Source organism: Hemicordylus capensis, chromosome 11 (assembly GCF_027244095.1).
Source record: "Hemicordylus capensis ecotype Gifberg chromosome 11, rHemCap1.1.pri, whole genome shotgun sequence".
Taxonomy (NCBI): domain Eukaryota; kingdom Metazoa; phylum Chordata; class Lepidosauria; order Squamata; family Cordylidae; genus Hemicordylus; species Hemicordylus capensis.
In genome coordinates, this window is record NC_069667.1 from 16,778,686 (window position 1) to 16,922,507 (window position 143,822).

Here is a 143,822-nt window from a genome sequence, read left to right on the forward strand (position 1 = left end):
TCTGTCCTCTCAAGTTCCTGACTTTCTAATGGATACATCCCAGGTGCTCTCTCGCCTTGTCCCCTTGGAGTGACGTGGGTGACTTCATCCTCTGTGTGACAAATTCAGTTCTAGGATGGTGGAAAGTGGGGCTCTGGAACACACTCTCAAATGAAATCAGAACCTCCCTGTCTCTGGCTGCTTTTAAGCGACTCTTGAAAACGTACCCATTCTTATCAGGCTTTTCATTTATATAGTTTTACAGCTGTATTGATGATTTAAAAGGTAATTTAAGGCTTTAATTGTTGTTGTATTTTGATGTGTAAACCTCCCAGAGATTTTTTTTAAATGGGGTGGTATATAAATGTGATTATATAAATAAAGATAAAATAAAATAAAAGCGAGCTGGAGGGGTAGAAGGAGAGAAATATGGGGAGATGAGAAAGGGGGTGGTTTAATGCACTTTAGTGCATGAATGGTTTGATGTCTTAATGAGCGTGGGGTGTGTGTGTGTGGCAAAGGAGTTAGCTCAGGTGCTCCCCTCTGTTCTGCACTACCTGCAGGCTGGCCATTTATCCGGTGCAGCTCTACCAGACGAATAGCCAGCCTGCAGACAACACGGCTCTCAGGACGGGTGGCAGAGAGAGGAGTAACCTGAACTGCTCCTTTGGTGCTTGGCTCTCATTGCAAGGAAGGAGGGAAGGAAGGAAAGAAGAAAGAAAAAAAGAGCGAGAGAGAGAAAGAAAAAGAAGCGAGCGGGCGTGGAAGCTCGACTCGTTGGCTCCTCAGAGAGGCAAAGGGCTGAATGTGTGAAGGAGAAAGCAGTCGGAGCGGGCAGAGGAGGAGGTGCCACCACGAAGGCAGGGATGGAGAAGGCTAGAAAAGAGAAGCGATGCTGGCTGGGGGAACCTGCGGGAAGGAAGCGCATCCGGCCGGGAAGGGGGCTAGGAGGTGGGCTAAGGTCTGCCGGTCTGAGAAGAGGAGCACAGTGGGAGGCTGGCTGGAGGAGAGGGCTGGGCCTGGGCGTGTGCCGTGCCGTGCCGTGCCGTGCCGTCTGCCTGCCTGGGCTGGACCGCGAATTGCCACCCGCCCACCTGCTGTTGTTGTTGCTGCTGCTGCGCCTCCTCCTGCGTCCTCCCGACCCGGCTGGCAGCAGCAGGAAGAGGAGGAGGGGAGCGGCAGAGGAGGGGGCGGCCCGGCCGGCGGCTCCCTCATAAAGGTTGCCCCGACGAGGCGGAGGGCTCAGAGTCTGCTGGAGCGAAGAAGAGACAAGCGCGCGATGGGGTGGCTCAGCTGGCCGGCTTTCCTGCGCTGCCGCGGCAAAGAGGTGAGTGCGGGGGGCGGGGGGGGGGGCGCAGCGCACCTGGGTCCCGCTCAGCTCCCCCGGTGGCGGCCCTCGACGGGGCGAAAGGGCTCGAGGGGCGCTCGCTTGGCGGGCAGGTGAGACGGCGGAGGCGGTCCGGGATGGGTGCCTGCTGCTGCTGTTGCTGCTCAGGGGAGAGAGATGGACTTCTCACCTGGACCCCCTGCGGGCCAGCCAGAGACCGGTGGGAAACGTCCCGTTTCGCTCCCTCCCCGGACCTTTACTATAGTTTGATTACCAAAAAGGATACACCACCATAATTTAATTAAGTAAGTTCATGAATTGATTTCATGATACTTTTCTCCGGTCACTTTTTTCTTGGCTTTTTTTAGAAACGGCTTTTTATTTTATGGAGAACAAAGTCTTACCATCTGTTTCTGTTAGACCAAGTTGCACGCACTACAGGCAGCGATCGCCTTAATTATCATGGTTGTTCGCTGCTTTGAGTTTGTTTTCAGGAAAGGTGCATATTTTTAAAATAAGGAAAGGAACACAGTACCAGTGTGCTCCTTATGGGACTCGTTAATTGCAATAACCTTCCATGTTTTAATATGGAGCACAGAATCCACCCGAAAGTCCTGTTCACTATCTCCTTCCTTTCCTCCTTCCTTTCCTCCCTTCCTTCCATCATTTTCTCTCCGAAAACTGTAACCTCCTTGTGGACAGGGACCTGTCTTCATGTTATTCTGGAAAGTCACAAGTGACCTGAGGTTGATGCGGCAGCAGAAATCGAGAATTAACCACAGTAATGCTGAAACTGGAGTGGTATATTAGCATGTGATGGAAATATGCTCAAGATGCCAGCACTGATGCCTCTTCCCTGGCATACAGTCATGATGGCTGGATGGAGCTGCCATGTGCCGAGGCAGTCTACCACTCAATATTTATTGCTGAGAGAGCAACAGCAGGAGCTTTCCCAGACAGTGGACTTTACTGCAGGTTTATTGAGAGGCTGTACTGCAAGTTTGAAGTTGCCCCACAAAAACTGCTGAAAAAAGTGGGGTTCTTTAAAACCCAGGATATAAATTGGGCTACACTAACGTGCAACAAAAAACCCCAAATAGTGTGTGAAGTGCTCCCCGATAGCTTGCAGGGATTTGGGGGTAAATTTGGCAGATATGTAAGAGGATAGTTGGTCTTGTGGTAGCAAGCATGACTTGTCCTCTTAGCTAAGCAGGGTCTGCCCTGGTTGCATATGAATGGGAGACTTGATGTGTGAGCACTGGAAGATATTCCCCTCAGGGGATGGAGCCGCTCTGGGAAGAGTAGAAGGTTCCAAGTTCCCTCCCTGGCTGCATCTCCAAGATAGGGCTGAGAGAGATTCCTGCCTGCAACTTTGGAGAAGCCACTGCCAGTCTGTGACGACAATACTGAGCTAGATGGACCAATGGTCTGACTCAGTATATGGCAGCTTCCTATGTTCCTATGTGAACACGCACATCCATTCCAGAGGAGATGTGAACTAAAAGTCAGGTGTGAAAAACTTCCAAGGGAAGGAGGAAACCTTTGGGGCTTTCGGGTAGCATCTGGTTGCCCATTGCGGGGAGAAGAATGCTGGATCAGATGGACCTTTCTCCCAGTGGGGCAATTGGGAGATTCCAGATTTTTGTCACGAAGTCCCAGCCTCTGGAGCTGGAAGTTTGGTTTCTAAAGCTGCTTTCGAACTCTTCTGACATGTTGTGCCAGGAATGCAAAGCGCCCTTTTTTTGCCATATTCTCTCTCTCGCTTGTTCTCTTCCTTGAGCCACCTTGAACCTCCTCCAGTGAACAGAAAACCGAGCCCCAACCCAGGGGCATAGCAAAGTTGGGGTGGGCCCAGAGACAAGGTTTTAAAATAGGCCCCCCACTCACTGAAGCTCAGCTCATGAAGTAAAGAAATCTTAAATGAGGCTGAATAGTGGTAACAAAAAGCATAGTAAAATTTACACACACACACACACACACACACACACACACACACACACACACACACACCTCCTATGTGCCACAACAGAACATCATCCTAAATTATTTTTTTTAAGGTTTTGTAAATTGTGGATGATGCAAGTCACTTAATGGTACTCGAGAAAGACAGGCTGTTCTGGTAGCTCCAGGTCTTAACACTCACATCAATTTTGGAGGATGAATACAACTGAAGGAAGCCCAGGTGGATGTGCAGCTGGGGGAGTCAGTCATGTGATTTGCCTCGGGGGGGGCCCAGACAACTGTCTCCCCTTGCCCTATGATAGTTACGCCCCTGCCCCAACCTATCCAAACAAATCATAACACTGGCCTCTGCTCTTTCCCCCCCTCTCAAGGAATTCACGTTGTCCACGGAGAAAATCGCTGACAAGGATGACGAGAACACCGAGCGAGGAAACTGGTCAAGCAAAACGGACTATCTCCTCTCTATGGTCGGCTACGCCGTGGGTCTGGGCAACGTGTGGCGGTTTCCATACCTGACCTACAAGAATGGAGGAGGTAGGCTTTCCTCCCTGGCTTTCTTACAAAGGAATGTAGACTGCCTTTACTCATGGACTCTCCACTTTGCTATCCGGGTTAACAGCCACTGAGGCTGAGGAAACTGGTTAGGACTGTCTGCTCTGACTGGCAGCAACTCTCCAAAGTTTCAGGCAGGAGCCTTTCCCAGCCCTACCTGGAGATGCTGCCAGGAAGTGAATGTGGGGCCTTCTTCATGCAAAGCCGATGCTCTGCTCCTGAGCTGCAGCCCCATCCCCTAGGAAGCTGCCTTATACAGAGTCAAATCTTTGGTCCATCGAGTTCAGGATTGCCTGCACTGACCGGCAGCAGCTCTCCAAGGTTGCAGGCAGGAGTCCTTCCCCGCCTTACCTGGGGATGCTTCCAAGGATTGAACCAGGGACATTCTGCATGCAAAGCAGAATGATCTCCCATGGGCCATCCCTTCACGATGGCCTCCTCCACATTCTTCCTCAACAATGAGACCTTCCTAGTCCTGGAGGTGGAGAAATGTGTCACAGAGTTGTCTGGCTAAGTGGTGTCTGTTCATAATTCAGACTCGGAACCACCCACCCACCTGATCCCCCGAGGCAAGTTGAAAGTGTCTCAAGCCAACAACCAAGGAAGCTTAGCTGAGGTTGGCTCTGCCCCTTCCCGCCCCCCTTGAGACACTATTGGCTAATGTAGCAAGCCAGGAGGGGTCATTTGTGTTGGTGGTTCACGTTCTGCACTTCATTAAAGATTGGCTCTGTGTATATTTGCATACATTAGCCTATTGTGCATGATTTATCCTGCCCCTATTATTATTTATTTACACAGTCAGACAGGTGTTATTGACTGGTTTGTTTTATCCAGACATCGAGTCCTTCCCAAGGACCTGGGATGCCCAAATTTTATTATCAATGTTGTTGCTGCTGTTATAGATATCGTCGCAGAATATAGGCTGTTCCCAGTAAAGCTGCTTTTTGTAATTGGCTGATGGTGATTTCTGTGACCCCTATGGTGTTGAGGTGCTCTTCAAGGTCTTTTGGAACTGCACCCAGGGCACCAATTACCACTGGGATTATTTGGGTCTTTTTCTGCCACAGCCTTTCAATTATTATTATTATTATTATTATTATTATTATTATTATTATTATTACAACATTTATATCTCGCTCTTCCTCCAAGGAGCCCAGAGCGGTGTACTACATACTTGAGTTTCTCTTTCACAACAACCCTGTGAAGTAGGTTAGGATGAGAGAGAAGTGACTGGCCCAGAGTCACCCAGCTGGTTTCATGGCTGAATGGGGATTTGAACTCGGGTCTCCCCGGTCCTAGTCCAGCACTCTAACCACTACACCAACAATTTGTCTCGGTATAAGGTATAATTTGTCTCATCCCTATATTTATGGAATGGGGCTGTAGCTGAGTGGAAGAGCATCTGCAAAAGGTCCCAAGTTCAATCCCTTGACAAGTAGGGCTGGGAGAGATTCCTGCCTGAAACCTTGGAGAGCCGCTGCCAGTCAGTGCAGACAATACTGACCGAGCAGGACCAATCGTCTGACTAGGCAGCTTCCTATGAAGGCTATACGGAACATAGGAAGCTGCCTTATTCCGAGTCAGACCCTTAGTCCATCTAGCTCAATATTTTCTACACAGACTGGCAGCAGCTTCTCCAAGGTTGCAGGAAGGAGTCGCTCTCAGTCTTGTCTTGGAGATGCTGCCAGGGAGGGAGCCTGGAACCTTCTTCATGCAAGCATGCAGCTGCTTTTCCCAGACCGGCTCCATGATCCACTTAGGGGAATATCTTACAGTGCTCACACATGTAGTCTCCCATTCAAATGCAATCCAGGGTGGACCCTGCTTAGCAAAGGGGACAACTTGTCCTTGCTACCACAAGACCAGCTCTTACAAGAACTTACCCAGTTCTTACCCATTGGTACCCTCTGCTCTGTTTGCATCCTGCTGGTTTTTCTCCCTGTTGCTTAACGAATGAGCTTTTTAATAAATACATTGATTGATTGATTAAGTTGCCGTCAAGTCGGTGTCGACTCTTAGCGACCACCTAGATAGATTCTCTCCAGGATGATCTGTCTTCAACTTGGCCTTTAAGGTCTCTCCGTGGTGCATTCATGGCTGTTGTCATCGAGTCAATCCACCTTGCTGCTGGTTGTCCTCTTCTTCTCTTTCCTTCCACTTACCCCAGCATGATGGACTTCTCAAGAGAGCTGAGTTTTCGCATAATGTGTCTGAAGTATGATAGTTTGCCCCTGGTCATTTGTGCCTGAAGTGAAAATTCTGGATTGATTTGTTCTATGGTCCATTTATTTGTTTTCCTGGCTGTCCATGGTCTCCGCAAAATGCTTCTCCAGCACCAAAGTTCAAAAGCATCAATGCCTTTTCTTTTTTCTATCTTATTCTATAAATAAATATATACATAAATATGCAGTTAAAATGACCAAAACCCCAAACCAAACAAACCACCATTCCATTCTGTGTATGTCAGTATCCCACAGTAGGGATCCATGCATTTTCCACCAGCCCATCAATGATGGCATTCAGGGCATCAATGGTGATATCAATATGCCATCAGTGATGTCATTTGGGGCTTTTAATGAAGCATTCTCTGACTGAGCCAACAGTGGGCCTTTCCCAGAATTTGCTGCTGTTGACCCATTCATGATGAAAAGTCTTGAGGCATACAGAAGATCGTCCTCCAAGACCTTGGGTGATGCATTCACAGTCATTAGTATCAACTTCCCTTTTGTGGAGGAGGTGTTCTCTTTTAATCCCTGTTTAGATTTCAAACTTGGAAGCTCCTCTTTAATCACTCACTGATGTGGCAAGGCATTACCTGTTTGAAGGGTGCTTTAGAGAGCTCCCTGTCCAGAAAGTGAAATACGATGCACATTGGGCATGATTGTTCTTATAATCAGATCAATGATAAGGAAGCTGTTTATGCAGGTACCTGTTGCACAGGACAGAAACAGGAAGCGCTGGCTGCACTGACCCGTGCACACACCCTAAACACCTCTCAGCCACCAGGGAAAGACCTCAACCTGGAAACTCTAGGTGGAAACTATTTTGCACAATCCAATTTGGAAAATGTTCCCCATCTGGTGGAGCATCTAAGGTAAAGTGTGCCGTTGAGTCGATTTCGACTCCTGGCGCCCACAGAGCCCTGTGATTTTCTTTTGGTAGAATACAGGAGGGGTTGACCATTGCCTCCTCCCACACAGTATGAGATGATGCCTTTCAGTATCTTCCTATATCGCTGCTGCCTGAAACATACCAGCGGGGATTCGAACCGGCAATCTTCTGTTTGTTAGTCAAGCATTTCTCCACTGTGCCAACGTAGAAAGCTGCCATATACCATTGGTTCACCTAGTTCAGTATCCTCTACACTGACTGGCAGAGGCCCTTCAAGATTATAGGCAGACGTTTGTGCCCAGCTGGTCTTGGGGTAGCAAGCATGAATCGCCCCCCTTGCTTAGCAGGGTCTGCCCTGGTTTGCATTTGAATGGGAGACGTGTGAGCACTCTAAGCTATTCCCCTTAGGGGATGAGAAGAGCACCTACATGCTTGCATGCAGAAGGTTCTGAGTTCCCTCCCTGGCATTGCCAAGATAGGACTGAGAGAGACTCCTGCCTGCAACCTTGGAGAAGCTGCTGCCAGTCTGGGTAGACAGTACTGAGCTAGATGGACCAAGGGTCTGACTTGGTAGAAGGCAGCTTCCTATGTTCCTATGTACCTGGCGATGCCAGGGAGAGAATCTGGGACCTTCTGCATGCATGCAAGCAAGCAAGCAAGCAAGCAAGCAGGTGCTCTTCCACTGAGCAACGGCCTCATCCCTTAAGAGGAATAACTTACAGGGCTCACATGTAGTCCCCCATCCAAATGCAAACCAGGGTAGCCCCTGTTTAGCAAAGGGGACCATTCATACTTGCTACTGCAAGACAGTGCCTCCTACCTTTGTTGCCTTCTTCAATGTGGTACCAACTTCCTGTTGGCCCAAGAGCTGGCAAAGTTTAGAGTTACACCGAACTCTGAAACGGATTGAATATTATGCCAACAAAAGCCAGCTCCAGCCCAGTTGCCAAGTGACCTGTTCTTTGCAAGTCTTCGTGCCCACTGCAACAACAAAAGCAGACGGCTAATCTCTTTGTTTCCCATTCATAGGCCATCTTATTTTCAGTGTTTGCCGTTTGTTGCCATTACATGGACAGAAGAATAGTGGCAGGTGAGATTCTGATGCTGGTTTTTCTCTCTTGCCAGGGGCGTTCCTGATACCATATACCATCATGCTGGCTCTGGCAGGACTCCCTCTGTTCTTCATGGAGTGTTCCCTCGGGCAGTTTGCCAGCCAGGGACCCATTTCCGTCTGGAGGATTCTTCCCCTTTTCAAAGGTCAGCTTTATTACCTTCCCATGTAGATTTCTGCTGGCTGCCATGAAAAATGCAAAAGAGAAAAAGGAGTGTCCTGGGACGGTTTCTTTTGGCAGCATTCTGGTTTAGGGTCCAGCAGAGAAAAGCAGAGCTTCATGTAGCACACCATTTAATTGTGGAACTCACTGCCACAAGATGTGGAGTTGGCCACTCACTCAGGTGGCTTTAAAGGGGACTAGCTAGACTTTGATCTTATCCAAGGCCCTAGTCATCTTTGTATATGCTTTGCAGCTAAAGAATGTTACGCTTGGGTAGGGAAGACCTGGACCCAAATACCTGCTTTGCCTGAAGGTTAAGGAGTTTTCGCTCAGTCTAAACCTCCCTTACAGGACTGTTCTAAGGATATAATGAGATCATTCCATATATACCACACTGGTCTCTTTGGAGGAAGGGTGGGCAATACATTAAATTAGGGAGAAGGAGTGATGTGCATGAAATTTGCATGAATCGATTCAAATTTGAATCAATTTGATTTGAAATGATTGAACAGTGGAGATTAGTTTGTATGGATCTGAATTTGTCCCAAGTCAAATTGAATATGAGTGAATTCCCCCCAATTTTGAATCAATCAATCGATTCAAATTTGAACCGATTCATGCAGATTTCGTGCACATCCCTAGGGAGCAAACAAATTATCATACTCTTTCCATTGACTTCACTTTGGTGAACATTCTTGCCCATTTTAATTTCCACTCCTCTGACCACATGGTAGTTTTAGTATTTTTAAAACTTAAAAAAATCAATAAATTAGGAAACCATTGCAATTTTGGCCACAGCAAGGCTGATGGTCAGGGCAAGAAACACACAATAGCATACTGAGAGCAGAATGCCGTGCAATGCTGTCACCTATTTTCCTCCCCTGGGGGGCGGGGTAGAGCTTGTCAAAAATCACAATGAACATCCCCCCCCGCACCCACTCATGGACTACTGTTCTAGAGACAGTCAACTGAAAAAAGAATAACTGGGAGGGCAGCAAAGGAGGGGACGGGAAGGTTCAGGGAGAGCACCTTGCAGATTACAGCCTTCCCAAACGGAAAGACATCTATACTACTCATATTCGTCATTTGGCTTGTACGGACAAGAAACCGATTCCCTAAACTGCAAGAGACCAAAGCCTGATCCAGACATTATTCTGTACGAGTGTACAGATATCTGTACACTCGTACACATGTTTGTATGAATGGCTGTGCCTGTGTTCATTTAAGAAGTGAACCTGGATCCAGGCCAGGTGGGGTGGAGCCACCATTGGGCGAATGGGTTCAAAGAACCCGGGCCGCCACCAATCGGGGCCGCCACCAATCGGGGCCCCAGACACGCCCTCCCGCATCTGATGTCAGACACGGGAAGGGGTGTTATTTTGGTCCCAAATGGGGGGTGCGGCCCTGTCTGGAACCAAATTTGGCCCGTGCTGTATTGGCAGTGCAGCCAGAGTGACTCTCCCAGCCTTAAAGGGAGAGCCGCTCCTGGTCTCGCTGCCAACACAGTGGGGCCGATCGATCTCCCACTGAGCCACCTGGCCCCGTTTGGGAGGGAGATCGATCAGCCCCGCTGCGTTGGCAGCGAGACCAAGAGCGGCTCTCCCTTTAAGGCAGGGAGAGTCACTGCAGCCCGCACTGCCTAACGCAGCGCAGGCCGATTTCCCTTCCAAAAGGGGCCATGCGGCATTATGTCTGAAGCTGCATTTTAAAGTGTCCAAGGCCTCTCATATAGGCAAGAACCTGGTTTTATTTATTCTTTCATTCATCCATTTAAAATATGTATACCCCACCCCTCTGGTACACTCAGGGCGGCTCACAACATTAATACAATAGATACAATGTAAAATAAAAGATTAATAAAGTTAAAGAAGTTGAAAGACCAGGCTAAAACCACATTCAAAATTACAATTTAAATTTAAAACTTTTAATTTTAATTTTACAAGTTTCAAATTAAAAATTATTAATAAACAGCTAAACACAGAGGACTATACAAATGAAAGAAGCTACCAGATATCAGCAGCAGACAAAACATTTAAAAGCCTCCTTAAAAAGATGTGTTTTTAATTGTTTTATTTTTTTAAAAAAACACGGTGGGAGAGAGCATGGCAAAGCTATTTGTTCCAAAGTTGAAGGGCCACAACCAAAAAGGCCCTGTCTCTAGTCCCACGCAACCAGGTCTCTGTTAGTGGCAATGGCGTAAACCATCCTTGAAATGCCTCCAGTGCTCAGGTGCAGTGGGTTGGGCTGTCCTGTCCTGCATTCAAAAAGGTTCTGCAAATTGACAGCCAGTGTTTGCTCTTCTTTGTTTATTTGCCAGCAATGTTGGATCGAACTAGGAAAACTGGATGTCAGGGCCATGGGTTCAGTCCTGGGTGCCTCCCTTAGCTTCAGAATGGATTACAGGAGCAACAAGGAAACATCATTTTTTCAGATTAAGATCTTACTTGTCCATTGCTTTGTTGAAATGTTATGATAAAGGACGACAAAAAGGATTAGTGTATGTTGACTAACTTGCTCCAAGGGAAAAATGTCCTGCTGAGAAATATCCAATGCCTGCCTGCTACTGGTTTGGACTCAAACAGTGGCTACTTGCAAACAAGTTCACTCAAACTGCCCCCCCGCACCTCTACCTCCATTTGCGTTTCTGAAATGTTGCAGTCCTTAAATGAGAAAAATGTTCCCCAGTCATGGTGCCGACAGAGCCGGCCTATCTATCCACTAGACAGATCAAGGCAGTTGCCTCTGGCATCACTCCCTGGAGGGCTCATAAACAGTGCCAGACGATAGCACTGCCCAGGGGTGTAGCTATAATTGAGCGGATGGGTTCAAAGGACCCAGAGCTGATGGACAATCTCAGCCAGGCATCAATTTCTCTGTGGGCCAACCTCGGGGGCATTGCTAGTTATTTAAAGAATATGGGCCCTGGGCCCACAGCCCTTCTCTTGAGAATTAAAGTCAACCATCCTCCACCCTGCTGCCCCAAGAATAATTACATGTGTGTTTTACAATCTCCAGTATTACAATCCAGCACCTCTGGAGGCAGCAGAGAACCAGGGGAGGATAGGAGCGCTCTCTCCCTTGCTCTGTGCAGGTGGTGCCTCTGCTGCCAGCCTGTGAAGACAATACTGAGCTAGAGAGACCAATGGTCTGACTCAGTATATGGCCGCTGCCTATGTTCCTATGCACTGCTCTGCTTCCCTTCCAGAAGAGGTCATGGAGGAGGGAGGGGGCTGCTGAGATCTGGGGCTCTGAGCCATTCATTGGGGGTCCGTGCCCCATGGGCCATGCCCTAACGACGCCCCTGGCAAAATTCTATGCAAAATGGAACATCCCTTGTTGTATCTTTTCCTTGCTTAAAAGACACTTTGCAGTGACTTCTCTTGACTTAAAAGCTGCTTTAGAGGAAAGCAGGGGCACTGGGGGAGGGATTGGAATCTGCCCCTCCCCAGCACCATGGCCCCAATCCAGACTGCCACCCCCCACCCTCGTTCCTACACAGCTTCTTTGAAGGAAAGATCAACATCTTGGGAGCTGTGCGTGTGGATTTCCCGTCCCTCATCTGGTAAAGGCTCTGAGCAGGAGAGCTCTGCTCTCCTGCTCCGGAAATGGTCTACCATAAGACCAGCGCTCTCTCTGACAGGAGAGCTGGTCTTATGGTAGCCAGCAGGAATTGGCCCCTTTGCTAAGCAGGGTCTACCCTGGTTTGCATTTGAATGGCAGACTATATATGTGCGCGCTGCAAGACGTCCCTCTCAGAGGCTGGGGTCGCTCTGGGAAGAGCATCTGCCTGCTTGCATGTCGTAGGTTCCAAGTTCCCTCCCTGACTTCTCCAAGATAGGGCTGAGAGAGACTCCTGCCTCTAACCTTGGAGAAGATGCTGCCAGTCTGTGTAGACAGTACTGAGCTAGATGGACCAAAGGTCTGACTTGGTCGAAGGCAGCTTCCTCTGGAAAGCGTTACGACACTCTGGAACCAAGGTATGGAACCAAATGTTTGGTTCTCCTGTGCCTCACATTTCTCTCTGTAACAGGCATGAGGAAGAATCCTCCATTTTTATACAGAGTCGTATTTTCTCTCCCCACCCCCTCCCTGCAGGAGTCGGCATCACGATGGTGATCATCTCGTCCTGTGTGTCCATTTATTACAACGTCATCATCGCCTACTCGCTCTACTATTTCTTTGCCTCCTTCCAAAAAACCCTCCCTTGGGCCAGCTGCCATAATGAGACGTGGGCTGATTCCCGCTGCAGCAAGGAGAAGATAGGTATGCTTTCCGTAGCCTCAAGAGGTCCTCCCCATCATGGCCAATCGTCCTGAAGGGTGCTCCAGATTCCTGACATGACCGTAGACTCTTTGTCCAATATGCACAGTTGCTGCTGGGCTTCTGGTGGGGTGTATTTGGATTTGATACTGGAGTACATAAACCCCTGCTAACTGGGCAAAGAAGCACCTTTTACTGTGGTGATTCTTTTTATTTAGCAGGGGGAGAGTAACTGGCCCTATCCACCTCCAGCACAGTATCTCCAGTGACTGTTGCTGGTGTCTATCTTATGTTTCGTTTTAGAATGTGAGCCCTTTGGGGACAGGGAGCCATCTTATTTATTTGTTATTTCTTTGTAAACCGCCCTGAGCTATTTTTGGAAGGGCAGTATAGAAATCGAAATAATAATAATAATAATAATAATAATAATAATAATAATAATAATAATAATAATAATAATAAATAAGAACACAAGAATAGCCCTGTTGGATAAGGCCCATCTAGTCCAGCATCCTGTTTCGCACAGTGGCCCACCAGATGCTGCTGGAAGACACAGGCAGGAGATGAGGGCACGTCCTCTCTCCTGCTGTTACTCCCCTGCAACTGGTACTCAGAGGCATCCTTGAATACTACGGAGGACTGCGGGAGGAGAGCTGGTCCTGAGGTGGCAAGCATGAGTTGCCCCCTTTGCTAAGCAGGGTCTGCCTTGGTTTGCATTTGGATGGGTGGCTGCGTGTGTGAACACTGGAAGACATTCTTACAGGACATTCCTCTTAGGGATGGGGCCCTAGCTCAGTGGCAGAGCATCTGCTTGGCAGGCAGAAAGTCCTACTTGTGGTAGCAAGCATGAATTGTCCCCTTTGCTAAGCAGGGCCCACCCTGATTTGAATTCGAATGGGAGCCTACATGTGTGAGCACTGTGGGATATTTCCCTTAGGGGATGGAGCTGCTCTGGGAATAGCATCTAGGTTCCAAGTTCCCTCCCTGGCAGCATCTCCAGGTAGGGTTGGGAGAGTCTCCTTCCTAAAACCTTGGAGAGCTGCTGCCAGTCAGTGTAGACAGTACTGAGCTACGTGGAGCACGGGTCTGATTCGGTAGAAGGCAGCATCCTGTCCTCCTATGTACTATAGTGTCCTATGTACTTTCTCCCTGCAATGCAGGAATGAAAGATTCTGTAAACACCAGTTCTAAAGCACAGGGGTTCCAAACCTAGGACCCCCAGATACTGTTGAGCTACAACTCCCACAGCTGTTGCTTGTCCTAACAGGCCTGAGGGATGCCAAAGAAGGCAGCTCAGGTCAATCCCCTCTCTTTCCATGCTGCTTGCAGGCTGATCATTCATCAGGTAGAGCTGAACAGTTCTACCTGATGCTCAGCTCTACCTGATGAATGGCCAGCCTGCAGGCAGCAGGCTGCCTCTTGGGCAGGAAGAAGAGGATCAAGCAACCCGAGCTGCCTCCCCCCGCCCCCTAGGACAAGCCACTCCTGAATTTCCATCAAGCCCAGTCACGATGGCCAAGGCTGATCAGGAAACATAACCCCGTGTCATGACTCAGACTTCTGACTCAGAGGAGTCAGGGCAGGAATGGGAGGATTCGCCTGCTGGTGAGGGCTCAGAGGCACAGCAACAGGACTTGGCAGGGAGCCCAGATTCTGGAGCTGAGGATTCGCAACAGCTGCTAGACATGATTTCTGATGGGGAAGAGCCTGGGATTTCACCTGTCTTGAGAGGACAGCTCAAGAGGAAGGCTCAGTGGAAGTCATGCCAGTGCAGGAGATCACTAGAGAGGAAGCCGAAGTGCTGATTCAGGGAAGCCTGATTGGCTGCTAGTTCTCTTGAGTCCTATATATTTGGTACTATCTCAGTTGTTCAGGGCTGTTTGCAATGTTCGCTGGCTGCAGACAGTGTGCCATTGAATTCCCAAACTTTGTCCGAGTTCCAGTTTGCCTTGTTTATGCTTCCTGCTTTGTTCTATTAATTCCTTGCTCTGTTGTCCTTCACTATTTTCATTCCTTTGCTCTGTTTTCTCTTTCACTTATTACTCAGTTATTGTTAGAGGGGGGTACCTAGTGCAGTTCAGGGGACTTAATTCATTTACTGTTTTCTTTGTGAGCCTTTTATTTTTCACTCGTGCAGTTCCACTGCCACTTTCTGTTAACTCACTGGGGAGTGCTGAAGGGGGTTGTAAATCCTGTTGGGTTAGCCGAGCTAACAGATTTACGACACCCAGAAAAGACTGTGCAGATAGGAGGGGTGGAGCTATGCAGATAGGAGGGGTGGAGCTATGCAGATAGGAGCAGGCTTTGTTACCAGCCATGATCAGGAAGTGAAGATGCATTTAGCTCCACCACTGCCACCACTTTCTCCCCTGATATTTCCAAATGCAATTCTTGCACCCACTGCATCCTATGAGGAGCAGTAAAGTGTTGCATTTGGAGATCAGTGTGGGCAAAACTGGACCTCCATTCTCCGGTTTTCAGCCCTCACTGAATCTGATCAGGTGACCATATCCGTATGCATGGTGAGGTACGTCAAATGTACAAGCCTCTGTATATACACACAGACACGGGGGGGACGGGACGGTGGAGGCAGTGGAGAGGTGAAGAGAGGGAGATCCTGTCTCCCTGAGACCCATTTCTCCTGCAACACACAAGCGTGAGTTGGAACGCTTTCCTCCTTCTGCCATATAACATCACCTTCTCTCCTTGCAGTGTTGACCTGCAATGCAACATACAACAACAGCATCATCCACAAAAATTACACTTGGATCCAAAGCCAGAACCTCACCTGCATAGATGGCAGCGAGTTTTTGAAAGACACCCAGGTCCCCAGCGAACAATACTGGAAGTGAGTCCTAAACTTGTGGCTTTTCATCGAGGAACAAGCCACTTCTCATGTGCAAAGTGCTTTGCTGGGTTTTTTGGGGGGGGAGGGGGTAGCCCCCCTAAGAGTAAATAGTAATACAAATACAATGGATATAGCCACCCCTCACCCACCGCTAGGGTTCCGTTCCAGCAAAATCTCGCTGTTGGCAAGGCATTAAAGCCTCTGGGAAACGGGCTAGGAGGGGCCGTGGCTGCAAAAAGAAGTAAAAATAAAGGAAATAATACAAAGAAAATGAGGGGGGAAATCAAATTAAAAATCCTGTATTATCGCCAAGAGTCACCAAGAATAATGAGCAGATTGAATGTCTGGAAATTATTTGAAAACACCCCCCCCAACTCACTCAAAAGCATTTTAAATTGGCAGCAAGGTCAGCTAGGGTCACCAAGAGGAATGAGCAGATCGAATCCTCAGAACCACCACTAGCTGAAACCCGCCCCCCCCCATCACTAAAAAACCTCACCAACCGCTGATACTTGGGTCGCAGTTGGCAAGACCTGGGATGAATGTATTTATATACTGAGGGAGGAGTAAATAAATATGAATGTATTTATTCTATATTGAGAGAGGAGAGCTGGTCTTGTGGTAGCCAGCATGACTTGTCCTCTTAGCTAAGCAGGGTCTGCCCTGGTTGCATATGAAAGGGAGGCTAGAAGTGTGAGCCCTGGAAGATATTCCCCTCGGGATGGAGCTGCTCTGGGAAGAGCATTTAGGTTCCAAGTTCCCTCCCTGGCAGCATCTCCAAGGTAGGGCTGAGAGAAATTCCTGCATGCAATCTTGGAGAAGCCGCTGCCAGTCTGTGAAGACAATACTGAGCTAGACCCACCAATGGTCTGACTCAGTATAAGGCAGCTTCCTATGTTCCTATGAACATAAACATTCCCAAAGCGGGAAATAGAAATCTATTTACATAGATATAAATAAGTAAATCAAGTGTCCCCCTGTCCCCAACAGGCTCACAGTCTAAAAAGAAACATAATATAGACACCAGCAACAGCCACTGGAGGGATGCTGTGCTGGGGCTGGATAGGGCCAGGTGCTCTCCCCCTGCTCAATAAAGAGAACCACCACTTTAAAAGGTGCCTCTTTGCTCAGTTCACAGGGGACAGGGCTTCTGATGTGAGGTAGGGCTCCCTCTGCTCCTGTTTTACAGTCAGGGAACTCGGTGGGTTCGTTCTCACAACCATATGGGGGTGTGCTGGAGGGAGGGCCAGAGCCTCCTTTGGGCTTTGCAGTTTGTGCACCTGCATGAATGCCGTTGCGGCATTATCCACTGCTGAAATCGGGAGCTGGAGCCTCCACATATCCCACAATGCACTGTGCGTGCGAGAAGCAGAGATGGAGCCCTCTGTATTGCAGCAGCTCTACTCTTCGTGGCCCTGCTTTCCACAGAACTCTATGCATACCTGCTGGCATGTCCCTATTTTCCCATTCACCTGAAAATGGGGGAAATGGGGAAATAGGGACATGTTGGCCGGTATGCTGGCCAACATGGTTGCTGGCAGCCCAGGAACAGTTTAAATTGCCCCAGTACTGCAGACAACCCAAACAGAAAGGGAGGATGTCTCTTTCCCCACGATGTCACTTTTAAAGTGTGTAGTGGATCTGGGCCACACAGGTTTGGAATCTGCTGGGTTGGGCGGTCTTCCAGTTCCCCAGTTGACCACGATTCCTAGGTTAACCCCATTTTTTCCAGGAATCTGTGGTTGTGAGAACAGGCTTAGTGACTTTCCCAAGAGCACATAAAGAGCCCTTAGCAGAAGTTGGACTTGAGCAGCAAGGATCCTAGTTGACCTCTCTGTCCACCCAACTCTATCATCCTCCTCCTTGAGATCCAGCTTGTAACCCTTAGACAGGCAGCATTGGAAGTAGGCCATTTCTGCCATTTTCAATCTGCCTCTGATATGAAAAACTAAGTTATGGTTCAGTTTGGGTTTTCTCCTCACACCCTTGCCAGATTTCAAGTCCCAAGCTTCAGATATGCTCCGAGGCCTCTCAAAAGCAATTCACTACCTCTCAGAATGTTTCTGCAGCCCAGAAAACTGTATTTAAATTTCAATGCCAAGAGGGCAAAATGCCTGAGATTTTACAAGCCTTGTTGCAGGATTCATCAGGGCTGGAGAGCTGGTCCTGTGGTAGTTAGCATGAATAAGCAGGGCCTACCCTGGTCTGTATTTGGATGGGTGATTAACCCCTGCTAACTGGGCAAAGAGGCACCTTTTACCATGGTGATTCTCTTTATTTAGCAGAGGGAGAGTAACTGGCCCTCTCCACCCCCAGCACAGTATCTCCAGTGACTGTTGCTGGTGTCTATCTTATATTTCTTTTTAGAATGTGAGCCCTTTAGGGACAGTGTTCCATCTTATTTGTTTGTTATTTCTCTGTGTAAACCGCCCCGAGCCATTTTTGGAAGGGCGGTATAGAAATCTTGTTGTTGTTGTTGTTGTTGTTGTTGTTGTTGTTACATGTGATCCATGTGTCAGATATTCCCCTTAGGGGATGATACTGTCGCTCAATGGTAAAGCATCTGCTTTGCATGCAGAAGCTCCCATGTTCCATCCCCGGCAGCATCTCCAGGTAGGGCTGGGTGAGACTCCTGCCTGAAACCTTGGAGAGCTGCTGCCAGTCAGTGTAGACCAGGCCTGCTCAACTTAGGCCCCCCCCCCCCCGCTGTTTTTGGACTACAACTCCCATAATTCTCAGCCACAGCAGCTAATAGCCAGGAATTATGGGAATTGTAGGCCAACATCTGCAGGAGGGCCGAAGTTGAGCAGGCCTGGTGTAGACAATACTGAGCTAGATAGACCAATGGTCTGACTCAATATATGGCAGCTTCCTATGTCTTCAAGCCACTTCCTTTGGAGCTCATAATTTGGTACAAGCCTTCTAGCTCCAGAAGCCTGTTCTAAGTGGTCACTTGTCACCTTGCTGAGACACCCCCCCCCATTTTGTTCTTCTCCCAGCACACAGGTCCTTAAGCGTTCATCGGGCTTAGATGAAACAGGAGAGGTTGTGTGGTACTTGGCCCTCTGCCTTCTCCTTTCCTGGCTGATCGTGGCAGTGGCATTGTTCAAAGGCATCAAGTCTTCTGGAAAGGTAAGTTCATGGAACCACAGCATTCAAAAGGACAGGAGGGACCATTGGCTGGATGAGACCACCCACCTAGCATGGGTGGAGTATCCAGCTGCCCACCTGACACACAAACACCCACTTGCTCCCTGATCTGCCTGTGCTACGCTACCTAGTCTAAAGATCCCCCAAATCTTTGGTCTGCTCCGCAGTCCAGACCAAAGATTTGGGGAATTTTTAGCTCAGGAGAAACATGGCCAAGAAGGGACATGGTCGAGGTTTATACAATTGTGTAGAAGGTGGAGGCAGAAGTCTTTCTTCCTCTGTCATAGAACTTGGGATGATCTGATTAACTTGATGGGCAATAAATTCAGGACAGGCCCAAAGGAAGTCCTTCACACACTTCAGAATAAACTTGTGGAACTCACTGCCACAAGATGTGGTGATGGCCACCTTACTTAGATGAATTAGAAAGGGGTTAGAAAAATCCATGGAAGAGGAGGAGAGGTCTGGCATGGGTCTGGGAACCCTCCGTACTCAGAGGTAGCATGCCTTTTTGTGCAGGCAGGAGATACATGATAGGGGGAGGGCGGTTACCTGCATGCCCTGCTGGTGGGCTTCCCGGAGGCATCCAGTTGACTACTGTGGGAAGCAGGAGGCTGAATCTGGTGGCCCTTTGACCCGATCCAAAAAAGCAAATGGTGCTACATGACTCGAGCAAGTGAGCCACACCACTCTGGTAGGCGAAGGCAGAAAAGCCTCCTGCCGTCTCAGTTGACTGCAGACATAAGAACAGCCTTGCTGGATCAGGCCCAAGGACGATCTAGTCCAGCATCCTGTTACACACAGTGGCCCACCAGGTGCCTCTGGGAAGCCCACAGGCAAGAGGCGAAGGCGTGCCCAACCAAGAACACAAGCAACTGCTGGCCAGAAATACTCTTCCGATGCACACACAACCACAGGGGAGGCTGTTCTCCTCTTGGGGAGGAAAACTGGTCTTGTGGTAGCAAGCACTCCTTGTCTCCTTTGCTAAGCAGGGTCCACCCTGGTTTGCATTTGGGTGAGAGACTGCATGTGTGAGCACAGTAAGATATTCCCCTTAGGGGATGGGGCCCCTCTGGGAAGAGCTTCTGCAGGCTTGCATGCAGAAGGTTCAGTGTTACCTCCCTGGCATCTCCAAGATAGGGCTGAGAAGGGCTCCTGTTTATAACCTCGGAGAAGCCACTGCCAGTCTGTGAAGACAATACTGACCTAGATCAACCAATAGTCTGACTCGATAGAAGGCAGCTTCCTATGTTCCTAACAGTATGAACCTGGTGTTCTTCCTAGCAGTAGCAATTACAAGATTAACACCTTATTCCAGCGTGAGCTACTACGCTTCTTTCCCTGTCTCTCCTGGGGAGAAGAAGGTCCTCGGGAGAGTCCCAGAAAGAGAGCAAGGAGTTCCCAAAGGAGATCTGCAGAGGTGCAGGGAAGCTGGTGTGTGGTGGTAGCAGAACAAGCCGAGAGCCTGGCTGGTGACAGAAGAACCTGTCCAACTGGTTCGGGGGCCACTTGGGAGAACCTGCTAAGTGTCGGAGAGAGAGAACCACTTCCTTGCTCATCCAGCTCAGGCTCATCCAGCTCCCGGCGTGTCACCAGGGAGTTTCCACCCAAACCTAGCACTTAACGTCGCCAACTCAGAGCCAATTTGCCGTGGTGATGGGTGCTCCCTTGCTGACTTGCCAAAGTGATTCCATGGGCACGTTTAAATGGGAACTGCTTGATCCATGCAATTATTCTGGAGATGATCCCAAGAGTACCGTAGGAGCTGAGATGCCACTGGGCTTTTCGAGAGTAGCCCAGCCAAAGGTAAACATCTTCAGGCACCCCAGATTAGGGTTGCCATATTCTGGCTTTCCAAATTCGGGTGCCTAATTTGCATAAAAATGTAAATTGGCTCGAGAATAATTTCTGAGCAGAAAAGTGACTGCACGTTCCAGTTGCAGGGGAGTAGCAGTAGGAGAGAGGGCAGGCCCTCAGCTCTTGCCTGTGGGCTTCCCAGAGGCATCTGATGGGCCACTGTGTGAAACAGAATTCTGTACTCGATGTGCCTTGGGCCCATCCACTAACAGGGATTCCCAGATTTTGTGGACTACAACTCCCATAATCCCCAAGCAAAAGCCATTGCAGCTGGGGATTCTGGGAGTTATAGTCAACAACATCTGGGAATCCCTGTTAGAGGGGACACTGCTTGGGCCTGATCCAACAGGACTTTTCTTATGTTCTTATGTCTCTTTTCCATCACCTTGCCTGACCCTTTAGCTGAAGGTGCTGGGGATTGAATCTGGGACCATTTGCCTGCGGAGCAGGTGCAGACCCCTGAATTCTGTCCCTCTTCTCTGTTGTCCTAATGATTTGCTTTCCTTCCCCCCTGCCAGATTGTCTACTTTACAGCGATCTTCCCCTACGTCATCCTGGTCATCCTGCTGGTACGCGGTGCCACACTGGAGGGTGCTTTAGACGGCATTCAGTATTACATTGGAGCCAACTCTGACTTCTCCAAGCTCAAGGAGGCCCAGGTGGGTGCAAGCCGGCAGGTGGCGTGTCAGAGTGAGGCCAGCCTCCATCAGAATTTGCGGGCACAGTGTAGACACCCTCTTTTTGTCTTGCAAATACCTGGAACTTGCCAATAATGCCCACAAGTTGATGTGTGGGCTCCAGCACAGAGCACTCGAGATGCACAGCTTTGCCCTTGACACTTTGCACATGGACCATTTCCCACTTTACACACGACTCAAAGAGCATAAAAAGAGAATGTGTGCCACAAACCGCCTGTGCTTTCTCTGCCATGGCATGCCTCTCCTGCCCGGAACACCCTCTGGGATGGAGCTTCCAGGAGGATTGTTCAGTGTTAGCTCAGACATCCAACCCCCTGCATGTAGAATCGAGAGGAAAGGGTTGTGGTGTGCAAGGACAAGGCAGTGGAGTGGAATCAGGAATATTAACAGTTTAAGGAAATCAAGATTATGTACAGAGAGGCAAGTGCAGGCTGCTTTTCAGGGCTCTTGCTGCTGGCTGTTTGTTAGCCCCGCCTCTCCTCCAGAATGCAAGTAACTAAAGCCCCTTTCAAAAGCTGGTCTGGATCAAGGAATGGATTAACTCACTCTGCAAAAGACTGAGCAGCTGCCTATGTATGTCTCACTGTGTGAGCTTCCCAGGTGGGAAGGAGGCAGGATGTTGGACTGGATGGGCCTTGGCCTGATCCAGCAGGGCTCTTATGAGCAGAGCAAGGTTCTTGATAGCACTGGGGATGAATTCAGCATTCATAAACCGCCTCCCACAGTGGGTGGTGCTGAGGTCGGTTCTTGCCCTGGGTTCCACCCCCTGACACACTTTGGAGCCAGCTGGGAGTGTCCCGACAGCAGGGACGCAGACACTGCCCTTGTAATGATATCTTTGGGTGTCGGGTCATGTGTGACTGTGGGTGGCATTTCTGCAATGCTCGGAAACTGTGATGCACAACCCCAGGGTGGTGTTTCTCTCCTGAGCTCCTGGGAAGTAAACATAGCAAGGTTCTGTTTTATAGCTGCTTCCCTCATACACACATTGTATGTAGATTTAACCCAAGCAGGTCTGCTCAACTTTGGCCTCCCCCCAGGTGTTTTTAGACTACAACTCCCATGATCCCCAGCCACAGTGGCCAATAGCCAGGGATTATGGGAGCTGTAGTAGGCCAACATCTGCAGGCGGGCCAAAGTTCAGCAGACCTGAAGCATAGGTTGATTCAGCAACAACTCCATGTTGCTCTTCTCCTTGCCCTCCCTTTTCCTTTCTGACTGCTCCCCGACACTCTCTATGGGATCCCCCCCCCCGGGACAAATGTCCAAACAAACAAACTGCAAAAGATGACTGGATAAAATACACAGGGCTGCCCTAAGAGTGCCCTGGTGGGGTGCCCCAGTGTGGGGCCCCTTCCAGTTAATTTTAAGGGGGGTTAAAAGAGTGAGGCCCTGGCTCTGGGCAGTCACCCTGTTTTCCCTGCCCTAAGACAGCCCTGAGATTAGAATACATCCGGTTCCCTGTCCCCAAAGGGCTCACAGTCTGAAAGGAAATATGGTAGACACCAAGACGAGCATTTCCAAACAGCAGGATTTTACTGCAAGGTTCGAAGTGTCCCCCCACCACACACAAACTGACACAAAAAGTAGATTTTTTTTAAAAACCCAGATATAAATCAGGCTGTGCTCTAATGCATGATGAAAAACCCAAATCATGTGTGGCGTGTTCTCCGATAGCTCGTAGGGACTTCAGGGTAAAACGGGCCGAAATGTGAATGTACACCCTCCATTCTGGAGGAGATGCAAGCTCAAAGCCCTGCGTGGAAAAGTTCCAGCAGTCACTGGAAAGATGCTGGGCTGGGAGCCCGTTTGGCTGCTTCCTTTGCTAATCTTGATTTGAATGACCAGCAGAGTTTCCAAAGAGTTGTATGCACACCGCAGATACCATCAGCCCAGGTAGGGCTGGGTTATGACATGCTGAGGCCCTAAGCGATGGCAAGAGAAAAGGCCCCAGAGCACCACAAAATGGGTCGCAAGTCCCTCTCACCCCAGCTTCACCACACTCCCCCCACTTCACCACACTGCTCACTATGACAGCAGTGTCCATCTGAAAAGGCTACGCTGCCTGTACCTGTGATGGCTGGCTCTGCTCTCGCTCAGACTTTATCTAATACAATTTCAATAGAACTTACGGTTGTTTCTGTACAGATTTATGAACTCAATGTGATAAATAATTATGGAGCCATAGAAATATATTTTTGTCTTCTCGGAACGATAGTGTTCCAAACAGAGACTTTCCCCCTTTGTTTTTCAACCAATTATGTAAAACTTGAAATTTAGTCATTCTTTGGTATTCAGAGGTAGAGATGTGCATGAAATGAATTTTAAATTCATTTTGAATTTGAATTCAGATTCTGAAAATTCATTTCGAATTCAAATCAAATTCGAATCTGGTCTGAAAATTTGATTTGAATTCAGCTACATAATTTGAATCAATTTGTCCCTGTTTCAATGTCTTCTTTAACCAGTCAGGGGCCTGGATGGTTAAAAAAAGGTGCTAAACTGCTCTCAAACCGAATTCAAATTGAATTTCAAAAATTCAATTCAAAATTGAATTGCCCTTTTATGGGGTGATTCGACTTGGATTCCAGTCACTCGAATCACTCAGTTTTGAGTTGAATTGATTCGAATTTGAATCGATTTGCACATCCCTTTTCAGAGGCCCCTCGTAATGTGAGGGCCTAAGCTGTAGCTTACTTACAGTAGCTTGTGCCTAAGTCCAGCACTGAGCCCAGGCCTTTGAATGGACTACTTCGCTAATGTTGTGTTGACCACATATGAAAAGAGCTGTATAATTACAAGGTATTCCACTTACTACTTATTACGTGTGTGTGTGTGTGTGTGTGTGTGTGTGTGTGTGTGTGTACATACACAATAGTTATTAAAAGGCTTAAAATATATCTAAAGCTGCAGGGAGCATTAATGCAGAGACACGTGTCATTTCTCTCTTTCTCAAGGTCTGGCAAGATGCGGCTACCCAGATTTTCTTCTCTCTCTCTGTTGCATGGGGCGGACTGGTTGCCCTCTCCTCCTACAACAAGTTTAACAACAACTGCTTCTCGGATGCTATCTTTGTCTGTGTGACCAACTGCCTCACCAGCGTCTTTGCCGGCTTTGCTATTTTTTCCATCTTGGGGCACCTGGCCTTTCTGACCGGCAAGAAAGTCTCCGAGGTCGTTGGTTCAGGTGCGTTGGGCAAGGAGGGTTTCCATTGTGGAGTCTGCGGTGTGGAGTGAAGACTGCTCCGTCTTACATACAGTATTTGTTTGTTTATTTGATTTTTATTCCGCCCTTCTAAAATGGTTCAGGGTGGTTTGCAATCTGCAATCTCATTCTGTGTGTCTGCTCTGCGCTAAGCAGAGAGGAATAGACATCGTCTTGAGAAATAAACTGATAACGGAAATTAGCAGCAGTGGGGAAACATCTCCTTAGGCTGGGTCTCACGACCAGCAATAGTGTAGAACAGGTGTCCTACCCAAGATTGGGAGCTGTGGGCGGTCTCACTTTCTGATCATTTGTAGGAGGCAAGGGAAGTGATTGTCTGTGCACCTTGCACTGGGTAGGAGGGCTTTTCCTCCTACCTTATTCAACCGCTGGGTAGGACGGAGCCTTCCTACCCAGAGGGAGGCTAGCGGATGATCACTGCCAGTGCCTCCAATCCTGCATTGTACAAGCACATGAGCACAAAACGGGAATGAATACAGCACCCAGATTTTGTCTTACCCTATTGCTGCTCGTGAGAACCAGGCTCTTGTTTATTACGCTTTCTCCAAGTAGAAGCTGATGCACAAGCAGAAGCCAAAGAACGTCTTACTTCATTTGTCTCCTCCTGAGGTTCAGAGGCAGCAGGCCTCTAGATACCATTTGTTGGGGGACAAAGAGGCAGAGAGGGTTGCCATCTCCATTCACTCCTTGTGAGCCTCTTGGTGATCTTCAGATGACTGTTATCACTTCTGGGAATTGAATGCAGAGCTGGCCATGCTTTTATTTAAAATGGTCTAGACACATTCATTGAGGAGGGATCTAGAATTATTGCTAGATGGAACCTCCATGTTCAGGAGTAGCATATCTGTGACCACCAGCTGCTGAAGAACAACTCTGGGAGAACTCACGCCGTAGTTGTGGGCTCCCCAGAATCATCTGGCCGCCCGCTGTAGGAAGTGGGAGGCTGGACTAGATGGCCTCACTTGGTCTGATTCATATATACTTTTGTATCCTGAGCTGATGGGGAGGAGAACTGGTCTTGTGGTAACAAGCGTGACTTGTCCCCTTTGCTAAGCAGGGTCTGTCCTGGTTTACATTTGAATGGGAGACTACATGTGTGAGCACTGTAAGATCTTAGGGGATGGGGCCGCTCTGGGAAGAGCACCTGCATGCTTGCATGCAGAAGATTCCAGGTTTCCTCCCATCTCCAAGATAGGGCTGGGAGAGACTCCTGCCTTTAACGTTGGAGAAGCTGCTGCCAGTTGGGGTAGACAATCCTGAGCTACATGGACTAATGGTCTGACTCAGTATATGGCAGCTTCCTATATTCCGATGAGCCTGGTGGATCACCCACACTGTAACAGCTTATGAAACCCAGGCCTCGGGACACTTGGCACTGCCCATAGGCCACAGCTGCCCGTCCCTGGTCAAATGCATGATCTCCGTTGGCCGAGATCTGAAAGGGGGTGCCCTGTGTTGCCTTCTAACAGCACATTATTCTGTGATAATTATTCTGTGATCTGATTCTGCTCTGTTGCAGGGTTCAACTTGGCATTTGTCGCCTACCCAGAGGCCCTGTCCCAGTTGCCCATCTCTCCTCTCTGGTCCTTTTTATTCTTCTTCATGTTTCTGCTCTTGGGACTCGACTCCCAGTTCGCAACCATTGGTGAGTAGTGATACAATTGCCTCTTCGGCCCTGGCGGCCGCACGCTGCCCTCCTCATCCCAGGTTCCAGCTAGGCTGGTTTGACATCCCATGGCCGCTGAGATGCACAAAGCCATCGGTCATGACCTAATGGGTCTCTGCGGGCATGCATCTTGAAATAAACGGTTCCGATCTGCAGGAAGATTTCATCAAAGGATCACAAGCGAGGAAGGGGCGCAGCTGGTGTTCCTTGCCCTTCCTTGCATTCGGCTCTCACCAGGAGTCTGCCTTCCTTTGGGAACAAAGCATGACTTGTCTCCTTTGGTAAGCAGGATCTGCCCTAGTTTGCATTTGAATAGGAGACTACATGTGTGCGCACTGTAAGCTATTCCCCTCTGGGAAGTACACCTGCCTGCTCGCATGAAGACGGTTCCAAGTTCCCTCCCTGGCAGCATCTCCAAATTAGGGCTGGGAAAGACTCCTGCCTTGCAACCTTAGAGAAGCTGCTGCCAGTCTGTGTAGACCAGGGATTCTCAAGGTTGGGTCCCCAAATGTTATTACACTTCAACTCCCATAATCCCCAGCCCCTGTGGCCTTTGGTTGGGGATTATGGGAGTTGAAGTCCAATAACATCTGGGGACCCAACCTTGAGAATCCCTGACAATACTGAGCTAGATGGACCAATGGTCTGACTCAGTATATGGCAGCTGCCTATGTTCCTATGAACGGATGAAATCCACTCAGCTCGTTTTGCATTGATTCCAAAATGAATGTTGAACACTCCAAATGAATAACAAATACCCTGATTCTTAGGTAGAGGGAAGCCTGTGTTACCATGTGGGGTGGGGGTGACCCCCAAGTCCCTTCTAACCATACTAAATATCCCTTTTGTCCTGCAGAAACGGTCACAACCACCATCCAAGATAGCTACCCTCAAGTGATGAAGAAAATGAGGGTTGTGATTACCCTGGGCTTGTGCGTTCTCCTCTTCTTTCTTGGGCTCATCTGTGTCACACAGGTAAGATGTCACGTGTCACCCACAGAGCAATGATGGATTCTTCAAAGGGAGGGTTTCCCTTAAAAAAAAACAAAAAAAAAACCACCATGTGGAAACTGCAGGGCTCAACTTGGAGAGCCCCTCCTCTCAGTGACAAGGGGGAAGAAGATCACACTTGCCGTTGAGAAAGATTTGGAGATTTCAGCTAGCAGAGAATAGTTGCCCGGTGTTAGTGAGCATGAATTGCCCCCTTTGCTAAGCAGGGCCCACCTTGGCTTCCATTTGGATGGGTGACACCATGTGAGTAGATATAGAGGATAGATCTTGTCTATCCTCCCTTAGAGGATGGGGCCAGATCTCTGTGATAGAGCATCTGTTTTGCATGCAGATGGTCCCGGCTTTGTGCTCTGGCAGCTTCAGGTGGGGCTGGGAGAGACTCCTGCCTGAAACCTCGGAGAACTGCTGCCGGTCAGTGTTGACAAGACTGAGCTAGATGGCTCAAGGGTCTGACTCGGTATAAGGCAGCCTCCTAGGTTCCTTCTTCCAAAGGGCCATAGGAGGATTGCATGGAATTTTGAATGGAAGCTGACCATTCAAACATACAAACTACCAATATTTATATACCGCTTTTCGACAAAAGTTCCCAAAGCGGTTTACATGGAGAAAATAATAATAAATTAATAAGAGGGTCCCTGTCCTCAAAGGGTTCACAGTTTAAAAAGAAACACAAGCTAGACACCAACCGCCGCCACTGGAGGGATGCTGTGCTGGGGTTGGAGAGGGCCAGTTGCTCCCCCACCCCGCACTAAATACAAGAGAATTGCCACTTTAGAAGGTGCCTCTTCACTCAGTTAGCAGGGAATGTGAACCATTCAGAAATCCAGTACATTCCATGACCATTTGGAAGCAACCAGGGCTTTTCAGTGAGCATTCCCTGTCATTCATTTTATCAGATGGCCCCAGATTCCCTGCCTGGCAGCATCTCCAGAGAGGGCTGAGGGAGACCCCTGGCTGAAACCTTGGAGAGCTGCTGCCAGTCAGTGTAGACAAGATGGGAGATGGACCAAGTGTCTGACTCGGTCTAAGGCAGCTTCCTTATTTGGGTGAATTGCCCTCCAGCGGGCCCCTTCCTCTGTGGGTGGCCCTCTAAGGTTCATGGGAATGCTTACCAGGGTGGCAGCAGCCGTGGGAGTGAGACATTTTTGTTCTTGCCAACAATATGCCCAATGCTGTATCATTCCAGAGCACTCTGGAGCTCTAACATCACTGTTGTTCAGCAAGCTAAGAAGGTTGTAATAAAATAGGAAACCTGTGCAGAACATCTTTTCTCTCTCTCTCTCTCCATTTTTGTAGGCAGGAATCTACTGGGTCAATCTGGTGGACCATTTCTGTGCCGGATGGGGAATCCTTTTTGCGGCAGTCCTGGAGATCGTAGGAATCAGCTGGATTTACGGTAAGGGGTTCATGTGAGAGGGATTCTCCAATTTGGGTCCCCAGACCCTAGAAATGGAAAAAAAGGAGAGAGCGTTGTTGCACTTAACAGCTTTTTGTTGTGTGTTATTACCCATCTTTATCCCTCCCTCCAAACGATGAGGGTGAAATTGCAATCATTTTTGCACATTAGGGTCACGGTAAGGGTCACAATTAACACATTGATGTACTCTTTCTATGGAGTAATCCTTGGAGGACATTTTTATTTCCTCTCTCTGACAAGATCAGGAGAGCTGGTCTTGTGGTAAAGGTAAAGTGTGCCATCGAGTCGGTGTCGACTCCTGGCGACCACAGAGTCCTGTGGTTGTCTTTGGTAGAATACAGGAGGGGTTTACCATTGCCATCTCCCACGCAGTATGAGATGATGTCTTTCAGCATCTTCCTATATTGCTGCTGCCTGATATAGGTACCAGCAGGGATTTGAACCAGCAACCTCATGCTTGCTAGGCAAGTCATTTCCCACAGAGCCGAGTCTTGTGTTAGCAAGCATGAATTGTCCCCTTTGCTAAGCAGTGTCTGCCCTGGTTTGCATTTGAATGGGAGATTACATGTGAGCACTGTAACCCCTGCTAACTGAGTAAACCCCTGCTAACTGAACAAAGAGGCACCTTCAAAGTGCTGATTATCTTGTATGTAGCAGGGGGACAGCAACTGGCCCTATCCAACCCCAGCACAGCATCCCTCCAGTGGCTGATGCTGGTGTCTATCTTAAGTTTCTTGTTTCAGATTGTGAGCCCCTTGGGGATAGGGGGTCCATTTTCATTTATTTTTTATTTCTCTATGTAAACTGCTTTGGGCACTTTTGTTGGAAAATGGTTTATAAACATTTGTAGCAGTAGTAGCAGCAGCAGCAGTAGTAGTAGTAGTAAGATATTCCCCTTAGGGGATGGGGCCGCTCTGGGAAGAGCAGAAGATTCCAAGTTCTCTCCCTGGCATCTCCAGGATAGGACTGAGAGAGATTTCTGCCTGAAACCTTGGAGAAGCCGCTGCCAGTCTGTGAAGACAATACTGAGCTAGATAGACCAATGGTCTGACTCAGTATATGGCAGCTTCCTATGTTCCTGTGCCACATCAACAAAATTCTATTTTGTGTTTTAAAAACATTTCAAAGCTTTTAAAACAGCACTGCAAATTTGGTCACTGCAGATCTGATGGCTGGAACACATCGAAAGCCAAAAAGTCTTGCAACACTCTCAACCTCTTTTCTATTTCTCGGGGTGTAGAACTTGTCAAAAATCACAACGAGCACCCCCAGATGGTGGGTACCCACCATGCCAGTGGGCTGATGGACCACAAACTGAGCTAAATCCTCTGGGAGGAGATGTGTCCTCAGGTCTTACGCATCTCCAGTCACAAATGCAGGTCTAATATTGCTTTCTTTGGCTATTTTGCACAGGTGGAAACCGATTTATCCAAGATGTAGAAATGATGCTTGGGAAGAAAAGCTTCTGCTTCTGGCTGTGGTGGAGAGTGTGCTGGTTCGTCATCACCCCTTGTCTCCTGATTGTAAGTCATCAGGGCGCCCCGTTCCAGATTCTTAGTGAGAGATTTCAGTAGTTCTGTGGGGGAAGATCCTGCAGACTCCAAACATATTAATGTCTTGCATTATGATTCCATTCTTTCCTCCAAAGGGCTCAGGGCCAAGTACACCATTTTTCTCTCTCCCTGCTACCTTTTTATCCTCACAGCAGCCCTGTGAGGTAGGTTAGTTTGAAAGAGAGTGGCAGGCCCAAGATGACCCAGTGAGTTTCATTGCTGAGTGGGGATCTGAACCCAAAGTCTCCCTTATCCTGCAAGCAGGGCATGAAGACACCCCCATTTTTCACCCCCAGCATAAAAGGCACCCCCCACCAAGTGATTTTATGTCCCAAGCATCTAGTACTCTACCTCTGGATAGGAAGGTTCACTTCCTAACTATCATGACTAATAAGAACTAACAGAGTCTTGCTGGATCAGACCAAAGTGGGCCCATCCAATCCAGCATCCGGTTTGTCCCAGTAACCAACAAGATGCCTCTGGGAAGCCCCAAAGCAGGATATGAAGGCTAGAGCCCTCACCCCCAGACTGTCTGCTCTCCAAAAACTGGAATCCAGGGGTATACTGCCTCTGAACATGGAGGACCCATATAGCCTCACCCTAACTAATAGTCATTGATTGATCTCTTCCTCTTACCCCATGAATGTGTGTAGCAGCCTTTTCAAGCCAGTGGCCATCTTGTGGCAGTGAGTCCCACAAGCTCCACACAAGGTTGTTTCAAGAATGGCTCGATTGGCCACCTTGCATTAAGGAGCACCGATGCCAAATGTTAATGTTTCTCTCCAGCTTCCTATATCAGTCCACCAGGCATAATTCCCTCGAGCTTATTCTCCCCACCTCCTGCCTTTCCCCAACCTTTCACGGTGAGATTCCCCACCTTCATCTCTTGATCAGTTCTTGGCCACATTGGAGGAAACAATAAATATCGGTGTGGGGCTTAGTCTGGAATTCAGGCAATGTAAATGGAGCATTCTGTCCTTGACTCCCTGCAAGCATTAGCCAAGAACATCCACTCCAAGTTGCAGGGTGTAAATGTGCCAGCACAAAAGGCCTCCTTCCCTAGATCGTTGCTGGCAACCAGAGTCCTAAAGTACAGTCACGTTTGCAGTGTATGTACAGTTCAGCTGCTATTCCGCTTATCTAAACCCCAGGTCCCCATCTGCCAGCTACAAATCTGCCTTAAAATGAGTATGTGAAATAATTGCATAGTCTTTATCCCATCTCAATTTCTCTCACTTTCTTCTGTGCTCTCCCTTGTGACTATTTATTACACTTAAATAAGCTTAAGCACACCCAGTTATTTGTATTTGGGTTATGGGTGTTCTATATTGATTCTTCCTCCTCCAGACCCGCTCACCACAATTTTTCCAGCTGTGGGCATGCCATTTCAAGGGCAGGAGAAGAGAGGTTTTCAGCTGGCAGGAGCTCATAATCTCCTGTTGTTAGCTCCCACTGATGAAACCATAATGGCAAACCATAAGCTTTACAAAAAATGGTCCCCCAATTCCCATAACAATCTTAAATGAGGAGAAAAAGGAGGATTTGCATCTGTGTATGGGATCTACATTTTAATTGTTTTAATATTACATGAGGAAGAAAAGGAGGATTTGAGTCTGTGTATGGAATCTGGTTTTATTTGTTACAAAACCTATCATGTTTTTACTAGCCCATGCCGGACTCTCAAAGTGGCTCACAGCAGAAAACAATTAAGATAAGCGGAATATTAAATCACCAATAAAATTACTGGTGCTCTCTGCTGTTAAAGCCAAACAGCAGCAGGCCAGCAAAACAATACCCACCCGAGAGCGAAAAAAGCCTTCCTAAATAAACAGGTTTAGAATGTTTTAAAAGCCTGCTCCTTGGGGGAACCTTGAACTGGGTGTGTCTCCAAGGAGAAGAGCTGGTCTGGTGGTAGCAAGAATAAATTGTCCCCTTTGCTAAGCAGGGTCTTCCCTGGTTTGCATTTGAATGGGAGACATGTGAACACAGTAAGGTATTCTCCTTTGAGGCTGGGGCTACTCTTGGAAGAGCACCTGACATCTTGCATGCAGAAAGTTCCTAGTTCCCTCCCTGGCAGCATCTCCAGACAGGGCTGAGAGAGACTCCTGCCTGCAGCCTTGGAGAAGTCGCTGCCAGTCTGGGTAGACAATACTGAGCTAGATGGACCCATGGTCTGACTCAGTATAAGACAGTTTCCTATGTTCCACCTGGCCACCACCATCAGAGAAGGTCTCTGGAGTCCCCCTAGCTTTAACATTTTATGATCTCCCCGGAATCACCATTTTAAATACCCTGTACAAATGTTTCCATTGCAGCTGTGCTAGAAAGCTGGAAGGAGCATCCTTCGAGGGTGCTTTGGTGGGGCAGCTGGGACTGTCCAAGTTTCCTTTTTGATCCGCTTTAGAGTCTGGGAATCCAAGACTCCGGTGAGCCTTGGTTGAGAGGAGAGCTAGTCTTGAGGTAGCAAGCATGACTCGTCCCATTAACTAAGTAGGGTCCACCCTGGTTGCAAATGAATGGGAGACTAAAAGTGTGAGCACTGTAAGATATTTGGAGCCGCTCTGGGAAGAGCAGAAGTTTCCAAGTTCCCTCCATGGCAGCATCTCCAAGATTGGGCTGAGAGAGATTCCTGCCTGCAACCTTGGAGAAGCCGCTGCCAGTGTGTGAAAGCAATACTGAGCTAGATAGACCAAGGGTCTGACTCAGTATATGGCAGCTGCCTATGTTCCTATGAGCCTGGTTTGTCCAGCTCAGCTGGTCCAATTCTGAGTCTCACACCTTTCCTCTTGTTTCTTGTCTTTCCTTTCCAAACAGGCAATCCTGATCTGGTCTTTGGTCACCTTTGAAGCCCCTACCTTTGGCAAGATCGTGTACCCTACCTGGGGCTCTGCTGTTGGCTGGTGCATGATCTCGTTCTGCCTCATCTGGATCCCCATTGTGGCCATTTACAAGATTTGCAAGGCACAAGGGAATCTGTGGCAGGTGAGCCTCCGAGGAAAGCACGTGCCAGGTCACAAACGCTGCTATCCCCTCCCAGGAAAACGGGGGCCACCTTCAAGCAGGGTCGGAACCATTAGCAAGAACGTCAGTTCAGCCGGAGTGACATAGTGACCGGTTCCCACAGTTTCAAGGCCTCTCTGCTGAGTTTTGTAGAACAATGGCTTTCACTTTTCTGTCCTCGGGGGACACTTTCCGCAAAGACATATTGGTTCCGTTTTGGTCTGTTAAATATTAAGGTCGCACCTTAATCTGTGTGAGAGATTTCCATTCAAATGGTGGGGTTTGGAAGCGTGATCTTAGGGTCAAGTTGACAATCATGGCTCAGCGAAATGGCGATAACTCCAGAGCAAGTAGTTTGGGGTTTTTTGTTTGTTTTTTGTTTTGCTGTATATCAAAATTTTTTAGAGATAAAGGAACAGGAATAGGAATACGAAAAGTATGTATATACCATTGTTCAAGAAAAGTTTCCCAGAGCAATTTACAGAAATATAAATAAATAAGCAAGCTAGCTAGATAGCTAATTAATTAATTAATGAGGCTCTCAAAGAGCCCACAAAGAGCCTAAAAAAAGGAAACATCAGATAGACACCAGCAACAGCCACTGGAGGTATGTTGTGCTGGGGATGGAGAGGGCCAGTTATCTCCCCAGTTATCTCCCCCTGATCAATAAAAAGAATCACCACTTTAAAAACGTGCCCCTCTGCTCAGTTCGCAGGGGACATTGGATGTTGTTAGCTCATTTATCTAATTAATCAAGCTTGCTTGGCATTTTCAAAATTTATTCAGAGAATCGAAGAGATTCCTCTTAGGAAATCCTGGGGCTCTTCTTGCCACCACAGAGCCCTGGGTAGGGTGGGTTAGCCCCGGGATCTGTGGCTGTCTGGAGGTCTGGGAGGCCTTCGGACTCAGCAGCTCCGGACCAGAGTAGCCCAGCTCTGCTACCCAGGTTAAAAGTGAGGTAGGAGGGAAACGGAGCCTGTCCTATCCTCTTTTGTGGTAATCTGTGCTGCCGCGTAGCTTTAAAATGCTCCTGGGCAGCCAACGGTCATTTTAGTCACAGAGTCCTGTGGCTTGCAGGGCCAGGGAGAGGAGAGTTGCTGCATTACTGAAGGCTGCCTCTCAGTGGCTCCCGCAATGCATTATGGTATATGTGGAGGCCCCAGTTCCCGATTTTAGCGATAGAGAACGTGGCTGTGGTGTTCATGTCGACGGGCAATGTCTTGCAGAGCCCAAAGGAGTCTCTGGTTGTCTAGGTCGGAGGCATGGGGCAAGAGAGTGCCATCCCCCCAGCCCAGCCCCATATGATAGTGAGAACGAGCCCACTGTCTTTTTGGATTAGGCCAAACCTTGCAGTCTGCTTTCTAGGCTAGTTTCATCTTCCATGTGTCAGGAAAGACTGAGGTGGGGGACTAGGCCAGCTGAAATCCCCAAGGGAGAGGACCCTGCATCCCCCTGCAGACATGGTCTCACCCGGCCCTGTTCCTGTCTAGGAAGGAAGCTAAAGGGTTGGCCTGGCTCCTGGGAGGCTGGAGGAGTCTCCTGCCAAGCTAGCTGTACTAGCTTTAGAGATGTGCAAATCGATTCGAGCTCAAATCGATTCGAGCTTGAAACGAAACAGCCCTGTTTCGAAACGAAACGTTCCAAGCGCCATTTTGAGGCCTGTTATTCCAGGGAGAGCTGGTCTACCCATTAGGGTTGGTGGGGAGACCAGCCCTCCGCTCTGGACTTGGCGCATTGACCCGCATCAAAGGACTGGTCTACCTGCCAACCGACCCCAATTGATAGACAAGCTCTCCCCAGAAAAACAGGCCTCAGAATGGCAAGTGTTTTGAGGTTGATCCATTGAAACAGCTGGCTTTGGCCACTCTCTTGACAAATTGATTTGAGGATTCTGCCATTTGTTTCGAGCTCGACACAAATAGCAAAATCTGTTTCAGGCACATCCCTAACTGGTTTCTGCTGCATGTTCTCTGATAGAGGAGTGAGTGATTCGGGTTTTTTTAAAAAAAACAATGCTAGTTATTAAAATAATTAATCCAAAGGACAGTGTTACGGGGTCCTACAGTGCCCCCTCATAGCAATAATACCATGATATGCTATGACTGTATTGTCTGAGACTTTGTTCCCATGTCCAGCAGATTAGCACTGTACAACAAAGGGAGGAGCAGGAAATATTTCTGAGGTATCCCTGGCTACCTCAGGAGACATCCCTGCCATGAACGCAGAGCGGGGACCATATTTATAGTCCTAGAGATACAGGAAAACATCCTCCATCATTCTCTGCAATTTGGCCTCAATTTGGAGGGTAGGCATTAATCGCTTCCTTCTTCTGCCCTACTTATTTTTAGGGAGTCTTACCCTGCCTCTCCTCACATTCCTTGCAAAGCTCATTTCTGTGAGGGGAAAACATGAGGCCAAATTGCAGAGAATGTTCAACCCATCATTAGAGGTATACTGCCCTTGGATATGGAGGATCTACCTATTTACCTGAGTACAAGATGACTCTGAATTTAAGACGAGCCCCTTTAAAAAAAGAGGTTAAATACAGGTTATACCCTTATTTGCCCCAAAGGAAGAGAACTCTGAATTTAAGATGATCCTCCTTTTTCTAATGTGAAAGAACTTGGGGAAAACCTAGTCTTGGATCCAGGTAAAGACGGTACTCGGAGCTAGGCGCCACTAATCGGCCAGTCTTCCTCCACGAATCTGCCTGTTTTGTCAATAATATGCTTGAACCGAGTCCATTCCCCATTCTTTCCATTTCTCCCCTTCTCAGCGTATCGTCTTCTGCTGTAAGCCAGCACCCAACTGGGGCCCCTACCTGGAGTGCCATCGGGGAGAAAGGTACAGCCATATGACCAACCCCGCCAAGGAAGGACGAGATCTGGAGCTGCCCACCGTAGACGGCTACATCCACAAACTGGAATGAAAGGATGGCCGGACGCAAGCGCCTTCCTTGATAGGAACCCCCAACACAACGTGCATGGAAAGGAGGGATGGACATTGTGAAAGTCATACTGTTAAATCTGAGGAACGTGGAGATGCTACAGCAAAGCAACAGATATTAGAATGGCAGAGCCGGGAGGCAGGTTCTTCAGGCCCAACATGGACATTTTCAGGGTATAGAGACGACAGAACAAAATCTTCTCCACATGGGTATGCATGAATTGGGTCCATGCTATGCATGGTATGAGGCAGAGTTCAGCAACTGGCTCAGCCTTATCCCCAGTGGGGTCCAATCTCTGCCCCACCGTCATTCTTGTATGGAAGGGCATTGCACAAGCCCCCTGCAAATGTTAATCCTCTACCTGAAAAATAAGGGATGGCAGCAATCTTCTCCCTCGCAGGGGCGTTGTGATGTGAATGCACTCCAGTAACACTGTGAAGCGATGACTCTTGTGAGTGCCTAAGGCCGCAATCCTATGCATGTTTCCTAAATCAAACTCAACGGAGCTTGCTTCTGAGTAGACATGCCTAGGTGGCTCAACTGTTAGGAAGCCAGGTCTAAGATCCACTTTCTTTTTGCGATTCCCAGCACGGTGTGTCCAACACACTACAAATATTTCTGTGCCCAGACACAAAAGTGCCATCAAGAAAACCTGGATACTGTGCATCGTTTTGCTAGCTGCATAATGTGTTTTTTAAAATTTGTATTATTTTGCATAATTTATTATTTTTGCTATCGTGGGAGTGATTCCAGGAATTCAACTTTCCTGCCCTCACCACTTCAACTTACTAGAAAACTTACTTGGGAATCTATCTACTTTCTGAGATTTCAGTAGGCCTTTCCCACATACTTCTATGCATATTTTCACGGCCATGAGAACTAGTAACTTTGGTGTTGTTGTTGTTTTTAAAAAATAGCGTCTTAGGAAACTGAATTGCCGGTATACTTTCATATATATCTTCACGGCCACAGCAATTTATACTTGCCCATGTTTTTAAACAAGCTGAGATTTCCAGGAAGTGGAATCATAGCCCTGGGTGTTCTCAGAGGTGTTCTCAGAGTGATTGGCTGGCCTGCCAAGCAAGATTTTGACTTAGTCTTGCACGGATCTTCTGTTTATATATCTCAGCATGAGATTCTGACAGTGGCCACATTCTCCTACCAGACAGTGCCTTTCCACACCTTGACTATTGCTCCTCTTCCCAACTTGTGTGTTGGTGGGGGACACAAGTGGGATGTCCTTCTTCTTCAGAATATTGCACAAGCACCCAGCACTTGCTGCCTAGTTCCCTTCTAACCCACTTCCGCTCTTCAACCAGCACCAGTTCCACATAAAAACCTTTTTGCCTCTTGGTGTTACCTCTCATGGAATTAGCCCTCTCTTTTCTGTCCCCTGCAGAGACAGGAAAGTAGGATACACATGGCTTCAGCATGATTTCCTGCCATGGTTTGGGGTTCCCAATCCACCTACCCCCCAGGATTGACCTGGAGTCACCAGGGTATTTTTCACACAGGGCTTTTAGTTTGCATCTCCTCCGGAATGGAGGGTGTGCGTTCACATTTTGGCCAGATTTACCCTGAAGTCCCTGTGAGTTATTGGGCAGCACTCCGGACATGCTTCAGGTTTGTCACTGCATGTTAGAGCATAGTCGGATTTATGTCCAGGTTTTTTTAAAAAATCCTCTTTTTGTGTCGTTGGTTTTGGGGTGCAACTTTGAACTTGCAGTAAAGCCTCTCAGTAAACTTGCAGTAAAGCCTGCTGTCTGGAAATGTTCCAGGAATTGGCATCATCAGTCTACAGGAGACTCTTGAAAGCAGTCCTGGGAATTTTCATGGCTTGCAAACAGATGGGGAAAATATTTGAGGAGGGGAGGGGAAACTGCAGGAAGAGCTTCAGTCAGAGTTGGCAACCCTACTGAGTGGCCAGATGCAGTCCGATGGTTGAGGTCTCAGAGTTGGTCCAACTCTGGAAAGAAATGGTCTCGGTCTTGGGCCGTGGACCGAGAAAAGGACTCGGTCTTGGGCCATGGACCAAGAAATAGTCTTGGGCCTTTTGGCTTCACTCTGGGAGAACAGAAGAAGAGCTACGGCCTCTCTCTGATGGAACCCACAAGAGATTCCTACGGGGCCCTCACACAATGAGGTCCTTCTCACAGCCAGGCGAGTGGGGTGGCAGGGAAGACTGCAGAAGCCCACCTTCCCTGCAGATGATCTCCGAGGACCTTCTGGGCACAGCTTGTGCACCCAGACAGTCTGCTGCTGCCCCAGGGATCGCAGAGGTGTGAGGCTCAGGACGCATGGTCCCGGCCCCCAGAAATCCCACAATGCACCACACGAGTGCATTGTGGGGACCCCCCTAGTGACGACCAGGAACCTGCTTCTGTGCCAGCACCAGCAGGGAGCTGGCGGTGCTCACACACGAGCAGTTAGCCCGAGTTAAGGGCTCTCTTGTGCCCTTCACCTTGGCCAACCAGTGGACTCCATAGGCGGGTTTGCCGATGCTTGGTTCCCGCCCGTTCTTACAGGCAGCCAATCCCGGGCTTAACTGCCATAGCCTGGTCTTGGCTGCTCATGAAAACAGCCTCATTGTCTGTTTCCCCAGTTTCTGGTCATGAGGCAGATGTGTGTAAATATTCTCCTCACAACTTGGCAGGACGTTGCAGACAACCATACCACTTGGCCTGTACTCATCAAACCTCCATTTCAACACATCCTGTCTTGTGAAGGCTGGTGGCTCCAAAGCCTAATGTCCTCACGTGAGCACTTGGGCTGCAAAGACAGAGTCGAAAACTGACTCTCTGCACTCTCTTTGCCGGGGAGAAGGGTTTCCCTCCTCTCTTTCTTTCAGACTGTATTTTCTCGTGCACAAAATGGCTGGTGTGGCAGAGACTGGGTCTCCGTCCTTCACGACTGGCCTGTGGCGATCAGTGGGAGAAAGAATTGTATTTTTCCCATGGACTTGTTTTTATACTGGGGATGTTTTTGTTCATTTATTTGTTAAATTAACACAGTACTGTTGTAAATCAATAAAATGCAGAGGTTTTTTTTTAAAAAAAATTGGGAACTCGGCAGTCGATGTCTTTTTTCCCTCCCAAAGTCCCTTGCAAAAGTGTGAGTGTTGCTTTCACCCAGGACTGGAGATACATTGCGAGGCTGTGCAGAGAACAAACGAGTATCCAGTGTATTTTAGAGTGATGACCAAAGGCCACTGTGGCTGGGGATGATGGGCATTGTAGTCCAACAACATCAGGGGACCCAAAGTAGGGATCGGAATTCACGTTCAGACCATGCAAGGCAATGGTGGCGCTTATGGGGGCCTGACCAGTCTGCTTTCGTGAAGCAGATGGGCAATCTGGAACGTATCCCAGAATCCTCTCTGCCCCATGCAGGAGTTCCGTGGCAGACGCATTAATGGAGAACAAGTTCTCAGGACCTAGGAAGATGGACACGCCCGAGCCTAGAGATAAATGTATGCACTGTATATAGATAGATAGATAGATAGATAGATAGATAGATAGATAGATAAATTTTAGGGGAGGAAACCGCAGTGCTGTGCAAGGAAGCATTTTGGCCACTAGGGGGCAGCCTCAACCTACTTCATGATGGGTTTTCAGGTTTCAGGCTTTCTCTCTCCTAACAGGCAGCAAAGAACTGCTTGCTCTTCTATTTGGCTGAGTATCCTTCCGGATTTTCCTCCGGCATGCACATGAGTCAGTTACACATAGCCTATATCACACACACACATCCCCAGTTGACACCCTCAAGTGTACTAGCCAGCTGAGGTGAGCACAGGGGCGTAGCTAGAGGAGAGGGGGCCCATGTTCATCCCTCTCTCTGGCGGGCCCCCCAGAGTGAGGGAGATAATGAAGAAAATGGGGAGGAGTGGAGCTGCCGGGCCTGGCGGCCCGTGTTCTTTGAACCCTTTTGCTCAATTATAGCTACACCCCTGGGTGAGCACCATCTGGAGGGACGAATGTGTACGGTGGTTTTCGAAAAGGTCTACACCCCTAGAGATAAAAATGAGGTGACCACATTGCACGACCTGAAGCCTTCCGTTTATCATGTTTTTATTGTCCTGACCGTCGGGTCTGCAGCGGCCAAATTTGCAATGTCGGTTTAAAAGCTTTAAAACGTTTTAAAAACACAAAAACAAGCACAAAATTGTATTGATGTTGCATATCATAGTATTAATGATCCCCTTTGCTAAGTAGAGCCTAGGGATGTACAAACTGTCTCAAGGTCGAGCCGATTTGCCATTGACTTGGTTCGGCTCGAGGGCTCGCCCTTGAATCAGACCAGGCCCCAGCTAGCTCGGGGCCAGTTCAGGGCCTTTCATGCACCAGGCCATGCAAATAGCAAAGGCGCATGCGCAGCCGCCACCAAAGTGGCCACCACCACAAGAGAAAGGGCAGGAATTTCCTGGAAATGGGCTGAAATGGCCCTTGGAAGAGTGGGGGGAGGCCAGTGGTGGGAGGGGAAAATGGCAGAGACCCCTTTCCCACGACAGCACCCCCCAAGGCTGCTGGACCCGGTGGTGAGTGGGCTTGTTTTTTTAATTAAAAAATTCACCTTAGAACCCCCAAACTTGCTCCAATTTGAGCTGAGCAGGGGGTCTGCTTAGAGGGCACAACATGCCCAGTTCAGTTTGAGTCCAGTTCAGACTCATACCCAACGGGGCAAGCCGGTTTTGTGCACACCCCTAGCAGGGCCTATCCTGGTTTGCATTTGGATGTGTGGCTACTTGTGAGCACTGACTGCTGTAAGATATTCCCCTTAGAGTTGGGAGAAACCCCTACCTGGAACCATGGAGAGCCGCTGCCAGTCAGTGTAGACAATACTGGGCTAGATGGAACAAGGGTCTGACTCAGTATATGGCAGCTTCCTATCTTCCACCACACATTTGTCTACACCCTATGAAATGCCGTCTGCCCAAGAATGACCTTCTCAACACCTTCCTTTTGAAAACCATACGTTGCTTGGCAGGCATTACACTGTTTGGCAAGTGTAACTTTGCTTCTGCAGCAGTGGCAATCAGATATAATTGGAACGCAAAGGCCACATAAAAAAATGAAACCACTACAAAAAGCCCCAAGAACGTTATAAGAAATGGGGAGGTGGGGAAACCACAACAGACCAGTGCTATCTATGGTTACCTTTTCTCAGGGCACTGGGGTGGTGATGGTGCAGAAATCCCCAATTGTAGGGAGCCCACACTCTTTCCTTATATGCCATGGGGGTCATAATCAGGGCACGAAGCTGGTGCTCATCACTTGAGTAGCCTGAGCTTTGGCTGGCCAGTGGCCACCAAGCTTCCGGCCCGCAGTCAGACACACGGACCTGCCATCGCAAGGAAATGAGCCAAGGTGAATCCTCACAGGGGTGTGATGCCAGCCCGCTGCTGAGTTGGTGTCCTTGGCAACAGGAAGCCAATATCTCACAGGAAGCAGCTCCCATCTTTTCTCAGCCCCTGCTGGTCCTTGACTTTTGCTGCCTGGAGCAGAGCATCCGAGGATATCTCCTTGCCCTTCCTCTGTTCCCCTTCCCACGCCCACTTCATTCTTCCCTTGCAAATCTCTTCCCCTTGGAAGACGATATGGGAAAGTGGCATGGCACCATTTCTCCTCCCCTCCTCTGAAGGCCATTCCTGGGGGGAGGAGTGTTGCTGGGTGGGCTACCGCAATCCCCTTGAGAAGTAGCCCACTTTCTTGGCCCCCTGAAGCAGCCTGCATCACCCTGCTCCGTGGCAGGGTCGGCTTTGCTGTCAGCTGACAGTTCGCTTGTGAGTGTGTCTCAGTTGGTTTGCAAAATGCAATGTGGGCCTCGAATCGAAAGCTTCCTGTGGGCCAGTTCGGTCTGTTTTGTGGCTTCTTGCTCACTTTTTGCATTGGTTTTTTGGGGGGCAACTTCGAACTTGCAGTAAAGCCTCAGTAAAACCTGGGGTCTGGGAAAGCTCCTATAGGTTGTATTTGGTTTGGGATCGAACAAGAAAGCTCTTCCACATCTAGTCCACGAGCCAGGCCCATAAATGTTGGCCCTCAGTACTGTCTCAGGGGACAAGAGCTCATAGTGATTTTTGACAATATGAGCCACCTAATGGTGCAGCAGGTAAGTAACTTGCCTAGAGAACAAGAGGTTGCCAGTTCGAATCCCCATTGGTATGTTTCCCAGATTATGGGAAACCCCTATATCGGGCAGCAGCGATATAGGAAGATGATGGAAGGCATCATCTCATACTGCATGGGAGAAGGCAATGGGAAACCCCTCCTGTATTCTACCAAAGAAAACCACAGGGCTCTGTGGTCGCCAGAAGTCAACGCCAACTCAATGGCACAACTTTACTTTACTTACGCCCTTGTTTGATTGATTAAGAGCCGTCTAGTCAGTGTCACCTCTTAGCGATTACATAGATAGATTCTCTCCAGGATGATCTGTCTTCAACTTGGCCTTTAAGGTCTCTCAGTGGTGCAGTCATTGTTGTCGTAATTGAGTCCATCCACCTTGCTGCTGGCTGTCCTCTTCTTCTCTTTCCTTCAACTTTTCCCAGCATGATGGACTTCCCAAGGGAGCTGGTTCTTTGCATAATGTGTCCAAAGTGTGATAGTTTGAGCCTGGTCATTTGTGCCTCGAGTGACCCCCTTAGAGATGGAAAATAGGTGATAGCATGGTTGCACTCATAGCGTTCTGTATGTTATCACCTCTTCTTTATCACTCTGTATGTTATCACTCCCCAAACGATTAGGATAAAATTGCAATCATTTTTGCCCAGGGCGGAAGGGTTAAATTAGAGTTAGGGTATCAGTTTGCAAATTGTTCTACTCTCTCTGTAGAGTAATCCTTGGAGAACATCCCCGCCAATTTTCATTTCCATTCCTCCAACTTCGGCACCATTTTATAGTAGTTTTGTGTTTTCAGCAGCGAGAGAGCAACTGGCCCTATCCATCCCCAGCACAGCATCCCTCCAGTGGGTGTTGCTGGTGTGTCTGATGTTTCTTTTTTAGATTGTGAGCCCTTTGGGGGACAGGGACCATCTTATGTATTATTTATATCTATGTAAACCTCTTTGGGAGCTTTTGTTGAGAAGCGGTATATAAATATTTGTCATATTTGTATTTTTAAACACCATTGCAAACGTGGTTGCTGCAGGTCTACTGGAGAACACACTGAAAGCTGAATGTCTTGCAATCCCATCTCCTCTTTTCCCTCTCTGGGGGTTACAGACCTTGTCAAAATCACAAGGAGCGTTCATTCCCCCAGATGGCACTGGCCGACCACCCGATGGGCTCATATATGAATCCCAGACTACCTTATTTTCTGAAACATGCCCCTTTTGGCATTTGTAGCCGCCACATCTGCTACCCATCCAGGTTCATGGGAGGGTCGCCTCAACTCCAGTGGCATCTCTGATGTCGAGCGTGCCTGTCTGGAACATCCAGCCCCTTTGAGTCAACTTCTGCTTTGACTTTGATTAAAATGCAGACTAATGGGTGTCTACCAAGCTAACCTTTCACTTCCAAATGTTCAATTAGTTTGATTCCAAACGAGCGGCTCATACTAATTAAGAGCAGGAGCCTGGCTTCTGTTAAACTCTGAATCGGAGCAAAGTTGCTGCAGTTTCTCGGGACTCTCCAAGATAAGGCGCGTTTAGGACGGAATGGGCATGCTGGGATATCAGCACTCCAAAGTCCGCATTGTGGAAAAGTCCTCTTTCTCAGCCCTCCAAAGAGCATTTAACCTGATGTCTCCCTGGATCAGTTAAAGGACTGTGGATAGATTAATTTCTGCAGATGCATTTTATGAGGTTGGCTCTTAGCCTGAACCTCTTTCAGCCTTAAAACCCTCACCGGGCTTGGAAGAGACCCAGGGAGCTGGGGGACCCGGGGGACCCTGCCAGTGTTCTGTTCTAAAGCCATCTTTGAAGGCTTTCCTCTGGGTGTCTCCACTGTCCTTAAGGAGGCGGTGAGTGTTGACTGGAGAGAGCAGGGCCTTCTTAGCAGTGGTGCCCCATCGGTAGAACTTCCCTCCCCGGAGAAGCTCGCCTGGCACCCACTCTTTGTCTTGGGGGTGCCAGGAGCAGTTGCATGCTTCTATGGAGGAAGTCTCAGGTTCACTCCCTGGCAGCATCTCCAAGTAGGACTGGGAGAGACTCCTGCCTGAAACCTGGGAGAGCTGCTGCCAGTCAGGGGAGACGATACTGAGCTAGATAGACCAAGGGTCCGACCCAATATAAGGCAGCATCCTATGTTCCTATGCAATGGCAATGTATGAATTGCCTTGCTAGATCAGATCATGGAAAGGGCAGCCTGTCTGGCTCCAAGGGCAGCCCCTGGGAAGCTCCCTAGAAGGACATGACAGCGATGATCTTTATTCAGGGAGGGGGCTGTGGTCCATCTGTAAACCTCCTGCTCTGCATGCAGAAGGCCCTAATTTCAATTCTGGCTAGCACAGGAACCTAGGAAGCTGCCATATACTGAGTCAGACCCTTGGTCCATTTAGCTCAGCATTGTCTGCACAAACTGGCAGCGGCTTCTCCAAGGTTGCAGGCAGAAGTCTCTCTCAGCCCTATCTTGGAGATGCTGCCAGGGAGGGAACTTGGAACCTTCTCCATGCAATCATGCAGATATGCTCTTCTCAGAGTGGCCCCATCCCCTAAGGGGAATATCTGGGTGCTCACATGTAGTTTCCCATCCAAATGCAAACGAGGGGCAGAACCTGCTTAGCAAAGGGGACAATTCATGCTTGCTACCACAAGACAAGACAGAGAGAGAGAGAGAGAGAGAGAGAGAGAGAGAGAGAGAGAGAGAGAGAGAGAGCAAGCACCCTCTCCTTTTCATTGTTGCAAATAATACACATGAGATTGTTCATTACGGGTGTGCACGGAACCAGCTAGTCCAGTTCGGTTTGGGTCTGAACCAGACCCAAACCGGACCGGGCCAGTTAGGTCCAGCACCCCTCGAACCGCGCCCCCCCCGGTTCGGTTCAGGGGGTTCGCGGACATTTTTTAAAAAAGTTCAGAGACCACGCAGAGGCCAATTGCACAGGCGCAGCGGAACCTGTTTGCACAGCAGGTGCCTGAGGAGGCGGGGAGGGCAGGAGGCCACCCAGAACCACAACGCTGATGGGTGTGTTCTGCAGTGAAGCCTCTCAGGACAGATGGGGAGAGCTGAATCACAGGCAGTCTTCATCCCACTTCCCTCCCCCTATGCTAGGAAGGCGTCAACCAATCTGCTGTGGAGAGAGATGTTGGGTGTTCTAGAATACCCGTACGAGCACGTAGGAAAGAAATGAAGCCGCTTTCCCGATGAGAACATCACTTTTGCACATGGTAGTTTGAGAACAGATGGGAAACTGCCACCGACTGAGTCAGACCGTTGGTCCATCTAGCTCAGTCTACTCTGACAGCCAGCGGCGTGCCGAGGTTTCAGGCACCTTCTGCATGCAAAGCAGATGCTCTATCCTTGAGCTACAGGCCAAGCCCCGGGTTTGTGGAGCTTTATAGCAACTGTGGCATGGGGTTGCTTCTCTCACGATTCCCAGGCTTGGGAGGATTCTGGTCTGATGTCAGAATCCCAGCTTCAAGCACCTGCTATTCCTTTGAACCCATTCACTCAATTATAGCTACATCCCTGGGCAAGAAGGTTCAAGACATCTGGGTGCTTTCCAGATTAGACCCTGCAACGGGGTCATGATGTATCTGCGACGTGTGCTTGCACTTCTTGTGTTGTGACACCGCAGTCCCTACGTGGTCAGCGGGGTGCTGTTTACATTTCTGATGCTTTGTTTTGGATTTAATCACTGCCATTTATTGCTATAACGTCGTATGTCCGGCGTAAAAAGGTTGCTGTATTTTCCGGTTGTGAGTTTTCGTGAGACTGCTCCCCCTGCTGGCCACTGGCCATTCGGAAATTCAATGCATTCCATGGCCATTTGGAAGGAACCAGTGCATTTCAATGGGCATTCCCTGTTTTAGGATGTCCTGATACTAGTCCATCATAGGACTTGCATGCTGATGGTCCCAGGTTCAATCCCTGGCAGCATTTCCAGAAGGTCTGGGAGAGACTCCTGCCTGAAACCACGGAGAGCCACTGCCAGTCAGTGTAGACAATCCTGAGCTAGATGGACCTATGGTCTGACTCAGTATATGGCAGCTCCCTATGTTCCTAAGACAGAAAGAATGGTAATAAATGGTTGGACTAGCAACACACTGAGGCTATTTACACATGTGCAAAACCAGGCTAGGGGAGCTCAGCCTGGTTTTGCACATGCATGTGAACTGCCAGAATCAGGCCTGGTGCATTATTGGAGCTCCGGTGGGGGGGAGGGTGTGGTGGCACATCCTAGCACCCCAATCTCTGGAGCTGCTGGGCGAGATGTCTGTCATCTGGACAGGCGTTCTGCCCACCCAGGGAAGGAACAGAGAGATTGTCTGCAGGGAAGGTAAGTTAAACCCACCTTCCCCGACCCGGAGCTTTTCTCACCAATCGTGAGAAGAGCTCCATTATTTCCATGTAGATAGCTCAGGGCTCTGCATCCCTGCTGTGACCCTGGAGGGGGGAAAGTAACGGAACTACGTCCCTGCTCTTCCTGCAGCACTACACCACTGCCTGCTGAGGATTGCAGCCTTATTTTAACTCATGAGTCAGTTAGAAGTTCCAGGTACTAGCAGAATGCGTGCGCGTGCGCACAGACACACACCACTTCCCGGCTTGTGAATAAGAAGGGATATGATGATAATAGAGGAAAGCACTTTCAGTAACGTAACCCAGCAATGGGGGAGGCTGAGCGGGAGCTGTTTACTCATCTGTAGAGCACTGAATTTCTTACCCCTCCTCTGGCACTGCCTATGGTTGTGCAGAGATGTTTTTTGCTTTCCAGATTCCTGAAGATCTGATTCCCTGCCGAGGTGTGTTTTTAATGCCCAGGGCACTCCTTCTTTCTCTGTTTTTACAGCTTCAAAGAGAGATCACACCCACTCATCACAGTTAAAGTTCACTGGGCCAAAAGCCTCAAATGATGGGGCTTAGCCCATCAAAGGCCTTTTCCTCCAGCACCAGTGTTGGTTTTAAAAACGTGCCTTGTTTTTTTAAAAGTGCATGTCGAAGTGGAAAGTTGGACATTCAGAATGTGCAAAACATTTTGATGTCGAAACGTTTCCACTCAAAACGGGCCATTTCAAGTGCTTCGACTTCGAAACAAAATGCCCTTTAAATAAAGGGCCTGTTTTGAGCTTGGAACAAAACAACCCCTTCAATTCGAAACATTTTGAGTGCCATTTTGGCGGGCTGCTTTCCCCTTGCCGATTGGTTTTCTGGCACAGGCTTCTGATCTTGTGGGGGTTTGGAATTAAACTAAAAAATTGTTTAAAATTGACTGCTTGCCCATTTCTTTTGTGGATTGGTTGGTAAGTAGCACCCATCATGCCCTACCACCCAACCCACTTTGGTGCCCCTAGGTGCTACCCCTGGGAACAATGGGGTGTTTCAAGTTTCCCCATTGCTCCCTATGGCCGGAACACTCAAAACATATCATGTTTTGTTTCATCAAAACAACCAGGCCGATCGCTGTTTCAACAAAACGTTTCGGCCATCCATGTATTGTTTCGAGCTCCAAACAAAAATGCAAAATCCATTTCATGCATGTCCCTATTGGACATTAGAGGCACCATCAATTTTGGGGAGACGTGCAGCACCAAACAGAAACTAAGAGATGGGAGACATTCCTGCTGACCTGCGGAGGCAATAATCTGGCCTTCTTTCAAGGCGGCACCAGGCACTCAGGCTGACGATGGAAGTGCTTTTAAAGATGGGATTGTTCCCCCAAATAGGGAAAGATTGAGTTCCAGAGCTGCAAACTAAGATCAGAGGGGTAGGTCAGAGGCACGTATGCAGTTAAAATCAGGCAGAAATAAAATATCCAGAGCTAAAAAAGAGGATCAGGAAGAATAGAAGAACAGAAGCATGTCTGCTGCCAAAACAGGTAAAGGACACGATGCAAAACAGCCATTAGGAACCACAGCAGCATGTTCGCACGCAGGGCTGTGCTGAGTCCCGTTTCACAATCTCAATGCTGTTTCTGTCAAGCTGAAGACTGAGCTAGCCATCAGTTGGGCCCCTTGGCCCATGTGTTTCATGTGTGTTTCATGTTTCATATCATAAATAATAATAAAAATAATAATAGTATGGGCTGCCAGCATTTTAAAAACAAGACTAAAGTGTGGTGTGTATATTTCTTCACTTATATTTCTCTTCCATTAAGAACAATTTCACCAAAAAGTAAGAAAGTTGCTCCAGTTGTTGAGGGGAGAAGTGTCCTGGTGATGGCATGGGTGCTAGCCAATCAGCCCCATCCAAATGCAGACTTTGCTGCAAACTTACAGCTGCCCTACAATGGTTAGATCTGTCTGTCTTCACCCTTAGTAGGCATGATCTTTGGCACTGGGGACAAAAAAAAAAAAAAAAAAAAAGGAAAGGAGGAAGCAGATTCTATTGATGTAACCATGGTGATGTAGGAGCTCTGACTGGGGGAAGGTTCATCCCAGCATGCATCAATGGGCCTTTCTAAAGGAATCTGTCTCAGTTTATTGGTTCATCTGTCTCTGAGTCACCTTGGAAGGAGTGGCCTCTTCCAACCTGGTTTGTTTGAACCAAGAGTCCCAGTTGCCACTGTGTCGTCGTCCACCTGGCTGGAATGTACAAGTGGCCACTACAGCAGACCAGCTGCACCATGCTTGCAAGGTTGCTTGGATGCAGGCCACGTGGATCATGGCCTCTTGCTGCTGGGCGGAGTGTGGGAGTTCTCCAGAAGATCCACTGCACTGCCGAGCCTCAGAAATTAACCCTGGCATCTTCCGCCAAAGCAGAAGTGTCATTGAATACAAGCCGGCTTGCTTCTCAGAGAGCTTTCTCAGGTGGGTAGAAGCGGCAGTCAGCTCTGGGGTGAGAGTCTAGTCTGACAGGCAACATGGCCAGTGCCACAGAGAGAAATGTACAAGTGGGGGCATGGTTGGCCACAGGAAGACTCTTCTGGAGAGGAGAGCTGGTCTTGTGGTAGCAAGCATGACTTGTCCCCATAGCTAAGCAGGGTCTGTCCTGGTTGCATTTGAATGGGAGACTAGAAGTGTGAGCACTGCAAGAGATTCCCCTCAGGGGGTGAAGCCGCTCTAGGAAGAGCAGAAGGTTCCAAGTTCCCTCCCTGGTTTCTCCAATCTAGGGCTGGGAGGGTTTCCTGCCTGCAACCTTGGAGAAGCCGCTGCCATTCTGTGAAGACATTACTGTGCTAGATAGACCAATGGTCTGACTCAGTATATGGCAGCTTCTTATGTTCCTAAGCCATTTTGGCCACATTTCTATGTAACAGAGAATCCATTGGACCCGCGGTTCTGCTCTCCGTCCACCCCCACCCTGCCTGCATATGGACATAATGGAGAACATAACGGAGAAAAGCTTTCTGCAGTCAGGGAAGCCCACCCAGCCAGTCCCACCCTTGTTCCCTCTAACAGGGATTCCCAGATGTTGTTCACTACAACTCCCAGCATCCCTAGCTACAGTGGCCTTTGGCTGGGGATTATGGGAGTTGTAGTCAACAACATCTGGGACTCCCTGTTAGAAGGAACAATGGTGGGGACTGGCTGTCTGGGCTTCCTTCTTTCATGAAGGACAGTCCGTCCAGCCAATAACAGCTGGAGAGAGGGAGGAGCTTCCTTCCTTAGCTCCGTTTTGAGTTAACGTAGCCTGTGTTTCCACATTCAGACGTAATGCAGGCTGCATTAAACCTCAGGCTGGAGTGGCGAAACTCACAACAACCTGAGGAGTACAAATTGCAGAGCGGATCCGGAGTTCCAGGGGGCTGGCCAGCATTCAGACATAGCATAACTTCTGTCCCCATCAACTCTGGTTCCACGTTACGTGCAAATGTGTCCATCATCTTGAGACAGACCATTGATCCATCTAGCTGAGGCTATTTCACATAATCGCAAGCATCCTACCCAAGTTCGGGAGCTGTGGGCGCTCCCATTTTGTGATCATGTGCTCATAAAAAGCAAAGCAGAATGGTGGAAGAAGTGATCATCTGTGAGGCTTATGCTAGGTTTGAGGGTTTCTTCTACCTCATTAAGCAGCTGGGTACAACTGCTGGGTAGAAGGAGAGCAGGTCTTGTGGGCAGCAAACATGAATTGTCTGCTTTGCTAAGCAGGGTCCACCCTGGTTTGCATTTGAATGGGAGATCACAGGTGTGAGCACTAAGATATTCTCCTCCAGGGATGGGGCCACTCTGGGAAAAGCACCTGCCTGCTTGCATGCAGAAGGTTCAAAGTTTACTCCCTGGCAGCATCTCCAAGATAGGGCTGAGAGAAACTCTGCCTGCAACCTTGGAGAAGCCGCTGCCAGTCTATGTAGACAATACTGAGCTAGATGGACCAATGGTTGACTTAGTAGAAGGCAGCTTCCTATGTTCCTAGGCCGGAGCCTTCCTACCCAGCGGGAGCCACACACACGATCACTTCCCCATCTCCTACCTTGCTTTTTACATGCACACAGTTGCAAAAGAGAAGTTTGCAGAGTTTCTGAACGTAGGTAAGATGCTTGTCGTATCACAATACTGATTGCATGAACTAACCTGTACTTTACTTTACTTTACTTTGTAAATTGTATGTAACTTGTTGGTTTGTTTTTTAATATTGTAAACTGCTTTGGGTGCCTTTATCAAGGCAGAAAAGCCATATAAAATGCAATAAATAAATGAATAGCCTATTGTCTACACTGACTGGCAGCGGCCCTCTAAGGTTTCAGGCAAGAGTCTTTCCCAGTCCTACCTGGAGATGCTGCCAGGGAGTGAACCTGGGACCTTCTGCATGCAAGCTGATGTTTCACTACTGAGTTACGGCCCCATCCCTAAGGAAGGCCTTAGACCAAGTGGTAGAGCACCTTCTCTGAATGCAGACGGTCCCTGGTTCAAGCTCTGGGATCTCCACTTCAAAAGATCTCAGGTGGCTAAGCTAGGAAAGACCCCCGGACCCTCCAGAGCTGGTCTTGGAGTAGACAGCCCTGAGCTAACTGGGCCAATAGTTTGACTCAGCAGAAGGCACCTTCCTAAGTGATGAGATCTAAATGATAGTGGCTGCTCTCTCTCTCTCTCTCTCACTCTCTCTCTCTCTCTCTCTCTCTCTCTCTCTCACACACACACACACACACACACACACAGAGAGAGAGAGAGAGAGAGAGAGAGAGAGAGAGAGAGAGAGACTGATTGCATTATTATTACTAATAGCAAAGAATATTCATACACCCCTTTGAGCAACAGTTCTCAAAGTGGTTTACACAGCAAAAGGAATGAAATAATGAGAAACGGAAGGAGAAAATGATTTCCAGTCCCAAAGGGACTCACAATCTAAAAAGAAAAAGAGACATTAGGGAAACACCAGCAACAGCCACTAGGATGGAAGCCTTTTATATTAGTTTTATTTTATTTTATTTTTATTTATTTTATTTTATTTTATTTGTACACCTCCCAAACTTGCAGTACATCTCTGGGCAATTTACAACAACTTAAGCTTCGGCTGATACGTCAGTTATGCCCATTTCTGGGGGCAAATGACCTTAAAACAGTGGTGCATATGCCTTCAGGCCCGACTACTGTAATGCACTCTACATGGGGCTACCGTTGTACATAGTCCGGAAACTACAATAGAGACAGACTGAGGCAGCCAGATGGGTCTCTAGGCAAATCCCAGAGACCAGTCTGGACTCATCCCCTGCTAACTGGACAAAGAGGCACCTTTTAAAAGTGGTGATTTTCTTTATTTACCAGTGAGAGAACAACTGGCCCTCTCCATCCCCAGCACAGCATCCCTCCAGTGGCTGTTGCTGGTGTCTATCTTATGTTTCTTTTTTAGATTGTGAGCCCTTTGGGGACAAGGAGCCTGTCTTCCTTCCTTCCTTCCTTTCTTTTCCATTTTGGAAACTTTTGTTGAAAAGCGGTATATAAATACTCATAGTAGTTTGTAGTGGTACTAGTAGTCCCTTGGACAACCCAAAGGGACCATATAACACCAATTTTAAAAGAACTGCACTGACTGCCAATATGTTTCTGAGCAAAATACAAGGTGCTGGTTATTACCTATAAGGCTCTCAACAGCTTGGGTCCAGGGAGGGCGCCTTCTTTGTCATGAATCCAGCCGCCTATTAAGATAATCTGTGGAGGTCACGGTTGACACCGGTTCGTTTGGTGGCAACTCAGGGCTGGGTCTTCTCTGTGGTTGCCCCGGGGCTTTGGAATAAGCTCCCTGTCTAAATAAGTGCATCTCCATTTCTGATTGCTTTTAGGAAGACCCTCAAGATGCATCTGCTTTCTTAGGCTTTTAACTGAAATTAATTTTGAACTAATTGTTTTTATTCTATGAAATTGTTTTGATTTTTTATTCTTTGAAATTGTTTTAATTGTTTTTACTCTGTTTTATATTTGTTGTTTTAATTGTGTACATCATCTAGGGATACACATATCAGGTGGTATATAACTGTGATAGATAGATAGATAGATAGATAGAATTAAAACATTAAAACCACAAGTCTAGTTAAAGATCTTGGGTGAATAAATGTGTCTTTAGAGACTTTTAAACAGTTGTCAGAGATGGGAAGGCTCTTATTTCAGCAGAGAGCTCATTCCAGAGTCTTGGGAAGGAAACAGAGAAGGCATGTCCCTTTAAAACCAATAGACTGAACCTCTCCAGATGATCTCAATGGGCAGTGGGGCTCATGGCGAAGATGTTCTCTTAAATACCCTGGGCCTAAGCTGTTTAGGGCTTTATAGGTTATAAGCAGTGCCCTGTGTTTTGCTGGAAACATATTGGTAGCCAGTATAATTTAATATGGGAGTAATAAGGTCTCTTCGAGATGACCTGGAGACCAATCTGGTTGCCACATTCTCCACCAACTGCAGCTAAGCTGGGATGAAAACATAAGAAAATAAAAGAGAGCCAGCCACATTAAAAATAAATAAATCTTTAAATAATGGAAGACTTGAGAAGTACATAAGATTTTTCTTTCCTTTTCCCCTGCCAAAAGTAGCCTGGGACAGAAAGGTAAGGAGGGGCCAACACCCTCTCTTTTTAAGTAATCTGTTTCTTGAAGTGTGTACAGTGAAGCTGCAACATGGTTATAACTTCCAGACTTGGCAATTTATTCTGGGTGCTCTCTGCCCACAAACTATAAATCATTTAGAGGCTATTTTCATTGCAAAGCTTGCTTTATTGATTTCAGGGGAAGGAATTACTAGAGGGAGATGAGACATTTGCCATTTCCATCTGGGAGTTGTTGTTGTTGTGTGTTTTTCCTCAAACAACCCAAAAAGTCAGAGAGGGAAACTTCCTGCCACCTTTTCATCAGTTTACTAAGGAGAAAAAGCCAGGTCACCTTGAGGCGCTCCATCCCTGACTAAAGGACAGTCTGAGAAGACGATCTTTTGGTAAGGCCATTCGCAGGATCGTTAAGAGGGTAGGACCAGCATTAGAGATGTGCACAAAATGGCTTTGCCCAGTTTGGTTCGAACCCAAACTGGATTTGGATCAGACTGGGCAAGTTCAGTTTTGATGCCCCTTGAGCTGGGCCCCGGTTCGGACTGAACGTGAGCTGTTTTGGGAGATGGCAATGGTAAGCCCCTCCTGTATTCTACCAAAGACAACCACAGGGCACCAGGAGTCAACACCGACTCGATGGCACACTTTACTTTACTGATTTAGGACCACATGTTTAACTGGAGTGCTCCACACCAGTCCTGTAGAAACATATGGCAGCGGCACCAGCTCTGAATGCAATCTAGACAGGAGCACAAAACAGACACCAAAGGTAACTAAATACATTGCAATGGCTGTTCCCACTGCCACGACCAGGACTCCTTTGTTAAGTGGCTGCTGACCTTTGGATTCTCCTTTAAAGGGCACCAGGCATTCAGAAACGAGAGAAGGCCGACGGAGTTTGATAAAAAGGTCTTGTTGTGGTCAGGACGTTTTCAAAAAAAGGAAGACATTCCGCTGCTCTTGTCGTAAGTAGCCAGCTCTGCTCCTGTTCCTGTTGCCCCCTCCTTGGAAGAACAACGGAGACCAGGGACAGTATGAATGCAGCATGGTGCTTAAGGTGACCCTACACATCTTTTCTGCCCTGCTTTTATCCCTCTGTTCAAAGAGGTTTTGCAGGGGTTCTGTAGGGAGGCCATCCATCTGGGGTCCTCCCAGACAGAAGACAATTCTGCTGCCGCTATTTTTCTGTTGGTGGGAGAATCCCAAAGCAGCAAGGAAAAGGAAGTAGAACATCGGGGTAGGAATGCCTGCTGCAGCCGGAACCACTGGCAGCAGTCGATTGCACCCAGCCCCATGGCAGTGGATTCCCCTACCCCAGGCCTGCAGAACATAAGGCCTGGGGGCCAGATCTGGCCCACAGGGACTTTTTTTGCTGGCCCACAAGTAGAAATATCTTGCAGCAACAGCACCCCTAGAAAGGCAGACAATCACCCTTTGGGTCAGTTACAATGACTGAAGAGGAACAGGGCCTATTTTCTGGCCACTATCTCTATTTAAAATTTTAGATCGCTTGAAAAAGGGAAAAGATCCACCAGTAACAAATAACTGCTTTCATTAATATATGTAATAATTAATTTCAATATATTAATGTGCTGAAAATTGACCTCGGCCCTCAAATACCATGTGGTGGTTGATTCCAGCCCACCAGGACATTTGAGTTAGACAGCCCTGCCCAACCCCACGGCTGAGGCTAACCCCTGCAGCAAACCCATTCCTAGCTGTGGCTTCCCTTGCCCCATGGCATCCATGACCAGGAAACAATCTGCCAGGTTCTGCTGTCCTCCTCTCTCTGGTGAGCGGACCAATGGGCTGGCATTGATTGATTGATCAATTGATCAAGTCAGGGTCTGACTTGAGTGTCATCAAGTCCATGTCAACTCTTAGCGACCAGAGATCACTAATATACATATGCATATGCTAATTAGCATATGTGCACATGCTAATATGCATATTAGCATATGTGCACATGCTAATATGCATATTAGCATATGCTGATATGCATATGCATAGATGGCATTGCAATGGCCTAATATGGTCTAATGTCCTAAGAGATAATGGGAGTGGGAGAGGGTGAGGGGATGGCATCATGGCAAGTGAAGGAGGGTGTGTGTGTGTGTGTGTGTGTGTACAAAGACTGTAGTGGACTGGTGAGTTGTATTTATTCTCAAATTATCCTATTTTTATCAAAGACCTGCATATATTATGCCAAGTATCATATACAAATTTTATGCAAAGTGGAGAACATCCCCCACCCCCCAAAAAGTGCCCTTTCCCCCCACCATTTTTCGATGGTGGGTTTTGACTTTTCTGGGTGTTTAGACCTGATCACCCTAGGTTTATATAGCACTTCAGAAACCTATTTAACCAGAGACAGCACAGTGGAGCATCTATTGCCACAAGGCGACAGGGGTTTAGATTGCAGACATAATAGCATATTATGGTTGAGCTAGCCTATGTGTCATATTCAGGAGAATCCCATAGAATGAGCCAGAGATTAATCAAGTATACTTCTGTGTGAGCAGATATCGCCTAGTCATGCCTGATCAGAATCGAGCTACCAGGGATTAGGGACATAGGGACATAGGAAGCTGCCATATACCAAGTCAGACCATTAGTCCAACTCGCTCAGTACTGTCTTCACAGACTGGCAGCGGCTTCTCCAAGGTTGCAGACAGGAGTCTCTCTCAGCCCTATCTTGGAGTTGCTGCCAGGGAGGGGACTTGGAACCTTCTGCATGAAAGCATGTAGGGCGGCCCCCTCCCCTAAGGGGAATATCTTCCAGTGCTCGTAGTCTCCCATTCAAATGCAACCGGGGTGGACCCTGCTTAGCAAAGGGGTCAGTTCGTGCTTGCTACCACAAGACCAGCTCTCTTCCCTTTGATGGGCAAAGCATCTCTCAGCTAACCAATCCCATGTGAGCAACCCTGACTGCTTGTTTACGACAGTCTTTGGCACCATGCAGCCTTCTCTCCAGTACTCACCAGGGAGGTCCCAACACAGTTAGTCAAAGCCTCCATCCTTTCACCTCACGGACCAAGTCAACACTCTCCATCTGTAGTAACGTATGTATCCCTTGTGATTTCATCTCCATTTGAACCACCAACGGTCAGTCTCCTGCCTCCTAACATGAAAGTTATTGGCATGATTTGGAAGTAATAATAGCAAAAGACACAAGCAGGTCAGAATATATAGCTCTATCATACCACCATCACCTCCCGCAAAAAAAACCCCAACCAAACAAACCCTCCCATCAGTTTTCAGACAGAGAGAACTAAACTCCTGGCAGTCTCTCGGTACTGCACACCTACGCAGCGATTATTTCTCACACCACCCAAAATACATTAAAGTGGCAAGCAAGCTTCCTCCGGAGCAAATACACCAGGGCTGTGTGATATGGGAAGTGGAACGTGTGGGCGTCTTATTATTATCTCCCTCCAAAAATAAACCAAGCCAATTTGGAACACGTTAATATATCACCCTTGCTTTGGAGAGGAGCTTGGGGAAGAAAATTGGCTGCAGCGCCTAACAATTTGCACAATGAGAATGTCCAGGGTCTTGACATCATATTCATTATGGTTCATAATGACACTTGCTAGTGCTGGAAAGAAGCAAGCGCTTCCTCCTCTCTTGTAAATTCTCCTTGGGATCTTTCGGCAAATTTTGGTGATGCATATCCACCAAAGAGACTGCATTTGAAGTGGGAATTTGATTTGTGGCATTACTTGTTCTATGAGATGTCTTAATTTGATAAGAACATTAGAGCCCTGCTGAAGCGTGTATTGCTAAAAGCCTATCTAGTCATAAGAACATAAGAAGGAGCTCCGATGGATCTGGCCCAAGGCCTGTCTAGTCCAGCTTGGCCTTGCTAGTCCAGATGCCCCCAGGGTGCAGGGGAAACAGTCCTCCCTTTGTCTTCATCATCTGATAGCCGGAGGTAGATGACCCCTGGATATGGAGGTTCTGTATAACCAGCTTTCAATAGCCATTGAAAGGCATCTCCTCCTCCAGGTATTTGCTTAGCCCAGTTTTAATTGTAAACCGGTTTTAATTGTAAACCACCCAGATACATAAGTCGTGGGTGGTATAGATAGATAGATAGATAGATAGATAGATAGATAGATAGATAGATAGACAGACCAGCCAACCAAACAACCGGCCAATCAAACAGCCAGCCAACCCCCTTATAGGAACATAGGATCTAACATAGGAAGCTTCTTTATAGCAGGTCAGACCCTTTGTCCATCTAGTTCAGTATTGTCTACACTGACTGGCAGCTGCTTCCCAAGCTTTCAGGCGCCGTCTCTCCCAACCCTACTTGGAGATGCTGCCAGGGATTGAACCAGAGACCTTATGCATCCAAAGCTTTACCACTGAGCTATGACCCCACCCCCTAAGACGAATACCTTATACCACACAGAGTGCTCCCATGGAGTCACCCATCCAAAGGCAAATCAAGGCTTAGCAAAGTGGGACAATTCCTATTCCCTACCACCAGGGATTGAACCTGAGACCTTCTGTGTGCAAGGAAGATGCTCTGACGCTGAGCTACAGCCCCATCCCCTAAAGTGGGGTTTCTAAACCTTGGGTCCCCAGATGTTGTGGGACTACAACTCCCATCATCCCAGCCATGGCCTTTGTGGCTGGGGATGATGGGAGATGTATTCCAAAAACATCCAGGGTGGGGACCCAAGGTTAAGAAACCCGGACCTAAGGAGAATACCTTACAGCATTTACAGGTAGTCTCTCATCCAAATGCAACCCATCAGATTCTGCTTAGTAAAGGGCAGCAGTGATATAGGAAGATGCTGAAAGGCATCATCTCACACTGCGCAGGAGATGGCAATGGTCAACCCCTCCTGTATTCTACCAAAGACAACCACAGGGCTCTGTGAGCATCAGGAATTGAAATTGACTTGACAGCACACTTTACCTTTACCTTACCACAAGATCACTGATAAGGGAGGAGAGCTGGTCCTGTGGTCAAAAGCACGACTTGGCCCCTTTGCTAAGCAGGGTCCACCCTGGCTGTGTATGAATGGGAGACTAGATGTGTGAGCACTGTAAGATATTCCCTGCACGCTTGCATGCAGGTTCCAAATTCCCTCCCTGGCAGCATCTCCAAGATAGGGCTGAGAGAGATTCCTGCCTGCAACCTCAGAGAAGCTGCTGCCAGTCTGTGTAGACAATGCTGAGCTAGATGGACCAAGGGTCTGACCCAGTATATGGCAGCTTCGTATGTTCCTGTCTGCTTTTAAAACCCTCTAAGCCTGTGACCAGTGGAATTTGTAGCCAGTGATGTGTGAATGGGGTAGGACATCCTCGGCATTCCATTATGTGGCTGTTTTTCAGAGTGGAGGTGCTGAAGGCCGCTCAGAACCGGCTGCGGATCCGAATTTGCTACCTCATGATCGCTCTGACTGTTCTGGGATGTGTGGCCATGGTCATCTCTGGGAAAATGGTAAGAGGCGATTATGGTGTAGTTGGTTAATCCGTTCCTTGATCCAGGCCAGCTTTTGTAAGGGGCTTGTATTCCAGTCCTGGTGTAGAGGCGGGCCTAACAAACAGCCAGCAGCAAGAGCACAGAAAAGCTGTCTGCACTTGCCTCTCTGTACATAGAGGGCATTCACACAATCAAAAACTGTGTCCTAACTGGGTTTGGGAGCTGAGTGTGCTCCTGGTTTTTGGTTGTGTGGAAGCAAGGTAGGAGCAAAACCTGGGTAACTTTTCCTCTGAACTTCCTTCCACATAATCACTGCTTCTCAGGTTTTCCTCTTCCCGTGCTTCCACACAACCAAAAAGTGGGAGTACACACAACTCCCAAACCCAGGTAGGAAACAATTTTTGATTGTGTGAATGCCCTCCTTAAGTGGTGCAGTGGGGAAATGCTTGACTTGAAATGCTTGAAAAGCAGAAGGTTGCTGGTTCGAATCCCCGCTGCTACTATATCAGGCAGCAGCAATATAGGAAGATGCTGAAAGGCATTATCCTCTCATACTGTGTGGGAGGAGGCAATGGTAAACGCCTCCGGTATTCTACCCAAGACAACCACGGGGCTCTGTGGGTGCCAGGAGTCGAAATCGACTTGACGGCACACTTTACTTTACCTTCTTTTCTAAGGCTGCCAAACGAGAGAACACTTTGTTGAAGATGAATACGGAGAAGAAGGCGAAATGGAGAGCCGAGGGACAGAAGGAACGAGAAACAGTGGCTGGGAAAATGGAGTGACTGGGACAGAGAGACTCCTGGCAGGTGTAAGCAGTTCCCTTGCCGAGTCAAAAGACCTTTGATCCTGCTCTCTGAGACTTGGTGTTTGCTGAACACAAATTAAGGCAACAATTCCCTTTTCTGGATTATGAATATGGAAAGGACAACTTATCTTAAGGCACCAACAGCTTCCGTCCGAGGGGTCTGTAGACTTGTTGGCCAATAAAGACATTGCTCCCTTGCAAAGCTGAGATGCCTGATGGAAAACTTCAGCTGACAACTTCTGATTAGGGCCGGAGTTCTCAAATACGGGCCCGCAGATGTTGTGGGACTACAACTCCTATCATCTCCAGCCACAACGGCCAAAGGCAATGGGGCTGTAGTCCAACAACATCTGTGGGCCCAGGTTTGAGAATCCTTAGATTTTCAGCTTTAAGACTTGGGCAACAAATGGATCTCTGGAATAATGAACATCCCAAACATCACTTTGCCCCACACTTGACTGCCAGTGCCAGACTCTGCCCCCCCCCCCAATACTGGTGGTCAGGGAAGTTAATTTATATGTGTATAATAAATTCTGCAAGTCACTATATTAAAATTAAAATGAATACAGATATGCTTCATTTGGGCTCTTTTTTTGCAGTAAAAGATCCTACAAGCATATGCTTGATTTCAAATGATTTTTGTTATTGTTGGAATTTGGACTTAAGGTCTAAATTCCATCCTAATAAGGGCAGGAGAGGCCTCCTACCTTAGCTCAGGATCTGGGTGCGCTCCTGTTTTCTGATCTTCTGTGAGCTAAAGAAAAGGTCAGAGGTGCTGTCAGTGACTGAGGGTGTTCTCATTTTCACGACCAAAGTGGGTTAGGGGGAGGCAGGATCCTTGGTGGGCCCTCCTCTAGACTCCATCACTCATGTGCCCACACAACCAGCATGGCGGCAGACTCCCAAAGTGGGATCAAGAGGAGGAAGTCCTCCTATATCCCACAATGCACTGTGCAAGCAGCAGAGAGACAGCTCCGCAGCAGTGTAACAGTGCACCTTTCCCTGGACTCTCTATGCCCTAGACTGGCCAATGCTCCCGGCAGCCATTTTAAATGTGCCAGGGTGCTCCAGGTGACCAAAAAGTAAGGTCGGACGGGCTCCGTTCCCCTCCTACCTCAGTTTGTACCTGGGTAGCAGATCTGGGTTACCCAATTCTGGAGCAGCTGGGTTGGGAGGCCTCCCAGTGGCCCAGATGAGATGAGTCACCTGGGTTAACTCTCTCCTACCCAAGTTGTTTGTGCTGTGAGGATGGACTCACTGTGTGCTCAGCAGCTGCTGGGTGGGAGGGCTCCCTCCTACCCATCAGCTGTATCCAGGTCATTAACAAGGTAGGAGGGAAAGCCCTCTCACCCAGCTGCAGCTTAGCACATGATCACTGCCGGCACCTCCAACTTTGTTTTTAACCACAGACAATCACAAAACAGGAGCACGGGCAACTCCTGGATGAGGGTAGGATAGGAGGTCTCTCCTACCCTATTCATGATCATGAGAATAGCCCTTTTCCTGCTGTTCAAATAACAGGGTGATAGCAGCAGGAGATGGTGGGTGAATGGCAGTTTGTAAGGGTGTGTGAGCGAATGAACTGGGCTGTAAACTTTGAGGGAGGGGAGATGTGGCTATGCACAGCAGAAGGGTAACCACGTTGGCAGATGATTCCTGTGACTTCTTAGAACAGTTCAGTTAACTACAAACCCCATAGTTGGGAATCCGCTCAAAAACTAATCTAGTTTGGTGCCATTTTTGTGACACTGAATTTTGCGCTGCCTCTTTTGAGGGTGTGCCCAAGGGCACAGCCGTAATAGGGAGGATGGATTCTAATAACCCATCGTGCCCTGTGTCCGGGAGCCTCCGAACCTTTGGGAGGAGCCTCTGAGATCCCCTCTTCCTCGGCCAGGGCTACTGCCACTGCCACCACTGGTCACCTACAGCTGCTAGCCACCTCCTTCAGCTGCTTGCCCAGCTGGCTCTGCCCATCCATCTTCCATCTCCTGGGCTCTCGGCCAATGGAAGGAAGGCACACATGCGCTCCTGATTAGGGATGTGCACGAATCAATTTTTTTGATTTGATTTGTACCCAAATCGAATCACCCCCGATTTGTTTTGGGTCCGAATCTGGCCAGCTAGCCCAGGGATGATTTGTTTTGTCCACAAATCACCCCAAACAGGTAGATTTGGGAATGAATCATTTTGTACCCAAATCAATTCACACAGACAGCAGGCTCAGGCAGTGATTGTCTCAGCAGCAGGACGGGGGTGAAAAAAATTCTCTTCTTTTTTCCTCAGTCAGGAAAGCAGGAACGAAAAGCAGAGAATCCACTCCAGGCAGCAGGCAGGAAGGCAAAGCAAAACTCCTCTGGTTCTGGCTCTCTCTCTCGCTCTCTCTTCTCCCGCGAGGCAGAAAGGCAGAATGGTGGCTGCTGCCTCCTTAAGTACATTTGAAAATCCCTCCTTCAAACTCCCCCCACCCTTGTCCCTTCTTTGACACTTCCGCTAGCCAATGCAGGGTCAGTCACCCCTGGCAACACAAGATTTGAATGGAAATTAGCCAGTCTAGAACCAGGGGGGAATTGCCAGCCAATCGTTGCATACTGTAAGTCACCAATCTGAAGCTTGGAGGAGGGGGGCAGGATTTAAAAAAGGATTTTCCTCACTCAAATGGAGACAGCAAGAGAGATCGCCACAAAATGGCGGTCCGAATCTATGCATTTTTTTGGTCCGAAATCTGGGTGATTTGTTTTGGACCTCAACCTGACCATCTAGTACAGGGGCAATTTGTTTTGTCTACAATTCACCCCAAACAAGTAGATTTGGGTACAAATAGTTTTGTACCCGTATCGATTCACACATCCTTACTCCTGATAAGCCATGTCTGCTCTGCACCCTCCTTTCATCAACCAAGAAGTTGGAAGGAGGGTGGGCAGAGCTGGATAAGTGGGTGCATGCATGCATGCGCATGCATATGCATCACATGGGGGCCACCGCCGGGAGTGGGGAGGCTGTCCGGATGTGAATACAGGCCCCCTCTCTATCTCTATCTCTCGCGATGGTCCTGGGTGCGCCTGACATTTCATGGTGGGAATTGCAGTCCAGCCACAGGAACCTCCCTCACAGGGAAGACGGACAAGGAATGGAAGAGCTTAGCAGTAGACCAGGGGAAAGCAGAGATCCAGCTAGGAAGAAGAGTATGGAGATCTGAATCTCAGACAGCTCCTGCCTCTCTCTCCAGGATCCCTGTTTCTGCGGTAGTAGGACATTAATAAACACTGTGCCAGATGCCCTCACTTTTCATGAGTTTTTCCACTGACAGGTTGACACAAAATTTCTCATTCTTTTTATTATTCAGCCGTTCAGACTTTTTCATAAGATGTAGCTGACAGTCGGTGGTGGTGGTGGAGTGTGTGTGTGTATGCGTGTGTATGTGTGTTCATTCATTTTAAAACAAATCCTCAGTGCAGCAGGAACATCCATAACAAGTGGCTTACTGGAGTCTGGGAGGCAAAGTTGGTTTCAGCATCTTCAGGGTCTTTTATTTCCACCACAGTAAAAGTCTGCAAATCTGATGTGTCGGAAAGGCTGACGCCTTTATGCAAGTGCTGGATGATTCCCTCTCAGGGTTGCTTTGCAAGGAATGAGGATTGGAGGCTCATGATTGGAGGATTGGAGGATTGGAGGCTCATGTACTAAAGTGCTGGTTTTCAAATGCTGAGATGGAACAGCCTTTTACAGGGGCACAGAAGCAAGAAGAGAGCCACAGAATGCTAGTCCCAAATCAACAGTAGGCTTGCTCATATAACCGTTTTGAGGCGAGTAGGGGCCCAGCTGAGATGTTACCCCATCAGCTGCACACGAACATCACCTAAGCTTGGCTCCATTGCTGAACTCGGAAGCTGCAAGCTCTAACCCTCCATGGAAGGTCCTCCAACGCACAATGCTTTCCCAGCTTGCTTTGCACTGCCCGCAGACTGAAAAAGCTTTAACAGCTGCTTTCCCATTGGCCACAAAGGAGCAGGTGGCAGACCCAGACCTGCCCAAGCTGCTCCAGCCTTAGGAGCATAGAGTGTGCTTTGCAGGGTAGTAGGGGTGTGCACGGAACCAGAACTGGTGCTTCAGTTTGCATTCGAGTTGCTTTACGAGCAGGGCAATTGAGACAGTTGAAGCGGGCTGAACCGGTTCAATCCAAACTCGGCCCAGTTCGGTTCGAATTCGGACTGGACCCCTCTTTGTGGGGGGGGGGGCTGAACCAGGTCGAGCTTGAACTTGTTGAACTGGGCCGGTTCAAAATCAAACAAGGTTCGATTTGAACTGGTTTTGCACATCCCTACAGGGTAGCATGTCCATTGATGGTGGCTACTGTATGCACAGCTCTCCCCCTCTGTGAAGAGGAAGGCGTGCTGAGTGCCAGTGGCTGGGTAGGTTCTCACGTCCAGAGAATCAGGATAGAAGGGCTTTCCTCTCCTCCACCCTAAGTTAAAAGCTGGGCACAAAAGGTGGATAGCCCTGCTGGGAGTGACAGGATTGGAGGGGAAAGCATAGGATCTGGCGATCATGCAGATCAGGATAGCCCAGCTCCTACCCCAGTTTTAACAGTTATGGGAACCAGTCTAGTATCTGCACCCAGGATGATACAAAACCTGCTTCTTCCCAGTAACCTCTTAGTAGTTCTGTCAGATCAGGGGGAACCTGGTTTCAAGCCTCAGGAGGCAGGTATGGTCTTTGGCCATTGTGGCAGGGGATAATGGGAGTTGTAGTCCAACAGCATCTGAGGACCCAAGTTTGAGAACCCTGGCCTTAGGTCTTGCCTGTACAGTCTCCACCACAAGAGATGCCACATCTCCATCACCATTCATCCTGGACCCAGGAGCTGCTTGCTTTTCCCTTGGGTTCCCGTGGTGGATTCTTGCCTCACACACTTGCTAATGTATTACTTTGCACCTCTTGGAATTTTGTCTTGGCAGCTTCCCACGCTGGTTAAATATTATCAAACATGCATGAAATTATAGCCCCAGGGCTGGCAGATACATGTTGGACTCTCTAGCTCTAAATGTCTTGGTGTCTACTCCGAATAACTTGAGAGTGAAAAGGTGAGTTTCTAAGGCCACTTTGGGGGCAAGTGCAAACTGTTTCCAAAAAGATACCTTTGGTTGTGATTTCCATGTTGCGTGAGGCATTTTAAAAGCTGCATTACACTGAGACAGACCCTTGGACCATCTAGAATAGCTCAGCTCTGCCTAGGCTGCCATCCAATGCTTCACACAGAAGTCATTCACACAATCAAATGCAGGGTTGCCATCGTAAGAAAAAATAATAAATGTGATTATGCAATAGGGCAATCTGGTTATGTTGTGTTATGTTATGTTATGTTATGTTATGTTATGTTATGTTATGTTATGTTATGTTATGCAATCTGTTTTAATATTCTAACCAAATTGGGGGGCTTTTAGTCACTGTAATTGTTTAATTGTTGTTTTAACATGTTTTTAAATTGTTAATTGTTGTTATATTGTTTTTAATTTGTTTTAGCTCTTTATTGTTTTAGTGGTTTGTTTTAATTGTAAACCGCCCTAAGCCATTTTAGAAGGGCAGTATATAAATCAAATCAAATCAAATCAAATCAAATCAATCAATAAAAGGAAATCTATCTGATTCATAACCATGACATCCCAGACTCTCAATAGCCATCGGTTTTCTGCATGCCAGTGATTTGGGGGGGTAAGAGAATAATGCTTGCTCCTACAAAAACAAAAACAAACCAGAGCAAATATATTGGGTGCAGCAGAAAACCATCCTCTTAATATGATGATGGATGTTTTAAAACTGTCAGTGCCTCATTAGGGGCCTCACTGAAAGAGAGGGAGGGGGAAGCCATTATGTGTGTACAGCAGGAAAACTAAGTGAGCTTTAATGCGTTCTGAATGTATTAGCCATTGCCTGGAAAATAATGAGGAGGAAGCGAGACGGGTTTACCTGGACTAATGAGAGTTTGTACTGGGGAGAAGCAAGAAGGTGTCTCTCTGTGGGATGTGCAGGGACGGCTTAACTTTTGCCCCCACACAATGGCCAAATTGCCTCCCTTGGAAGAGGCAGAAGGATCTACAGCTGAATTGGAATCAGCTTCTCATTCCTGGTGGTGGGTCTCATCCAAACACAGAGGTAGCATTCGCACATAACGTGGAACTGTGGGTCCAATGGACCCACAATTCTGCTCCCCCCTCACCCCACTCTCCCATTCACACGCGGAACTCGAATGCGGAACTGTGGGTCCAATTTACCCATGATTCTGCTCCCCCCTCACCCTGCTCTGCCATTCGAATTTGGATGTCAGAATTTGGATGTCCTTCTTGACTGAAGGACAGCCCCAGCAGCCAATAGCAGCCGGAGAGAGGGATAAACTTCCTCTCTCAACTATGGATGGGAAAAAGCCAGACTGTGGTGCCATGTTTGAACGAAACGCTGGCGCCACTAAACTGGAGGTCCAGGCAGCAAAACCCGCTACAACCCGAAGGTAGAAATCAGAGTCTGGGGACAGAAACTGTGGGCCCATTTTCTTTCAGAACTGCATTTGCCCACATTCAGATGAACACAAATTATTGATTGATTGATTTGATTTGATTTGATTTGATTTATCTACCACCCCTCCATAATGGTTCAGGGAGGTTTACAACAAATAAAAACAAATTGAAACCGGAGGCCCAGTTTTGTGTTATGTGCGAACGCAGCCAGAGATTCCCGGCTGTCTCCTGATCATTAGCTCTCATCAGACAACCTTTCTGGGCTCTGAAGCTGCATGTGAAGCACTGGCCTGCCTCCCTTATGTGCTTTGAAAGTATATTGCTTATGTTTACTCTACACAGAAGTTAAAGGTTGCCTATACTTTTAACAATCATAAACAAGGTCAGTTCCTTATACTGGCTAACAAGAGAATGGTAAACCAGCATCCAAAGGAGCAGAAGAATGTAAATAGTGCTTGAGGTCCCTAGTTGTTGTTGGATTACAATTTCCACCATCCCTTGCCACAATGGCTGGAGGCTTGGGATGATGTAGTCCAGCAACATCTGGGGACCCAAGGCTGAAAACTCCTGCCTTAAGGCATTTGGCTTACAGTAAACCAGAGGCGAAGGAGCCTGAAGGAGCCTGAATTCCTGGTACATCCAAATGCATGCAACCATGGTGCTGTCAGAAAAGCGAACCAAGGTTTCCCTTCCCAAAACTCCAATTTAAACCTTTGGGTTGTAGTGAGTTTTGCTGCTCCTACCTGAGCTTTGCGTTGAATGCATAGCCAGTTCCCCCAACTTTGCAGGAAATTCCCCCTCCTCTCTATAGTACCCGAGACAGCAATTCTGAACGTCTGCAAAGCGTGGTGTGTGTGTGTTTATGTGAAGGAAACCGCAGGTCCATTGGATCAGCGGTTTCCCGTTTCGTGCTAATGCGACCAATATCTCTGATATTGATAATTTTCAGAGATATTGATCATTGATATAAGCCCCTGATAATTGAGCAAAGGGACACCTTTAAAAAAAATAATATTTATTTTGCATTTTATATCCCACTCTTCCTCCAAGGAGCCCAGAGCAGTGTACTACATACTTATGTTTCTCCTCACAACAACCCTGTGAAGTAGGTCAGGCTATGAGAGAAGTGACTGGCCCAGAGTCACCCCGCAAGTATCATGCTGAATGGGGACTTGAACTCAGGTCTCCCCGGTCCTAGTCCAGGACTCTAACCACTACACCACGCTGATCATCACCATGCTGGCTCATCATCATTTTAAATGTGGTGATACTCTTTATTGAGCAGGGGGAGAGCAACTGGCCCTATCTATCCCCAGCACAGCATCCCTCCAGTGGCAGTTGCTAGTGTTTATCTTCTGTTTCTTTTGGAGATTGTGAGCCCTTTGGGGGTTTTTAGTTATCTATTTGTATCTATGTAAACTGCTTTGGGAACCTTTTGCTGAAAAGTGATATATAAATATTCCACATATTCGTATATCTCAGTCAGGGATAGAGTTATAATTGGGCAGATGGGTTCAACAAACATGAGCTGTCCAGCTCCCCCGAGCTCCGGCTGGCCTCATTCCCAGCCGGGAGAGAACGAAGAAAACGCACAGCCGGCTCTTTGCTGAAATGGGCTCCAGAGGGCCACGCAGCTCCTTCTGGGTGCTGGCCACACCCCCTGTGTGTGACACCACATGCAGGGGGCGTGGCTGGTGCTCACGAGGGGCTGCCAGAGGGAGGGGTGAGCACAAGCCCACTTTCCCCTAACTCTGTGCCTGATCTCAGTCACGTTAGTGGGATGGATATGTGGAAGGAGAGGAGCAACAGGACGGGCCTTCTCCGTTGCTGCCCCAAGGATTCAGAATGCACTCCCTGCTGAAATAGGAGCTTCTCCATCTCTGACAACTTTTAAAAGGTCAGTCAAGACGCACCTGTTCACCCAGGCTTTTAATTTTTATAGTTCTAATTGTTTTTAACACCTTTAATGTGTCTTAATTTTAAACTGTCTTAATGTTTTATTTCCTTTTAATTGTATTTTGATTGTAAACCACCCAGAGACGTGAGTTTGGGGCGGTATAGAAATCTGTTTTTGTGTGTGTGTGTTTTTAAATCAACAATATTATGGGTGCATTCTGACCACTGTGCTAGTGCCCAGAGCGAGGCTATCACGTTATAAAAGGATGAGGATCTTACGGCTGCCGGCATAAACTGGGAGCAACACTTTGTTCCCCGTTGCGCCTTTGATTCCCAAAGTGGTGTGTCTAAGTGGATATTATGCAGGGCGGTGATAATCGGTGTTAAGTCATTATCCAAGCTGTTTAATTTGATGTTGCTCTATAAATAAATCGGCGTTTATTTTCACGCATATTTTGGTGAGAGGGAGATAAAAACCAGAATTCCCAGCAACAACATAATGATGTTTTGATGACACCAACAGGGGAAAAAAAATGCAGCTGCCATTCAAAGCTTAACTACTCACTCATTAAAAAATAAAAACTTGATAATGCGGTAAAGAAGAGACAAGAAAACATACAGAACCCATCTAGTAACAGTCACTGTTCTGAAGAAGGAACTCTGGATAGGCAATAGCAGGTAGTATTGCCTATAGGGCAGGTCAAGACCCCAATATTGGTGTAGGACTCATCTAAAAGGCCAGAAGTACATGTTAATGATATTTGAATGGATTGCCAGTCGGGTTGCCAACTGACTAGAAAAATACCAGCTGGTCGGCTCTTATGCCATTATCATCAGCCTGATATGCGGAAATCAGGCAAAGCTTCTAACAGATAAATATGCAGATAAACATGATTACCTGCAATATTACTACAGAACAAATGGCTGTTAAAGGCAAAGCTACAGGGGCTGGTTGACAAGTTGGCAACAATAGGCCCAGGAGCATGCTCTCTGCCTCCACCTGATGATCAATGGATTTATTTGTAAATAAACAAAGACAGATGAATGCTCCAGTGGTCTTGGTTATCCAGTTCACATCAGCTGCCAAATACATTTGAGTTCCAACCCACCCTAATTTTTACGCAGTGTATATGTAATAGACACAATTGACAGTTGAATCAGCTAAAACTCACGTGGTGGGCTAACACTGGACAACAGCCACAGAAACCATCCTTGCTTGGTGGCACAGTGGCTCATACTACTGGATTGCTCCAACTGGAAATGATATTTACATACAGTAGAGGAGTAGAGCTGGTCTTGTGGCAGGGAGCACGAATTGACCCCTTTGCTAAGCAGGGTCCCCTTTAGTCTTCATTTGAATGGGAGGCTACATAGGTGAGCACTGTAAGATATTCCCCTTGGGGGATGGGGCTACTCTGGGAAGAGCATCTGCCTGCCTGCATGCAGAAAGTTCCAAGTTCCCTCCCTGGCATCTCCAGAGAGGTCGGTGAGAGATTGGAGAATCCAGTCAGCGTATAGACCAGGGATTCTCAACGTTGGGTCCCCAGATGTTATTGGACTCCAGCTCCCATAATCTCCTGCCCCAGTGGCCTTTGGTTGGGGATTATGGGAGTTGAGGTCCAATAACATCTGGGGACCCAACGTTGAGAATCCCTGGTATAGATGATACTGAGCTGGGTGGGCCAATGATTTGACTAGATAGAAGGCGGGTTCCCATATTCCCACATTCCTACACGTGAGTGCTACCTGAGGTGAGACATTTCACTTAGGCGATTGGGTATAGCTCAGTGGTAGAACATCTGGGAGTTATTCGTACCTGGCTTCATGCTGCAGGGTAAATGTTGAGTGAAACCACTTCGAATTACACTTGCAGTATTGGAGGAAGCAGCCCGGGTTTTGTTTTGATGCAAGTTCACATGGCATGGCTTTTCCTTCTGGCCAATGGGGGTGGGGGGGGAGAGAAGGGGGAGAGAAAGAGAAATTACTAACGAGCTATATCTGCATTTCTAATGAGAGTATCCCTCTTATCATGCTAATGATTCTACATCAGTGCCTATTTGCTCCGGCGTTTTCAGAAAAAGTAGCTTAAAACCAGCATTTTTAAAACCTGGAAATACACCGCAATAATCTAGAATTCGCAAGAGAAAGCCCGATTTGTGTCTGGAGTGCTTCCAAGGATCTCAAAGGGACTTCGGGGTAAGTTTGTCTGGTGTGTGAACCTCTCTCTTCTGGAGGAGATTTGAGGTAGAAGCCCTGTCTGTCAAGCCTCCTGCATGCATGCAGAAGGTCCAGATTAAATCCCTGGCAGCATCTGGAGCCCCTGGTGGTGCAGTGGTAAAACTGCCGCCCTGTAACCAGAAGGTTACAAGTTCGATCCTGACCAGGGGCTCAAGGTTGACTCAGCCTTCCATCCTTCCGAGGTCGGTAAAATGAGTACCCAGAATGTTGGGGGGCAATATGCTAAATCACTGTAAACCGCTTAGAGAGCTTCCAGCTATAGAGCGGTATATAAATGTAAGTGCTATTGCTATTGCTATTGCTAATAAATAAATAAAATGGTTGCCTGTCCCCAAAGAGCTCACAGTCTAAAAAAGAAAGATAAGATAGACACCAGCTGCAGCCACAGGAGGGATGCTGTGCTGGGGATGGAGAGGGTCAGTTGCTCTCCCCCTGCTAGATATAAGAGAATCACCACTCTGAAAGGTACCTCTTTGCCCAGTTAGTAGGGGACGTTTTCCTGATAGCCAGCACTTTTGCCAGAGGACCTTGAGAGATCCCTCCTCCCTGCCAACACCCCAGAGTTCTGCTTGCTTGCTCCTGAGATTTTTCTATAACTAGCAGAAGAATTGAGGTATGGTCAACTGGCATCAAGCTTCCCATTAAGCTTCGCTGACTGGGGACTTGGAATTGTCTGCAAGGCAAGGAGCATGCTGCTTTCTCTCCGTCTGAAGACGGGCTTACTTTGAGTTTCTTCCGGAGGAAAGACATCTCCTGAAGGGGCTGGCAGTTTGAAACTGGAAAGTGTGTTTTCGTGGTGGTGTCTGTTCCCGGAGATCTGCTTCTCATCCATTATTTATGGTTTCCAAAGTCTTTTTGGCTTTCATGTCACAAACAGATCCGTCCACCTATCAGTGGGGAAATGCTACTTTTCGGGTGTGTGTGCGGGGGGGAGTAGAAAGCAAATGAAGATTGTGCAAACCAGGCAAAGCGACAATGAGCCATTCGGGGGCACACACTGTCACTGTTCTAAAACGATAGCATCAGCCACCAGCAAGTGCACAGCAGGTAATTCCTGATTAGCTGGGTTCTGCTCCCAAATAATAGATGCTAACGGTTCAAATAAAGAGGCACAATAACAGTTGTAGGCCCAGACGGCGTGCCGAGGCATATGTGAACCCCTCTTGGAAGAATCCTCTTTTCAGGCTCCTTTTCCAAGTTTCAGGCAGAAAATGTAGCTACAGGTTTGAATTTTGGCAGGTTGAATTGAACATTGGATTCCTCAGTATTATTAACTAGCACAATGCCTGACAATCTAATGGGTGGAGTGGATATCTGGGAGGGTTAGGGACACAGGGATGTAGCGTACTGCCTTATACTACCAGCTCGGGTCAGACCCTTGGTCCATCTAGCTCAATATTGTCTACACTGACTGGCAGGGACTCTCCAAGTAGCCTTGCCATGTCCCCCGGAATTTAGGGTAGCCCCCAGATTTTGGCTCCTCCACTCGGCTGCTAAATTCCACCTGGATTTACACAGATTTCAAATGTACTGCCTGGATTGCCCAGATTTTACTTTGGATCTGATCACGTGGGAGGGCAGAGAAGGAGGGGAAAGTAGACAAATCTGTCAAATAAATAAATAAATAAATAAATAAATAAATAAATAAATAAATAAAATTGAATATGCAAATTAGGTGCTGCAGAGTTTGCATAATATGCAAATTAGGCAGCCCAGATTGGGGAAGCTTGAATATGGCAACCCTATCTCCAAGGCTTGAGGCAGGGGTCTATCTCAGCCCTACCTGGAGATGCTGTCAGGGATTGAACCTAGAACCTTCTGCATGCAAGGCAGATATTCTACCACTGAGATAATGAACCCTCCTGAAATCACATTAGTCCATCTAGCTTAGTATTGCTTACACCAGAGGTTTCCAATCAGTGGTACATAGGAACACAGGGACATAGGAATACTGAGTCAGAGTCAGACCATTGGTCCATCAAACTCAATATTGTCTGCACAGACTGGCAGCAGATTCTCCAAGATTACAGGCAGGAGTCTCTCTCAGCCCTGTCTTGTGGATGCCAGGGAGGGAACTTGGTACCTTCTGGGAACCCAGAATGTGCATGTGTCAGCTTGCAGACTCGGGGAAGGAAAGGGGATCCCCAGACCCCAACCCTCAGATCTGCCAGCAGCAGCCAGTGCTTGTCTGGGCGAGCGATCTGCCTGCCCAGGGACAGCAGAACGATCATCTGCCGAGAGGTACTTGCTTTTGGGCTTCCTCCACGCAAACCAGGTCGCCCTTTCTCACGGGTCGTGAGAAAGGGCTCTGTCTCTGCCCAGGGTATGGGAAAGGCTTGTCTGGCACACAAGTCTGAGCATTCTGAGATTACCAGAACACCTGGATTCGTTATTGTTACTGTTTGGACTGTATTTTTCTGATCAGCGACCGCAAATACACAAAAATTGACATTACCAAGTTCAAAGTCCATGTATGTCTCTGCACATTTCGCACTCGTGACCCCATGCAGTTTCAAAACACACACGGGGAAAGGCAGCCCCAGGAAAGGGTAACATGCTGAGAGTTCAGGAGACAAGGCCGGGCCATTCAGGCTTCCAACTGGGCAGCAGCATACTGTACAGCTCGGGGTTTGGTTCTGTTTTCAAAAGAGGGATTGCTTGCTGGCTGGAGTACTGTAATCCATGTGGTGCGGTGGGGAAGAGGAGGGGGAGGAGAGGGAAAGCGGCAGCCTTCCGCTTGGTACACACAGAAGAAAGCTGACCCTTGGCTGAAGAGCAGGAGCCTGCAAAAAAAAAAAAAAAAGTAATTTAGCCGCTTTTAATTGTCATGCATCTGTTAAAATGCATGGCATTAAAATAATGGGCTGATTCTATTCCCATTCGCCTTCTTGATGAATAGATGGCCTCATCATCGTTATCGTCCTCCCCCCCCTTCCCCCCGCCTCCCTCAGAGAGCACAAATATTAAAAACCGTAAATCTGTGTATTTACGTAAAGTGCTCTATGCCTTTAATGGTGGGTAACGATAAAAAGAAAGAAAGAAGTCAGGCGAGGAGGGAGGCCAGTGGCGGTCCGGATGCTGCCTCTGCCCTGGCCTCCCCAGCCCCCGCAGCCCCTGTGTCCGACTGCCGACGCAGGGAGTATTTAGCCGTGACCCTGCAACTGATGTCAGATGGGAGGGCATGGTTTTGCTCCCGAACGGGGCTGTGCAGCCCCGTTTAGGAGCTCAGTTGGCCAGCGCTACATTTGCAGCATGGCCGGAGCGATTCTCCCAGCTGCTCCAGCCACGGTGCGAACTGATCTAACTCCCAGGAGAGGAGAGGAGAGCTGGTCTTGTGGCAGCCAGCATGACTTGTCCCCTTAGCTAAGCAGGGTCCGCCCTGGTTGCATATGAAAGGGAGACTCGATCTGTGAGCACTGCAAGATATTCCCTTCAGGGGAGGGAGCCGCTCTGGGAAGAGCAGAAGGTTCTAAGCTCCCTCCCCGGCAGCATCTCCAAGATAGGGCTGAGAGAGACTCCTGCCTGCAACCTTGGTGAAGCCGCTGCCACTCTGTGAAGACAATACTGAGCTAGATGGACCAATGGTCTGACTCAGTATATGGCAGCTTCATGGGAACATAGGAACATAGGAAGCTGCCATATACTGAGTCAGACCATAGGTCCATCTCGCTCAGTATTGTCTACACAGACTGGCAGCGGCTTCTCCAAGGTTGCAGGCAGGAATCTTTCTCTGCCCTATCTTGGAGATGCCAGGGAAGGAGCTTGGAGCCTAGATGCTTTTCCCAGAGTGGCTCCATCCCCTAAGGGGAATATCTTACAGCGCTCACACTTCTAGTCTCCCTTTCGTATGCAACCTGGGTGGATCCTGCTTAACTTAAGGGGACAAGTCATGCTTGCTACCACAAGACCAGCTCTCTTCTCTGATGTAGCTTCCTATGTTCCTATGTTCCAAACGGGGTTGCGTTTGCAGTGTGGCCAGGAGTGGCTCTCCCTGACTTTGCAAACACAGCGCTGGCCAATTTCTCTCCCAAATGGGGCCCCATGGCCCCGTTTGGGAGCAAAATCACCCCCCCACACACATCTGCCATTAGATGTGGGGGGCGTGTCTGGGACCATGAGGCGTGGCACCTGAAGGGCGGTGAACTGGGTTCTTTGAACCCCTTCGCCCAATGCTTAGCAAATTGGGCAATCCCTGGTCACTACCGCAAGGCCACCTCTAAAGGAGTTCCTGTGGAGGAGCCCTCCGCTAGCCCAGGAGCTGTCCAGCAGGAATCGAGAAGGATATGCAATGCTAGGTGCAGAGCACGTCCCCAAAATTGTTGCACCAGCACGGAAGAGTTGAAGATGTATCGAGGAAGGTGGCTCCCATCTCTCCCTGGATCTTCTCAGGGCCCTTGTCCAGATCATACGGGGCCTTGCCTTTCTCCTCCCAAGGAGGTTTGCTGTAGGAGAAGGTTTTTACGTTGTTTCAGAACCTGCAAAATCTGTTGACCATTCCACTGGCAAAAGAAATACAGGTGTGATGCCATAGAAAAGTAATGATGCCTCTCTCAAAACACATTCAGCAATCTTAAATGCAGGTTTCCTTCTTCAGGCAGAAAGGGAGAAAGAAAACAAGAGTCTGGAAAATTCGGCACAATTAAACCAGCAGCTGTTTGGGGCTCTGACTACACCCTGATGAGCAGTTACAAATACAGATGGCTCCAGGTTCGGGTGGGGGGGAGCACATTTTAATGGAAGTGATGTGGCTGAAGAGTATGTGTGTGTGCAATCAAAATGAGGAGATTCTTTGAAATGTCCAGAAGAAGACCATTAGAGGAAGAACATGATCCAGCAAAAAAGAAATCAGCCCAAGTTAAGGACCAGAGCACAGCGATCTGTGCTCAGGAAACCTGGCCTCCTTGTTCAGAATACTCCAGAAAGGCCTTCTGTCTCACCCAACCATTTGGGATGGGACCGTAGCTAAGTGGAAGAGCATCTGCTTGCATGCAGAAGTTCCCAGGTTCAGAAACTTAGGAAGCTGCCTTCTACCGAGTCAGACCCTTAGTCCATCTAGCTCAGTATTCTCAACACTGACTGGTAGCGGCTCTCCCAGGTTTCAGGCAGGGGGTCTTTCTCAGCCCTGTCGGAAGATGCTGTCAGGGATTCAACCTAGGATCTTCTTCATGCAAAGCAGATGCTCTTCCACTGAGCTACAGGCTCCTCCTAAAAAGGAGCAAGGGAAGTTGCCTCATAGAGAAGCAGGCCATTGGTCCTTCTAGATCTACACCGACCAGTTCTCCAAGTTTTCAGGCAAGAATCTTTCCCCAGCCTACCTGGAGATGCTACTGAGGATCTTCTGCAAGCCAAGCAGATGCCCTCTCACTGAGCTATTGTTGGAGGGTACATTTACCCGTGATGGGTGTTGTGATCAATTAGCAGAGCACTAAAGAAGCTACCCACTTCAGTTCCAGAGCAGTTTGCAGAGCTTAGTTGTTGCAGCTATTTAGAGAAGACACATGGACATTCTTGTAGAATAAAATACTATGTAGATTTATTGGCTGCCAACTCTAATGGCACAGCGGGGAAGTAACTTGCCTAGGGAGCAAGAGGTTGCTGGTTTGAATCCCCGCTGGTACGTTGCCCAGACAAGGGGAAGCATCTCTATCGGTCAGCAGCGATCTAGGAAGATGCTGAAAGGCATCATCTCATACTGCGCGGGAGATGGCAATGGTAAACCCCTCCTGTATTCTACCTAAGACAACCACAGGACTCTGTGGTCACCAGGAGTCGACACTGACTCGACGGCACAACTTTACTTTACCTTTAGATTTATTGGTGACATACACTTTGGACAGGAAAGACTTAATCCTATCTATAGTCTACATAACAAATAGGTAGGGAGAGAGAGAGAGATGTTTCCACCTGCTCTCTAAGAGGAAAGGAAAGGGGTTCTTCTGACTCACCACAGGAAATGCCTGAGGAGTCATATCAGGGGTCATAGAGTAGAGACAGATAGGAACAGCTTGGGAGACCCTTACTCACTATCTCTACTTCCATTGCCCCTGGTGGTCATCGGGATAGTCATCGGGAAAGGTCGATGCACTCCAACAGCTATGAACCCATCCCTTAAGGGGAATATCTTACAGCAGTCAGTGCTCACAAACCAAGGCAAATCTTGCTCAGCAAGGGGGGAAATTCGCCACCCCAAGACTGGCTTCCGCCCTGTCCCCTGCCATCAGCTACCTGGAGGCACCCCAAGTGACATAAGGAGTGAGCTTGGGGAAGTGACTCTTTTGTCCCCTTCCAAGAGCTGTACCCGAATTATGAGGTGGGATCTGTTACATCTGGGCGGCCTCTCCTGCTTTCTTGGTTCGCTCAAGTTATTGAAACTTTTCCTGGCTTGTTTGAAAATGATTTATCCTTGATTAGCTTCAGTGCCAGGAGGGAGGCTGGCCTCCCTTCACCTGCCTCTTCCTTATCACGCCAGCATCACAAGTCCTGAGCAAATGGACCCTCGAAGAGGATTTATCACATTTTGCCCGGCTGCCGTTGCCTAGCAACCGCCTCCGCCTCCCGTGCCACCAGACTGATATTGCTAGCATGCCGCTGCTGTTACGTCCAGGGAGAAAAGCGCAGGGAAGAAGGATGGCTGGACAGGGAGAAGAAAAAGATCCAGGCGGAAGGGAACAAACACAAGGCCACTTAGCAATACCACTTGCTGTTTTTGGAAAAGATGAAACCGGGCGTTCCAGAACAAAAACATCCTTCCAACAAAGCCCAAAATTGGATGTTATTTTCTCTCTTTAAAATGGATCTCATGGAGAGAACCAACCCTGCCGTGGAATCTATTTATTTTGAATGGTTTTATATGGGAATATTTTATATTGGCCATGTTGTTCCCATCCGGCAGCCCACAAAGGAGCTTACAACCATTTGGAATCATCTCTCTCTATAATTTTCTAAGACGTACCCGTTGCTAATCCCATGAATGGCAGCTCTTGCGAGAGTTTGCAAGTGAGCTTCCAGGAGGGGGAGATGAAAGTGGCAGCGGACAGAGAAAACAGCGGCAGTGGGGGAAAGGAAACAGGGGCGCTGGCCGGGGGGGAAGAAAATGGTGGTGATGGTCAGAAGGGGGGGGGGAACAGCGGCAGAGGGAGAAAACGGCAGTGGGGTGGGGGAAGAAAATGATGGCGGTGGGAGAGAAAGTGTCCGGGGGGGGCTGAGAATGGGAGGAGAGCCAAGAGGGAGGGGGAGGGGGGGGGGGAGAACTAGAGGTGCAGATGCTCTGTTTCTGGGCCAGCTAGTTTTAACTAAACCACAAAATCAGTGAATAAAATCCTATAATGAAAAATACAGACACAGATGACCAGGGGCGTAGCAAGGTTGGAGTGGGCCCAGAGACAGGATTTTAAAATAGGCCCCCACTCATTGAAGCTCAGCTCATGAAGTAAAGAAATCTTAAATGAGGCTGAATAGTGGTAACAAAAAGCATAGTTATAGAGATATAAACCTATGTGCCACAATAGAACATCGTCCTACATTCTTTTTTTAAAGGTTTTGTAAATTGTGGACAATGCAAGTCATTTAATGGTACTAGAGAAAGACATGATGTTCTGGTAGCTCCAGGTCTTAAAACTCACATCAGTTTCGGAGGATGAATGCAACTGAAGGAAGCCCTGGTGGATGCGCGGCTGGGGGAGTCAGTCATGTGACTTGCCTCTGGGGGCCCCCCCAAGGCAGTGGGCCCCCAGACAACTGTCTCCCCTTGCCTTATTATAGTTATGCCCCTGCAGATGACCAAAAGCAGAATTGCATAATCATTTAATTTAAGAGGACACCTTCTTTGTTACAAGCCCTGCTACCTATTGAGATCATCTGGGGAGGTCCATTTGCAGTTGTCACCAGCTCATCCTGTGGCTACTCAGGGATGGGCCTTCTCTGATGCCATCCTGTTGCTTTGGGATGCACCCCCTGCAGAAATAAGAGCTACCCATCTCTCACAGCTTTCAAGAAGACTCTTAAGACACATTTATTCACCCAAGCTTTTATATGGTTTGTAGAATGGTGTGTCTGTTTTTAAGCTGTTTTAATGTTTTAATTGTTCTTTTAATTTTATATTATATTTTAATATAAATGTATATATTGGTTTATGACTGCCCAGAGATGTGAGTTTGAGGCAGTATACAGAGACACTAAATAAACAAACAAATAAATTACATAAGCAATAAAATCTAGAAGGCTTGGGAAAATAAGAAAGGTTTTCACGTGGTGCCAACAGGACAACAGACTTGTCATTAGGAGATCCTCCTCAGGGAGGGAGATCCAAAGTTGAGGGGCCACTACAGAAAAGGCCCTGTCACTGGTCACTGCCCACCTCACTTCTGATGGCAGGGGGATCTGGAGAATTAGGTCTCCAAGGCAGACCTAATACACAGGCAAGCTCATCTAGGAAAAGGTGGTCTTTCAGATACTCAGGTCCTATGCCATTTGGGGCTTTAACAGTTAGGGATATAGGCAGCTGCCTATATATCAGACCATTGGTCCATCTGTGACTGTGGCTTCCTGTCTCATGTATAGGTTTCTCATGAGAACAATTAGAAGTTCTGGGACACTCATTTTCCTAAGGATATTCCACAACTTGACATGGTCAACACAACTGAAGGCCTTTCTGTAGTCAATAAAGCACATATTGACTTCTTTTTTGTATTTTTTGGCTTTCTCCATTATCCAGCATGCATCAGCAATGATGTCTCTTTTTCCTCAGCCTTTTCTGAAACCAGCTTGAACATCCGGCATTTCCCTTTCCTCATAGGGCTCTAATCTGCGTTGGATGATCCTGAGCATTATTTTGCTAGCATGTGAAATTAAGGAGATTGTGCGATGGTTTGCACAATCTGTTAAGTCTCCTTTCTTTGGTATGGGTATGTAGACTGACCTCTTCCAATCTGTTGGCCACTGTGTTGTTCTCCAGATACACTGAGTCTAATTATCAAAAGGGATGTTGTGGGCCTTGGCCCCAAGATCTTTAAAGTACCTAGCAATGTCCGTGTCCCAAACTGTAAGGTATGTCTGTTTCTGGCATCACCAGCACTATATCCTCTGCAAGCCTGCGAGACTGAGCACTCTGCTTCAAGAGCGCCCTCTAGGCTGCAGTACCAAGCTTCCTAGGCCTCAGGTCAGCTGACCACTAAGAGCCAATCCTTGCCCACCAGGCCCTATAAAGTCCAGCCTCAGTACTTGTGCCTCACTCCAAGCAACTCATCAGTGGTGTGAGGATGCTGCCTAAGCAATTGCTAATTGATGCCTTGGATTGTAACCCCTGCCTGTTTTATAGTCACACAGCTCAAAATATAGTTAGGCAGCTCAAAAAACAGGCTCCAGAACCTGCCTGCCTGCCTGCCTACACAGGCACATTTGAAGCTGCCTTCTACTGAGTCAGACCATTGGTCCATCTAGGTCAGCATTGTCTGTGCTGACTGGCAGCGGCTCTTTGGGGTTTCAGACATATTTTTTCTTTCCCCAGCCCGAGTGGGAGATGCTACTGAGGACTGAACCTAGGGGCTTCTGCATCCTAATCTAAACTATGGCCCAGAGCCTTTCCAAAGCCGGGCATATCCTTACTGGATTGTGGCCTCATTTGGCAAACAGTATAACAAATTTCTGTCCCCAACACCTCCCATTTGTGGGATGATAAAGAGGCCAAAATCCCTCTGAGAGTGGTGCTCCTGCTCCCAAAAGTGCCTTTTTCCTCATTCCTCTGAAAACCAATGAAGTTCCAATTATTGCAGCATTTCTTTCTCTCTGATGACTCTACGCTTTGCTGGAAGCGGGCTCAATCAGGAGGAAAAGCTCTTGGGGATGACACAATGACTTTAATAAATCTACATCTTAACATCGCAATGGTAAGTAATTGACTTATATAGATGGCATCACGCAAGAAGATGGATCTATTACTCTCCATGTCCATTAGAGCTTGCTGATGGTCTGCTGGTGTGGACCACATGAGATCGATCCCATTTTTTCATTACTATTATTTCCCCCTCGTTACTTTGCAAGGCAGCCACCTAGTGGTGCAGGGGGGAAGTAACTTGCCTAGGGAACAAGAGGTTGCTGGTTCGAATCCCAGACTATGGGAAACACCTATATCGGGCAGCAGGGATCTAGGAAGATGCAGAAAGGCATCATCTCATACTGTGTGGGATATGGCAATGGTAAACCCCTCCTGTATTCTACCAAAGAAAGCCATAAGGCTCGGTGGTCACCAGTACATAGCAACATAGAAACATAGGCAGCTGCCATATACTGAGTCAGACCATTGGTCTTTCTAGCTCAGTATTGTCTTCACAGACTGGCAGCGGCTTCTCCAAGGTTGCAGGCAGGAATCTTTCTCAGCCCTATCTTGGAGATGTTGCCAGGGAGGGAACTTGGAACTTTGTGCTCTTCCCAGAGTGGCTCCATCCCTTGAGGGGAATATCTTACAGTGCTCACACTTCTAGTCTCCCTTTCATATGCAACCAGGGCAGACCCTGCTTAGCTAAGGGGACAAGTCATGCTTGCTACTAGAAGACCACCTCTCCTCTCCAGTAGTCGACACCGACTCAACAGCACAACTTTAACTTTACTTTGCAAGTCAGCCCTGGAAAGCTGGGCTTGTCTGCCTCCCCACAAAGAATCCTCCTTTGCTTTCAGGACTTCTACTTGCCCCTTCTCCTGCTGAACCCCCATGTACAAACTGTGAAATGTACATTTCTCATGTATCGCCAATTCCCATGCTTATTTCTTATGTGTGACCCACGTTTCGGGAAGGAGAGCTGGTCTTGTGGTAGCGAGCATGAATTGACCCATTTGTTAAGCAGAATCTGCCTTAGTCTGCATTTGGATGGGAGACTACATGTGTGTGAATTGTAAGATATTCCCCAAAGGCAATGGGAGTATAGCTCAGTGGAAGACGGAAGAGCATCTGCTTTGTATGCAGAAAGTTCCAGGTTCAATCCCTGGCAGCATCTCCAGGTAGGACTGGGAAAGACTCCGGCCTGAAACCTGGGAGAACTGCTGCCAGTCAGTGTAGACAATACTGAGCTTGATGGACCAAGGGTCTGACTCAGTATAAGGTAGCTTCCTATGTGTCACTTTCCTTGTTTCATCTTTTTCCCCTAAGGCAATACTGTCCTAGGAAACCTTACCAGCTTTCCCTTTCTGGTAGGTGTCCATTTAATTTAGCCATCTTTGCCACATACCCAGGGGCGGATTAATGCATAGGCAATATAGGCACTTGCCTATGGTGGCAAATTTTGAGGGGCAGCAAATTTTGAGAGTGGTATGCAAGTAAAGGGCTTGGGTCGGGGAAAGTTAAATCTCCCTTCTCTACCTTTTAAAAACCGCAACTGCGCATTGGGATGGCGGCAGGATGGTGGTGGTGTGTGGGGACGTCAGTGAGAGTTCCTTCCACAGCTCCATCTGCCTCCCAAATGATAGGTTGGGCCATTGCCAGACCATTTCAAGGCTGTGCATGGGGAAAAGATTTAACACCCCCTCCCCAAGCCCTTTACTTGTAAAGGGGAATCTGCTCCTGCTTGGAGAATAAGGAGCATCAGGTTGCTGCAGGAGATATCCTGGGAAGCAGAGCTCCTGCCAGAGACTCCCATGGAGAAGAAGCTCTTTTTTTTTGGTTACTTCTACAAATATTTGTATACTGCTCTTCAATCAGAGTTCTCAAAGTGGTTTACATAGAAAAATGCATTATACATAATTAATTAAGATGGTCCCCTGTCCCTAAAGGGCTCACAATCTAAAAAGAAACTTAAGGCAGTTACCAGCAACAGCCACTGGAGGGATGCTGTGCTGGGGTTGGATGGGGCAGTTGCTCTCCCCCTGTTAAATTTACAAGAATTGCCACTTTAAAAAGCGTCTCTTTGCTCTGTTACTTAGCAGGGGTTTTATTGCCCAGAGCATTTTTCAGACAGCAGTTTACTACGAGGCTTTATTACAAGTTTGAAGTCGCCCAAAAAAACCAATGCAAAAGAGAGGAAAGCTGGTCTTGTGGTAGCAAGCATGACTTGTCCCCTTAGCTAAGCAGGGTCCACTTGGTTGCATATGAAAGGGAGACTAGAAGTGTGAGCACTGGAAGATATTCCCCTCAGGGGATGGAGCCTCTCTGGGAAGAGCAGAAGGTTCCAAGTTCCCTCCCTGGCTTCTCCAAGATAGGACTGAGAGAGATTCCTGCCTGCAACCTTGGAGAAGCCGCTGCCAGTCTCTGAAGACAATACTAAGCTAGATAGACCAATGGTTTGACTCAGTATATGGCAGCTTCCTGTGTTCCAATATGTGTTCCTGTGTGTGATTCCACCCCACCCCACCCCAGATATAAATGGGGTTTCACTCCAAAGCACAATTTTTTAAAAAACCGAATCGTGTGTGAAGTGCTCCTCGATAGCTCACAGGGACTTCGGGGTAAATCTGGCCAATATGTGAACACGCACCCTCCATTCTGGAGGAGATACGAGCTAAAAGCCCTGTGTGGAAAACACCCTGCAGCTTCCTCCCTGCACCCCCAAATCCCTTTGCCTGCACTCTGGTGTGACTGAAATCCATTCTGCTTTGATTATGATATGATTAGAGCCTGAATGTGATTATCCGCTTCAGCTCGGCCACATTTTTTATAACTGGGCTCATTGAGCAGCTTAGAAAGCGTCTGCTCCATCGAGGGAATCAGCAGACACTCTGCAGCAGGAAGACAAACGGCTTCCAGTTCTGGACCTCAAAGCAGCCCATTTGACACGACACTTTCCTGGAACCAGGAAAACCTGACGCGAAGGGCTGTTATTTGCTACAGCCTCACTTCTTGTTACGTAAGTCCTTCTTTGCGACATTTCCCCACCACAGGCTCCTTGTGTATCCTTTCCAGGTGCTGACCTCCCCTCTCCTGTTCCAGATCTGCACACACACAAATTACTTGTCACAACATCCTGGCTGCTAATTATATCCCCACAAGTACCCTTCAGACATGTCCTCACAAAATCACATGATTGCTAATTAGAAGAGACTCGAGTCGTCTTTTCTCCCATTTGCTTGGCAAACGGTGCCGAGGTGAAGTGAAATGAGTTGCAAAGTAAGGTTCATTGAGAGTGCTCCCTTGGGAAAAGGAGATGGATGAGAGTTCGAACCACCCTAGAAACCCTGGCCTCCAGCTCCCAATGGCTTTCGTTTAGTGGCCGCGTTCGGATGTAACACAAAACCAGAGTTGAAGGAACCTCCAGTTTCAATTTGTGTATGTCCAAATGCGTGTGACCGCAGTTTCACTAAAAATGGACCGGTGGTTTCACTCCAGAGATTTAATTTATATCTTCAGTTTGGTCTTTGCTGGTGCAGATTTATATCTTCAGTGCTGGTCTTTGACCATAATAAAGATGATTGATTGATTGATCTTCAGTTTGTCATGAGTTTCGCCCCTGTACCTCCAGTTCTGTGGTGCCAGCGTTACATCCGAACACGGCACTGTAGTGTGGCTCTCCAGCAACCAAAGTTGAGGGAGGAACCTCCTCCCTCACTGCAGCTGCTATCGGCTGCCAGGGCTGTCCTTCAATTAAGAAGGAAGCCCAGGCAGCCAGTTCTCCCTCCTCTCTGCAGTCTCGCTGACTGCAGAGAGGGAGCTCTCTGTTATGTCTGAATTCAGATGGGAAAGCAGAATCACAGGTCCATTGTACCCGCAGTTCCATGTTATGTACGAATGCAGCCAGTGTTTCATTCACTGCCTTCTCTGAACACTGCTGAGGATCAGCTAACTGTCCTTCAGAAAAGATGGCCACAGGAGATCCTAAAGCAGCCAATGCACAGATCATGCTCATGAGAGGAGAGCTGGTCTTCTGGTAGCAAGCATGACTTGTCCCCTTTGCTAAGAAGGGTCTGCCCTGGTTTGCATTTGTATGGGAGACCACATGTGTGGGCACTGTAAGATATTCCCCTCAGGGGATGGGGCCACTCTGGGAAGAGCATCTGCCTGCTTGCATGCAGAAAGCTCCACCAAGTTCCCTCCCTGGCACCTCCAGGATAGGGATGAGAGAGATTCCTGCCTGCAACCTTGGAGAAGCCGCTGGGTAGATAATACTGAGCTAGATGGACCAAGGGTCTGACTCAGTATATGGCAGCTTGCTGTGTTCCTGTGTTTTTTTCTCCTTCCTCTATTGATTTACTTAGATACTGTTTTAATAGTTTGATGGTTTTAAATAGTTTTAATGTTGTTTTACATTTTAACTTGTAATGTTTTAACCTTTTTATTTGTTGTTTTTATTGTATTGTTGTAAACCACCCAGAGACTTGTGTTTTGGGCTGTATATAAATATGTTAAATTAAATAAATAAATCAAAACAACACATTTTGCTTTCAATGTTAGCAGTACTGGTGCCACTCCGAAGTACAGACTGAGTGCCAAGGGCACTCACACGGAAGCAGCACTCTCCAAAGACAATGGCAGGGCTCCTAGATACAGGAGCCATGAGCATCCGGTTTAATATCTGCCTTTCCTTGCAAGTATAATAGACTTCTTTGGCAAGAGATCGCTAAAGTGAAGAAGTTGTTTCCGGCATCCTTGGTTCCAAAAAGGCTTTTGTAGTTCATATTCATCCCCTCTCAGCTTTCCGCCTGGGCTGCTGTCGCTACAGATATAAAGTGGGGACCCTGAACGGGTCTGACGCTTGTCAGCAGTGGTTTTGAGAGATCCTGGCATCCCCAAAGAAGCAGAGGATGTTGAGCGCAGCCTGATGTCATTTACCCTGCCTTGTGCTAGAAAAAAAGGCTTTCCCAAGGGAATGCTAGTCACAGGACGTATAGGAGCATAGGAAGCTGCCATATACTTAGTCAGACCATTGGTCCATCTAACTCAGCATTGTCTGCACAGACTGGCAGCGGCTTCTCCAAGGCTGCAGGCAGGAATCTTTCTCAGCCCTATCTGGAGATGCTGCCAGGGAGGGAACTTGGGACCTAGATGTTCTTCCCAGAGTGGCTCCATCCCCTAAGGCAGGCCTGCTCTACTTCGGCCCTCCTAGAGATGCTGCCAGGGCTTGGCAACTACCTGTTGGGACCCTCCCCTGATCGTCCCCAGGCAGCATTTTGTTGAAGCGCTTGCTGGTGGGGGTTTCTTTCTCTACTATGCTGCGAGTGAAGCAGGGAAAGAAGCCCTGAGCCAGCCAGTGTTTCAATGAAGGACCGAGTGGTGAGAAGGGTAAATGCACCCTCCCCCACCCTTAAAGCAGCACCCCCAACCTTTGAACTACCCCCGCCTGGTTCTGTTCACATCCCTAATTACCAGCTGGGAACACAAGGCAGACCCCACTCCTGCCTGGCCAGTAATTAGGGATGTGAACAGAACCAGGCGGGGGTAGTTCAAAGGTGGGGGGTGCTGCTTTAAGGGTGGGGGAGGGTGCATTTATCTTTCTCACCACTCTTCCCCTGCTGGTGCTCCAGTTTTCCAAAGTCCCTCGGGGCGGCAGCGTACCTTCCTGCTGCCTCATTGCCCCCGTTTACCGGAACTATCCAGAAGGAGTCGTTGGCCTGCACGCACTGGCATGGGCACATGCACGTTGCATGCACACACCTGATGGTCTGTCAGCTACTTCTGGATAGTTCCGGTAAACGGGGCCAATGGGGCGGCAGGGAGGTATGATGCTGCCCCCAAGGGACTTGGGAAACTGGAGTGTCGGTGAGGGACGAGCAGCAGGAGGGCAAGTGCACCCTCCCCCATCCTTAAAGCAACACCGCCACCTTCGAACCGGCAGAACCAGCCACCGCTCGAACCGGTTCCATGAAGGGCCTCCGAACCGGTTCCATGCACATCCCAACAGGCAAGTACTTCATTCACTGGCTGGGTACAGGATGGAGTAAGGGAGTGTGCCCTGGCGAGGGGCAAAATGGTGCCTCTGCAGGACTTTTTCTGGGCAGGGAAAAGGCTGCAATCTTACTTACTTACCTAGGAGTAAGTCCCATTGAATTCAAGGGGACTTGCTCAATCCAGGTGGGGCAACTGCCCACCACCCCAATGCCCTTGCCCCATGGAAACACGAATGTACATTAAACACAGATGAAACCAATCCATTCATTTTGAAATTCTTCATTCATTTTTCTTTTGTTTTAATACAAGTCTTCAGGAGCCTCCAGATGCAATGCATACAGAGTGCAGAAAAGTCCCCATAAGATGGGGAAAGGGAGATCAACAAAATGGAAAGGGAAAGTGATTCTTTGCCGCTCTACCTTCTCTGCTGTGTCACCTGAGCCCGTACCTGCTTCTTCTTGACTATTTCTTTTGAGCAGTAGTTCCTAACCGGGGTTCCCGAACTACAACTCCCAGCATCCCCAGCTGTAATAAATTTTAGCTGGGGATGCTGGGAGTTGTAGTTCAGCAACATATGGAGGAGCCCAGGCTTAGAACCAAAATGGGCAAAAGCCATTGTAGCTGGGGATGATGGGACACGTAGTCCAAGAATATCGGAGACCTGAAGTTGGGAACCAGTGCTCTAGATTACTACTGGAACTCATAAGGGACCTTCTTCTCCATTAGATTTTGGATTCGGATTCCAATTATAGAATCGTTTACTCAGTCGTGAGTCTCAGCTGGACATCACACTGGACATCTTCTGTTGCTTCCATGCCTGTGGCTTCTACTTTTATTCTTCATAAGGGTGGAATCACTCAAATTAATAATGTGTTGGAAATGATGATTAGGAAAGACTTTACATATATTAATAAATATGTCTGCTTCCACCACCACCCCGTAATTCCCTCGTACATATTTATGAGCTCTGCATATTTCCAAGGGAGGAAAAATATAGTTTAATTCCTTCTTCCCAAGTAAATGGCTCACATAGGGATTTATGGGCATCTTTTGAAAATTTACGGAACTGAATCTGTCCGTCTTTTATGCTAGGATATATTTTTTGGAGGAGGAATCAGACTTCCAAGAGAATTATTATCACTGTACATGAGGCTGTCTCTCAGACTTTAAAATGAACTGTCCTACTCAATCAGATAAATTTGCTGTTTTTCACAAAATATGCAATTTCCTCTTTTATGTACGCATGCATTTATTTATTATCTGCCTGTCTTTTGGAATCACCTTTTTTCCTCCAAAGAGTACCCAAGTAATGACTGTACCACATTCCTCCTGTTTCTTTTGGGTACTTTGTGTTGAGAATTAATGCAAGGAATAAGCATAAAGCAAATATAAAACAATCACGAACAATTTAAAAAACCATAACACTTCAATGGATTCATAAGCCACCATGGGAATTTTTGTTCAAGCTGAAGGGTGGGTTTTTAATTTCTGGATAAAATAATAATAAACGACTTCACAGCTTCTTCCCACTCCACTACTCTTAACGGTGCCCCACATCCACCATTGGAGAGAGCCAATCACGTTGCCTCTTAGCCAGCGCGACTACGGATCATTGCCTTGCTGCTCTACAGCAGGCAGGATCACATGACTCCCTTCTCTGCTTGACCCCTCACCTTCTTCTCCCTCTGCCCCCTTATGGATACCACCCTTGCATTTGTAATCTGCCTTGGGAATAGACATGCTGTTCTGGTAGCTCCAGGTCTGAACACTCACATCAGTTTCGGAGGATGAATAAAACTGAAGGAACCCCGGGCGGGTGCGCAGCTGGGGGAGTCAGTCATGTGACGTGAAGGTTTCCCCTCCCCCTGCTGGCCTCTTAATTCACCGCCGTGGCCTGGGAAAAGGCTTGGCGTGGGCCCCTTCGGGACTCTGTAAGTGTGCGTGGTGGCCATCTTGGCCGCCACCATGCATGCATAAATGGCCTCTGAGAGGCCTGGCATGGCCATTTGTGCATGTGCGGCAGCCATTTTTTCATTTTTTAAAGAAAAAAATGGCCACCATGCATGTGCAAATGACCTCTGTGAGGCCCTGGGCCATGCCGAGCCTCACAGAAGCCATTTATGGATGTGCGGCGGTGGCAGCCAAGATGGCCACCGCGCGCACATACAGAGTCCCAAACAGGCCCAAACCAAGCATTTAAGAGATCGGTGGGGGGGGGGGAACACACACACACACACACACCCGTGGCCGACAGGAAACCCCCCAAAGGGGCTAGAGGTATTTTAAATTTATTGTAATTTTTTTTTTAAGCGGACTTCTCCGGAGGTTCGGTTCCGGTCCGGACAGAACCAGGGGGGGTTTCGGTTATATCCTGAACCCCCAAACCTCTGGACTGAACCCCTGAACTCCTGAACCCCCAAACCTCCGGACCAGTCCACACATCCTTAGCCCTGAATCCTGAATTTGCCGCCTCCCATAAATTGCCGCCATAGGCAAGTGACTATCTTGCTTATGCGTTAATCCTCTCCTGAACACAAAACTTGGCTACATTGTATGTCACAGATAGAAGGTATGTAATATACCATTTATCTTAGCCACTTGGCATGTTATTTAATAAGGGAAAGATTAAAAGTACTCTTAAATCCCAATAAAAATTGCAGTGTGGTCACATATGACCAATATCCTCTATGGAACTAGTTCCACAAGGAGAGAATCTCCAGGATCTTCTTATAAGTTAATGTTTAGGTTTGGAATCAATATAGGTAATTAAACATTGCAGCCCATAGGAACTTAGGTTTTTGAGGCTGAGGCACTCTTACCCCTGGACACTGGTGCCCCAGGCCATGGCCTCCAAGGTCCAGGGAGGCCTCCAAAGGCCCAGGGAGGCCTCCAAAGGCCCAGGGGGGCCTCCGGCTGCCATTCCACCCCACACCTGCCCCACCACTGCCCCACGGCACCGAACCGTGGCTCCGAAAACTTCAATGATTCTAGTCGCCATGTTTGCAGCTGGGGTTTATGGGGGGGGGGTTGAGCCAAGCAGGTGTCCCATACCCCTGTGGTGGTGGCGGCGGGTGTGGCGGGAGTGGCCGCTGGGCCTGACCATTAGGCCCAGTGGCCCTCGGGAACTGTGAGGCACTTCAGTGCACCTGCGCAGTTAGATTAGCGTGTTGCAAGCCTGTGACATCATGGGCTTGTGACATTCTATTCTAACTGTGCAGGTGCGCTGAAGCACCTCACAGTTCCCAAGGGCCACTGGGCCAAAAGGTCAGGCCCAGTGGCTGATCCCGCTCCACCTGCTGCCACCGCTGCCACCACGGGGGTGGGGGAGGCCTGCTTGGCTCATCCCCCATATCCCCACCCCACCCACCCCCGCCACAGACATGGCGGCTAGAATCATTGATGTTTTCAGTGCAGCAGCAGTATGTGTTTATTTTTAAACTTGCTGTGGGGGCTGCAGGGGCCGTGGGGGGCCCCTCCGAAGCCCGTCAGGTCCGGGCACCAAACTTACCTAGGTGCGCCCCTGTCTTGAGGCAACCTTCAAAACTTTCAGAGTGCTTCTTGTTGTACACAGGAAGCTCTCTGACCAGACTGGTTAAGTGTTTGGCAATTTTCCCAAGTATGACTGCTCTCACTCTGTCTCTGTCTCTCAATCTTTCTCTCTCCATTCACACATAACGCCAAACTGAAGGTGAAGGAGCCAGAGGTTCGATTTCTCGGTTGTCCGAATGTGCAAAACCGAATTTTCCATCCGAATTCTTCTTCGCCCGAATTCTTCCTCCACCATAATCTGGGTTTTGTTCAGTGGCAGCTCCTGAAACCATAGAGAGTGCAGCTCAGATCAGCCCAGAAATGCACCCGCTCTATGCTGGTGGCGCTTCTCAGTGTCCGCCTCTCTGAACATTTGTCCTGCCCACCACAGTCTCCTCATTCCTCCCGCCATCGCCTGGCAGCAGGGATGCTTCATCCCCATCTCTAAAGAATATAGAGGACCACATTGGGGGGAGCCCAATTCCCACTGCCAGTTATGTGCCCTCCCCCATTGTCAAGCTGCACAAAAAAGGATGGGATGACAAGACAGGTGCGTCATGAGAGGTCCCCAATGATTTAGCAACTCGGGAGTTTACACAGCAACATAGGAAGCTGCCTTATGCTGAGTCAGGCCATTGGTCCATCTAGCTCATTATTGTCTACACAGACTGGCAGCAGCTTCTCCAAAGTTGCAGGCCGGAGTCCCTCTCAGTCCTATCTCGGAGAGGCTGCCAGGGAGGGAATGTGGAACCTTCTGCATGCAAGCAGGCAGGTCCTCTTCCCAGAGTGGCCCCATCCCCTGAGAGGATATCTTACAGTGCTCATATATGTAGTCTCCCATTCAAATGCAAACCAGGACAGACCCTGCTTAGCAAAGGAGACAATTCATGCTAGCTCCTGCTGATGTCATGATGCTTACCCAGTCTTCTGGCAGCACAGAGCATGCTGGGAAGTCATATAGGCCCTTGGAGGACCTTCCATGGAGGGGCGGGGCTTGCAGATGCCAATTTCACTGCCCAAGCCCTCGGCAACTGTTTTTGCAGACACAGTTGATTAAGAACATAAGAACAGCCCTGCTGGATCAGGCCCAAAGAGGCCCATCTAGTCCAGCATCCTGTTTTGCACAGTGGCTGACCAGATGCTGCTGGAAGCCACAGGCAGGAGTTGAAAGGGGCATGCCCTCTCTCCTGCTGTTACTCCCCTGCAACTGGTACGCAGAGGCATCCTGCCTTTGAGGCTGGAGGTGGCCTTTATCATTGGCTACTAGTAGGACTAGTAGCCAATGATAGACCTCTCCTCCATAAAGATATCCAAACCCCTCTTAAAGCCATCCAGGTTGTTGGCTGTCACCACATCTCATGGCAGAGAATTGACTGACTGACTGACTGATTGATTGGTTGATTGATTGATTGATTGATTCATTCATTCATTCATTCATTCATTGAAGTGCCATCAAGTTGGTGTTGACTCTTAGCGACCACATAGATAGATTCTCTCCAGGATGATCTGTCTTCAACTTGGCCTTTAAGGTCTCTCAGTGGTGCATTCATTGCTGTTGTAATCAAGTCCATCCACCTTGCTTCTGGTCGCCTTCTTCTTCTCTTTCCTTCAATTTTTTCCAGCATTATAGACTTCTCAAGAGAGCTGGGTTTTCGCATAATGTGTCCAAAGTCCAAAGACAGTTTCAGCATGGTCATTTGTGCCTCGAGTGAAAATTCTGGATTGATTTGTTCTGTGGTTGTTTGTTTGTTTGTTTGTTTGTTTGTTTTCCTGGCTGTCCAGGATATCCTCAAAAGTCTTCTCCAGCACCAAAGTTCAAATGCGTCAATACTCTTTCCATCTTGCTTCTACAAAATCCAGCTTTCGCATCCATAGAGTGTCATGGGGAAAACCATGGTCTGAACGATTCTAATCTTTGTAGGTATAGACACATCACACATCCAAATATCCTTTCCAAGGCCTTCATTGCAGCCCTACCAAGTGCTAGTCTGCAGCGTATTTCTTGACTGCTGGATCCTTGACTGTTGATGGTCGATCCTAAAAGGCAGAAGCTATCCACCACTTCAATGTACTGGGGATGTGTTAATGCTCATGTGTCAATGCTCATGTGTTACTGATGTGGTAGCAGCTTGCCTGGGGGGTTCCTACCTACCACCAAATGGTTGTGTGAATAAGTCTTCTCTCTCTTCCAGATCAAGGTCTGGCTATTAATTTGTTCACTATAGCTAGCTCCATCTCCTGCTAATTCCCTTGTCTCTAACTCTCAGAAAATCCTTAATGAACTCCTGTTGTGTTCTGGCTAAACTTTGCCTTATGAGGCCTTCAAATATTCTCCAACTGATTTTCATAAGCCCTTCTGCCTTGACATGATTAATGTTCTATTAAAGTTACATTTTGGTGATAAACCTGAAATTTTTCCCCCCTTCAAATTTAACACTGAGTGTATATTTTGATCAGACTAACCTTGATCTTCCAGGCATTAATATGAATGAGTAGGATTAGCATAAAAAAATTGCAATTTCTACAAGCTCAGAAAGTTTAGTGCCACTGCAGTCCTGTTAAAAGTTTACTTCGACTTGCTCATCCTTGAAATGTTTCTTAAGCTATATAATCAAAGTGGCCAAAGACTGAATTAAAAGGCTGGAGTTATTTAGGCAGCTGGAAATTGCTCCCGCCAAATCCAGGTTGCCTTCTTTGTGGACCATGACGTCAAAAAGAGCCCAAAGCGGCCATTTCACTGAGAAAGTCCCAACTAATTTTAGCTGACCAACCACATATCTGGTCTTCTGGTAGCAAGCATGTATTGTCCCCTTTGCTAAGCAGTGTCTGCCTTGGTTTACTGCCCTGGTTTACTGCTTTACAGTCTGCCCTGGTTTATATTTTAATGGGAGACTACACGTAAGCACTGTAATATATTCCTCTTAGGGATGGGGCCACTTGGGGAAGAGGACCTTCAAGCTTGCATGTGGAAGGTTCCAAATTCCCTCCCTGGCATCTCCAGTTAGGGCTGAGAGAGACTCCTGACTGCAGCCTTGGAGAAGCCACTGCCAGTCTGTGAAGACAATACTGAGCTAGATGGTCTGACTTTGTTCATGGCAGCTTCCTATGTTCCTGTGAGTACCAAAGGAACCCAGGTCCCTTCAGTCACAGTTCAACACTCTAACCACTATATTACACGACTACAGGGTCACATATGTTCACCCTGCAAAGAAACATCTCATACAGGATGTGAATTTGGGTCCCATTAGGTGAGAGCTGGTATTGTGGTAGCAAGCATGAATTGTCCCCTTTGCTAGGAAGGGTCCACCCTTGTTTGCATTTGAATGGGTGACTACATGTGTGAGCACTTTAAGATCTTCCCCTTAGGGGACGGGGCCACTCAGGGAAGAGCACTTGCATGCTTGCATACAGAAGGTTCCAAGTTCTCTCTGTGGCATCTCCAGGTAGGGCTGCGAGAGACTCCTGCCTGCAGCCTTGGAGAAGCCGCTGCCAGCCTGGGTAGACAATACTGAGTGAGATGGACCAAAAGTCTGACTTGGTATAAGGCAGCTTCCAATGTTCCTATGTTCCATTTCAAAGAAAGGGCTGCTTAGGTATCAAATCACTTTTTGTTTTGGCAAAAAGCGAGAGGTGTTTATTTCTTTCACAATGGATGGAAAATCGAACTGAAATCAGACTGGTTTTGTACAATTTATATTCATCACAAAACTAATGCCTACAGGGAACAAATGAGCTGAGTAATTGATGGATGATTTGGTTTTGATTGTCTCACAATTTCTCCCAGTCCCCCCATTCTTCTGTTTTTCCTCCCAATTTTTTTTTAAAAGACAAAATACCAGTTGTGCTCCAGTGTGACTGGTCTTAAGCTGTCCTGAGACCCAGTGTTGGGTCCCAATCCACAAGCTGAAGTCCATGACTAGTACAAAAATGAACACCCACAACAGAATGTTGCAGTATGTCCCTGGTGTGCATGTGTTACTTGAGTCTATGGTTGTCTGTGGGATCGGGGGGACAGCAAGAAACCCAGGAGTCCCTGATGTGATATGGGTATGACTTCATATGCAATCTCCCCCTCTTTTCCTCAGGAGAGTTCACACACACTAGGGATGTGCATGAGCCAGTTCGGCGCCTCCTCTGGGAAGCTCCAAACCGGCTCGGGCACCAGCGTTCGAACCGGCTCAGGCACCGGCATTCGGAGCAGCTTGGCAGGGCAGGGAAAAGTTCCCTTAAAACATGATTTCCTTCCAAGGAACTGTTTCCCACCAGCAGCTGCACAAATGGTGGATACAAATATGATGAACATTCATATACTGCATTTCAACAAAAGTTCCCAAAGCGGTTTACATAGATTAGATATAAATAAATGAATTATTTAATAAATAATAAATAAATGGCTTTAATAATTATTACTTTATTAATAATGAATAGACAAACAGTTCGTGCACATTCCTAACACACACAAAGTTGTTTCAATGTTATTTGGAGGGGAGAGCAAGAGCTTCCCCAAAGCAAGAGCTTAAATGTGTCTGAAGCACAAAGGTGTGAAATGACGGGTGAGAAAACAAAACATGTTTAGACCCCCCCCCCTTCGCTTCTGAAGCAGAAAGGGTTGCTAAGAGGAAGAGAGAGTATTCTTCCAAGGGATAAACTTCCCACTCTTTTTGTTCAAGCTCTCCTTCCTGCTCCTCAGCACTGAGTTCCATTAGGAGAGTCCACCTGGTTGTCTGTTAAATGCCCTTGGAGTCCACGAACATTCTGCTCCATGGAGTTACATTCGGGCAGTTTTGGTAGGGCTTTCGTCCCCTTTGGTATTTCCCCCCCTCCATATTTTTGTGAAACCGACCTATCTGCAGGTTAACCTGAGTCTGCTGGTTCTCCCCCTTTGCCCATAGGTGCTCTGGTTATGCATCCATAAGGATCTTAACATTTCCAACACTTTCGGAAATAGATATTATATACTGCTTTTCAACAAAACTTTTCCAAAATTTCATTAAACTACTAATATCCCTGATTCTACTCCACTGACTTGTCCTTGCATACCACAATTCTTTCCCTTGGATTCTACAGATGGGGTTCCTCAATGAGAAGATCCCCTGCTAACCACAAAGCAAAGAGGCATCTTTAAAAGTGGTGCTTCTCCTTATTTACCAGGGGGAGAGCAACTGGCCCTCTCCATCCCCAGCACAGCATCCCTCCAGTGGCTGTTGCTGGTGTCTAGCTCATGTTTATTTTTTTAGATTGTGAACCCTTTGGGGACAGGGAGCCATTTTATTTATTTATATGTATGTATGTAAACCACTTTGGGAACTTTTGTTGAAATGTGGTATATAAATATTTGTTGTATTTGTATTCATAAGATCGGAAATGGTGGGCAAACATCCCTGTTGTAGTCCCTATGTGTCGCTCACTACAACTGTACCAATTTTGGTTCAAATCGGTTAAGCGGTTTAAAAGTTAGCCCACTTGTGCCTCAAATGTTTACGTGTCATCTTGAACTAGTGTGTATGACATCATCACAAACTATGCCATTGAGGTGTGTCACTCACTGCAGCTGCACCCAATTTGCTTCAAATGGGTTAGGCAGTCCACAAATTAGCCGGCTTGCAACTCAGACGTTCACACGACCACCATCTTGGTTTGGGGTGGGTGACATAACAGACTATGCCATTGGGGTGTCCCTATGTGTCACTACAACTGTACCAATTTTGGTTCAAATCAGTTAAGCAGTTTAAATGTTAGCCCACTTGCTCCTCAAAAGTGTATGTGTCCACCATCTTGGATCAGGGTGGATGACATCATCACAAACTATGCCATTGAGGTGTCTCTATGTGTCCCTACAACTGTACCCAATTTGATTCATATTGGTCCAGGCATTGCAAAGATGATGGTGGGGGACACATGGACACACAGACACACATACAGAATGCCAGGTGATCTCATAAGCCTACTGGAAAGTAGGCTAACAACTGTGTGTATGTTAGGGATGTGCACGTTCATACAGCTAGTGGCAGGGTGGGGAGCGGTTCCCTTAAAAGAACCACTCCCCTCTACAAGTAACTAAAGCCCCATTCAAAAGCTGGCCTGGATCAAGGAATGGATTAACCAAAAACACCACACCAATAACATCAGGGTGCCCCAAAACACAGGTTGAAAAAAACAGAATCGGAGCTTTAAAGCCCCCTCCTTGTTTGCCGGCCACTCAAATGGTGCATATGTAAAGCCATCACCCCATGCAGCCTGGCTGGCTGCCTACTCCAATAACTGCAGGGTCATCTTGGTGAAGAAGATTTCTGCGTCAGCTGAACTGAAATGACTCTGTGCATGAAGCAGCGCCTTCCTGTCAGAAATGGAGCCAAAGAGGACATGGCTATATAATGTTCCTTATTAGGTTCTGAAGTCGCTCCGAGCAATATTGAAGAAACATTTCATGTCACAGAACGCCTTTGGTGTCACAGCCGGGATGTTGTGAGCCTCACCTTCAATCAATAAGCTACCCTTTCACAAAAGCTGTGTCATCTTGGCGATCTCGGAGACTTTTATGGGAATGAAGAGACGTCGCTGGGCCAGGGCGGAGGATTAAGGGGCCTGAAAATCCCCTCCGTAATATAGAAGCAACATGATAAAGGGAAGGTACAGAGAGTAAAGCATCATCTGTAGAACCCCTGAGAGCCGAAGAGCCTGGGATACATCCAAAGCAATCTTCTCCTACCTTGGTGAGCTGAGGGGGAAGGAGAGATGGCAGCTGATTGTCGACCCAGCAGGGAGAGAGCAGAATTTCTCTTGTCTTCCAAGAATGAGGCAATTATTTAGAGGAAATGTTGGCATAATTGGAGATCATGGTGGCATTTGACATTTCCTGGGGAACTACTGTCCTGTTGGAAGGAGGAGTAGGGCAGCTGAACTTCTCAGTCCAGCTTAATCAGTGGCGCACCTAGGGGGAAAAGGAGCCTGAACCTGAAGAGGCTTCAGAGACGCCCCCCCCCCGCCCCCATGAAGCCGCACCATTATTATTTTTTACCTGTTGCTCCTGCTGGGGGAGGTCTCAAAAGGATCAGAGGAGCCTCCCCAGGGCCCCATTGCTTCATCGCTTCCCCACGCCCGCCTGTGAGCCCCGCCAGCCACCCCGTCCTCTTCGTCCTCCTCCTCTTGATCTCCTTCTCCCTCCCCATCCTCCTTTTCCTCCTTCTCCTCGTCCTGCTCTTCAGCCTCCTCTCCCAGGCAGGGCTATAGCTGCTGCCGCTGTTGCAAATATCAGCGGGGCAGCTGCAGGCATGGGGCAGAGGCACAGCAGTGGGGCTCAGGGGAAGGCCCTCCCTGATTATTTGGAGCCCCGCCCAGACAGAGGAGGCCGTGGACCTGATCCCTAAGGTCCGTGGCTAAATCCGCCTCTGCTTTTAATGTAATTTGGATGTTGCGATACCTTATACAATAGAGTCAAGACTGAATGACCGAGTCAGACAATTGATCCATCTAGCTCAGTGTTGTCTACAGTAATTGACAGCGCCCCTCCAGAGTTTCAGGTAAGGCTCTTACCCATCCCTAACTGGAGATGCTGCCAGGGACGGAACTTGGGACTTTCCACTCTACCACTGAGCTAGTGCCCTATCCCCTAAGGATAATCTCTTACAGAAGACAGTGCTCTCAGACTCACTTGTTGTCTCATAGAAACATAGGAAGCGGCCATATACTGAGTCAGACCATTGGTTCATCTAGCACAGTATTGTCTACACTGACTGGCAGTGGCTCCTCCAAGGCTGCAGGCAAGAATCTCTCTCAGTCCGATCTTGGAGATGCCAGGGAGGGAACTTGGAACCTTCAAGCATACAGGAGCTCTTCCCAGAGCAAGAGCTTCTTCCCATCCCCTAAGGGGAATATCTTTAGAGTGCTAATATTCCCATTCAAGTGAAAACCAGAGCAGACCCTGCTTAGCAAAGGAGACAATGCATGCTTTCTGCCACAAGACCATGCTCCTCCCTTTAAGACCAGCTCTCTCCCATTCAAAAGCAAATCAAGGCAGACCCTGTTTAGGAAAAGAATGAATGAATCGTTTATTTCAATTGTTGATCAGAATACAGAAAATCAAAAATGAAACAAAATTATACAAAATCCCAATCAAGAAAAACAAAAGAAAAAGTCACTTTATATTCATAATTCACTTAAAGGTTTAACTACTAATAACTAGGGATGTGCACGAATCAATTTTTTTCTATTAGATTTGCACCCATATCGAATCACCCCCAGTTTGTTTTGGGTCTGAATCTGGCCAGCTAGCACAGGGGCAATTGGTTTTCTCCAGAAATCTCCCGAAACAGGTAGATTTGGGTACAAATAGTTTTGTACCCAATTGATTTGCACAGACAACAGGCACAGGCAGTGATTCTCTCAGCAGCAGGAAGAGGGTGAAAAAATTATCTTCTTGTTTCCTCAGTCAGGAAAGCAGGAACAAAAAGCAGAGAATCCACTCCAGGCAGCAGGCAGGCAAGGCAAAGCAAAGCTCCTCTGGCTCGCTCTCGCTCTCGTTCTCGCTCTCTCCTCCCAGGAGGCAGAAAGGCAGAATGGTGGCTGACTGCCTCCTTAAGTGCATTTGAAAACCCCTCCTTCAAGCTCCCCCCACCCTTGTCCCTTCTTTAATCCTTCTCCTAGCCAATGCAGGGTCAGTCACCCCCTGGCAACACAATATCTGAATGGAAACGAGCCAATCTGAAACCAGAGTGGAGGATCGCCAGCCAGTCATTGTACACCGTAAGTCATCACCAGCCAATCACTGCACACTGTAGCTTGGGAGGGAGAGATTTTCAAAAACATTTCCTGACATAAAATGGAGACAAGAAGAGAGATTGCCACAACATGGAGGTCTGAATCCACAAATTTTCCAGGTCTGAAATCTGGGTGGTTTGTTTTTGGACCTGACTCTGGCCAGCTAGCACAGGGACAATTTGTTTTGTCCACAAATCTCCAAAAACAGGTAGATTCAGGTACAAATCGTTTTGTACCTGAACCAATTCGCACATCCCTAATAGTAACACCAACACTCAAACTGTACATTAAACTGATGAAGCTCCCAGCTTCCGGCAAACTTTCCCAAGCTTAGGAAAGGAGACAATTCATGCTTGCTGCCACAAGACCTGCTCTCCTCTCCATTAATTCTTCCTCCTTGTTTTCCAAACCTGCCAATCTGCAAAACACTAAATCTCATTAGGGAACTGCCACAGATTTACAGCAGAAACTCCCCTGGCTAACTGGTAATCACAGATAACATCCCTTCATCCCACTGTTTGCTTTGTAACTCCCCAAATCTAGCCCCCAGGCACTGCAAAGTCCTGTCCGCCTCCATATTTGCATTCAAGTGGCTGTTGTCTGGAGGAAAACCAACTTCCTTAAGCGGCTTCGTCTTGGTCGTCTTGTTCTCCTGGTCTTTGGAGGCTTCCGCCTGCTTGATCTCTGGCTTCAGAGTAAAGACCAGCATGGCTGTTGCAGGTTCCGGGGAGCGGAAGGGGCTCGGGCAGGGAGCGTGATGAGCACAGCAATATCAACAGCCAGGCAAATCCTCCAATGCCCCCATTCTCGGCAGCTTCTTCGAGCACAACAGCCTTCTTTACAAATGGACGAATATGGCAGATTTAGCTCGGAGAAGACAGATGGCTTCCTGGGTGCTCTCGTTCCTGAGGGGGTTGCTGAGCTGATTCAGTGATTCAGGGGGAGGTGACTACACCCAGGGGCGTAGGGACAATGGAGCAAGGAGGGATGGCAGTCTCTGGGCCCCCGGGTCTGGGAGGGGGCCACCAATACACACGGCATGGGGCGGGGCTCATTCAATTTCCTTCTCCTTCTTTCTTTTTTAAACAAATGCACATAGGGACATAGGAGGCTGACCATTGGTCCATCTAGCTCAGTATGGCCTACACCAGGCCTGCACAATATAAGGCCTGGGAGCCAGATCTGGCCAGCGGGAACTTTTTTGCTGGATTCAGGAAGGAGTCCTTCCCAGCCCTACTTGGATATGCTGCCAGGGAGTGAACCTGGCCTTTCTGCATGCAAGCAGATGTTTCACTACTGAGTTACGGCCCCATCCCTAAGGAAGGCCTTAGACCAAGTGGTAGAGCACCTTCCCTGAATGCAGACGGTCCCTGGTTCAAGCTCTGGTATCTCACTTCAAAAGATCTCAGGTGGCTAAGCTAGGAAAGACCCCCGGACCCTCCAGAGCTGGTCTTGGAGTAGACAGCCCTGAGCTAACTGGACCAATAGTTTGACTCAGCAGAAGGCACCTTCCTAAGTGATGAGATCTAAATGATAGTGGCTGTTCTCCAAGGTTCCAGGCAGGAGTCCTTCCCAAGCCTATCTGGAGATGCTGCCAGGGATTGAACCTGGGACCTTCTGCATGGAAAGCAGAGGCACCGCCACTGAGCTATGCCCCTCACTTCAGTGGCTAGAGCTTGGCTTGCCAGTTATTCACATAATTCTGTTCATTTGGCTGGATTGCTTCCCTGAGTTGCCTGGGAGAGGAGACCAAAATGGGACACAAACCTACTTAACGAAGATGCTGTGTGAATAAACATGGGGTGGGGGGACCATGTATTCCACCCTGAGCTTTGTGGGAAAAGAACAGTATTAAACCCGGGGTGGGAGGGCTGATCTTGTGGTAGCAATTATGAATTGTCCCCTTTGCTGAACAGGATCTGCCCCAGTTTGCATTTGGATGGGTGATTAAGTGCTGTCATAGGATCATAGGAAGCTGCCTTTTACTGAGTCAGACCGTTGGTCCATCTAACTCAGTATTGTCTACCCAGCCTGGCAGCGGCTTCTCCAAGGTTGCAGGCAGGAGTCTCTCTCAGCCCTAACTTGGAGATGCTGCCAGGGAGGGAATTTGGAACCTTCTGCATGCAAGCAGGCAGGTGCACTTCCCATCCCCTAGAAGGAAGATCTTACAGCACTCACATGTAGTCTCCCATTCAAATGCAAACCAGGGCAGACCCTGCTTAGCAAAGAGGAGAAGTCATGCTTGCTACCACAAGACCGTTTCTCCTCCCTGTCTCCTGTAAGATAGCCCCCCTTAGGGGATAGGGCTGTAGCTTAGTGGTGGAGCATCTGCTTGGCATGCAGAAGGTCTCAGGCTCAATCCCTGGCAGCAGCATCTCCAAGATAGGGCTGAGAGAGACTCCTGCCTGCAAACTTGGAGAAGCCACTGCCAGTCTGTGTAGACAATGCTGAGCTAGAAGGACCAATGGTCTGACTCAGTGTAAGGCAGCTTCCTATGTACACATTTAGCTCTGAATATGCTGCAAATCCCAATGGAGTTACACCCCCATCTGCCCTGAACCTTTTACATGTGGGCTGACAAACTCATGATGGGTGATCCAATTCTCCCTGTTGCTAAAATAGGTAAGCCCGGTTTCCATTTTCTTGATAGATGTGAGGGGGGGAATTGGAGCTTTGCAGAGTGCCCTTTTTCAAGGAGGTCAACAGCTTTGGGAGGAGGGATTTGATAGATGCTATTAGCAAGTGTACAAGGCCACTGCCTTATTGCCGATATCGCAAGCAAAATAACTTTCTCTCCATCTCCCCAGATCGGGAGAGCCAGCTGGCGTTACACATTTTCAGCACAGAGGCAGGTTGATCTCATTAAATACAAAGAGCTTATATGAGCGAATTCAAAGTTCTCTAATGTGTTCGTGGGTTGTTGTTTTTTTAATTACATGTTTCAGGCAAGTGTTATGTTACCTAATACGGTGTTGCTTGGAGAGTTATGTAATCTGTTTTATTGGGTTTTATTCACCAGTTTCCCACATGCCCATTTTAAAAATATGAGGCACAAGAGAGCAGTTCACATGATCACAAATAGGGTAGGACAAGTGTCCTACCCAGCATTGGGAAAAGTGCCTGTCCCCAATCTTCAGTCGAGTGCTAAGCAAAAACCTAGGAAGGAGGCGGGGGAGTGATTGTCTGTGAGACAGGACCTGGGTGGGTCAGTTTTTCCTCTTACCTCAATAAAATGCTGGATACAAGTGCTAGGAAGGACAGCACCGTCCCACCCAGCTCTCATCACACAGTCAATCAGTATAAATTGATAAGCTGGCGATGCAATACGCATATTTAAGGTGATTCCCAAGCACTCCTTTAATACCTTCAAATGTAGTACGTAAAAACAGATGATGATACCTTGTAAAAACGTTGTTTAAAATGTTGTTAAAATCATAGTTAAAACAAACAAACGTTTCGGCATCAAACGCTAGGGTTGTGCAAACCGGCTCGAATCTGTACCGGTTTGACATCAAACTGGTTCGTTTCAAAGGTTTGAAGTTGAGCCAAGCCACCCCCATTTTGGCTCGCCCCTAAACAGAACACACAAACCCAGTTTGGGGTTTTGACGAACATTTTTTTTAAAAAAACCCTTTTTTAAAACTTACCCCCTCTGGGGGGTTTCTCCAAAGTAGGGGTGGGGGTCTGTAGAGGTCCCCCCTCCCCCCGATGGTCTTCATTCTATTGGAAATTGCCCAGTTCAGTCGTCTTCCGCCATTTCCGGGCCTATTCCCTGGAGTGGCAGCCATTTTGGAGGTGGCCGGGCTTGCACAGTGGGACCCTGTGTGGCCGGGCATGCAGGGTCCAACTGCGCAGGTGTGGTGGCCTCCAAAATGGCTGCCACACCAGGGAATAGAGGCCAGGAAAGGGCCGAAGATGCCTGAACCCGATGATTTCTAAAAGAAGGAAGGACGGTGGTGGGGAGTGGGAACCTCCACAAGACCCCACCACTACCAAAGGGATAAGTTTAAAAGAAAAAGGGGAAATCCCCCCCCCCCGGACCGGACCGGGGGATTAGAAGGGGGTCAAAACGAAACTAGCCCGGTGTGGTTCGAGTTCGTTTCGAACTCAAACTGAACTGGGCCAGATGGTTTTGTGCACATCCCTTTCAAACGCCAGCCTCATGGTTGTTCCTCCATCTTCTATGGATCACCTGCTTATATTGTTCACACCTTTAATTACACACACTCTGGCAGTAATTCAATCAACAAATGAAGTAAAAAGGTGGGGAGGGAGAAGACAAGAGACAAAGGGAACCAAGGTCATACAGCAATGTGTCTGTGTTCCTACATACATATTCCATAGTAGCCAATATACTTCACAGTCTCCTTTAACTCTTCCCTACCATTTACACTGGGTTTGTGCTTATCTATATATTGCCTCTCTAATCTTTCTTTGTACTAAGCAATGCTCCGATTCCAATACATCCACCTTAATAGGCAATCAGGTCATTCACACAGGTCATTCACAGACAATCAGGTCATTCACACAACCAAAAACTGGGTCGGACATAGGAACCTAGGAAGCTGCCATATACTGAGTCAGACCCCTGGGCTATCTAGCTCAGTATTGTCTACCCAGACTGGCAGCGGCTTCTCCAAGGTTGCAGGCAGGAGTCTCTCTCAGACGTATCTTGGATATGCCAGGGAGTGAACTTGGAACCTTCTGCATGCAAGCATGCAGATGCTCTTCTCAGAGTGGCCCCATTTCCTAACAACAACAACAACCACCACAACCAACTTTATTTTTAGCCGCCCCATAACAAATTGTTCTCTGGGCCGCTTAAAACCAAGGATTAAACATACAATAAAAACACATAACATATTAAATTATAACAGACCAAAAAAGGTGAAAAGAAAATACAAAATACAATACAAAGCAGCTTAAAATCTCATTTTAAAATTGGTTAAAAATCAGAATCAAATCTGAAAAACCTGAATTTAAAAGGCCTGGGTGCACATAAAGGTCTTTACCTAGTGTCTAAAAGAGCAAAGTGATAAATCCAGGTCAACCTCACTGGAGAGGCTATTCCATAAATGGGCTGCAACCATCAAAAAGGCCAGAAAAGGGGGATATCTTACAGTGCTCACACAAGTAGTCTCCCATTGAAATGCAAACCAGGGCAGACCTTGCTTAGCAAAGGGGGCAATTCATGCTTGCTACCACAAAACCAGCTCTCCACCTAGACATGTCGTACCCTGGTTTGGGAGCTCTGTGTGCTCTCAATTTCTGGTTGTATGGCAGCAAACCACTAGGTAGGAGGTGATTGTGTGGAAGTGATTGTGTGATTGTGATTGTGTGGAAGTGATTGTGTGGAATCAGGGCAGGAGGAAAAGCTGGGTAGGGCAGCTTTTCCTTTTCCCTCGATCAACAGCTGGGTATGAAAGCTGGGTGAGACAGCACTGTCCTACCCAGCTTTTCCTCCTACCTTGATTCTACACAATCACTCCTCCCTCCTCCAACCTAGTTGTTTGTGTGGTGTTTTTGGTTAATCCATTCCTTGATCCAGGCCAGCTTTTGAATGGGGCTTTAGTTACTTGTATTCCAGTCCTGGAGTAGAGGCGGGGTTAATAAACAGCCAGCAGCAAGAGCCCTGAAAAGCAGCCTGCGTTGTAAATAAGATATATTTCATTAAATTGTTAATATTGCTGATTCCACTACACTGCCTTGCATACCACAACTCTTTCCTCTGGATTCTACAGTTTGCTCCCACAGAACCAAAAATTGGGAGTACACACAGCTCCCAAGCCTGGGTGGGATGCTCACCCTATGTAGTTTATGATCATGTGAACTCCTCTATTGATTCAGAAGTCCTAGCACTCAAAAACAAGTCAAATCCCAAAGTCATACCCAACAGCCTATTTTTCTCTTTCCTTTTCCTGAATTTCTGATTTCAGAATTTCAGAAGTAGATGCCAGGAGCCTTTGTAACATCACCAAAAACACTCCAGTGTGACTCTTGAATTGCACACATCCATCTAGAACTGGGGTTCCCAACCTGTGGTACTCTAGATGTTGCTGAACTACAACTCCCATTATCCCTAGCCACAATAAATGGCAGATGGGGATGACTGTAGTTCAGCAACTTGTAGTTCTACAGATTGGAAAGCTGTGATCTAGAAAACAGAAGCAACCCCTGACAGCATACAGATCAGGGATGTGCAGAACTGTTTTGATCACAAACTGGTCCACTGTGAACCGGGCTGGTTCAAGCGGTTTGATAATGAACCACTTCAAACCGGTTCGAGTTGGTTTGTCGGCCCGACTGGCCTAGCCAGTCGGTTCATCTGAACCTGTTCGTATACCCACAGTTTGGTCCAAATTTGGTTCAAATTTGGACCGAACTGTGCACACCCCTAGTACAGATTGACTATCCATGTTGTAGTGCTATGGACTAACACGTCTGCTGCAACATGAATCGGGGGTGGGGACACACACACACCTTTTTCAAGTTTAACATTAATCTTCAGGTTGTTTCCAAGATTTCCTGAGCTTATTCTCCCCACCCTGTCCTCAAGAATCTTGTTGATAAGACAGCAAATCAATGGCCGTAGGTTCAATTACTCTGCCTGGTGTAATGTCATAACTCATTACCTCTGAGAGCTGTAAATTCATAATGGGATGCAATGGGCAGTAAGATCTCGTGGCATTTGACACAAGGGACTCAGGCCCAATCAAGCCAGCCCGTCTATTAAAGTGGCCTTGAGGGGATGGAAGGCTGCAATGCCACCAGATCCTCATTAATAAACAGTCCGGCTAGACTATGAGGGGTTTCATAAGTGATACACGGACTCCATTTCGTCTGGAACATACCAGAAGTTTAAATTGATTTGATTTCAGGAATACTTATTCGAGAATACTTTCTTATGACCAGCAATAGTGTCCTCCCCAGGTTTGAGGTTCCCGTTTTGTAATCGTGTGTGGGCAGGAGGTGCAGGGTAGGAGGTGCAGGCAGTGATCATCTACAGGGCTCCCTCTGGGCAGAAGAGCTCCATCCTACCCAGCTGCTGTACCCAGTTTATGGTCATGAAAATAAGCCCAATGAATTATTAGTTTATAGAATCCAGAGCCAGAAAATATAGTGAAGGCCACTGGGAATACTTTGTTTTTCTGGGTTTGGGTTTGTTGGTTTGTTTTTAACAATATGAAACTCTGAAAAACAAAACTTCACCATCTCCTTCATGATTATGTGAACCCAATGCTGCCTGGTGACCATTTCTGTTGTGTTCTGCTAAACTGTCCCCCTCCGCATTCTGATCCACCACCCCAGAGCACTTTCCAAATTACAGGCTACAACCACCGTAAAATGTTTTGGATTGGCAGGATTGAATTGAAAACGTAATTGAAGGGTGTTGTGCAAAGCCACCAACAGGGGCAGCAGTCTTTACAAATCTCATACAATGGGAAAATACAGTCATTCCTCGCCAACAAATTGGGTTTCCCAAATCCAATTGCGGTTTTGAGAATCCACGACTGGGAAATTGTGGCAGGTCTCACCAACCGTGATCCAAGTATCCGCAGTTTGGTGAGATTTTCTTTTTTTCCCTTTTTCAATTTTAGGGGAGGGTTCACAATTTTGTGGGGTCAGGAGGTGATTTTGGGTGGTTCCCCTTCACTCCGCTTACTGACCCATTGTGATTTGGGGGGATTTGGAGGGATTTTTTCTATTTTTCACTGTATTTTGTGGTCCTTTCATGACTGTGATTCCCCTAGCCCCCTGATTCCCATTGATTTCAATTGCTCATCAACCACAAATTCGCCAACCGCAAGATGTTCCCAGAATGGAACCCCCGCAGTTGGCAAAGGATGACAGTACAGCGATTTTATTGCAACACTGTAGCACTGTATCGCAAAGATAAAACCCCAAAGAAGGCATCAGAAATATGAATGGCACCTTGCTGACAGCACACGGGCTGTGATGCTGAAACACAGGCAGTACAGAAGCCCACTTATTGGGCACGTAGTGACACTGTTGTAGTGTCCAATCTGGAAAGTGCCAGTTGTATCTAAGTAAGCTGGCCCAGCCTCAAAACATGACATTCAAAGAGGCTATTCCCACGACTAAGGGGAATATCTTACAGAACTCATACAGTTAATCTCCCATTCATATGCCACCAGGGTGGACCCTGCTTAGCTAAGGGGACAAGTCATGCTTGCTACCACAAGACCAGCTCTCCTCTCCATTTCATTGGATGAGTCCTATTATGGTGTGAGAGAGGAAAAAAACTTCACTCCAGCCCAGGGGTTCTCAGACTTGGGTCCCCAGGCCAGATGTTGTTGGACTGCAATTGTGGCTGGGAATGATGGGAGTTGTAGTCCAACAACATGGCAGGAGAGCTGGTCTTGTGGTACCATATAGATATAGAAACAAACTAATAATACAGCATTCCGGTAAGAACTGTATCATACAGTGCACCAACAGAGTGACTGTTTTATGGCGGCATCTTTTAGCTGCCTGTCTTTGGAATAAAACAGCCTCCGCTCCTCAGCCTTTCCTCATCAGGGAAGGTGCTCCAGCCTCTTCATCATCGGCCAAGCCCTCTTCCAGCTTCCCATCCTCTTCCAAGCACAGCTGTGGAGAGAGTTCCACGCGGCTTGCGCTGGAACTTGGAGGAATCTGGCACGGGCCCTTTTCATTCGATTAATCATTTCCCCATGGCCTTCTTCTCTGCCATGCCATCCATCTCTGCACTTCCATGGGCGTAATCCTCCCCTCACCCGTGCCAACTCCAGAACAGGCAGGCGGACCTGCGTTTGCATTCGAGGGACATAAATCTAATTATCAACACCTCACAGAGTCCAGGATGGTCTCCACTTGGAATTCAGCACTGTGTCGGCTTTGCAGCCAGAAACACCATCAAACTTTTATGTGAGCAGCAGAACAATCACGCCTTGGATTTGTGTGCAGTGACAGGCGCTAAGAGAGAAGGAGAAGGTTGTTCTCCGAAGGAGCGACTGAGGTCTTTAGAGGGGAACCACCCAACCCATCAGGGCAATTTCAGCGCCTGCCCAGGAGTTCATTCACACAATCAAAAATTGTGTTCTAACCAGCTTTGGGAGCTTTAGTGCTCCCAATTTTTTGGTTGTCTGGGTACAAACAACTAGGTAGGAGGAAGAGGTGATTGTGTGGAAGCAAGGTAGGAGGAAAGCTACCCAGGTTTTTGTCCTCCCTTGTTTCCACACAAGCATTTCTACCCAGGTTTTCCTCCCACCTTGCTTCCACCTTACAGTGCATTACACACACACACCTCAAATGTGCCCGCTGCAGCTGCAAGCAGCCGCAGCAGACACACATTTACTTAGCTTGGTTATGGGGCACACTCATGTCCAAAACCCGGGTTAAGTGGCAGGCCTCTTAAGTTACTGTTGCTGGTGTCTGTCTATGGGGCTATTCTCACGATCTGCAAAAATTGGGCTAGGAGAGCCTAGCCCGATTTTTGCAGATCTTAAGAACCACCGGGCTCAGCTGCGAGCCCGGTGGTTCTACAGCGGGTAACCTGCTCAAGAACCCCTGCCCTAAAACCAGATTTGCAGAGCGAACTTCACTTCTCCCCAGCTTTTCCTCCTCCCTTGCTTCCACACTTTGGCGTTTTCCAGATTACACGCTGCAATGGGTTCACAGTGTTTCCATTAAGTGCCCTTCCAAATTGCCTGTGTTCTGACATCACGATCGTTGAATTGTCACCCGGGTGCCATCCATATTTCTGATGCCTTGTTTCCGCTTTTAATGATTCATTATGGCCCTATAACATGATAATAGCATTGCGAGAAAGTCATTGTTTCTTCCCCTTTGCAAGGAAGCTTGCCCCACTGTTTATGCCTTGTAGCATGTTGCAGTGTGGACAGTTATTTTCATGATAATTTTTTGTTGACTTCCCGTGGGCGGGGTTAGGGTTAGGATTGAAGGAGAGAAGGTAGCAGAGATGGTGACTGAGCTACAGCGGTGGCAGTAGCTGCTGCGGGGAGGGGGGGCAACCAGGTGAGAGGAAAGTTCCCCCCCTTTCAGCCCTAAAAGATTGCCGCTGCTGGCAGTGGGGTGGGACGCGGTGGCAGTGGCTGGCTGCAGAGAGCGTGGAGTGGCAAGGAGCGGAGAGGAGGAGGGGAGTGAGTGCCCCCTTTTTTAACCTCTAAAAGCCCGCTGCTGACTGTGTAGGCAGCGACAAGCTCAGTGCCTTCCTCCTCCCCGCCTCCTCAGAAGTGAATGCACATGGGCTGAGGCTCTGCTATCACCCCATGCAGGGTCTTTTCAAGACTTTTTTGGGGGGGGGGTTGCACATTCACGCTGGCTCATTCAGCAGATCAAGGATCTGTTGACATGTAAAGCCGATTTGTGGTATCTATCTATCTATCTATCTATCTATCTATCTATCTATCTCTGATCTATTTTGTTTCAGTTCTTCTGCTTGCACAAAGGAGAAACTTGTTGCACATTTGCACAAAAGCACCGAGAATTCTTTTTTAAAGTTGAGTCAGCGGCTCCCCACCCGTTCCATGTCCCTATTGGCTGGAAATGCAGGAGGAGGAGGGGCAGTGAATGCAATCCCAGGGGAAATATGGACACCTCCTGCTGGAAAATCCGCTGCAGTGACGGGCGATACAGACGGGCAAAACCCTGACACGTTGCATAGAAAAGCACCTGAGAACCGCTGTGCTTGCGGTTTCAAATGGGAGGGGGGGGGAAATGGACCAATGGTCTGACTCAGTACAAGGCAGCTTCCTATGTCCCACTATTCCTAGGTCTTGAGCCAGCAGTGTTCTGGCTCGACCCCTTTGACTCTGAGTCCCTGGTGCAATGCCTGGCTCCTGGCTTCCGCTAGGCAATTATCCACACTTCGGTCCCACCAGGGATTGCATGTAAAAACAAGAGGAGCTTCCTGAGCCCCTGGTGTGACCATATGAGACACACACACACACACACACCCCGGCCCAGGCTACTTGCCTTCCTGTCCTAGTCCTGGAGAACATGCTCCACTTTCCTTCTCCTTGGGGGTGATCACTGAGAAATCAAACAGTCATGCCCGACTTGGGCCACTTGTGTGTCCTGGTGGAGGGTAGGCTCACAGCTGCAGTTCCTTCCTTTTTAATGAGCTTAATGTGACTTGATACAATGTGAAAGGGCGAGCCTGAAATAACCCCGTAGAATGGTGACATGAGTGAGCTGCAGAGATGGGGAAAGATGCCGCTGAACCAGGCAGCGTGCAATTCACTTGGACTCCCATGTAGAAAAGACAGAGCCCCCCCCTCCATCCCATAATCTCCAGCTCCCCCCCCCTTTCCCACACACCCCATGCATAATCCAAAGATAATCTGTGAGCACTGCCATACAGCACGGAAAATGTTGCTGGGATGCTGAGATGGGCATTACTGATGCTTAAAGAAAATTCAAGGATAAGGCAAATTCGGAGAAGACTGGTCTATCTATTGCTATCAGATATAGTAACTATGATGGATCCTCCACAGTCATGGGCAGTGTATCTTTGTTCACCAAATGTTATGGACCAATGACAGGGCATGCCATTTCCATAATGTACTATTTGTAAGATACCCGGGCTTCTGCCTAGCTGCCACTGCAGCTAAAGTGATGGTGGAACTTTGGAATCTAGCAGACAGAGTAAGCAATTTGCAGTCTCGTCTTTATTTCTATGTTCTTCATAGAAACCTGTCTGTACTAGTGAATCCTTTGTTATCAAAGTGCAAATGGGAATGGAATTGTTCGGCTCATTTTCCCCATTTAGTTCTTTTTAACCTCTCATCTTCACACTTTGCAATTATTAATTATTAAAGCAAATTTCACACCAGCACTGCTTATTGTCATTAAGGGCCTGCTACGTAAGATTTCTTTAAATGGAGATGCCAACGATTCAGTTTAGGACCTTCTGCCTACAGTACAGGCATTCTACCCGCGAGCTATGATGCCCACTCCCCATGGATGCTGGCAACAAACTATAGAGTCTAGTGTGCCCTGCTGAGAATTTCCCACAGCCATCTAGCTAGCCTCTGTGAGAGACAGAATCCTGGGCCTTTGGTCTGTTCTGGAAAGGCACTTTAATAGGCTCGTTCACATGACCATTGGGGGGTGGTCGGAAGGCAGGCAAGCTCCTATCCCATCAGCAGCAACAGAGTAGCAACTCTAACAGACAGTTAAGGCAGCCGCTGGGTCCATCACCGAACTCAGCAGCTGCAAGCCCTGCTCCTGCATCAAAGGTCCTCTTAGGGTGCCTATGCCTTCCCAGCATGCTTTGCAGTGCCAGCAGACTGGAAAGCTTCATGACTTCAGCAGCTGCCCTCCCACTGGTCGTGGAGGAACAGGAAGTGGGCACAGCCCTGCCAAAGCTGCTCCGTCCAGCTTCAGGATCCTAGAATGAGGCTATTCCCACGCACGTGCAAAACCAAGCGAAGGGAGCCCAGCCCAGTTTTGCATGTGCGTGTGAACAGCCAGGATCGGGCCCATTCCCAGCAGCTACACAGTGGCAAACCCCTCTGTTCAGCCACCCTATTAAACCAGGTTAAGGGAGCAAGCGCACCCTTAACTCTGCTTATTTGCTCATGCGGCTGGCACACTCGGGGAGGGAAGGGGGGATTCCCATGATGATGATCATCATCATCATCATCATCAATCATCATCATCACCACCACCACCATCATCATCATCATCAATCATCATCATCACCACCATCATCATCATTCCCATTATTTTATTATCCCACTAATTATCAATCATGATTTCCATTGTTGTTGTTGTTGTTATTCCCATTATCAGAGTGTCCCAACACACCGACCCTGGAGCAGCAGAGGGAGCCGTTGCTTGATCCGCCCACTCAGGGAAGGGGAGGAGATCGTCTGTGGGGGGGGAGGGGGAGGGTAGCCCACTCTCCCCGCAGATTGCCCCGGAGCTCTTCTTCTTACTGATCGTGCGAAGAGCTCCGGTGTGTTTGTTTTGCAGGCTTCCCCATCCATTGAGGGCAGCCACTGTAGCCAGAACTCTCTGTGGTTATTATGCAGGGGGGTGTAGGCAGGGTGCTGTTGAACTGGGTTAGAAGAGGCCCGTGAGTTCTCACAACCAGAGAATTAAGGTAGGAGGGCTGTCCTCAGTTAAAAGCTGGGTACAAAAGTTGGATGGCCCTTCTGAGAGCAACCCGGATTGGAGGGATTTGTGTGGCTTCGGACTAGGGCTGTGCACAAAACGAGTTTGCTCGGTTCAGTTGAAGTCCGAACTCGACTCGAACCAGACCGGGCATATTCCATTCTGGCACCCCTGAGTTTTGGGCCCAGTGCAGTTTAAATCGGAACCGGTTCGGACCTGGCTTGGGGATGCCAGACATGTTAAAAATAGGGGGTTTGGGGTTTTTTTTTTAAAGGCAGACTTACTTCTGCCAAGGATCTTGGGGGCCTCAAGGGGTGCTGTTGTAACCACGGGGGGTCTCTGGCAGTTTCCCCTCCCACTGCCAGCCCTCCCAGTCAAGGTCAAGCCCCTTGAACTGAGCTGATTCGAGCTCGAGCTGGTTCGAAGTCGAGCCAGCTCACACATCCCTAGTTTGGATAACGATGCAAATGTGGGTCGGCCACCTCCTGCTCTGATTGTAATGGTCATGTAAACCAGCCTATGATGTGGGAATTTCTGTGTTAATGTAGTCTAATATTCATCCCAAATGGTAATCTCTCTCTATTTTGGCTGCCCCACAGGCTAGTTCAATTAAGCTCGTCAAAGAATAAAATGTCCCCTTGGAGAGAGCATTCATGGGTAGAAATATAGCCTTTAGCCATGGGTTGGAGCAATGGGAGAACGGACAAGAGTCCGACTTCTCCCTTAAGACCACAAACTTCTGAAGCAGAGGACTGGCCACCTTTGACTTCTCAACAGAGCGAATTAATTTAGCTGCAGCAGCTAACTGAACAGGAAGGGACTTTGTTAAATGGAAACCAAGACAGAAAGAAGGAAAAGACCACTGGCAATATCTCCCCCCAACCTTTCTTTAAATATCAGCAAACTGAAAAGAACGTAGGGCTTAAATTAGGCCTTAAATCAAGAGCAAAAGGGTGAGATATTGAGGGAGGTGTCAAAGCTCGATGGATTTGCGCGAGCACACTGTCTCCCTCTTCAATAAGGCCGTGAAAATATGAAGCCAAACAGAAGGAGTGTCTTGGAGGATAATCCATATTATTGACTGTGGACCTCTGAGTAGGCCTGCAAGGAAAAGAGGAGCTTGAACAATAGCCCGACAAAGTCCAAAATCAAAAGGAATGGTGATACATCTTCAGCTGGCTTACCTTAGTACTGGGATTAGTTCTGAGCCTTCAAATGCAGCTAACACATTTTCAGGCTAATCATAAGGTCCAGAAACTTGATTTATTCTAAGTCGAGATAATCATGATAATTTCATGATAATCATGAAACAACCCCCCCACCCCCGATAATCATGTGGGTGACCAATCAGGCCACCCAGGGATGGCTTCACCCGCTCTCCCCACAGATGCACTGATCATGTGTAGAGCCTCATAGAGGTCATTCACACAATCAAAAACTGTCTTCTACCCAGATTTGGGAGCTGTGTATACTTCTAATTTTCGGTTGTGTAACCTGGGTAGCTTTTCTTCCTACCTTGCTTCCACACAATCACTTCTACCCAGGTTTTCCTCCTCCCTTGTTTCCATGCAACTGAAAATTGGGAGCACACTCCGCTCCCAAACCTGGGTAGATCACAGATTTTGGTTGTGTGAATGACTCACATCCTAGGCAGCAGAGAATAGATCTTTGCCCTCTTCCATGTGACAGCCCTTCAGGTATTTGTTACAACAGAAGGGCTGTCACAATGAAGAGATCTGGGTATCTGATGTGGGGTGCTACATCCATCTGCCTGCCTGCTGCTTGCTTCCTCTTATTCTGTACTAGATTTGTAAATGAGGCAAATATTACAAAAACAGTCATAGACTTCAATGGCTCTCTCACCCAAATGAAACCAGCCTGGGTAACAACACTGTGACCTAGATCACACAATTGTTTGAATCTAGGTTCAATGTGGGTTACCGACAGCATCGTGATTGTGTGAACCCACGCCAAGGCGAGAGTCTCCAATTCATCTCGGGCCACAAACTCCCTTGATGTGGATTCACACAATCACGCTGATGTCAGCAACCCACATTAAACCTAGATCCGAGCGATTGTGTGAACCAGACCTGTGGAATTCCTCGCCACTTGCAGAAGCCAGGCGCATGCCATGGTGCTTTTTTCATTATCATCCCCTTTACCCTTGCTCTGCCAACTTTGCTCAACGTACTGCATGGCCTTTGCCACAGTTAATAGTTATCCAAAATATTAATACACTGCTTTTCAACAAAAATAAGTTCTCAAGGCAGTTCACACAGCAAGAGGGAGGAGAAGGTAGTTCCCAGGCTCCAGAGTGCTCACAGACTAAATAGGCACACAAAGGAGACACCAACAACAGTCAGTGGAGAGATGCTGTGCTAAGCTGAATTGAGACGATCGCTCTCCCCGTGAGTTTGCCCAGACAGCAGGCTTTACCACAGGTTTTCTGCAAGGCTTTACTGCGAGTTCGAAATTGCCCCCCAAAACTGACACAAAAAGTGTTGTTGTTTTTTAACCCGGGTTATAAATCGGGCTATACTCTAACGTGCGATGGAAAACCCGAATTGTGTGTGAAGTGCTCCCTCATAGCTCGCAGGGATTTCGGGGTAAATCTGGCCGATATGTGAATGCACAACCGCCATTGTTCCCTGTAAGAGGGATTCCCAGACGTTCTGGACGACAACTCCCACAATCCCCACCCAAAGGCCACTGCAGTTGAGGAGGCTGGGAGTTGTCGTCAACAACGTCTGGGAATCCCTCTTACAGGGAACCCTGCACACCTCCATTCCGGAGGAGATGCGAACTAAAAGCCGGGTGTGAAAGACTCCTTTGAAAGGGCGCTCCGTGCCCCGTTAGCAGTGGCACGGCGGTTCAGCCCACCCTACCCCACTGACGCCCGCTTTGCCCAGCCATCATCCCTTCCCAGTTCCCGGCTGACTCTTGGTTCCCTTCTCACTGGATTGCGGCGCAAAGGATTGGCTTCCCTCCAAGCGCAAAAGCAGAGCGACGCACCAGAGTGGCGAGGGAAGGGGTGCGTCGCGTTTACAGCCCTCGCTGTTCCTCGCTCTCTCTAGAGGAGGAACTTTATTAGTGTTATCATCCGTTGTAATGAGTTCATTTCCATTCCCATCACTAAACCAATTTCAGAGTCTAATAAGGCACATTCTTTTCAGTTGTACTCGGAGCTAATTGATTTGTTTTATTTGTTTTTCCTCTCCCCCCCCCCGACGCCCTCCCCACGCCCCACTCTAAGGAACCTTAGATTGCTTGCAGGAGAAAAGGAAGCCACTTCCTTCCACAGCTCTGTTCGCTCCGCATCTGTCCACACTCCTCTTCATCTACAGCCGTGGTTCCCAACCTGGGTTCCTCCAGATGTTGCTGAACGACAACTCCCATCATCCCAGGTTGTAGCTGGGGGTCTCCTCCAGAGATGTGGGCTAAAAGCTGGGTGTGGGAAGCTTCCAGGGCTCAGGCCTGGAACATTCCAGGCAGACCCTCCTTTATTGTTGTTCCTTTATTTCCTTATAACAATTGTCAAGAAATGTTTTTTCTTTCTTTCTTTCTAATAAAAACATTTTATAAGAATAACAACCATATTTACCGGTATCCAAAACTAGCGCCCCCTCAGTTCTTTGATGTTAGAAATATGGAGGTTGTTTTAAATTCAGATTCATCTTCTATTTGGGTAGATGTGGAAATAACTCTAACCCTGAAAATCTTTTTCCTTTTGGGTAAATAATACAGGCATAACTTGCATTTAACCTGCATTTTTAAAGGGGGTCATCTTAGAGCCGTCTTCTATTCGGGTCAATGTGGAAATAGACCTAAGCCTAAAGTTATGTATAGAACAATTCAGACCTTCTTAACAGAACATTCCTATGGACAAAAGAACATCAGAAGCTTTCGTGTTTCAACTCTCCCACTGAACAATCACATTAAAACAAATCAAAACAGTCTTGTTTTTGAAATCTGTTCCTGTTATATCGTTCATCCCAAACCATCCTCACGCAACGGTTCTCAGAGTTTCCAGTGAAACATTGTCAGAAACTTCCTAGTCTCTCATGTCATAATTAATTAGCATTATATTCTCATTATGTCATTCTCAAAAGAATATGCTACTGAATAATAAAATCCAGGAATTTATAGCTGAGTACTGAATGCTTGGCCTCTATCTGAGAGTAATACTCCGAAGTTCCTTGTTATATGGTCAGGGTTCATGCCACACAGCGTTTTAAAGAGGAGAGGGTAAGGCAGACACTTAAGGCTCCAATGCACGAATCTCTCCATTTTCTGCAAGGACGTAAGCCTTAATTTTGCATGCACAAGAGGCTGAAACCCAATTATAGCAATCTAATATTGGAGATCAAAAGGAAGACGAGGCAGAAGAATCAACCATGTAATTTCTTCATTGTTCATTCCAATTGAACATGAACAGCTTCTGCATTCAAGTCTTTACCGTGAGTGAGCGATGTCATGCAGAGAGAGCTTTGCTCGTGGTTTGCTTGTTTGTTTGTTTTTAAACCAACCCGGATTTTTAAATACATCCACGCCCTCCCCACCTGCACACAATTCCACCACCTTTTTTGAAAGGAGGGGGGAAAGAGAGATAATCACAGATGAAATAGCTCAGTTGGCCATTTCACTCCTGACAAAGGGAATTGGATTTTAAAAATTAGCCTCCATCTGAGATGGCAAGCTGTGGATGATAATGAGACAGGCTATAAATAACAACATTAATTCACAGGTCCCTTTTTGGACATCATGCTCCAGTTAGTGTCTGTTCCTTCCATGTAAAAGAAGCTCACCTTTACCTGCAAACTGTAAATATTTATATCATCATTATCATCATCATCAATAATAATAACAATCATATATTTATCTACTGCCGTTCAGCAACAAAAAATGGTTCTCAAGGACCGGGAAGACCTGAGTTCGAATCCCCATCCAACCATGAAACTCACTGGGTGACTCTGGGCGAGTCATGTATCTCTCAGCCTAACCTACCTGACAGGGTTGTTGAGAGGATGAAAATAACTATGTGAGCTCCTCGGAGGAAAAGTGGGATATAAGTGTAAAAATAATAAATAGATAAAAATAAACCTAGAAACATAGGAAGCTGCCTTATACTGAGTCAGACCCTTGGTCCATCTAGCTCAGCATTGTCTACACAGACTGGCAGCGGCTTCTCCAAGGTTGCAGGCAGGAATCTCTCTCAGCCCTATCTTGGAGATGCTGCCAGGGAGGGAACTTGGAACCTTCTGCATGCAAGCATGCAAGTCCTCTTCCCAGAGCAGCCCCATCCCCTGAGGGGAATATCTGACAGTGCTCACACATGTAGTCTCCCATTCAATGCTTAGCAAAAATGACATGTTGTATTCTATCTAGCAGTCCTTTGTGTTTTGTTGATTAGGCGTTTGGATCCAGTAGAGAATGTGGGGAGTAGAGTGGGATAGAAAAGGGAGGGAACGGAGAAGGAGAAAATGGAGTTGTTTCTGGAATAAAGTCATAGTTAAACATAAGATTGTTTTGTATTTACAAGGGAAGCAACTATAAAAGAGGACAATTCATGCTTGCTAACACAATTCTCCCAAAAGGAGTGAGAAATGTGTTCCCCGTCCTGTAGGGGCTCACAATCTAAAAATAAACACAGAGGAGACATCAACACTTGTGATTGCAAGCATGAATTGTCCCCTTGTTAACCAGGGTCTGCCCAGGTTTGCATTTGAATGGGAGACTACATGTGTGAGTGCTGTAAGATATTCCCCTTAGGGGATGAAGCCGCTCTGGGAAGAGCATCTATGTTCCAAGTTCCCTCTCTGGTATCTCCAAGATAGGGCTGAGAGAGATTCATGCCTGCAACCTTGGAGAAGTCACTGACCTAGAAGTTGGAGTAAGCAGTGAGGTGGCCAAATTTGCAGATGATACTCTTTTGGGTAGTAAAATCCAAAACGGATTGTGAGGAGCTTCAAAAGGATCTCTCCAAACTGGGGGAGTGGCGACAAAATGGCAAACACAGTTCAGTGTTGGCAAGTGTAAAGTGATGCACATTGGGACGAAAAACCCCAACTTCAAGTATACATTGATGGGATCTGAGCTGTTGGTGACTGACCAGGGGAGGGATTTTGGGGGTGTGGTGGATAGCTCGTTGAAAGTGTCAACTCAATGTGCGGCAGCTGTGGAAAAGGCCAGTTCCATGCTAGGGATCATTAGGAAGGGGGTTGGAAACGGCTAATATTATCATGCCCTTATACAAACGATGGTGTGGCCACACCTGGACTACTGCGTACAATTCTGATCCCCACATCTAAAAAAGGACATTGTAGAACTGGAAAAGGTGCAGAAGACGGCAACCCAGATGATCAGGGGCCTAGAGCACCTTTCTTATGAGGCAAGGCTACAACACCTGGGGCTTTTTAGTTTAGAAAAAAGACAACTGCGGGGAGACATGATAGAAGTCTATAAATCATGCATGGTGTGGATAAAGTTTATAGAGAGAAATTTCTCTCTCACACACATAACACTAGAACCAGGGGTCATCCCATAAAATTGATTGCCAAGAAATTTGGGTCTAACAAATGGAAGTACTTTTTCACACAACGCATAATCAACTTGTGGAATTCTCTGCCACGAGATGTGGTGTTGGCTACTAGTCCGGATGGCTTTAAGAGGGGTTTGGATAACTTTGTGAAGGAGAGGTCTATCATCAGCTACTAGTCGGAGGGCTACTGGCCAGCCTCAGAGGCAGGATGCCTCTGAATACCCGTTGCAGGGGAGTAACAGCAGGAGAGAGGGCACGCCCTCAAGTCCTGCCTGTAGGCTTCTCAGAGGCATCTGGTGGGCCACTGTGTGAAACAGGATGCTGGACTAGATGGGCTTCCTTGGGCTTGATCCAGCAGGGCTGTTCTTATGAGAGGGAGGGGCATCTCTGTTTCCATTTTCCCCACACCATGCATAATTAATTTCCCAGACCTCTATCATGTACTCTTGCCTCTTATACTCTCAGCTTCCACTCTGGGTTGGGTCAAAGCTATTCTCTCTCCCCGTCCTCCCAAAGGAAAGAGCTCTCACATTATTGTTCATGAGAAAAAGACCATACCTGTGAGATAAAAGCAGCCCAAAGTGCTGCACATAGAGGCACTCAGCAAACACTTCCAATTAGCAGAAACTGCATCTATTGTTCATCAGTTCCAACTCGACGGCCACAGTGCCGATTCCCAGACCCTCGTTTGTTTTCATTGCAGTGGGTTATTGCGCTGTGCTAGAGGGTTACAGATGGTATGTCTCACACAGGCCAAATTTGTCGCTTATGAACAGTCAAAGGTTAGGCCAAAACTCCAGAGGAAATGGGTTCTTGCAACTGTCAGCTCTTTGCAGAAATGCCTATTGCGGCCCACCACACAGGATCTAATGTGCAATTTGAGTCTGATCCCTACACCAGGCATTGCTGCCGTGGTTTCTAAAGGCCTGCCTCCAAATCACGCGTGCAAGCAAGGGGGCAGCTTCTAGGATTCTCTCCGTGGCTGTACACGTGAGAACGTTTTGTCAGTCGTATGTACAGTTGGCTTATCTATAATCCTGAAAATCACATGCAATTAGGAACTCAACCTCAGCCCCCAGAATCATAAATTGCATACACCGCCTAGAGATGCACGTATCAGGCAGTTTATAAATATGATAATAAATAAATAAAGCCATCAATTGCAGGGTGGGTGGAGTGGGAGTGGAAGGTACGGGTGTGCATGGAACCAGCTGGCCTGATTCGGTTTTGCACCCCCTAGAAACCCCCCCCCACTTTTGTTTGTTTTTAAATGGCCTCACAGAGGCCATTTGCACATGCACGGCGGCTTCCAAAACGGCCACCGCACAAATATACGGAGGCCCGAATGGGCCCCCAAACCGGCCTGAATGGGTGGGAGGGAAGCATTTTGAAGGCTGTGTGGGGAGGGGGATTTGTGAACTGGTCAGAGGGGTGCGAAAAATTGCGAACTGGTCGGGGGGTTCTGTCCTGGTCTGGACGGAACCGGGGGGGGGGATTCAGTTTGACCAAGAACCATTGAACCCCCAAACCCCAAGTATGAGATGCTGCCTTTCAGCACCTTCCTGTATCGCTGCTGCCCAATATAGGAGTTTCCCACAGTCTGGGAAATATACCAGCGGGGATTTGAACCCTCAAGCTCTGGTTTGCTAGTCAAGTCATTCCCCCACAGCGCCACATTAAGTCAAGGCAGCACAGTTTCACTCATAGGGGAAACAAACACTTGCAAAAGCTCTGCGAGGCAGAGATATTCTAAGGTTTAATATTTTATTGTTCTTGGGTCTCCTGAAGTTCAAGACACACCCACCTGTCTTATGTGGGCTGTGGTTCCTAATGGCTAGGAACCCTCCCCGGTAGTGGGTGACAGCTGTTTCATAAAAGCAACTGAATGGATCTGGGGACAGAGATCATCCCCTTTACATTCATGTAATAATCATCATATGCACGCCCATGTGCGCATGCACAGGTGACATCATCCTGTTACACTAAATCTCTCCTGTACACCAAGTGTTTTATTACTCATTGTAAATTCGCCAAGATAGCTCTGGGTTTCTTCCTTTTGGTACAGGATAAATGGAGATAACATTTTGCTGCCCCCCTGGATCTGATCCCAGCACTCAGGAAACGTCACAGCCTCTGGATGAACATGAGCAGCCATTCTGCCACCCCAGAGCACCTTTGCATGTTGCAGTTTTTGAGGTTAAAAGGAGTCACAGAGATTCTGCTCGGCAGAGCCAGAAGAGGACTTGGGCGTGGGGAGATAAGAGGTCAAAAAATTCTCCTGGGCCTTTCCCAGACAGCAGGCTTTACTGAAGGATTAAGAGATGTGAAATACTGCAAGTTACCGGGCATATCAGATATTTTGAATTTGCCCCAAAGCCCGCCACAAAACCTGGACATAAATCGGGCTGAGCTCTGATGCACAGTGAAATAACCAAATCGTGTATGGAGTGCTTCCTGATAGCATTTTTCACAAACAGTTTTTAGCTTGCAGCTCCTCAAGAATGGAGGGTGTGCATTCACCTATCGGCCAGATTCACCCTGAAGTCCCTGGGAAATATTGGGGAGCAGTTTACACATGAGTCAGGTTTTTCATTGCGCCTTAGAGTGTAGCCCGATTTATATCCAGGTTTTTAATATCCACTTTTTTCATCTTGGGTGGGTGGGGGGCAACTTTGAACTCGTAGTAAAGCCTCTCAGTAAAGCCTGCTGTGTGAAAAACACCAGGGACAACGGCGTAAATCTGGATGATATGTGAATACACACCTTCCCTTCCAAAGTAAAATTGCTGTCCGACAGGGATCCCAGAGATTGATTGTATTCAAATGTAATTGTTGTTTTAAAAAAAATTATATCCTGCTTTTCTTCAGCAGAATCCAAAGCCATTATGAAAATAATGGAAACGATCAAACAGCATCTCTGACTACAGTCACATAAGGATACAACCATCCTCAGACGTTGGAAGGTCTCCTGCTCATTCAAACGTGAGATCTAAACTTTCCAGCCTATTCTCTTCGAAACAACATGACCCCAGCTTGCAGGATCAAGACACTTCAATGACCACTTGGAACCAGGGCTGTTCTTAGGAACATAGTGACATAGGCACCTGCCATATACAGAGTCAGACCATTGGTCCATCTAGCTCAGCGTTGTCTACCCAGACTGGCAGTGGCTTCTCCAAGGTTGCAGGCAGGAATCTCTCCCAGCCCGAACTTGGAGATTCTGCAAAGGAGGGAACTTGGAATGTAGATGCTCTTCCCAGAGCGGCCCCATCTCCTGCGGGGAATATCTTACAGTGCTCATATGTAGTCTCCCATTCAAATGCAACCAGGGCAGACCCTGCTTAGCTAAGGGGACAGGTCATGCTTGCTACCACAAGACCAGCTCTTCTCTCCTCTCCTCTCCCCTCTCCAGTTCTTAGGACTGTTAAGGTTCATAGCGCCTTCGGCAGTTGTGCTCACTGCTAGGGGTCTACATTTCGTTTCGGATACAAAACGTTTTGTGCACAAAACAGGCCATTTCGGCTGTTTTGTAGCCAAAACAAAACACCCAAGGCTCAAAACAGAAACTTTTGTGGCCAAAACAAAATGTCCCTGTTTCGGATACAAAACGTTTTGTTGTTTCGCTGTTTTGGAACTCCATTTTGCAATCGCAGAAAGTCTTTCTCCTTCAGTCTCCATTTTGAGTTTTGACATCTGTTTGAATTTCCAGCCCTTCCAGCCTGCAGATTGGCCAGCGAAAGCGTGGGCTGATATGCTGGCAATTGCCTCCTTATTCCTTTTAAGCAAATTTAAGGGTAAATTTTACCCTCATTGGCCAGTGTGCATTTACCTTCATTGGCCAGTGAGGCAGTGTGCATACTGTGTGGGGCAGTGTGCATTTCGTTGTTGTTGTTTCACACTGTTGTGTGTAGATCAATTGCATTTCGGGCGGGGGGGGGATGTGGATGTGCATGACCTTTGGAAATCTGCCTGATTTTCTTCCAAAGCTCTGCTGTTGTTGATGTGTGATGTTATTTGGGGTGGATTCGGGGCAGAAAGGGGGCTTTGGGGGCAGAAGAGTGGTTCAGGTGGTAGTGCCCCAATGGGTGCCTGCTGCCACCCAGATTCCAAAGGAATTGGGAAAAGGGCTGATTTTTAAATAATTTCTGAAATTGTCATGTCTTTGGGGCAGATTTGGGGCAGAAAGGGGGCCTGAGGGGCAAAACAGTGGGTTGGGTGGCAGTGCCCCAAGGAATGTCTGCCACAGCCCAGATTCCGAAGGAATAGGGCAAAGGGCTGATTTCTTAGGAATTGTTGAAGTTTACGCTTCTTTAAGGTTCCCCCCCACGCAGGGAATAATGGCGGTTTCAGCAGACCCATAACTCCACCTGTGGGGCACTAGGGTGGCCAGAAGCGAGTGGTAGTGTAGTGCACACAGGGTGCCAACCACCCCCATGGGTTGCTAACCCATGGGGTGCCAGGTTCTGTTGTTTCTGGGGTGTTCTGAGTGTAGATTCTCTGGTAGCATATGAGATTTTCAATGACAAACCATGACTCCACTCTCATATGCTATCAGAGAATCTGAATCTACACTCAAAACATCTCAGAAACAACAGAACCCAGTACCCCATGGGTTAGCCAACCATGGGGGTGGTTGGCACCCTATGTGCTCTACACCAGCACTCGCTCTGGGCCACCCTGGTGCCCCCCAAGTGCAGTTATGGGGCAGGAATTATGGACGTCCATAATCCCCTATGGGGAAGAACTTTACAGATGCGCAAACTCCTTTATATCTTTAAAAATCGGCCCTCTGCCCAATTCCCTTGAAATAATTCTGGCAGCTTCCTTGCCCCCACTGGGTACTACCACCCACCCTACTCTGCTCTAGGCCATCCCTTTCCCCCCAACTTGAAGCTATACTTTTGCTAAAACCTCCATTCTTCACTATGGGAAAAATCCTATACTTCAAAAATTCACCAAAAACCAGCCCTTTGCCCAATTCCTCTGAAATTTGGGTGATATTTCCACCCATTGGGCACTACCACCCCCACCCACTAGTTTTTCCCAGGGGCCATTTTTTAAAATCCAAAACATTTTGGATTTGGATTTTGCAATTTCGTACAAAGAACAAAATGGGGGTGTTTTGGATTGGCTGATTTCGAACAAAGAACAAAATGGGGGTGTTTCAGATTCAGGCCAAAAACAAAACAGGGAAGAAGAAAAAATCCAAAACGCACAACCCTACTCACTGCTGATTTCCAGTCCTGCCTGAGTTAAAAGCTAGGTAGGAGGAGGGAAAAGTGATTCCCAGGGAAAGAGTTGGGGTATGCAAGGACAAGGCAGTGGAGGGGAATCAGGAATAGGTTTAATGAAAAAGATAATATTTGCAGAGAGGCAGGTGCAGACTGCTTTTGTGTGCTTTTGCTGCTGGCTGTTTGTTAGCCCCGCCTCTGCTCCATGACTGGAATACAAATCACTAAAGCCCCATTCAAAAGCTGGTCTGGATCAAGGAATGGATTAACCACCGATGGGAAGTGGAGGAAAGCTCCAAAGGGGTCTCCTTGGTAATATGATGGGTGCAGGTACTGGGTAGGCCAACACTGTCAGAGCCTCCAGCTACACACAATCAATTTCTCCGCCGCCGCCAACCTAGCTTTTAACTCACACACAGCCAGAAACTGGGATATGCACAATTTCCGAAGCTGAGTAGGACGCTTGTCCTACCCCATGAGAACAGCCTGGCTGTTTCATAGGAACATAGGAAGCTGCCTTCTACCGTGTCAGGCCATTGATCCACTGAGCTCTGTATTGTCTACCTAGACTGGTAGCGACTTCTCCACGTTTGCAGGCAGGAGTCTCTCCAAGCCCTATCAGGAGATGCCGAGAAGGGAACTTGGAACCTTCTGCATGCAAGCAGGCAGGTGCTTTTCCCAGAGTGGCCCCATCCCCTAATAGGAAGATCTTACAGTGCTCACATGTAGTCTCCCATTCAAATGCAAATCAGGGTAGAACCTGCTTAGTAAAAGGGACAATTCATGCTTGCTACCACAAGTCCTCCTCCAATGTCTTCCACTAAAGTCATTTTGTGTAGGCACCAGAGCTAGAAGTTGGCAGTCCTGCAATGAGTTTATTCAAAAAAGTCAAGTTTCCAGTTCTCATGGGGGAATGCTTTAAAGGGAGGCAGTTGCTACTATGGTGGCTCTGGGTGATTCATCGAGGGCTGTGCAGAGTGGAGACTGACGCATTTCATCTTGTCTTTGAGAATATGCCATGGGTGCAACTTGCAAGGATTGATTTAAAACAACACAAAACACAGCATAGAATAAAATCAATTAGAAAAACCCAATTAAAAGTCCATCAATTTACAATTAAAAGATTATTAAAGGCTCTCTAACAGGTGAATTTTGAGATTTTTTTTCAAGGAACATAAGGGAGAGCTGGTCTTGTGGTAGCAAGCATGAATTGTCTCCTTTGCTAAGCAGGGTCTGCCCAGGTTTGCATTTGGATGGGAGACTACATGTGTGAGCACTGTCAGATATTCCCCTCAAGGGATGGGGCCGCTCTGGGAAGAGCACCTGCATGCTTCCATGCAGAAGGTTCCAAGTTCCCTCCTTGGCAGCATCTCCAAGATAGGGCTGAGAGAGACTCCTGCCTGCAACCTTGGAGAAGCTGCTGCCAGTCTGTGAAGACAATACTGAGCTAGATAGACCAAGGGTCTGACTCGGTAGATGGCAGCTTCCTATGTCCCTATGAGGAAAGGGCAAGCCTTTGGGAGGCTGGCAGGTTGCATCTCCCAAACAGATTCTGAAGACAAAGGTCAGGCTCAGTTGTGCATTCAGCAGTACTGTTGGACGATGCTCGGGGCAGTCGTAAAAATAATAAAAAGGAGCATCGTGATGCAGGAAATGGAGCTGGCACAAATTCCACACCAGCCCAAATTGTTTCCTCAGGTCAGGGACGCTGGTTTGACTTGGCCTCGGTTATCTCATCCCTATCAAGACTGATGGGCTTGTCTCTTATGTCACGATTTGTGCCACAACTTGCTTTCTGGTTTGTTTTTGGGAAAAGGAAATCAAGGGTGCCCTTTCCAAGTCCTATGTTGATTTTGGTCCTCCAAATACCACTGAGTGCAACAGTGCCGCTCTGGACAATCTGTACATGTTGGGGCTTGACTAATGCTCTTTCCCCAAATCTCCAAGACAGGTTGGCAAGCTTCTCCCTGTGGCTAGCAAAATCTCTGAGCTGTCAGGATGGATTTCAGTCATGAAGCTCTGATTCATTCCGGCCGCCCTGCAACCCCCCTCCCGTAGATCCAGCTGAACTGATTCTTCAGCGCTCCCTTCCCAGCGCGGGCCCTGTGAACAAGGCAGCGTTTCAAGGGGCAAAGCCAGAAAGCAGCAGCCTTCTGGAAAACAATAAGCATCTGCTACGTGAGGAGAAAGAAATGAAGGGAGAGAGAAAAACAGCTTCACGTTTGCTTTCCACAGATTCAGTCATGGAAATTGGCTTCCAAGGCCTATAGCAACAGCGGGGGGTGGGGGTTGTCCAAGGGAGGAGAGCTGGCCTTGTGGTAGCAAGTATGAATTGTCCCCTGTGCTAAGCAGGGTCCACCCTGGTTTATATTTGAATGGGAGACTACATGTGTGAGCACTGGAAGATATTCCCCTCAGGGAATGGGGCAGCTCTGGGAAGAGCCTCTGCACAAATCAGAAGGTTCCAAGTTCCCTCCCTGGCAGCATCTGCAAGATAGATGGTGATCACAAGGAGCCCGGCGGAGAAGAGAATGTAAGTACAAATCCCTCCCTCATGGAACAGTGGAACAGTGAGAACCAGTGGGACACTGTTATCCCTGGATATAAACTCTATAGAAAGGACAGGGAGGGGTGCCTGGGAGGTGGAATAGCACTGTATATTAAAGAAAGGATAGAATCTAACATGGTAGAAAACCTAGGGGGACCAGAGTCCTCCACAGAAACCCTGTAGATGACAATACAAGGCCTGAAAGGAAACGTGCTACTGGTGACATGCTATCACCCTCCGGATCAAAAGGCTGACAGTGACTGGGAGTTGCAGCAGGAAATCAGGGAGGCGTCAAAGAGAGGCAGGGCTGTAATAATGGGTGACTTCAATTACTCACACATAGACTGGGTAAATTCACAGTCAGGTAATGACAGAGAGGTCAGATTTCTAGATACGCTAAATGACTGTGCCCTAGAACAGTTGGTCTTGGAACCAACCAGAGAGAAGGCGACCTTGGACTTAATCCTGAGTGGCACCCGGAACCTGGTGCGTGATGTCAGTGTCATCGACCCTTTAGGGAACAGTGACCATAGTGTGATCAAATTCAGCATACATGTGGGGAGAGAATCACCAACGAAGTCTAACACAGACACTTTGAATTTCAGAAGAGGAAACTTCTCCAAAATGAGGAGTATGGTGAAAAGAAAGCTGAAAGGGAAAATCAGAAGTTACTTCACTCCAGAATGCATGGAATTTACTCAAAACCACAATACAAGAAGCCCAGTTAGATTGTATACTCAAAAGGAGGAAACGTACCACTAAGTCCAGAAGGATGCCAGCATGGCTAACAGGTAATATCAAGGAAGCCATAAAATGGAAGCAAATTTTCTTCCAAAATTGGAAGGCCTGTCCAAATGAGGAGAACTGAAAGGAACACAAACTCTGGCAAAAGAAATGCAAGGCAACAATAAGGGAGGCGAAAAGAGAGCCTGAGGAACATTTAGCTAAAAGCATCAAGGGAATAACAAAAACTTCTTTAAATACATCAGAAGCAGGAAACCTGCCAGGGAGGTGGTTGGACCCTTAGACAATGAGGGAGTGAAAGGGATTATTAAGGAGGATATGGAGGTTGCAGAGAAGCTGAATGAGTTCTTTGCGTCCGTCTTCATGGCAGAGGATACTGAACATATACCTGTTCCTGAACCAGGCTTTTTGGGGATGGAGGCTAAAGAACTGAGTCAGATAGAAGTGACAAAAGATGATGTTCTAAACTGCCTGGAAAAACTGAAAACTAGCAAATCACCAGGGCCGGGTGGCATCCATCCAAGAGTCCTCGAAGAACTCAAATGTGAAATTGCCAACCTCCTTGCTAAAATATATAACTTATCCCTGCAATTGGGCTCTGTACCGGAGGACTGGAAAGTAGCAAATGTAACACCAATATTTAAAAAGGGATCCAGAGGTGATCCGGGAAACTACAGGCCGGTTAGCTTAATGTCTATTCCAGGCAAATTGATGGAAAGCATTCTCAAGAATAAAATTATAAAGCACATAGAAGAACAGACCCTGCTAGGAGAGAACCAGCATGGCTTCTGCAAAGGTAAATCTTGCCTCACAAACCTTTTGGAGATCTTTGAGAGTGTCAACAAGAGTGTGGATCAAGGTGATCCAGTTGACATAGTATACCTGGACTTCCAAAAAGCTTTTGACAAAGTTCCTCATCAAAGACTCCTGAGGAAACTTAGCAGTCAGGGGATAAGGGCACAAGTACATGTGTGGATTGCTAACTGGTTGAAGGACAGGAAACAGAGGGTAGGTATAAATGAATATTTTTCACAATGGAGAGAAGTAAGAAGTGAGGTCCCCCAGGGATCTGTACTGGGACCGGTGCTTTTTAATTTATTCATAAATGACCTAGAAGTTGGGGTAAGCAGCGAGGTGGCCAAATTTGCAGATGACACTCTTTCGGCTAGTGAAATCCAAAACAGATTGTGAGGAGCTCCAAAAGGATCTCTCCAGACTGGGGGAGTGGGTGACAAAGTGGCAAATGCAGTTCAGTGCTGGCAAATGTCAAGTGATGCACATTGGGAAGACGAACCCCAACTTCAAGTATAAGCTGATGGGATCTGAGCTGTTGGTGACTGACCAGGAGAGAGATCTTGGGGCCTCGTGGTAGACAGCTTGTTGAACACGTTGACTCAATGTGCAGCAGCTGTGGAAAAGGCCAATTCCATGCTAGGGATCATTAGGAAGGGGATTGAAAATAAAATGGCTAATATTATCATGCCCTTATACTAAACGATGGTGCGGCCACACCTGGAGTATTGTGTACAATTCTGGACCCCACATCTAAAAAAGGACTGGAAAAGGTGCAGAAGAGGGCAACCAAGATGATCAGTGGCCAGAACACCTTTCTTATGAGGCAAGGCTACAACACCCTGGGGCTTTTTAGTTTAGAAAAAAAGACAACTGCAGGGAGACATGGTAGAGGTCTATAAAATCATGCATGGTGTGGAGAAAGTGGATAGAGAGAAATTCTTCTCCGTCTCACATAACACTAGAACCAGGGGTCATCCCATAAAATTGATTGCCAGGAAATCTAGGACCAGCAAACGGAGGTACTTTTTCACACAAAGCATAATCAACTTGTGGAATCCTCTGCCACGAGATGCGGTGACAGCCCAAAACCAGGATGGTTTTAAGAGGGGTTTGGATAACTTCATGGAGGAGAGGTCTATCATCGGCTACTGGTCTCGGAGGGCTATAGGCCACCTCCCTCCTCAAAGGCAGGATGCCTCTGAGTACCAGTTGCAGGGGACTAACAGCAGGAGAGAGGGCATTCACGTTCCTCCCAGAGGCATCTGGTGGGCCACTGTGTAAAAGAAGAAGCTGGACTAGATGGGCTTTGGGCCTGATCCAGCAGGGCTATCCTTATGTTCTTATGTTCTTATTATGGCCAGCGTCAACTGGGTGACTCTGCGCATGAGTCCACCTGTCTACCACCACTGCTTTGTCCTCGCTGCCCATCCACTCATGGCCGCTGGCATTTTCTTTGCCTGTGTGCCTGCCCCCCCACTGCTGCCGTTTTCTTCCCCACCTGCCACTGCCCCTTTCTCCCCTGCCCGCCACCACTGTTTTCTCCCCCTTGCTGCCATTTTCTTTTCCCACTTGCCCGCAGGCCTGACTGCCGGTATCGCTGCTTTCCTCTCCCCCTGCCGGCAGCTTGCTCGCAAACTTTCACGAGAGCTGCCACACATGGGATTAGCAACGGGTACACCTTAGAGAAATATATATAGAGATAATAATAACAATAACAACAACAACTAAATACAAGGACTTTCAGATTGAAACTGAGTGGCTCTGGAAAAAGAAAACAGTAGTGGTGCCAATAGTTGTTGGTGCCCTTGGTGCAGTACCAAAAGAACTTGAATACCATCTCGACACCTTGAACATCAATAAAATTACGACACATCAATTACAGAAGGCCACACTACTCTGGACAGCACGAATACTACGATGATAACTTTAATTCTTCGTTAGTTATCCTAGACCCTTGGAAAGGGCCCGATAATTAAAGTACCAAATCCAGCCAATAACATCTGGTAGACTGTGTGGCTCAGCAGGGAAATGCTTGACTAACAAGCAGAAGGTTGCCAGTTATAATCCCTGCTGGTGTGTTTCCAAGAAAGGCATCATTTCATACTGTGCGGGAGGAGGCAATGGTAAACCCCACCTGTATTCTACCAAAGACAACCACAGGGCTCTGTGGGCGCCAGGAGTCGAAATCGACTTGACGGCACACTTTACCTTTAGACTGTGTGTCAATAGCATAATAAATAAATGGGATTCCGCCTGCCCCAAATCCCAACCACGGGGTGGGGTGACACCATCTGGGTGTTTCATCGATGGTGGCACAGCCATGTCCTCCACCTCCAGCTCTGCCCAGGTAAACCGCCGTGTCTGGAACAGCCCCGGATAATGTTTCCTCTTCACCGGCAACCAACGCAGCTTGTTAACTCCCTGTTTCTTTCCGATATGCAAAACATAATCTTGCCTCAACAGCCGCCTCTAAAGTTACTAAGCAACCCCCACTCTGCTGCGACATTTAATCACCCTCTGAAACTGTTTAGTGCTTGTAGTTTCAATGAGGAACATTATTCTTTAAAGAGCTTTATGCCGTCGTGGGGCGAGATGATTAGGTTTGCGAGGGAGGGCTGCCTCGGTGTCATCATCATTTTCATTAGTGCGGTGAATTATGGCTGCTTTCTCGGCACTCAGATTTGTGCGATTGCCACATTGAAACCCGGACACGTTGAGCTAACACCTGACATCTGGGAGGCAGCTAGGAGAGGCTGCAGAGAACGTGGCTGGAGTTGTTATTCCATACTGAGAAGGAGGAGGCATGGCTCCACGGTTTGACCAGCTATGTTGTCAAGAAGTTCACGCTGATTTTAAGCCCCCCCCCAAAAAAAAGGGTAGTGGTGGTGTGGTGGTTAGAGTGTTGGACTAAAAATGGGGAGGCTTGGGTTCAAATCCCCCTTCCGCCTTGAAAGTTACTGAGTGATCTTGAGCCATTAACAAGGCTAGTTCTCATGAGCAGCCGTAGAAAAGGACAAGTGTCCTATCCAAGCTCGGGAGCTGTTTTGTGATTACACGTGAGTAAAAAGCAACATAAGAACAGCCCTGGATCAGGCCCAAGGCTTCTCTAGTCCAGCATCCTGTTTCACTCAGCGGCCCACCAGATGCCTCTGAGATGCCCACAGGCAAGAGGTGAGGGCCTGCCCTCTCTCCTTCTGTTGCTCCCCTAAAACTGGTATTTAGAGGCATCTTGCCTCTGAGGCTAGAGGTGGCCTATAGACTAGTAGCCATTGATAGACCTGTCCTCCATGAATTTGTCCAAGCCCCTTTGAAAGCCATCCAAGCTAGTGGCCATCACCACATCCCATGGTAGAGAGTTCCATAGATTAATTATGCTCTGTGTGAAAAAGTACTTCCTTTTGTCAGTCCTAATTTTCCTGGCCATCAGTTTCATGGGATGACCCCTGGTTCTAGTGTTGTGAGAGAGGGAGAAAAAGTTCTCTCTGTCCACTCTCTCTACTCCATGCATTATTTTATAGGCAGTCGCAAATGGTCAGTCAGTCACAAAATGGCCGCTTGGAGAGGCAGAGGCACTTACAAAATGGCAGTTTGTACAAAAATTTACGTGGACAGAATATACAATTTTAACATCAAAACCTCATAATCCCGGGATAATTTTGCTATAGGGGCAGGAGAGAAGCAAGAGAGGCTGATCTGTGAGGGAAGAAGCTGGAGAGAAATTAAAGGGAAAGAAAGTAAAAGCAACCCTGAGCACCCAAAGAGAGAGAGATTGAAAATGTTGTGGCTATGCCCCCAAAGTCAGTCAATCAGATTTTCAGATTTGTCTGGAAGGGAGTGAGAAGTTAGCCCAAACACTTCCACACAGGGCTTTATTATTATTATTATTATTATTATTATTATTATTATTATTATTATATTTTATATCCTGGTCTCCCTCCAAGGAGCCCAGAGCGGTGTACTACATACCTGAGTTTCTCGTCACAACCACCCTGTGAAGTAGGTCAGGCTGAGAGAGAAGCGACTGGCCCAGAGTCACCCAGCAAGTCTCATGGCTGAATGGGGATTTGAACTTGGGTCTCCCCGATCCGAGTCCAGCACTCTAACCACTCCACCACGCTGGCTCTTGCATCCCCTCCGGAATCAAGGGTGTGAGACCACCTATCAGCTTGATTTACATTGAAGTCCCTGCGAGCAATCGGGAACCAGTACACACCTGATTCTTCTTTCCTCTGAATTACTGCTGCGCATTCTAGCTTGGCTTGAATTATGTCCAGGGTTTTAAAAATCCTCTATTTGTGGCAGCTTTTTTTTTTTTTTTTTTTAAGAAAAACCAAGCTTTCTAGTATGCCACAGGGCTTCTCCCGAGATGTGTGGAATGGCCATTGCCAGCAATTCAGCATTTTTCAAAACTCAGTGAAGGGAGTTTGACAGCTGAGTTGGGTATGGTCTGCTCTAAGGGATTTGCAGTTGCAAGCGCTGGGTGTGCGGGGGGGGGTCGCGTTGTGGAAGATTGGTGAAATTCTGTGGGGGGAGTCCAGAAGGGGAGGGGGAGGGGGAGATTCCTGAGTTAAACGCAAGCACAAACTGCAAAATATGGGTCTTAACATACTGTAGGCTCTAGATATGCAGAATGGAGACTACGGCTTCAATGTAACCTGAGCTCTTATTGTCTGAGCTGATTCCACGGGGCTGCATTTTAATTCATGACAGAGAGAAAGCAACAATTTCTACTTTAAACTTCCCTACCTCTTAAATGGTCGGCGGGGGCAGGGGGAGGGCATGAGGTGATGAAGACAGTCACTCACAAAGGCAGGAGTAGGGTTAAGCGTTCTGTTGTTTGATCTGCTCTGGCTGGCAGCCGCTTTCCGGGGTCCCTCTCAGAAAGGAGCTTTCCAATCACCTGCCGGCAGTGCTTGATGATTCTTTGAGTTGGATATGCCAGGGATTGAACCCAGGACTTCTTGTTTGATGGACTCGGGGCCAGCTAATGCCAGCCCACAGAAACAGCCCTACTGTTGAAATTCCAGAAAAGAGAGCCAGCTGTCCAAAAAAGGAGGGAAGGACCCTTGAGCGTGCTTTCACCACATAAGTTAACATAGTGGACTACTCCAGTTTCTACCCCATGAAGAGCTCCAGCTTGAAATGCTCCAAAAAGGGGGGTTTAAGCTCCCCGTGAATAAACTCATGAATAAGAGTGTTCATTGGGAAGGAACCTTTGCCCAGCCATCCTATTCTCCAAAAGATCAGCCAGTGCCACAAGAATGCCACATTCAGAGTGTCCAGTGGTCCAGGAGAGCTGGTCTTGTGGTGGCAAGCATGACTTGTCCCCTTAGCTAAGCAGGGTTTTCCGAGTTGCATATGAATGGGAGACTTGATGTGTGAGCACTGTAAGGTATTCAGATATTCCCCTTAGGGGATGGAGCCGCCCTGGATGGTAACAGTTCCCTCCCTGGCATCTCCAAGATAGGGCTGAGAGAGACTCCTGCCTGCAACCTTGGAGAAACCGCTGCCAGTCTGTGAAGACAATACTGAGCTAGATGGACCAAAGGTCTGAAATCAGTATATGGCATCTTCCTATGTTCCTAAATCAGATGTGTGCCGCCACTACTTGTGGTGTTTTTGGTTAATCCATTCCTTGATACAGGCCAGCTTTTGAATGGGGCTTTAGTTCCTTATATTCAAGTCCTGGAGGAGAGGCAGGGCTTACAAACAGCCAGCAGCAAGAGCCCTGAAAAGCAGCCGGCACTTGCCTCTCTCTACATAATATCTATTTCATTAAACTGTTACTATTCCTGATTCCACTCCACTGCCTTGTCCTTGCACACCACAGCAATTTCCCTTGGCTTCTACACTACTGAGCTTCCCTTTTTCGTAGCTGGAGATTGTGGCCGTTTCGCTGAGCTGAAACGAGGGCCAGGCTGCCAGATCATCGTCTCCGCAGACTAATCTGTGGTGACATCAACGGACGCTTTGTATAACAAGAGGCCAGCTTCCTTTCCCACTAGCTGCACAACATGTTCACGGAGAATACAGCGGTTTGAAATCCATGCCAAGCCTGTTGGTCCAAGTATGACTTCAACTGGGAAGAGGCACTGAATCTAGAGGGGCCGAAGATCCTATGAAGAAGGGACCACAGAGTCTTGGAAGCTGCTGCAGGTCTTGTTATTGAAATAAGAACACAGAACAGCCCTGCTGGATCAGGCCCCCAAAGCCTATGTAGCCCAGTATCCTGTTTCATATAGTGGCCCACCAGATGCCTCTGAGAAGCCCACAGGCAAGTGGTGAGGGCATGCCCTCTGTCCTGCTGTTGCTCCCCTGCAACGGGTATTGAGAGGCACCTTGCCTCTGAGGCTGGAAGTGGGATCTCTTGGAGAACAGATCACACCTCTCTGCTTTTAACCAATTAGCCCAAGGGTTCTTGATCTTTTAAAACAAGTGTACCCCTTCTTTTGCGAACCTTCACCTCAAGCACCCCATAGTGGTGGGGTGTGTGTGTACATATAAATTTAATATTTGCACACCCAAATTTAAATATTACTGTTATGGGACAGAATACCATAGTTACTGGCTCACATCCCCATAAGAAGTCTTACTGAAATGAATACAGTCTTGGTGGCCACATCCAGAAGTCCTGCCAACATTTCACAGCTGAAAAGAGAAACATGCTGGTACATTCTTGTCCTCATGCCAAGGATCACAACAAGGCCTCCCCCATCACCACACACTCCTACAGGCTCTGCTCCGTCTGTTGCCCGCTGCACTCATTGACTCCCCAAAGCCCAGCGGCTTGGATTGAAAAGCCAAGATGGCACATCTGCTTTCGGCTAAAGCGATATTAGAGAAACTGCAACAGGACAGAATATACCACATCATCTGCAAAGTATGACATGGCAGGTCCTGTGCTGCATGGAGCCTTATCGATTCATGTGCATATTCATTCCCGAGCATGTGTCCTGGAGGCAAGACCATCCAACCCAGCACATACTCAGAGGGCTCATTCTCACGATCATGATGAGGGCAGGAGGAGAACCTAAGCAAGGTAAGAGAGCTGGGCGTGCTCCGGATTGGAGGCCATGTGTTCGCAAAGATAAAGTTAGGAGGAGGGAGAGTATGGGAAGCGGGAGCTGGCTAGGACAGGTGTGACCCTGGCCAACACACATTCTGTCCCGAGCATTTTATCGAGGGTGGATGAAAAGCCGTCCTACCCTGTGCCCGGCTCCCACACAATCACTCTCCCCTCCTACCTTGATCTTTGCAAAGACATGAGCGCCAATCAGGAGTGTGCCCAGCTCTCTTACCTTGAGGCTCCTCCTACCCTCATTTTAATCATGGGAATGAACAAAGAGTATGTGCTGGGGTGGATTATCCTGCCTTCAGAACACATGCACGGGAATGCATATGCACATGATCGATAAGGCTCCATACAGCACAGAACATCAACAACAAATATTTATATATACCACTTTTCAACAAAAGTTTTCAAGCAGTTTACACAGAGAAATAATAAATAAAAAAATAATACATACATACATACATACATACATACATAAGATGGATCCCTGTCCCCAAAGAGCTAACAAACATAAGATAGACACCAGCAACAGTCACTGGAGGGATGCTGTGCTGGGGATGGATAGGGCCAGTTACTCTCCCCCTGCTAAATATGGAGTATCGCCACATTTAAAAGGTGTCTCTTTGCCCAGTTAGCGGGGGGGGGGGAATGCCAGTCGGGAGCATGAACGGCTCTCCTACCAACCTGGGCCAACCCTTTTTAGGGTCATGAGAAATGTTAGAGTTTGTAATTATTGTTCAAAGTGCCAACCAAGGAAGCCACCCATTCCAGTTACAGAGTAGAGTGCAGAGTTTTTGTTGCTGCAGTCATATAAAGAAGACGCTTGGAGATTGTAATACCATCTAAACTAAATAGGTTTACTGGTGAAGAACATTCTTCAGAGACCTAGCCCTGTCTAAGAGCTACATAATGGAGAGATGGGGAGAGGGAGAGATGTTTCCATCTACTCTTCAAGAGGAAAGGAAGTGGATTGACTCCCCACAGGAAATACCTGAGTCCAGGCAGGGGTCATAGAGGTGAAGCAGGGATGGGTAAGGAGACCCTCATGAACTAAGAGAGGAGAGCTGGTCTTGTGGTCACAAGCAAGACTTGTCCCCCTAGCTAAGCAGGGGCCACCCTGCTTGCATTTGAATGGAAGACCACATGTGAGCACTGTAAGATATTCCCCTTAGAGGATGGAGCCACTCTGGGAAGAGCAGAAGGTTCCAGGTTCCCTCTCTGGCATCTCCAAGAGAGGGCTGAGAGAGATTCCTGCCTGCAGCCTTGGAGAAGCCATGGGTAGTCTGTGTATACAATACTGAGCTAGATAGACCAATGGTCTGACTCAGTATACAGCAGCTTCCTATGTTCCTATGTACCTCTACACCCAATGCCCCTAGTGGTCATTGGGATCGTTGGTGCAAAAGGTCAATGCACTAGAACTCCATCTCTGACAAGAACAGCCCTAGACGTTCAGTCACTAGCAACTGGGGTTGCTAAACCCTAAGAATGGCAACTCTAGCAACAAGATTTTACTGCCTCTCCAAAGGGCGGAAACGAGGGCACTGGTTTACCAGGAGCATGGAACAGAAAAGAGGAACTGTCCTTCACAAATACTATAGAGACAGTTAGAGTGTATGGAAGCTTGGGGTCCCTTCAGTTCAGCTGACGGGGTTAGAGGCTGCAGACTCTGTGGGGGAAAGCTCAGTGCTGTAGTCAGGCCCCGAAGCCAGCAATTTACCACCCATCTGGCAACTTCTCAAACCCTCCCAGTGAGTCAGCAGGCCAGATGCCCCAAGGCCCCTTGCTTCCCAGTGAGAGGGAAATTGCTAGTTCATTATGTGACCATTTCGTTATGTAGGGCAGGCAGAAGGGATGGGGGATGCATTCGTGCATGCAGGCCCCTGGAAAAGGCTGCTAGCTCCTTGGGGTGGGATCAACTTTGTGAAACTTTATTTGCACTCCGTGTCACTTGCTGCCCTATCCAATCCCATTTAGAAATCTTTTGCAATGGCAGAAATGGTTGATGGAGGAGCCTTTGCACATCATCATCATCATCATCATCATCATCGACCATCCTCAGCATAATTCCTGAAGCCTGGAACTGCCATAACAGATTATCCAAAGTGATAAATATTCAGGCCGGGGAGGTGGGGAAGAGCCAGTTTTAGAGTCAGGCTCCCCTTAGAGATCCAGTTCAGGCCTTGTTATTAAGCAAATATTATTGAGCCATGAGTATACAGAGCCGGGTGGTGATGAATAGTTAATGCAGAGCTTACAAACACACAAATAAAACAAAATGCACGTTACCGACCAGAACAGGGGAGATATATGGGGCCCCTTTCCAGATCGGGGGTGTGAATTCTCTGCGGTGGGTGGTTGGCTTGTCCCAAACTCTTGGCCGTGAAATATATCTCAATTCCTGACTTGCATCTCCTCTCTTTATCGGATTCTGCACCTCGGATTCTGCACCTAGTCTTGATTTGTGCATAAACTCCCAGAAATGCCATCACTTCTATTGGGAACCCAGGCTTGGAAGGCGCTAGACTTTTTGAAAACTGGGTCTGCAGCTTGTTGGGGTGATGGAGCTAGGTCCTTCTCCCTGGATTTGCAGATTTGGGAAGGGTTTCCATGGGACACTTCCAAACTTGTGATCATCGTCTACCTGCAGCCCGAAAGGTTCATCCCATCAAAAGTTGGACCACGTGAATCTCCTAATAAGCCATGCACCTCCAAGTTGTGCTGGTTTGTTTGGGGTGGGGTGTTTTTTTTGGTTCTTTGTTGAAACACTGCTTGGGTTTCCTTGCACATTAGAGTCATTTAGCGCGATTTACGGAGCCATTTTGCTATTAAAAAAAGAAATATATAATGAGAGAAAATCAGTAATTAAAGACACACACCCTGCATAAGTAACTGATGGGGTAATTCCAGGGGCATAATGAGGGGAGGGTTGGAGCACGCCCACTGCCCACTCACTCCTCCTCATCGGGAGGGGCCGCCAAGGTCCCCACTACCCAAGGCTAGAGGCACTTTGGACTCCCAGCCAAATGGGCGGAGCCGGGCAAGCCACTGAAGGAGGTTGCTGGTGGCAGAGGTTGTAGGTGGCCAGCGGCAACTGTGGTGCGAGGGAGCCCCGGCCGAAGGGAAGGGGGGAGCTTGGCAGATCCTCCTGGACATTCAGCAGCTCCTGGACACAGGGCATGGTGGGTTCTTTGAGCCCATCATGCCCTGTGACAACTCCATTCCTGGGCAATTCACAGAGAGGCTGTTCAAGGGGCAATTACTAATCTCCCACCTGGAATCGACAGAAGCCATAAAAATAAGCTAGGCTTCCAACGAGGCAGTATTTAATGCAAAGGCACAGGAGCCCTACAAATACCCATCGTTGGCACTTTGTCCAGTGCTGGGCAGGCTTTTTTTGTTCCACCAAAAAACAGCTACAAATCAAAGATGGGAAGTCAAGAAAACACACACCTGAATGCAACAGGCGGACCATGACATTGTCTGGATGTGCTGTAAAAAGCGAGTGAAGTTCTGCCATTTCCCCTGCTAAGTGAACCAAGAGGCACCTTTTGAAATAGTTATTCTCTTATATTAAGCAGGGGGGAGAGCAACTGGCCCTATCCAACCCCAGCAAAGCATCCCTCCAGTGGTTGATGCTGGTGACTACCTTATGCGTCTTTTTATATTGTGAACCCTTTTGTAACAGGGAAGCGTCTTACCTTTTTGTACTATGTAAACCACTTTGAGAGCTTTTTTGTTGAAAAATGGTATTATTTCCTTAATTAGTTGTTATTATTATTATTATTATTATTATTATTAATATCATCATTATTAATTTCAGATAGGAGGGCTAATACAGAAGCACTCTAGGACTTCTACAATTTTCTGACAGCAAGAGAAGTTCCAAGTCCACCCCAGACCTTGTGACTGCTGTTTTTCCCATGTCATGTTTAAGCTGATGGGTAACGATCCTGTGTATAATGTATCTCTCCTCTTTTCCCCAACCCTGAATTATGCTTCTTGACTGGAAACTTTTCTTCATTGGGCGTTAGATCAGCAAGCAGGAGCCTTCAGAGCAGGCCATATTTTTCCATAAGTCGTTTGTGAAAATAAGCCGATCTTTGAAAGCTTTTCCTCTTCTTTATTTCTTTATTTTTGTAATTATTGAACAGCCCTGGAGGCAGCTTTAAATTTACCTGAAGAGCTGTCTGCATAGGCAGGAAAAATGCACCCCTTTCTGTATTGAAAGGATGGAATTAGTAATGCAAATAGTTCCATTACCTCATTGAACGCCTGTGTGGAAAACAAACATCAGAGAATGGAGAGAAGGCACCAAGTCCTCGAACTGGTGGGCAATTGTAGAACCAAAACAAGCTATTCGAGTTCAAGGTGACTCCAAAAAACCAGGAGGCCCCTCAACTCTCCTGCAATCCTGGCATGTCACAGATGAAGCCACAGCTGGAAGAGGCAGCCATGAAACTTGAGTGCACTGGGGTGGGGTGGCATCATGATCTAGCAGGGCTGAGCAGACACTCAGGGAAAATAGGTGAGAGGGAGTCAAGAACCTCAGTGAGTGGGGAAGAACAGAGAGAAGCGGTGGGGGGGGGGGGAGAAAGAGAGAGAGAGAGAAAAAGAGTGTGTACTAAAGTAAAAGGTAAAGTGTGCCATTGAGTCGGTGTCGACTCGACATGTCGAGTCGGTGTCGACAGGAGGGGTTTACCATCGCCATCTCCCTTGCAGTATGTGATGGGAGAGGAGAGCTGGTCTTGTGGTAGCAAGCATGACTTGTCCCCTTAGCTAAGTAGGGTCCATCCTGGTTGCATGTGAAAGGGAGACTAGAAGTGTGAGCACTGCAAGATATTCCACTCAGGGGATAGAGCCACTCTGGGAAGAGCATCTAGGTTCCAAGTTCCCTCCCTGGCAGCATCTCCAAGATAGGGCTGAGAGAAATTCCTGCCGGCAACCTTGGAGAAGCCGCTGCCAGTCTGTGAAGACAATACGGAGCTAGATAGACCAATGGTCTGACTCCGTATATGGCAGCTTCCTATGTTCCTATGATGCCTTTCAGCATCTTCCTATATCACTGCTGCCCAATATAGGTCACATATAGGAACTTTAAACTAACCCTAAAGCTTAAAATTTAGAGAGCGGGCGGCGGGAGAACTCCCTGCCGTCCGCTTCCCCGGCTAGGCTGCAAATGGCTTCTAGGAAGCCTTTTGCACAGGTGCGCAAAAGGCTTCCTAGAAGCCATTTGCAGCCTAGCCGGGGAAGGGGACGGGGTCGGTGGGGGAGTTCTCCTGCCGACCCCTTGAGTATGGGAAGGGAAGGGGCGGCAGGGGTCCTGGGGCGGCCGCCAGCCGAGCCGGGGGCATAGAAGAGCCGGGCGGCAGGGACTGGGAGATACCCTGCCGCCCGATTGAGTATTCATTCTAAAGGAGATTAGCACCCGAGAGGAGGGGGAATGAAGCGGGCGGCAGGGAGGTATGCCGCCTGCTTACTCAATGAAATACAGCGGCATTCTTGAGGGGGTAAGTAAAGCCCCCCCCCCGAATTCTTTTGGAACCCCCCACCCAAACCAAAACCACCCGTGTCCAGACTGGTCTGGAGGCCTTTAGAATGGCCTCCGAACCGGTCCGTGCACATGACTAAGAAAGATCTGCAGAGGAGCTGAGGAAATGCTGAAGAAATGCAAACAGTCCAGAAATGCCACAAATTAAACCGCTCTGAATCTGCTGCAAAGCAGATTTGCCCTTCCAATAAACCAGGGCATGAAACCATGTCTGAATAACTCCCTGGTGGGCCGGTCACCTTCATGTCAGGAAGAAAATGGAGAAGGAGGAGGAAAGGAAACTAGACACAAAACCAAGATGAAAGAAACCACTGCTTTTGTATCAACCCCTTAATGAATACCTACCTGAAAGAAATGTCCCCCAACTTAAGCCTGACACACTGTTGTTCCTGCTAGATGGAAAGTGGAAGAGAACCACTGTAAAATATTCTGAGTTCCAACTTGTATTCCCCACCTCATTGACTACAGATCGTTGCCTTTCATATTACTATTCTCTCTGAATCAGAAGTTATTTTGCTCTAAGCTATTTGTAATACTTTAATGTACAGCCAATCCCAAGTGAAAGAAAATGGATTTATTCATACATACATTATGTTATTAGACCACCAGGGTTTGTTTGCAGAGTGCTTGATGATTATTTCAACCCCTTTTGCTCTGATTTCTCATCTCTAACGCAATTCCAAAAGAGGATTAATTCATACAAGTGACCCTGCAAATTCTCTATGCAGTTCTGAATGTTCCTTCATGGCTGTTGCTGTATTAAGAGATGCAGTGGGCATGTAGGAAGGAGGAGAGAGAAGGAGGGAAGGAAGAAAGGGAGGGGAGGGAGGGAGGGAGGAAGAAAGAAAGAAAGAAAGAAAGAAAGAAAATGGAGGGGAGAGAGAAGGAGGGAAGGGGAGCGAGGGAGGAAGGAAGGAGGAGAGAGAGAGAAGGAAGGAAGGAGAAGGAAGAAAGAGAGAAAAGGAGGGAGGGAGGGGATGGATGGAGGGAGGGAGGAAGGAGGAGAGAGAGAGAAGGAGGGAAGGAGAAGGAAGGAAGAGAGAAAAGGAGGGAGGGAGGGAGGAGAAAGAGGGAGGAGGAGAGAGAAGGAGGGAAGGAGGAAGGAAGAAGGGAGGGAGGGAGGGAGGTATTGTAGAAGACAGAGAGGCTGTTCTCATGATCAGCCAAGCCAAGGCTTAGGCATGAGAACCACCTGGATCCTGCATCACCAAACCCAGTGCTCCTTAACTTGGCTCCCGGGATTGTGTGTCAGCACAAGCTGCAGCTTGCAGGTACACAGAGACGGGTGCCTAGAGTGCCCATCTCCTGGGGGAATCTCCCAGTGCACTGTGTTCATCACGTGGTGCACTGTGAGATACCGGATGCCAGGATGATGAGTCCCGGCCTCAGAACGATCCTCACGCTCTGCGATCCCACCAGTCTCAGAATGCTCATCTGGTGGGGAAGGCAAGGTTTGCAAAGCCTCCACACACACACACACACACCACCTGGTAGTTCGTGAGAACAGCCTCAGAGGATGAATGCAAACAACTGCATGGTAATACCTTACCATAAGGCATTGTGCGGGGGGGGGGGGGAGATTTTAAGCCATTGCCTTGTGATATTTGGAGGGACATTCTCATAAAATATTTGTAGGGTCTTGACACTGACTAGCAAAAGTCTCCAGAGTTTTCGGAGCTGCCCCGGCCCTTCCTGGAGATCCCAGGGGCCTTCTGTGTGCAAAATAGGTGTTCTGCCACAGCCTCCAGTCACATCTCCACTTGTGGATACAGCTGATGCTGTCAGGCACAATCTCAGTATATATACAATCTCAGTATATATGTATGTATATATATATATATATATATATATATATATATATATATATATATATGCTTTTTCATTGCATTTGCACAAAGTGGGGGTGCAAAAAGAAAAACAATGGTAGCACTGATGGTGAAAACGGACTAGTTTGGATTTCAAAACTTTATGTAAATGCCAAAGCATTATTCAGCAGAGTGTGGTAGAGTGCTGGCTTAGGACAGAAGAGTCTTGAGTTCAAATCCCTATTCAGCCATGAAGCTCACCGGGGTAACTCTGGGCCAGTTACTTCTTTCTCAGCCTAACCTACCTCACAGGGTTGTTGTGAGCATAAACATAACCTTGTGCACTGCTTTGGGCTCCTTGGAGGAGAGCAGAATATACATGTAAAAATAAATAGAAAATAAACATGTCCAGACTGCCAGTACCTGAATTATCTTTGGGGTGTGTGTGAGAGAGAGGGGGGGGTGGGGGTGGGGGGAGGGGAGAGGAGGGGGAGGAATGAACACTTAACATTATAAATATATGTATTTATTTATTAACATGATAAATATATGTATTTGGCAAGATATGCCCCCTGCCCCCAGAAATTGTTTTATAAACTGGTTTGACAGCTCCTTCAATTCATTACTGTTTACTATCCATTTCTTCTTCCTGATAAAAAATCTATAGTATAACAGTTGCTGCTTGGGAGGATTTGAAGAGACTGGCGACACCGTGGGATGGTGCACGTGTGATACACACACGTGCCGATTGCTTGTGTTCCTTGTGCTCGGGCATGTTTTGTGATACAAATACTGCATTGTGTTGCTTTTGACCTCCTCGTTTTCGCTTCCCCCCACATCCCGCAGACCGGGGTGGGGGGGGTGGGGGGCGGACAATGCAGGTTCAGCACATCACTGAGTATTAGGCCTTGTCAGATAACATCACTTCACACGGTATCATCCCAAGCTGTATGACTTGATGTGGTGTGACACCACTGTCAAGCTGGATCAGGTTTTGCAGGCACTGGCAGGGTTTGCCCTGTGGCCAAAAAGAGCCGACGGAAGAACAGCCGTCACCAAACCTTACCCTCTGGCCAACTCCAGAACAATTCACCAACCATTGCCTTTCATTTCAGAAAGCAGTAGTGCATCTCCCACGTAAAACAATGGAGAAGATAAAAATCACGAGGAAGGCACTCAGTTTACTGTGCATCCAGAATGGTCAGGGCTGATGCAGTGGGAAGGATTGTTGGCTATAGCCTTGTCTCCGTTCTTTGTCTAGGACATGCTTGTCTGTTTGAATGTATCATGTCTACTGGCTTGGGGGACAGGTCTGGGTTTGCTTGTCTGCTCCTCACTTACTGTCTTGAGTTCAAACTGAGAGGTTCTCCCTCGTATTGTTTTCTGAGCCTATGTTTTAATTGGTAATAAATATCAAACTCTTGTTTCTCGGATAAAGTAAGCTTCCTGTGTAATCAGTTATACAAGATAAGTAATTACTCGGCAACAGGGGGTTGTTAGGTTGCAGGGAGGAAAAGTTTTGGCAGGAGATAATCAAAGGGGTAAGGAGATCACATTTGAGACATGGAGAGGCCAGGATGGGTGGGAGAGGGTAAAGGCAGAGTTGTGTGGTGGACAAGGTTCTCCTGATCGGACCAAAATGGAACATAGGAAGCTGCCATATACTGAGTCAGACCATTAGTCCATCTAGCTCAGTATTGTCTTCACAGACTGGCAGCAGCTTCTCCAAGGTTGCAGGCAGGAATCTCTCTCAGCCCTATCTTGGAGAAGCCAGGGAGGGAACTTGAAACCTTCTGCTCTTCCCAGAGTGGCTTCATCTCCTGAGAGGAATATCTTATGGTGCTCACACCTCTAGTCTCCCTTTCATATGCAACTAGGGTGGATCCTGCTTAGCTTAAGGGGACAAGTCATGCTTGCTACCACAAGACCAGCTCTCCTCTCCCAGGTGGGGGAAGAGTGGGGAGAAGGAATGTTCCTGTGTGACTTTGCTGCTTGACAGGCTGACAAGCTTGGGATGGGATGTGGTGGCATCCCTGTTGCCGGGCAACTGCATTTCTGCATTGGAGACTGGAGAGGTGGGGCTGGTGTTAGGAGAGGCGGCCAGCAAGAAGCGCTGCAGGCATAGAGTGGGCACAATCCTGGGCAGGTCTGCACTGCCATCTCTATGATTGCAGTTTCAATAATCTCACAGAACCACAGTTATCGTGCTATCTGTGTTCGGACATAAGGCTTCAGCAGTCAAACCTCTAGTCTTAGCAGAGAACCTTAATGCAAACCGAAGGTTCCAATTGGAGTTTGGCAAGGCAAACCACAGTTTGCTTTCACCGCAAAACCACGGTTGCACAAATTCAGATATAACCAAGTGCCAACCTCTGCCCCGTTTAGCTCTGGTTTTGCATTATGTCTGAATTCAGCCAGCGTAATCTAAGGGAGGTTAAAGAGGCTTCTGAGTGGAGATTGATAAGTATTCACATCATATGAGGGAATTCACAAGGAGCCGTTTTGAAATTACAGCAATCCTGAGCATGGACAG

The 143,822-nt window shown here is 47.8% G+C and overlaps 2 protein-coding genes across 2 annotated transcripts; both read left to right on the forward strand.

Annotated features, from left to right (window-relative positions):
• Positions 1-1,193: 1,193 nt before the first annotated feature.
• SLC6A14 (solute carrier family 6 member 14) lies at positions 1,194-35,819 on the forward strand. Its single transcript, XM_053274178.1, has 14 exons — positions 1,194-1,306; positions 3,640-3,802; positions 8,057-8,188; positions 12,301-12,468; positions 15,178-15,313; positions 18,313-18,445; positions 20,839-20,979; positions 23,976-24,204; positions 25,763-25,888; positions 26,766-26,884; positions 28,217-28,316; positions 29,751-29,860; positions 32,705-32,872; positions 35,667-35,819. The coding sequence occupies exons 1-14, from the start codon at positions 1,259-1,261 to the stop codon at positions 35,817-35,819; spliced, it is 1,926 nt and encodes a 641-aa protein (XP_053130153.1). The 5' UTR covers positions 1,194-1,258.
• A 12,543-nt stretch (positions 35,820-48,362) lies between these two features.
• LOC128335702 (protein FAM162A-like) lies at positions 48,363-59,694 on the forward strand. Its single transcript, XM_053274367.1, has 4 exons — positions 48,363-48,741; positions 53,763-53,868; positions 58,253-58,361; positions 59,021-59,694. Exons 1-4 carry the CDS (start codon positions 48,522-48,524, stop codon positions 59,126-59,128), a joined length of 543 nt encoding a protein of 180 aa, XP_053130342.1. The 5' UTR covers positions 48,363-48,521; the 3' UTR covers positions 59,129-59,694.
• The last annotated feature ends 84,128 nt before the right edge of the window (positions 59,695-143,822 follow it).

Excerpts from the sequence above, each read along its gene's own strand:
- SLC6A14 (XM_053274178.1), top strand. The coding sequence starts at position 1,259 with ATGGGGTGGCTCAGCTGGCCGGCTTTCCTGCGCTGCCGCGGCAAAGAG. Across the intron at positions 12,469-15,177 it reads CTGCAGCAAGGAGAAGATAG|TGTTGACCTGCAATGCAACA; the intron begins GTATGCTTTCCG and ends CTCTCCTTGCAG. Across the intron at positions 24,205-25,762 it reads CTCCGAGGTCGTTGGTTCAG|GGTTCAACTTGGCATTTGTC; the intron begins GTGCGTTGGGCA and ends GCTCTGTTGCAG.
- LOC128335702 (XM_053274367.1), top strand. The coding sequence starts at position 48,522 with ATGTACAAGTGGCCACTACAGCAGACCAGCTGCACCATGCTTGCAAGG. Across the intron at positions 48,742-53,762 it reads TTCTCAGAGAGCTTTCTCAG|GGCACCAGGCATTCAGAAAC; the intron begins GTGGGTAGAAGC and ends TCTCCTTTAAAG. Across the intron at positions 58,362-59,020 it reads TGGTCATCTCTGGGAAAATG|GCTGCCAAACGAGAGAACAC; the intron begins GTAAGAGGCGAT and ends TTCTTTTCTAAG.